The sequence below is a fragment of the Carya illinoinensis genome, chromosome 16 (genome assembly GCF_018687715.1).
Source record: "Carya illinoinensis cultivar Pawnee chromosome 16, C.illinoinensisPawnee_v1, whole genome shotgun sequence".
Taxonomy (NCBI): domain Eukaryota; kingdom Viridiplantae; phylum Streptophyta; class Magnoliopsida; order Fagales; family Juglandaceae; genus Carya; species Carya illinoinensis.
Window position 1 is genome coordinate 4,221,017 of NC_056767.1, and position 143,000 is coordinate 4,364,016.

At 33.8% G+C, this 143,000-nt stretch overlaps 15 protein-coding genes and 1 long non-coding RNA gene across 32 annotated transcripts in view; 10 read left to right on the top strand and 6 right to left on the bottom strand.

Annotated features, from left to right (window-relative positions):
* Positions 1-2,882: 2,882 nt before the first annotated feature.
* Positions 2,883-8,055, top strand: LOC122299265 (U-box domain-containing protein 52-like). Of its 2 annotated transcripts, none has more exons than XM_043109397.1 (8): positions 2,883-3,368; positions 3,745-3,844; positions 4,405-4,526; positions 4,611-4,826; positions 5,072-5,375; positions 5,508-5,609; positions 5,845-6,273; positions 7,080-8,055. In XM_043109397.1, exons 1-8 carry the CDS (start codon positions 3,175-3,177, stop codon positions 7,878-7,880), a joined length of 2,268 nt encoding a protein of 755 aa, XP_042965331.1. In that variant the 5' UTR covers positions 2,883-3,174; the 3' UTR covers positions 7,881-8,055. The 2 variants fall into 2 exon arrangements, with proteins under 2 accessions (XP_042965331.1, XP_042965332.1); XM_043109398.1 differs by having other exon boundaries at positions 3,217-3,364.
* Positions 8,056-9,492: 1,437 nt separating this feature from the next.
* On the top strand, positions 9,493-10,276 carry LOC122299266 (uncharacterized proline-rich protein-like). The gene has a single exon (XM_043109399.1). The coding sequence runs from the start codon at positions 9,612-9,614 to the stop codon at positions 10,158-10,160; it is 549 nt and encodes a 182-aa protein (XP_042965333.1). The 5' UTR covers positions 9,493-9,611; the 3' UTR covers positions 10,161-10,276.
* A 623-nt stretch (positions 10,277-10,899) lies between these two features.
* LOC122299263 (kinesin-like protein KIN-7C, mitochondrial) lies at positions 10,900-27,859 on the bottom strand. Of its 9 annotated transcripts, none has more exons than XM_043109392.1 (26): positions 27,388-27,859; positions 27,135-27,232; positions 26,743-26,832; positions 25,877-25,929; positions 25,083-25,148; positions 24,947-25,000; positions 23,239-23,298; positions 22,469-22,547; positions 22,229-22,296; positions 20,011-20,073; positions 19,751-19,855; positions 18,802-18,906; positions 18,564-18,671; positions 18,299-18,448; positions 17,850-18,032; positions 17,449-17,613; positions 16,437-16,676; positions 15,743-15,883; positions 15,531-15,656; positions 14,961-15,011; positions 14,813-14,860; positions 14,446-14,736; positions 13,536-14,285; positions 12,513-12,602; positions 12,203-12,305; positions 10,900-11,102 (listed from the first exon to the last, which is right to left on the bottom strand). In XM_043109392.1, the coding sequence occupies exons 1-25, from the start codon at positions 27,654-27,656 to the stop codon at positions 12,237-12,239; spliced, it is 3,522 nt and encodes a 1,173-aa protein (XP_042965326.1). In that variant the 5' UTR covers positions 27,657-27,859; the 3' UTR covers positions 10,900-11,102; positions 12,203-12,236. The 9 variants fall into 9 exon arrangements, with proteins under 9 accessions (XP_042965326.1, XP_042965322.1, XP_042965327.1 ...); XM_043109388.1 differs by having other exon boundaries at positions 17,443-17,613; XM_043109393.1 differs by having other exon boundaries at positions 12,203-12,278; positions 17,443-17,613; positions 27,388-27,858.
* Positions 27,860-31,252: 3,393 nt separating this feature from the next.
* Positions 31,253-33,194, bottom strand: LOC122299042. The gene is made up of 2 exons (XR_006239524.1): positions 32,392-33,194; positions 31,253-32,288 (listed from the first exon to the last, which is right to left on the bottom strand). It is a non-coding gene; the product is annotated as an uncharacterized LOC122299042 (long non-coding RNA).
* Positions 33,195-47,747: 14,553 nt separating this feature from the next.
* On the top strand, positions 47,748-52,613 carry LOC122299169 (eukaryotic initiation factor 4A-2). Its single transcript, XM_043109188.1, has 5 exons — positions 47,748-47,981; positions 49,665-49,734; positions 49,948-50,054; positions 50,805-51,235; positions 51,577-52,613. Exons 2-5 carry the CDS (start codon positions 49,667-49,669, stop codon positions 52,210-52,212), a joined length of 1,242 nt encoding a protein of 413 aa, XP_042965122.1. The 5' UTR covers positions 47,748-47,981; positions 49,665-49,666; the 3' UTR covers positions 52,213-52,613.
* A 1,092-nt stretch (positions 52,614-53,705) lies between these two features.
* Positions 53,706-54,540, top strand: LOC122298457. The gene has a single exon (XM_043108196.1). The coding sequence runs from the start codon at positions 53,877-53,879 to the stop codon at positions 54,222-54,224; it is 348 nt and encodes a 115-aa protein (XP_042964130.1). The 5' UTR covers positions 53,706-53,876; the 3' UTR covers positions 54,225-54,540.
* Positions 54,541-57,992: 3,452 nt separating this feature from the next.
* LOC122299918 (probable magnesium transporter NIPA9) lies at positions 57,993-62,164 on the top strand. 4 transcript variants are annotated; one of them, XM_043110402.1, is made up of 10 exons: positions 57,993-58,264; positions 58,627-58,725; positions 58,807-58,911; positions 58,994-59,108; positions 59,500-59,588; positions 60,099-60,155; positions 60,290-60,348; positions 60,732-60,852; positions 61,188-61,336; positions 61,724-62,164. In XM_043110402.1, the coding sequence occupies exons 1-10, from the start codon at positions 58,154-58,156 to the stop codon at positions 61,941-61,943; spliced, it is 1,125 nt and encodes a 374-aa protein (XP_042966336.1). In that variant the 5' UTR covers positions 57,993-58,153; the 3' UTR covers positions 61,944-62,164. The 4 variants fall into 4 exon arrangements, with proteins under 4 accessions (XP_042966336.1, XP_042966335.1, XP_042966339.1 ...); XM_043110401.1 differs by having other exon boundaries at positions 57,994-58,264; positions 58,994-59,123; XM_043110405.1 differs by lacking the exon at positions 58,807-58,911 and having other exon boundaries at positions 57,995-58,264.
* A 4,152-nt stretch (positions 62,165-66,316) lies between these two features.
* LOC122298665 (cytokinin riboside 5'-monophosphate phosphoribohydrolase LOG8-like) lies at positions 66,317-69,326 on the bottom strand. 3 transcript variants are annotated; one of them, XM_043108522.1, is made up of 8 exons: positions 68,756-69,326; positions 68,178-68,275; positions 68,006-68,036; positions 67,737-67,836; positions 67,509-67,579; positions 67,293-67,436; positions 66,889-66,992; positions 66,317-66,601 (listed from the first exon to the last, which is right to left on the bottom strand). In XM_043108522.1, the coding sequence occupies exons 1-7, from the start codon at positions 68,867-68,869 to the stop codon at positions 66,927-66,929; spliced, it is 624 nt and encodes a 207-aa protein (XP_042964456.1). In that variant the 5' UTR covers positions 68,870-69,326; the 3' UTR covers positions 66,317-66,601; positions 66,889-66,926. The 3 variants fall into 3 exon arrangements, with proteins under 3 accessions (XP_042964456.1, XP_042964455.1, XP_042964454.1); XM_043108521.1 differs by having other exon boundaries at positions 66,317-66,618; positions 66,889-66,995; positions 68,756-69,322; XM_043108520.1 differs by having other exon boundaries at positions 66,889-66,995; positions 68,756-69,320.
* A 1,115-nt stretch (positions 69,327-70,441) lies between these two features.
* LOC122298666 lies at positions 70,442-72,227 on the bottom strand. The gene is made up of 2 exons (XM_043108523.1): positions 71,330-72,227; positions 70,442-70,794 (listed from the first exon to the last, which is right to left on the bottom strand). Exons 1-2 carry the CDS (start codon positions 71,373-71,375, stop codon positions 70,493-70,495), a joined length of 348 nt encoding a protein of 115 aa, XP_042964457.1. The 5' UTR covers positions 71,376-72,227; the 3' UTR covers positions 70,442-70,492.
* A 14,319-nt stretch (positions 72,228-86,546) lies between these two features.
* LOC122299629 (mitochondrial carrier protein CoAc1-like) lies at positions 86,547-92,330 on the top strand. The gene is made up of 7 exons (XM_043110023.1): positions 86,547-87,593; positions 88,036-88,121; positions 88,203-88,410; positions 89,566-89,698; positions 89,928-90,112; positions 91,127-91,255; positions 91,923-92,330. Exons 1-7 carry the CDS (start codon positions 87,402-87,404, stop codon positions 92,022-92,024), a joined length of 1,035 nt encoding a protein of 344 aa, XP_042965957.1. The 5' UTR covers positions 86,547-87,401; the 3' UTR covers positions 92,025-92,330.
* Positions 92,331-94,667: 2,337 nt separating this feature from the next.
* LOC122299686 (IQ domain-containing protein IQM1-like) lies at positions 94,668-98,682 on the top strand. Its single transcript, XM_043110101.1, has 9 exons — positions 94,668-94,825; positions 95,221-95,727; positions 95,820-95,934; positions 96,019-96,084; positions 96,945-97,033; positions 97,132-97,219; positions 97,354-97,584; positions 97,671-97,772; positions 97,966-98,682. The coding sequence occupies exons 2-9, from the start codon at positions 95,258-95,260 to the stop codon at positions 98,374-98,376; spliced, it is 1,572 nt and encodes a 523-aa protein (XP_042966035.1). The 5' UTR covers positions 94,668-94,825; positions 95,221-95,257; the 3' UTR covers positions 98,377-98,682.
* A 1,784-nt stretch (positions 98,683-100,466) lies between these two features.
* LOC122299274 (protein IQ-DOMAIN 6-like) lies at positions 100,467-103,337 on the top strand. Its single transcript, XM_043109414.1, has 5 exons — positions 100,467-100,806; positions 100,891-101,136; positions 101,823-102,050; positions 102,161-102,274; positions 102,354-103,337. Exons 1-5 carry the CDS (start codon positions 100,741-100,743, stop codon positions 103,035-103,037), a joined length of 1,338 nt encoding a protein of 445 aa, XP_042965348.1. The 5' UTR covers positions 100,467-100,740; the 3' UTR covers positions 103,038-103,337.
* A 211-nt stretch (positions 103,338-103,548) lies between these two features.
* Positions 103,549-106,992, bottom strand: LOC122299272 (cytochrome P450 711A1-like). Of its 3 annotated transcripts, none has more exons than XM_043109411.1 (5): positions 106,529-106,981; positions 105,510-105,662; positions 104,393-105,176; positions 104,093-104,188; positions 103,549-103,967 (listed from the first exon to the last, which is right to left on the bottom strand). In XM_043109411.1, the coding sequence occupies exons 1-5, from the start codon at positions 106,783-106,785 to the stop codon at positions 103,638-103,640; spliced, it is 1,620 nt and encodes a 539-aa protein (XP_042965345.1). In that variant the 5' UTR covers positions 106,786-106,981; the 3' UTR covers positions 103,549-103,637. The 3 variants fall into 3 exon arrangements, with proteins under 3 accessions (XP_042965345.1, XP_042965347.1, XP_042965346.1); XM_043109413.1 differs by having other exon boundaries at positions 105,510-105,667; positions 106,529-106,666; XM_043109412.1 differs by lacking the exon at positions 105,510-105,662 and having other exon boundaries at positions 106,529-106,992.
* Positions 106,993-126,970: 19,978 nt separating this feature from the next.
* On the top strand, positions 126,971-127,907 carry LOC122299275 (glutaredoxin-C6-like). The gene has a single exon (XM_043109415.1). It carries the CDS (start codon positions 127,185-127,187, stop codon positions 127,599-127,601), a length of 417 nt encoding a protein of 138 aa, XP_042965349.1. The 5' UTR covers positions 126,971-127,184; the 3' UTR covers positions 127,602-127,907.
* Positions 127,908-130,346: 2,439 nt separating this feature from the next.
* On the top strand, positions 130,347-134,795 carry LOC122299043 (protein FAR1-RELATED SEQUENCE 5-like). The gene is made up of 2 exons (XM_043108881.1): positions 130,347-134,193; positions 134,283-134,795. Exon 1 carries the CDS (start codon positions 131,740-131,742, stop codon positions 133,339-133,341), a length of 1,602 nt encoding a protein of 533 aa, XP_042964815.1. The 5' UTR covers positions 130,347-131,739; the 3' UTR covers positions 133,342-134,193; positions 134,283-134,795.
* A 5,221-nt stretch (positions 134,796-140,016) lies between these two features.
* Positions 140,017-143,000, bottom strand: part of LOC122299899 (probable ADP,ATP carrier protein At5g56450) — a 3,396-nt gene continuing 412 nt past the window's right edge. Inside the window, exons 1-2 of the mRNA XM_043110381.1 lie at positions 142,700-143,000; positions 140,017-140,861 (exon numbers count right to left, since the gene is read on the bottom strand). The exon at positions 142,700-143,000 is cut by the window's right edge and continues 412 nt beyond it. Coding sequence (XP_042966315.1) covers positions 140,229-140,861; positions 142,700-143,000 — 934 coding nt within the window. The 3' untranslated portion in view covers positions 140,017-140,228. The remainder of the gene's footprint in view (positions 140,862-142,699) is intronic.

The window sequence follows — 143,000 nt, forward strand, 5'->3', positions numbered from 1 at the left end:
ATCAATGACAACTGAAAAAAAGACAAGAGATTGAGGTGTAGAATACCTCATAGATAAATCCAAATGAATGTTAGAAGAATGAGTCATTGAGAAAAGAATTGAAAGTTTAAAACGAGAATATTGAAGGAATGCAGATGAGTTATAGAGATGAGAAGAAAATTTGATGCGGATTTGATGAACTTTAAGACTGATTTTATAGAGATAGCATAACGAACAAAACAAACTATCATTTAAGTCAATGAGCAATGTGATTTCTTTTTGGTATCCAATTGATGAAAATGATCCTTTTTTTTTTTTAAATATTAGGCGATTTTTAAAATCTCCAGCCACATTTGTCGGGTCACGGGAGGCTCCAATTTTTAACTATCTATAGTTTTTTTTTTTTTTTAGTAACACACCGTTTTTTTCCTTCTTCAATCCATTTACTTGCTATTGATCATTTTTAATGATTCTAAAAGGGGGAGAAGTTTTAGACTAAAACATTAACATTGTCTGTATTGCTAAACTTATTATATATGCTTGGAATTATATTTATACTTTTGCCTTAAAAAAACTAACGCACATTCTCAGTGGGAGCTTAAGTATTAATACAGATTTCGGATTCTATCAAGTATTTGTCATCATAAAAAATAGGGAGATTGTTGAACTTAAGATTTCAAATTTCGTATAATTATATATATACACATGGATTTTGATGATAACAAATGAATTCAAAAAATAAAGGAATTTCAAACTCAAGTTGTCTATACGATGGAGTCGAGCACATCAAGGAACTAAGCATGAGCAAGAAGGGAATAAGTTCACATTAAAATCATAGAGTAATATTGTAAATCTCTTAAAAATTTGAAATTAGGATTAAGACTCAAAATTAATATTTTATTATAAAGCATTAAAATACATTTTCAACATGTGCATGAATATTTTAAAAATTATATTTGAAAATTTTGAAAGATGATTGATTGTCATCTTTCACATATGCATGCTTTATTTAAATATTTTCAAAAGTTATTGATGTTTTTTTTTTACTTATGTAAAATGTAGATGATTTTGTTTTAAAAATTTGAAAAGTAAAGTGTGCATCTTTTGTCATATGTAAAAAGTAAAAAGATTAGGTTTGAAATTTTTGAAAAGTAAAGTGTGCTATTTTTTTCATATGTAAAAAATAAAAAGATTAGGTTTGAAAATTTTGAAAAGTAAAGTGTGCTCCTTTTGTCATATTCAAAAAGTAAAAATATTAGGTTTGAATTTTTTGAAAAGTAAATGATGTTATCTTTGACATGTGATTCTTTTTAAATTTGAATATGATGTCTCATATGCCTATAAATAGATCATTTGAGAGTTTCACATTCATAACACCAAAAGCATACAATATTCATTCAAAGTTTTCATTTTCTCTTCTCTAAGCATTGAGCCTTAACCTTTGTTAATTTTGAGATATATAGTTTGCGTTGTATTATTCTTATTTCACTTATTTGGAGTGTTTTCTGATAACCTACCCACTATCAATTCTTGTATCAGTAAAAATGTGTGTATAATCTTTGTGCGTGTAGAAAGTGTTCTATACAGGGAATAGTTGAATCACCACGTATAAGGTGATTGCAAGTGTAGAAGGTGTTCTAGGATCTTTTGTAGCGGTGTTGTTCAAATGTGTAATAGGTTTCTATCTCCACTTAAATGAGGTTGAATAATAAATTTGAAAATTTTCAACGGGTAGCTTGAGGTAATGATGTAGGTAGTGGGGCCGAACCTCGTTAACATACTGAGTTTGCTTCTCTTTTACCTTTATTCTTTATATTTACTGTTGCTTTGTATTTTATTTATATTTTATATTGTGTATTTGATTTATAATTGTTAATTTTTTAAATATAACTCAATTCATCCCCCTCTTTTGTTATTTATCTGGACAACAATAATTGACAATAATGTCTCCTATATATATATACACATGATATGGATCTAAATATATATATATATATATACACATGATATGGATCTAAATATATATATATATATACACATGATATGGATCTAAATAAAGGACAATTATAATGTTGTCACGATAATTATGTCAATTACTATAAACTATATATAAAATTCTAGTACAATAAGTCTAACTCAAGATTAATATGTATTTAATTAAAAAAGAAAAATCCTAAATTTACACACAAATTTTATATAAAGAATTTTACACACTTACACTAATGTGCGGCGTAATATATTAGCTTATTATATAAGAGCAGAGATCCTAAGTTCGAATCCTTACTTTATACTATAATTTATTTAATTAAATATTTTACGTGTTGGATCATCTATGAAATGAGAGTCTGGCACGTAAGGATGAGTGTTAAGATATAAAATAAATAATAAAAGTTATATTTTTTTAAATTAGTTTAAACTTTTAAGATAAATAATAATTTCACCTAGTTTATAATAAAAAGATATATATAATTTAATGGATCACAACAAATTATCACGTAAAGAAGTTAAATCCAAGTAGAGCGAAGCCCTTCTCTCTTTTTCTCTGTAGAAGTACAGTCATCCACATGATCACCACTATATAATTTATTGAAATGAACATTCTACGTTGCTCGATCGATCTCAATGGTATATATATTTACTATACGATGATTATCTGATCTCAAATGGCCGGATATAAAACGATCAAATGGATATACGCGCAATATGATCTATAGTTCTCTATACAAGGAAAATTAGAATCTTCTTGAGTTTTCTCCGTCAAAAGTCCCAATATAGAGAGACTTGCGGAGGAGTTGGGGAGAGAGGCCAAGTCTCTCGGTCATGGCCGAGTCAAATTGCCTAAATCTAGCGAATGGTGGGCGAGGCTCATGCATTTTTTAAGAGATACGTAAATATTCCGTTTTCCTCGTCTGCTCACTGGATCATACATGGGTTTTCAGCTCCACGTTTGGAGCAAGGTAGAGCTAAGCTACTCTCTCAATCCTCTCCCCGCCGGTCGGATTTTCACGGTGGAGGAGTTTGCGGCCCCGGCGGTCGCAAATTTTTTGCAGTAATAGTACTGGCAGCGCGCAGTACCGTTGCGAGATAGATAGCAGCTTAGCTCTGCTAGCTCTAGCGAACGAACGAGCAACGTTAACGTTAACATCAATATATAATCGATATCTGATCAGAGTTATCCAGAGTTTGCAAAAATTAATGATTCACCACTTCCCTCCCGATGACAGCTCTCAAGTATCTGTTGTCAAGACCACCGTTGTGGCCATTGACAAGGACAAGGACAAGAACAGCCCTCATGCCCTCCGGTGGGCCATGGACCATGTTGCAGCTTACAATAACCACTCTCTCACTGTCGTCCACGTTAGGCACAAAGGCAGTACCCAACATCGTAGGTACCCTCTCTCTCACATTTGATTAATGATTAATTAATTTGTTCGTACCTTAATTATAATTAATTAACGTCCATTAGGGTTAGGGTCATGGCAATTAATATATATTCGCGCCTATCGAGAGTCGAGTTCACAACATTTATAGTTACTCGAGTGAATTTCTTGAATAGTATTAAATTCTCAATAAATATTAAAAATTTAGATTATGTATTGTCTCTTTCTCATTTTATGCCTTATGATTAATCGAACTCTAGAGAATCTAAATCCATTCTTATCAATATGGCCTTTGCTTTAATTTTTTAGCATTATTTTCATATAATTTTGTGGCCCTTGGTGGGTTCTAATGTATGTATATATGTGTGTATGGATCTGTTGATAGTTATGCAGATCATGGTGGAAGTGATCATGGAGAACCAAGCGATCACGTTGATGGCAATGACCTCTTCCTCCCCTACCGCTCATATTCTGCTCGTAGAGGGGTACGCGTGTAGAGTTTGTGCACAATATCTTATTGGTGAATTTCACTTTTTTCCAAATGAGTGCATGCTAAACTTGCACATTCTAAAATGGTATATAATATTACTCTAAATAATTAATTATATACTTGCATTTATATATTTGATTACCCAAATAAATGTAAATACTAGATCGAATCCAACCATATGTATAAGATTATTTGAGAGAGATTATATTTTTTCAAGTTTTTCAATAAGTTGTGGGTATACCATTGGATCAAAGGTACCCCTCGAGTTTAGTCCGAATTTTAGGACTTTAAGTAGAAGAGAGAAAAACATATAAAGTAGATCCTATAATATTTATTACTTGTAATTTAAAACTATTCGAAATATTTATACAAAAGAGAATAAATTTATCATTCTACTTGATAATTGTCTCTCTCTTTCAATTGAGGCCGGGACTTGGCATGGTCCATTGCCATGCATATAAGGGCCGGGAGATGTAATTGAGGTCGATGCCAGTAGTAGGTGCAAGATCAAGCAAACTAACATCAGATCTCACTGTATCATGTGTTGAACGTCAGGTTCAATTGAGAGAGGTGGTCCTTGAAGATAATGACGTTCCCAAAGCACTTTTGGACTATATATACAAGAACTGCATCCAAAGTATTATTGTTGGTGCATCTACAAGGAATGCCCTCTCAAGGTCTCTCTCTCTCTCTCAAAGTATTGTGTGTGAATATAAAAGGGGAACTGAACTATATTATATGCATTGTTGGGGTTAACGCAGGAAGTTCAAAACATACGACGTGACAGCTACTTTAATGAAATATGCACCAAGTTTCTGTTCTGTGTATGTGATTTCGAAGGGGAAGATACTTTCATTGCGAACGGCACCAAGGCCTCTGTCTAATACAGTTAACCCACCTAAACAATCATTATCATCTCTTGTGGGACTCCCACCACCACCTTCTGATCACGGCGGGGAAGAAAATGGGGCCATCAGGTACGTACATACAATATCATGCATACCCGTGCAAAACATGACTACAACTGATATTAGTATCCATTGATGAGTACTACTCTTCGTTACCAGAATTCCTTGATGCAAGCTGATTGTTGTCAAGCCAATATATGTGCATGCTTGCAAGAGATATCATAAAAAAGACAAATACTGATGGTCTAGTTATTATCAAACCTTTTAGTTACTAATTTCCATTGTTTTTTCTTTTCTTATTGAAACATGCACAGACCTTCACGGTGGAGGAGTGCAGGGTCTGAGAGATTGTTGCACCTGGAAAGGGGCAATGATACACCGATAGCAGCAGCAGCACGCGAGAGGGCCAGGAATAGTCCGACCAATCTCTCAATGGAGAATATGGAATTTTCAAACCGTGGTCAAAGGCCTTCATTTGGCCGTGATACTCTGCAGTCCACTGACAGTACTGATCCTTCACAAGGGGCAATGATTTTCGGATCCGTAGATATCTCAGGCAAAATCTTAGATCTCAGCATTCCATCTCCCATGGAAATTACCTGGGGCAGACAGTCTACAGTAAGTACTGCAAATTAATAGTGAAAATACCAGCAGGAAGAGTCCCAAAACTGTCTCCTTTATTATCAGACAGTATATATATGAACTACTCTTACCAAGTAATCTGACTATGAGCTGCTGGTTTGGTTGCAGCGAGATGTAGAAGCTGAGATGAAAAGATTGAAGCTCGAACTGAAGCAAACCATGGACATGTATAGCTCAGCTTGCAAAGAAGCAATCTCAGCCAAAAATAAGGTGATGTCATATCTTCACTATTTTCAAAGAAAAAGTACATTTCCAGTGAGGCACCAGCTCGTTTGAGACCACTGATCTTCAATCTCCCTTCGATATGATCCTTGACTTAATTTCTCTTCACCATTTGGCAATTGATCTCAATCTTACGACTCAATCTCAATCATGTTAATTTAATGTTTACGGTACGGTATTGATGATTGAAACAATTATAAAATGTTGTGCCACTGATTGTCAGGCTAGAGAGCTTCATCAATGGAAGCTGGAGGAAGCTCGCAAGTTTCAAGAAGCGAGGCTTGCTGAAGAAACAGCTGTTGCTATTGCGGAATTAGAGAGAGCCAAGTGCAAAGCAGCCATTGAAGCAGCAGAGGCGGCACAGAGACTAGCGGAGAAGGAAGCACTGAGAAGAAAACAGGCAGAAATGAAGGCCAGGCGAGAGGCAGAAGAGAAGGATCGGGCCTTGTCTGCAATGACCCATAATGATGTCCGGTATAGGAAATATAGCATAGAAGAGATTGAAAAAGCAACAGATGAATTTTCTCAATCAATGAAAATTGGTGAAGGTGGATATGGACCTGTGTATAAAGGCTTACTTGATCACACCCCGGTTGCCATCAAAGTTTTGAGACCAGATGCTGCTCAAGGGAGGAAGCAATTCCAACAGGAGGTAAGATATATATACGCAGGGTGTTAAATTGCAAAAGACTCAGATCTCCTAGATAATACTTTTTATTTCGGAGCATTGTTTTGCATGAAGTCTGTCAATTTGTTAAGGAGCACCAGAACATGCTCACATTTAAATCTCAAGGTCTCATATTTTTTCCATTTGGATTCGAAAAGCGTTTCATCTCATCTCATCTCATTGTTACATTTTTTTTTCAAATTCTCACATAAAATATAATAAACTATTCAACATTTTGAAATTCTAATTCAACTTTTTCGAATTTTAAAATAATAATAATATTAAAAAATAATATTTTATTCGACTTTCATCTTTCATCTAAAATCATCTCATCTCATTTTTGAACCCAAACCATCATATCGGGTAGATGAATTATGATAGAGGTGTGAGCATCAAGTCCTACCTTGATTATTTACTATCCAAAGATGAACTTCATAATGATTTTAAGGAACTTCAATTCTTGTCTTGAGTAATTCCTTTAGGGTATTAAGCGCAGATTGAACATTACAAATGGTACGTACAATATTTTTCTAGCTCTTGGAGCATAAAAAATATGTGGCCTGTGCCTTTTTTAGGGCGTTACGCTAATTTCCATAACTAGTCCTTGAGCCTAGTCCCTTTTTTGGACTTTTGGAGTATAAGTACATCGTAGCTAATGTCTTCCTTGGGCCATTCCATTGATTTGCAATGAACAAATCAGATTGATTATACTTGCAAGAACATCACAATGTATACTCATCCAATATATGCTATACCAACCTTTAGTTTACTATTGTCTACGACATGCACAGGTTGAGGTCCTTAGCTGCATTAGACATCCTAACATGGTCCTCCTTCTCGGTGCATGCCCTGAGTATGGATGTTTGGTTTACGAATTCATGAACAATGGCAGCTTAGAAGATAGGCTGTTTCGAAGAGGGAACAGCCCTCCACTTTCCTGGAGAAGACGATTCCAAATAGCTGCTGAGATTGCCACTGCACTTCTATTCCTTCACCAAACAAAGCCAGAACCTCTTGTGCACCGGGACCTTAAGCCTGCCAACATCCTCTTAGACCGCAATTTTGTGACCAAAATCAGTGATGTTGGCCTGGCACGCTTGGTCCCTCCTTTCGTGGCTGACAGTGTCACACAATATCACCTGACTTCAGCTGCAGGGACTTTCTGTTACATAGATCCTGAGTATCAGCAAACTGGCAAGTTGACAACCAAATCAGATATCTACTCATTGGGGATAATGCTACTCCAAATCATCACAGCCAAGCCTCCGATGGGTATTGCTCACCATGTTCAAAGGGCCATTCAAAGAAATACTTTTGCAGAGCTGCTTGACCAGTCTGTGACGGACTGGCCTCTTGATGAGGCACTGGCATTCGCTAAATTGTCATTGAAGTGTGCAGAGCTGAGGAAGAAAGACAGGCCAGATCTTGGCAAGGTTATATTGCCAGAGCTCAACCGGTTAAGAGAGCTTGGAAGGACTAGTGATGCAAGCACTAGTCAAGGGTACAGCAGTAGTAGCCAGAGTCAGAGCCACGCATCACGTGATTCTGCATCATCAACTCCACAGTCATCAAGGGCATTAAACGAAAACTAGGTTTGTGATTTCCTCCATGTTGGCAGACTCTGGATGTTCAAAATGATTAATTCGATTATTGTTGTTGTATTTCATCATTCGTGCTCGTTTGTGGGCAGCTTAAATGCATTTATCTTCAAAACTGTTGGTATTTCAAACATATTGTTCTAATATTGACTCACTAGCTAGGAGCCAACCCAAGACCACTGATGCAGCATTGAACATAGACCTAATTAACCAAAAGAAGATGGCAGCAAATGACATTGAAGACTTGTTGGGTAGAAAGTTGCTTTTAAATAAATGGGTGGACTGAACTTTACAAGTGACAGACATGTTGGTCAAGCCAAGTAATCAGTTCACAGTTTCTTAATTGTAGGTAAAAATGAGAGGAAAGAAAGATACATCTACAGGCTCGTTTTGAAAATGTCACTCCTAGTGCAAAACTTCCATTCTTGTAATATTTGCAGCATTAAACATGGTGGTTTGGCATACTTATTCAGACAGTTTTCTAACTAGCTAGGTAATGATTGTACAAAGATTATTGAATTTTTTTTTTCAAGACAAATAAACTACGCAGAAAATGAGGAAAAAGCCCGAGGTATGTTCAAGGAACGTAGAAAAGAAATCAACCTCATCCAACATAGATGGGGTACCCTTGCCTGACCTTTTCTTTTCCTGAACCACTGCTGCTTGAATTTAAGGTTTTTTCACTTCTGCAGAATATGCAACACACCGCGTTTTAAAGTGGTAATGAGGGGTCTCTTTTAATACGTCTAGTAGTTATGCCCCCAACTACGCACTCTTTCCATGGCATGGTTACTTTATGGGATATACTAGATCAAACCAGAATTCCCTAGAAAAAGCGAAGGAAGAGGGCATAAAGAAGCCCACCTTGCAAAGGAAAGTACAGGGAAAGAAGAAGCGTGAAGTGTGATACTAATGAAGAAAGAATTGATTCATACACAAAGGTAGATTATGTTTGGAGAAAGGCATAAGAAAACGAAAGTGTAAGATTGTCAAAGATGCCTTACTTAGGATTCCTTTCCATGAAATGAAAGAAAAATGCACTATCATCACATGTGCTTCGAACTCCAAGGAGATAACAAAGTGATTATGACTTGTATTTTAACTTTCTTCTATAAAACTAATTACAGTCATGGGTCCCTCTCCCTTTTTCATCATCACTATCTCATATCTAAAGATCACTTTTATAGTGTTCAAAAGGAAAAGGTAGAAAAAGATAAAGGAGAATTACAATGACAAAATAATATAAGTGACAGTTAATCAAGAGGTCTATCTCGGTGACTTCAAGATGTTTGGTTTCCTGTTGGTCAATCTTTTGTGCTATGTCCATCCACATTGATCAATCAAAGGCACCACCACCGAAAGAGGGAATTATGCACCACCTTCAGTCAAACAAACTACAGTTCTTTATTATTCCAATACAGGTTTTCCTGTATTGCAGGCCTTCAAATATTTGACTTTTTACATTTTTCAGGGATATAGAGCGTCCAACTCTAGAGATGATTACAAAAGTAGTTTTTATAGGGATGTGTCCTCCTTTACAGCAGTTCACCACAAAACCCACTAAAGAAGCATCCAAATTACTTCTTAAAGAGCCTATCAAGGCCTCATTTATTTTTGTCCCTATAAAGTCACACAAGCACAACAAAGTTTTTCAGTCCCTATAGGACAGAATTGAGAATACCAAACCCCGGCCTTTTCTCCCAAGCTTATGCCATTACAGTTCAGATGGGTAAGGATCATGGCAACATTTTGGCTTGGATGAGAAAGAAATGGTTTCTTTGGTTCTTGAAGGTAGGGATTATGGAGCTGATCATGTTTGCCAATGTGACATCTGAGGATCAAATCGGGGTTCCTTCAACCAACACACTATGCATCAGTGATTGTGCAACATGTCCTGTAATATGTTCGCCGCCGCCACCACCTCCTCCTCCACTGCTACAGTCACATCCGCCACCATCGCCATCAGCACACCACTCACGGCCACCACGACCACCACCACTAGAAGCATCACCCCCAAAAACTTCTTCATACTCTTCAGTCCCACCTCCCCCACCGCCTTACAAGTACTTCAACAATATACCTCCAGGTCCAGGGACACCTCCTACAACATATCCGCATGACTACTCATATCCCTACTACTACTATTACGCCTCCAGGGCTTCCTCTCTTTCACTTGATGCTTCCTTTTTCTTCATGTCACTGTCTCTTTCATTTTGTGTTTTCTTGTTGGTGGATAAAAGCAGGATGCAATTTGTTCCATGGGAAAACATATAGGAGGTCGCAACCAACATGTTGCTAGGATTCAAGGAATCTTTGTACTTCAAACTGTTCATAATTTTCAGTCTAAATTCTCGTTATATCTCAAGATAAACTACTTGTTCTTTGTTGAATGAGTTGAAGTCGAATTTGTTTGATTGGTATATTAAAGGGCAAGCATATACAGTAGACATGAAAGTTCTGATCAGAGCCGAAGGACTTTGATGTTTCCCATAATCGGCGTATTAAATTGCAATGACCAAGAAGGTAACCTTGCAGCCAATCATGGTATGCCTATAGATTTTCTTTTATTTTTTAAAAAAGAACTTATATTTATTTTCTGTAATATAACCCATGGTAGTTGGCTCGAGTGATAAAGGCCTTGAGCTTGGAGGTATGGTCTCTCTAAGTCTAAGGTTCAAATTCTCTTTCAGTGCAAACAATCTTTAAGGACTATCGGACTGGAAGATTCTCTTTAGATTACCTGAGGCACACTAACGGAACACTCAGCGCCAAGGACCTGTACACCCCTGGATTAATCGGGACGCTGCCCCTGGACATGAGGTGCCAATAAAAAATAATAAAAATAAAAACTGTGATGTAGTGAATAAAATTTAGTAGAAATACCAGAGGAAATAACCCTTCTATATTCCCTACAATTACTACTTTTTCAGCAAAAATCAATGCTAAATTAGAAAAAAAATCAGACCCCTTCTTGTCATTTGAAGGAGATGCATTTTTCTTGCAATATATTATATGGGTTAGCACCGATAACTAGCAGTAGAGATGGATCAACAGATTGTTATAGCAAGAATTTTTTTACAACAATTGAGTACCTTTTTTTAGGTAAAAATTCAGTAATTCTATTGAAGAGTTATAAAATAAGTTGACTGATCGATACATGGTTGATTTGGTTACGATTTCCATCACTGTACAGAATACATTACGCCTGCTTAGTCCCTGCAAGATTCGCAACACCAGAATTTATCTGATAAGTACCCATTTCTAAAACAAATTATCATTCCTTATGACAACTTTTTTCAAAGGAATTTGAAAAGATATAATTTCGACTGTAAATGACAATAAAACATTTATAAATCTTCAATTTTTTCGAGACATTTCGACATTAGGTCTTGCAGGAACTTGGAAGATCTTGAAAGTTAGCTACATTTTGCATGTAAATTTTATTGGAAAGTAAGAATGGCCTAAATGAATTGCAACTAGATTACCTAGAAGCCAATGTCATAATGCAGCATATAAACTCCATGATATAATTCGCAATTAATTAGAGAATTAAGCTTACTGCAGCCGAATGTTGCTTGAATAATCCCCGCGGGGGGGGGGCGGGGTTTTGGGGTTGGGGTGGAGAGGTGTCTAGAAATATATTTTGGATGGCCTGAAGATGTATGCAGAGAAATTAGTTGGAAATAGAGCTTGAATTTGACTCAAGAGCGGTGGTTAATTGGGTTACTTGGTCCCTACGATATTTATAGAAGCAAATAATTATTATTAGACAGTCTTGTGTTTGTTCAGCTCGTCTTGTACTTAGAAAAAGGAATCAAGTAGCTGACTCTCAGGTGGTCTCGCCAAATCAGGAGGCTGGCAAGTCTCCCAACAATATATTGAGTTGACAAAACTCCCACAAGAAGTGAAAGGTCAGATTGCCGTAGATAGAGCCGGTATTCCTCATATGTGCTGCAAATGATTTTGAGCTTGTATAATAGTGTTCAGTCTGTCTAGTTTGTTACCACGGTATTCCTCCGTCATCTGTGGGCACTTTCTAATCAAATATAAGGCACTATCATCTTTCTTTAAAAAAGAGTAGGAATGTGCCTACTTCCTGCTAAAAGAATCTAATAATTAACATCTTAGTGACTTTTTTTTTTTTAGTATTAAGCATATGACAAGGCAAAAAAATGATAAACCCCCTCATTCTAAATAATGTCAATTTATTTTCTGTAGACACGCTTGTAGCATATCACAGACTTTTCAATATTTTAGTGGTCATGAATCCATCAAACTCAATAACCATTCAGAAAGAATTTTAGCTTAAGACTAACCTTAAAGATGAGAAACTGTGTGGAAGCGCCCGCTTTATGTGTTCATTTCAGGATGCCATAAGCCATGATTTGAACACTGCATTGCATGATGACCAGTGTCAGTCTGTGAATATATAGAAACACGGAGGTCCAAATCATACCATATATCCAGTTGATATTTACAAGGAAAAGGAAGAATTGCATAGGAGAAATTAATCAATGATCTCAGATATTAAAAATATATATATATATATAGAGAGAGAGAGAGAGAGAGAGAGAGAGAGAGAGAGAGAGAGAGGTTTGCAGAAATAAAGCAAGAGAAAACAATCACCTTTGCATGGCAAATCTTAGTTATAGCCTCAACGTGAAGGTTCTGCAATTCTTCAAGAGCAGTAACACCCAGACCAGCAATATCTTCACCCTGACATGATTCGTTCAAATTCAGTTATTTTTTTCAATAAGTAATATAAAATATTATTGAAACAAATAAATAGGTATTGCCCAAGTACACAGGAAGTATACAACAGAGAACACCAAGTTACGAGTTAGGAGCTAGCAAAATTTAAATGAGATGCATCAAAGACATGCAACAAATTCAGTTATTGCCAGAATTACTTGATAAACATCTCAATTGCACTGACCAAGCCGAGAATTTTACTATGTTTGGTAAGGAGACTACTACTATTCACAAACAGCTCACTACTATTCACTACTTTTTTATCATTATTCACAGATCATCTGATATCACATCAACATCCAAACAACATAGCCTTAAACAACATGCAACAAAGACATCCTTTAATCTAATAAGCTCTGCAATTTACAAAGTCCAACTACAGAGAATACAATTGAAAAGACAAGGACATAATGCTGATGCATAGAAAGATTCGATGACATAAAGCATTTAGCAAACAACCATCGATGCCATCTAATGTCTGTATTCATGGAGTATGCCATCGAAGTCATGACAATACCCTCTCTGTGAAGCAGCAGGCAAATATCATCCTCATCAATGATATCTAACCACAAAATTTGAAGTGTAAATTACTAGGGTGAAAGCCAGATTTATTTAGTTAAGTATTAATGCTCAAGATAAAAAATAAAAAGATAGCTAAGGGAGCCATTACTATCTGGAATGATTTTTAATATAAAGTCAAAACCTTGGTAACATCCTGGGGACGGAAGAAAAAATAAGGCCATGCATTTGTGCCATAAAAAGTCAAGCAACCAGCAAACAATTGTATATAACTCATAGCATATAAATTCATACAAAACTTTTAGTTTCAATCCACTCTAGAATTAGGCTGCACAAATTGTGGCACTTCTCCAACAGTTTGGTCTATAACATGCATACCTTCAGTCTGGAAACAAGGCTTTCCAATTCTTCGCATCTTCTACTTTCTTTTGTATAGCAAGCTCTTAATTCTTCTAATGTATTCATTTTATCCACTATTTCAGGGCATTCATCTTCTCTGAGCATTCTACATGAATTACCATTTGATTGAAGAAATCCATTTCTAACTCTAGTTTGTGAGATACTTGATGCATGCAACCCTTTAGAGGCTGCATCATCAGCATTAGTGCCAGACATCCTTAACTTTGCAACAAGCACCCACATATTTGAAAGCTCATTTTCCAAATCTTCTTCTCGCTGTTTAGCTTCAGCAAGTCTTCTCTGTAGCTCACCTTCTACTTGATTTTTCTCAGATAATGCCGTTTCAGGAACAGCTTCTCTTTGATATCTTGCATTAAGATCTTTCTGGGTCTCCACAACCGAAACCTCATCCTCTAGTTTTCTAGTGTGACCATCAATTCGAGCACCAATTGTTCTATTTTGCTTGGAATCATACAAAGTAGACCTCTGACAACAGAGAGACCTGCAATCAGCCTCTCTTGCACAAGCCAGGTCACCAGTGAGCTTTGCATTTTCATAAGACAGTTTAGTTACTTCTTCAGCCAAGTTTCGGAGTTCAACTGCTGCAGCCCCAGCCAACTCTTTTGCATATGAAGCTTCTTCTGCCAGCTTTTGAGTTTGAATTTCAAGACCATCCTTTTCTTCAGTCAATCTCACCTTCTCTTGTTTCAAAGTCTCTATCTCAGCAGCCTAAATAAGATAAAATAATGATAGCATGCCCATTGAACCATTAAACAAGAAAGAGCTTTCTTATTCATCACTAAAAATAAAAAAGATTGCTTGTTAGAACAAAGATGGCATTGACTTCCTAATGCAAAATAGGCCCAAACATGAAAAAGAAAGTGGTAACCTGCATATGGACTTGGTTTTTCAAATCACTTCTGCAGTCTTTGGACTCCTCAAGATAAAATATTCTATTCAAGCTCATGACACTTGTCGGCGTACTTTCATCAACACAAATTCCTTCACATGGACCAAATCCTTTCTCCTCACTGTTTTTTTCAAATAGGCCTTCAGAATATGTCTTGGGTGGGGTAGCCCCAGCATCAATAAGATGTTGTGAAATACTTTTATCTGATAACGAGTTGAGCTGTAGCCTTAGAAGGAGAATTGTCTCTTGCATCTCAGCATTCTCTGATATCTAACAATAAGAAAAAAATACAAAACATTAACATTATAAGTACAGAAGGAGAGATCTAACAGCTTTCAAATTTTACCTTCATCTGCAGCTGCTCCTGAAGTATCCTATTGTCTGCCGATTTAATCTTGGTTATGCAAACAGAAAGTGATGAAGTTACTAAATGTGTTAAGAAATTGATACAGAAATAGCATCCTTATAGCTAAAAAGTAAACAAGATAACAAACCTCAAGTTCAAATGTTTTTTCATTTAGTTGAGAAGCAAGCTTGGCAAGAGCCTACATGGGAGTGTAATAGATAGATTAGAAAAAAAAAATTAAAAAAGCACTAACAATAAGTGATCATGACTACCAAATTAGAAATTTAATAGCAATGATGATCGCTTTTATAATTACTATGATGATGCTAACTCCCTCCATCTCCCAAGAACTGTGCTTTCCTCCATGTTCTTTCTTTATTACATATTCAGACTTCAGAAACAATAATGAGGGAATACGCCGGGGGGGGGGGGGGGGGGGGGGGGGGGGTGGAACAGATGGTCGCTCCAAAAGAGTATAACTTGATAAATGTAGAGCATGAAAGGCTAAGACAGTAGAAGCTCAAAGTATATTGAAAAGCTGAGACAGAAAATGTCTAATAATATTGTGCACTTTTTGTAGTGCCATAGAAAACTACTAGTAAGATTAAAGCATCTGCATCAAATTAAAATTCCTCTGTTTTGCATCTTCATTGATTGCAAACATGACTAAACCAGTTTTCCATTACAATCAAATTCTACCTGTTTCACATTAAGTTACCTGAGACTTTTCAGTGTCATTCAATGCATGTGGTGTCACATCAACAGACCCAATCATACGTTGCTCCAAAACACGTATTTGACGCTTTTTTTCACTGATTTCATCCTTTAACTTTTGCATTTGTTCCTAGAATAACCAATGACCATTAAAGAGTCCCCGAGGATAACAAATTGAATTTGGTCTGAATGTAAAAAAGTAAAGAGGCTGCTCACATTCAGTTGTGGATCTTCAGGATTGCTAGCTGCTTGCTCTGAGAGTCTTTTCAGAGAACTAGTACATAATGCCACCTCCCCAGCCAGCATTTTAACTTGCTCACAAAGAAGATCCATTTGATCTATAATAGTTGTCCCAGTCTGAAAAGGTCATTCAACAGTATCAAGTTAAAATGGAAACATTACCCACTTGCCTTGAAGCACATATATAAACTAATTTTAGGAATGCACAATTGCACATCAAGTTCTTAGGCATTAAAAGTTTTCCAAATCAACAATTCAACGTATATTTTGCAAATAGTACCCGAGAAACCTTGGTATCATTGTTTAAAGGACCAACAGATACAGTGTAGAAACTTATGAGACTGCACTAAATTACAGAGCACGCCTATGTTCTATCACAGCACCACATCATCTTTGGCAACTTCTTAAAGCTCTTAAATATCAGATATGGTAGAATTCATTTTAAGAGTTTTAAATTTCTGTTCATCTCCTTTTTAGTTTAAGTGCTAGTCCCATATGACTGCTATAATAAGGAATGAAACTTGGCAAGGCTATGCTAACCTGCATTAATCAGGAATGAAATTTGGCCCATGTCTTTTGACGTAACATCCGACAAAATATGCTAACATTCCATTTTGTATCAATGCAGGTGAAAGATCAATAATAAAGCAGTGCTGAGAATCCCCCTTACCGGCGGAAGACGGCGACCTCCAACAGTCACACTAAACAAGTCACCAGCTTGAGTTCTCTCTGGAAATGAATCAACAACAGCAGATTCATTTCCACTTCTACTGGCAGATTTTCTCCGTCCATCCTTCATGTCATTAGACATGAGTCTATTTTGTGATGATTTTGAAGAAGATGCAGGTGAACCACTTGCAAATCTTCCATTGTCAGAATTTGGTGACAATCCTACCTGATTCTCAGGCTTCTGCATAGTAGAATTTACAGCTTGTTTAGTGTATACAATTATTAGAGAAGAACCCATTTATGAATATTTTTGTTAGCATAACAGATGCAACAAACAAGAAGTTTTAATAAAGTGTAAATCATGTCAAAGTTTCTTTTGAAACAAAAAATGAGGACAGCAGAACATCAACAATAGTCATGGAGCCACCACTCACAAATAGCCAAAATAACACAGTGCAAAATAAATTGACACACTGCATTCTAGCCACAGTCATTCATGCCAATTAAACATATCCGCCATGAACTTGGCTAATGTGGTTTGCCAACATCAGCCATCCAAAAGGAAGTTACCACCAACTTGCAAGAATGACTGATTGATCACACAAAAAAAATAAATAAATAAAGAAAGATACGATTTACTCAGATATTTTACTACAATCCAAAAGGATCTTCACTGGCAGAATACACTTGACCTGAAATATCCCCATGATGATGAGTATAATGTCTGAAATCCCAACATCTTGTCCCATATCATGTGAAGCTAGTTGAAGCACATTGACAAAAAGTATGATCAATGGTCCATATGTTTTACCAAGAATATGATCAATGGATGATAGAACATTGGTACAATTTACACACTGACGAGAAGCTGAAGAAGGTTCAGTTAATAAGTGAAAAATCAACATTGAGATATCAGTTAAATCTCATATTTCTTTTCTAGCGAGCACCAAAAAAGAAAAATAATCAAACTTCACAAATCATATGCCAAAAGGAATCAGAGAACCTACTCTCACTTTAAACCAGCCAAGCATTCCTCGTTTTCTGTTCTTTTTGTAATCTTTAACTAACTCATCAATATTCATGACATCATCCCTTCCTTCAAATGAAAGCTCAGAAGCATGGCTCCCAGCATCATCATCAATCACATATTCCCTTTTTCTATCAGGCAAATATGCTAGCTGCAGAAACAATGGATCAAGGGTAATATTAACATGACAGGTAGTGGTATTAGTTCAGTTTTTCTTTCTTTCTTTTTTGTGTCAGTTACAAACACAAGTTTAAGAATCCATCTCAAGAAACATGTTATCACTAAAAAACAGCATGTTTGTCCAAAGGACGTCTATATTTCAGGACCCTCAAGAAACAATTTTAACTTTGAAATACAAACTAAGCTTAAAATTGCTAAATTATATACCTCATCTTCCCCGAAAGAATGCCTCCGCCTATGGCCAGGCCTTTCTGAAATGCTTGATGGTATAACATTTTTTGTAGAAACCAAAATTAGTTTAGTTAGTCGCTGAATTCTCCCCATCAAAGCAGCCTTGGCTTCTTCCTCCTCTTCCAATCTTGACTGTAACTTTACCTGACCGGCTTCCAGCTTTGACACCATAAACCAAAAACATGTTATATGGAGATCGAACAACAACACAAATAACAGAATCCACATACTAGTGATTCTCAGTTATAAAAAACCAAAGAATAATTGTTTTCTAATGGGAAAGAAAAGTGGCATAAGACAGATAAAAGTAACATTGTAGCAGTGGCACTGGACCTCAAACTCAACCCTAATCTGCACATAAGCTGTTTAGCCATGGAAGAGCTGATTTTTGCACAATAATTTTGTTGTCATGTAACAGCACAAACCTGAAGCTTCAGATTAACCAGATCTTCTTCCTGAGTAGATGCAACCACACTTGGATTCTGCATCATGCCATACTTTAACTGCTGAAGCTCCTGCTTTAAGCTAGAAATCTCCTTCTGATACTTCTTGATGAGAGATTTCTCATCCATAATCTACGGTCATCAAGGAAAAAGGGAGGGTGAGAGAGGCAGTAAAAGACGAAGCAACATCAGGTGAAGGATTTTTAATGAAGAGTAATTTCACATAGTAAGTGAATATTAAATTGACCTTATTTTGAGAAGCCTTAATTTCCACACGCTTGCTCCGATGAGCAAACTTCAATGTGTTGTGTGTTTCCTCACTATTACTAGAGGCAGGAGTCACTGTGCAAATGAGCTACAACAACATACAAGATCATCTTCCACATGTGAACCAAAATTAAAATGACATGTGCTAAATGGTTGCAAAGATAAAATTCCAATTATGTCAATAGTAGATATTTTTTTAACTATTGTATCAAACTTACGGAGACACGTCCATGGCCACCGAGAGATGACTGCAACAAACGGGTGAGTTTTGAATCTCGATAGGGAATATGAGTTGCTTTTCCATCTGTTAGTTTAGAGATCACCTGCAATAACAGACAGTAAACACTAGGGCTTTTGCCTTAAAAAATCATAGTTCAGGGTGATAATGTAAATGGTACTAAATAAATAGAGGAACCTAAATTGCAAAAGCACAGACGTTTTATTCAGAGAAAAAAGATTAAAAAAGGGTTTTGTGGAAAGAGTGAAACAATGGACTTAATTGCTTTCAACATTTACAAGTTTTGCTCTGGCATGCAAACTCATAACTTTTAAAAGTTGTTTTAAGAATATGGAATGGGGAGGTGTTTGGGAACATTGGAACAGAAAGAAGCTCTTCTTGAGAGTTTCAAGATTTTGATGTTATTGAAACTTGAATGGAAACCTTTATTAGAACTCCTATGGATAGAAGAAAGGGGGTTGTAAAATAAAATAGAGAGAGATGTTAATTAATTAAAGATCCAACTGATCACTGCATCTGTATTGTAAAAATGCAGTTACAAATAATCTAGCCTAATAGGTAGAGCTAACAAGATTTAAAAAAAGAAAAACTTCAATCATTTTGATTTCTTTGAAAGGGAAAAAGAGAGGATAAGGTTGCCAGTGATCTGGAAAAGAATACCCTCATGGAGGAAGCTTGTTTGAGGCAAAAACCGAGGGCATTCCAATAAAAAGAGTAACAAGTGCACGAAGTTCTTTCGCCGGGTGGTCAATTAAACTAGAGGAATAACTCCATTAATTCATTGTTTGTTAATTGACAATCTCTTCCAATCCCATTGATATTACCAATCTTGTACAAATTCTGATTGTAAATTTAATAAAACTAGGCATTGAAGGTAAACTATATAACAGAGAGAATGAAAAACAAGGAGCAAAACAGAAATATCTTACAGTTCCAAGAGTAAGTAAGCTTTTATTGATGTATGAACCCTCTTTTCTTCTCAATCCAATTGTTTCGGTTTTAGAACTTTCAGATCCTGCAAGATCAATTAAGTGCTGCATAGGAAACTTGGGATTAATATATGGCTCAATGTCAGATTGTAATGAACAAAATTGTAATAGAAGTAAAATACATCACCGCACATAGGATTATATCAACTAAATTTCTATAGCATGCTCAAATTTAAATTATACTGCCAGGTAGATATTACCAATTGAGACAAGGTGACGTCTTCTTCACCATGATTTTCACCATGTGGACTGCTTTCAATAGTCTGATATAACAGTAAGTACACAAATATCAATCTTTTTTATCAGCATTAAACAATGAAAGAAGCAACTGCAAGAATGCCCAATTAGTCAAGAATGTGTATGATCCTTGCTTAACAAACAATTTCCAAATTTATCAACATGTAACACCAAATAAACTTCCCAACCAAATATGCTAGATGAATAAGGGCGTTAATTGAAGATGGTCCATTCATGAAAGGAGTCAACAAAATGTCAATCGGTGTGAACTACAACGGACTGAACAAGTTCAAAGATCAAACACACTGGGAAGATCCTTTTTATTTGAATGGAAGCACACTTGGTTCCTCCAAACTAGTGTCAAGTCAATGCGGAGTTACACATTGCAGACTTATAGTGTATCATGGGAGGTCTTCGATTAGAACCCCTACTGCTGGTTTGGAGTTATAAATGCTTGTGCTGTAATTTTGTTTTTCTTCTTTTCAGTGCTAATAATATATAAAAAGCTTAGATAGAAAAACTCATTAGGGTGCAGTCTATTGTCGAAGAGCGGGCTTGGGATGAGCCGTGGACTCAAACATCATGGGTTTGATTCCTGAATAAGAATTCTCTCAGACTACTTTATACAAAGTTCTGGCAGGTAGAATCATGGACCTAAGATTTACTCCTTAGGAGAAGATCTAAAAGAGCCTACCATGGTGAGGTTCCACCTCACCAAAAAAAAAAAAAAAACAGTTGAGTATGAAAACAGTCTCAGGGTTTTGAACAATTCTTTTCCTCCATGAATTTTCAAATTTATCATCTTGCTCCTTGGGTTTTACAATTTTATTAAACAGATCCCTCCGTCAATTTGTTAAGTGATTAACAGATATGCTGACATGGCATGCAACATGCTTAATAAAAAGGATGATAAAAAATCAAGACTGAAATTAGGGAAAAAAAAAAAAAAAAAAACACCCCCAAGAGGTGGCTCAATCCAGCCACCACTTCAGTGGCCAGACTGGTCCAACCAAGGGGTGGCCCCATCAACCATCTTGTTGTTGCCCATGCAGGCCTAACACGCCACCTAGAGGGTGACTGGTGGTGGCTGCAATTTGGTACAAGCAAAGTTTTGAATACCGTACCGGTCAAAGCACTGGAACGAAATATTTCAATACCGGTACCGTTTCGGGATAGTCGATGTATGAATAAATTATATATATATAAATATATATAAAAATTATATTCCAAAATAATAGTCTATATATGAATAAATTATACATAAATACATATATATATATATAAATTATAAATAGTTTGGTTTGAATTGGGGGTCAAAAAATGTGTTTACAATTTAAAAAAATGAAAAAAAGAAAAAAAAAAGTAAATGCCAAAACACCGGCCGGTACATAGGCCGGTACAAGCCAAAATATCGGCCGGTACAAAACAGGTATAGTACCTATACCAAACCAGCGGCCAGTACGGTATATACTAGCCGGTACTGCCGTTACAATAAAGTATTTGAAACATTGGGTATAAGTGCACTTAGGTGCGAAGTGCCAAGGCCAAATTATTTGGCTTACCAAAAGCAAAGCACATTTAAAAAGCACACTTTTGTAGTTTTTTTAAATGTATATAAAATATCAGTTTTTTAACTATTATTACTTGCATGGATCATTAACTCAAGTGAAGAAGATAAGAGAGGTGATGAGGTTACAAATCTTTTTTATGACAATGATGGTGGTCCTATGCATAATGATGAGGATGATAAAATTGATGACAATGATGATAGTCATAGCACAGGCCAACTACCCAATGTTGGTGAAGAGAGAGACTCTTGCAAACGCCAGGGATTTTTTTTGTACTTAATGGGGAAAAAACAGATACACCCTAGATCAAAACACACAACTTGATAATCCTCTCAAATTTTTTTATAAGTAACTGCCAACCTCACATTACCCCTTGTAATTCACTGCAGTTGAAAATATTACAAATATGATGTTTAAAAGGGGCAAGAACATTTCTCTGTCATGATAGGAAGAGAACAATTTATGCAGATAAAATAAATCATACCAGTGATAGTCCACATCATGTGCTCTTACAAGTTAGGTGTAAGTTGTGCTATAGCTTCTAAAGACATGGCCACATATTCAGAGAATTATAAATTCCAAACTCAATCATGTGGAATTTAGATGTACTTACCAAGGTGAATATAGTGTGGCTGCGACTGCTAAGTAGATTGAAATTATTGGAACCTACATGTCTGTGCTCTGCAATATCATAATAAGGAAGTGATATGTCAAAACATGTGTGCGTATAAACCTACACTACAAGGTTGTGTTTCAAGAAGGAAATCATTGAGAGGATAGTGAGAAAAGCAAACGTAATAATGAGTAAGAAATGAATGTGACAAGATGAAAGAAAAGTAGAATTTCTTGTAACCTTCCCCAGATGCTATCAAGGAAAGAGCATGAGCAGGGGATAGAACAACCTCCTCTTTGATTCCCTCAACATAGGTTCCCTGCCCAAAAAACACCACATCCAAATAATAAGAGTCAACATGTAGCATACAGATTGTGCAAAAATAGTCTCAATAAAAGCTCCTATTACAATATTATACTTTCATTAAAATTATTACAACTAGTAGGTGTCGTTGCATCTACGATTTAGGCTAGCCACCTAGAATATTTTAGACTTGGGACTCTCTTTCTCACTGAACGTTTATACAGAGAACTATATAAACAAATGTATCCTATTTCCGAAAGCATGTTCTAAGTCATCTCTGGACTTAGGTTAAATTTGATTGGAATTCCTCTAGGAAGCAGAGGGCCATGCTCGAGCTACCTCATTATGCATCTGCTAATATATATATATATATATATATATCGGTTCATCTGCTAATAATTTGTAAAACCCTTTTGCTCTTCAAGGATTGAAAACTAGGCCAATAGACCCCTAAGCTCTAGGAAATGCCTCAATTGGCACAAAAAAATATGAGGTGCTACATCCAATATTATGGTATACTAGACTCTAGAGGCATTCAAGTTTCATGTACATATATAGTTAGGAAACGAAGCCGTTCACAAACAACAACAAATGAAAAAATAAATGATTCTTGAAAAAGCTATCACGTTTGCCAACAAAGTTATAAAAATAAGGGGAGAGAACCACATAGAAAAGTGCACATTTACTTTCTACTTTGTTATAAGCACCTGAGCATCCTCTCGTATTCTTAGGTTCTGTCCTATTGGATCAAGCAAATCATTGATGACCTGTAAAGAAAGAAAGAACAAACTAACATGTAATAATCACGAAGACACAAAAACAATTTACACCATTTATGTCAAGACTTCATACTAATGAGCACCAATTTAATGAAAATACTTCAGTGAATAGATTTTCTCGAACTATACATTCTGGAAAAGTCAAAAAACGATTTTAATTATGTAAAATCAGCAAGTCATATTAACAATAAAGCTACAAATATTCAGAGAGAACTACTTTCCTTCAAACAGTAATGACAAATATCTAGTATGCACTATAGTGTTGTAGTTTGAGTCAAAGCAAATTGTTACGCGTTCAAGAAGTTTTTAATGCACAGCCACAAAACCATTCTCACAAGTGTCCCAGATGCTTGGTCAAAGTTAACAACAGAATCTTAGTTGATTAAATAAGAAATGACTACCATTTAAATTGATTGTTCAGTGTGTCAGGCAACACAGACAAACAGGTATAATAAAGAACTCTCAAGTGTAACTTTTGGGATCAAGGTATACTTCACATTTTGTAATAGAGGTTTACAAGGTTAATGACATCCAAATGTGATTTTAGTCTAAAGGTACCAAAAAGTTTATTCAATATCAGGGTGGGGCACTTTTGGAACCCTGAATTTTTTTTATTTTTTATTTTTTATAGGTAAAGTTTTTTACTCAAAATTTGAAAATAGATGGAACCCTGAATTATTTAGCTGGTATAAGTATTGTTTGTCTTTACCCTGAGGTTGTATGCCATGGCTCAAGAATAACATCAGGCCTGGGCCATGGTAGTGGCCAATTATTTTCCCCTTTTGATCTTGAAAGTAAAATATCCTAGTCAGAAACTGTCAAGGAATGGTAAACTTTGAATTATATCTCCCCCTCCCCCCCCTTCAACCCCTCAAAACAGGTACAGGAGACTCCAAAAACAAAAGAGAAATATATGTGTGGGTGTGTGTCCCCTCCGTTTCCAAAATTTTAACTTCAGAAGACCAAATGAAACCAAAAAATGATTTTCAACAAGGCTAATCAAAATATCAACCTACTTGACATTAGACATATTTGATAGCCTTAATCTATGTCATAAGGAAGCTAGGATTGAGTTTGTTATTTTCAGAGGATTAGTCTTTTGTTTCATGTAATCCAAAGGACTTTCCATCCATTCCTGATGTTAACTGATTTACAGCTATCGATGATTTTCAGTCACCTTTTCCCCTGCTATAGTAAATGAGCAGACTACTTGATTCACTAAGAATAACGAACTACATCTTGAATATGAAGGACAAAGTTTTTTATTTTTATTTTTTTAATGACGGGGGAACTGCCCCACAGCAAAGCCCTTAGGACTCACCCATGGAACCTAAACCCCGAGGGAAACTAGCTCAGCAAACCACCGCCATGGCCTCCCACTTAAATCTCAGTTTGATCCCAGGGGGAATCGAACCTGTGACATGGGGCTCATGCACACAAGTTCAGCCTTACCACTTGGGCTACCCACAGGTGGGTAATATGAAGGATAAAGTTTTCATAACAATGTCTGGCTTCTTTCTTTTGCCAATTGAAGCCCTCAACCCTAGAGGTTCTACAACACGTGAACCCTACCTACTGATGAGAAGACTCAGAAATTCCCAAGGTTTCTTAATAAAAAATTGGAAAACATACTGACCTCATTGTAAATTTCAAGGTACGAGACTCGGAGAAGAAACTCACGCCCAGGTGTCTGAAATATAATGAACAAGGTTTCATTAAGCAAAAGAAACAATATCGATTATTATAAAACTTACTACAAACTGATGGATTACCTCTTGTATAATTCCAAAGACATCCTTCACTGCCAACGGAATAATTCCAGGAGACTTTTGCTCCCCCTGAAAGGAATATGCACAAATTTGTACTTTATATTTTGTAAGCACTGAAAAATAGGACAAACATGATGTTCTAACTGATACAGAACTAATTACGTTAGAGATTTATCAATATTTCCAATCTCACATAATGCAGATATATCTAAATAAAGAAGTAAAGATACCTACCTACAAAGGACAAAACTTCCAATCAAAAGCACTAAAGGATCTCATTCCTACTTTCATCAATAATTTCCAAAATCATGACCTTTGCTTAATACTTTGGGACTTTTTATTGTACTAGAAGCCGAAGGTCCCAAAGGGTGCATCTTGAAAAACTTCAAGGAAGGATAATTTCTACAACTGACAAATGTTTTCATTTTTGCTAGGCAATAAGCAAGCCCTTTTTTAAAAACTATCTTGTAGGCAAGGCATAGTAATGTTTATCCCAAACTTGCTTTCACATCAACAAAGCAAACTACTCTTTCTTTCTTCTTCTTCTTTGCCTCTCTACCATCCGTTGACCTTCAGATAGCAACACATTGAAACTAACCATCTAGGGAACACTAAGCAAGCTACTTAGTACATGGACCGCATACGTGATGTGTGAGTCTCAATGATCAAGCTTAAGAAGAGCCATTCATTTCCAGATCTACAACCCAAAAACATCTAGATAATGTGAAGCCCATGAAGATGAAATAATGGACACATTAGGACCTGACATAACAGAAAACAGACAGTAAGTAACTTACATGCATTGTATGAGTCTTGCCACTACTAGTAACACCATAGGCAAACACTGTACCTGCAAAAAGAGAGCATTAGTCACACGTTGTATATCATGACAAAGCCAAGTATATTACAAATTATACTCACATTTACTCCATAAATATGAAAGTAGATGTTACAGACCGTTTTCAGTATTTCCCAAGCTAGGAAACTGCTTGGGCTATATAAATCACAACTCATTCTGAGTATGTAAGTTAGTTTTTTTTATAAGTAAAATAACATTTTATTGAAACTAGTAAATAGGCATAGCCTAAGTACACAAGAGGTATACAAACAGCATGCACCTAGTTACAAATTAGTTATGACGGGAAGAAGACCTAGCTTCCCTACAAAATTAAACAATTCTTTCCTGAAGGCTCAATAAAGAGATTAATGTAGATCTAGGCCCTGTCAACCACCAGTACAAAGAGGACACGACTGTTATTTTGGCAGCAGATCGGACATCATATGGTTTCAACATAACATGGCTTTCCTATGTAATTTTTTAAGTTGTCCATTCTGTATACATCCCGCTCCAGGGTAAAGACCTGTTCAAAGGTTTGCCATCAAGGCATCCCACACAACACAAACTCCACAGTTCATAAGGATATTAATTTATATGATATTGAATTTTATTAAAGAAAAAAATCTTTCAATTATTTCCGAAAATAATATCAATTGGTTAAACCATTGACAACGGGTTGTATACAGATCACTCCCATATTCTCTGAATTATATGTATCCACAGGATTAATTTGGAAAAATAGTAGAGATATGAAAGAACAAACAATTTTTTTTCTGGCAACATTCCTCTAATAAGTTATTTGGAATTTCTAAGTCAAGTAACTACCATTAATCCCTTGCATTGCACCATTGACAACATGCTGCGCGGCAACATCATAAACATGCCGCGTCGTTGTTGCTGGACCAAACACCCTATCTGCAGCAGCCATAATTAAATTCTCAGGGAAGACAAGGAAACCAAAGACTAAGCAGTTTCAAGAAAATTTTGCAACTTTTACTTAATTTTACCAGAAATGTTGCCTTCGAATGCAGCATATAAGTATACAAGTAATAAAAATAATTCAGCATAACACAAAGAGTCCCGTAACGGCTTTCTGATGTCGGATACAGATGATGCCAACACCCACAAAGAAAGACCAAGTTCCGGTCAACGCATATCTATTTTGTAAATTTGAGCATAATTAGAGAGCAGTAGTGATGAAGAGTTGCGATACTAACCGAAACCATAAGCAGTGGAAGGACTGTACTCGCTCCGCACGTTAAAATCCCCATCTGCATACCACGCTATCTCGTCCCCTTTGTTAATCTCCCTAACACTGCTCAAAACTCAAAAAAAAAAAAAAAAAAAAAACAAGCAATCATTTTACAAACCTAAGCTCCCCGGACGTAAGCACACGGACCTCGGTAACAACGCCAATCGCAACTTTCCAGCACTAATTCAAGAGAGGAAAAAGAAACACACGTACAGTACCTGAGGGGTCGAAACCTGACTGTAACCGTCACATTCTCCTCCTTGGCCTTGCTTATCTCGGGGCGGTCCAGCGTCAAAGTCAGCGGGCTTGGGCTCGGACTCGCCGAGGTCTTCGGAGAAGCCAGAAGCTTTTGTGGTGTCCTAGAAGACTTCGCGGAGGAGGGAGTCACTGGTCGTCCGGCAGACTTTGTTGCGGGTGACTTCCGAGACCTGAAGGGGGAGATGGAGGAGGTGGATCTTTGGGACCTCGCCGAGCTAGTGGCGGACATTGTGGAGAGAGAGAGAGAGAGAGAGATATATATATATATATAGAGAGAGAGAGAGAGAGAGAGAGAGAGAGGTTGAGAGGTTGAAGCAAAGGAGTCGAACGGTGGCGAGAATTCACATGCCGGCCGGCTTTGATAGAGCGCAGCTCCGGCTCCCTCCAAAACGAGACTCGTGTTTGTACTTTGCTTTGCTATTGGTGCCTTTGAAAATTGTCTGTATTTTAGTGCAATTTTTCAGTCAACGTGAAATGTCGTATATGACCTTAAATTTTCTCTTTTTCTTTGTTTTTATTTTTTCTTTCATGCACTCGTCGCCGCCTTACGGTCTTACCTAATACCTGCTGGCTGCTGCAAAAGTTGCAAAGTTGCATTTCTCGACAAAAAATAAATAAATACAAAACTTTGGCAAATAATAAAATACCGAATAAGTCCTTGTCTCCAGGTACTTTTTTATTTGAACTCTTGCCTGTTCAAATCGCTCAAATCGATCGTTCCCTCTCTCTTTGTAAAGTGTTCCCACCGGGATCTCCATGTACTTTAAAAAGATGTATGCAGAAATGCACATTTAATGCACATTTCAGGACGGTATATAATACTATTTTTAAAAGATTATGCTTAAATAATTTTTTTATTTTATAATATTTGTATTTAATTTTTTTTAATTTAATAAAATATTTTAACTTAAATTATTTTACTATTATTTATAAATTATTTATTCTGTAAATATATTTTAAAATATTCTTAATATCCAAACCAACCTAATCTTTTGTAGCGTGGTTTCATAAATCTCAGGTTACACAGTTTAAATGAGATGTTTTGAATAATAATGAATAAAATATTGTTATAATATAATTTTTTAATATTAATTTTATATTAGAATTTGAAAAAGTTATATTATTTATTATATTTTGTACAGAAATTTAAAAAAACTATAATGATGAGATGAGATAAAATTATTTAATTGAGATGCTTTGCTTTGTTGTTAGATCTGCTAACCTAGTTGTTGCCACCAATGGGAGATACAAGGTATTGACCCAATTAAGATAGTTATTTCAAATCTTAACCCATCATTCCCTGCCAAACTGGCCACCAATCTATATACTATGAGATCCCCCATCAAAGAAGTGGGTGGTGAATGAGATTTTGTAAGAGAAATATTTTAGTTATATATGTTACAAAAATATATTTACAAACTGACAGTGGTTTGTTAAAGTATATTATATTATAAAAATAATTTTATTATAAAATAAATATAAGGTATAATCATATGACTGTGTCCGTTTGTGAATTTATTTTTGTAAAATCTCTTTATGACTATAACACTTTTCATTTTGTAAATAGTACTATAAGAACTATTAACATTTTATAATGAATTAGTGAAATTTTATGAGTGGTGTCACATTAGTGTAGATTTGACGATCAAGAACAATATTAGGCATAAGAGGGAAGAAGATTGTAACACCTCATATTTATAATATCATACATTACTTGAGACTTTTAAAGTTTTTAGAGTATTAGCATTGGTTTTTTCAAAATCATTTCTAAAATTTAGCTAAAAGTACAAGTTTTGCATAAAACTAAAATCATTCAAGATATAACTTCACATTGAATTAGCAAAAATTATTTTATTAATAATAATATTTTTAATTACCTTTTCATTTTTTGCAACTACACTGACCATATGTTAATTAATAATTTAATAATCCAATATTCTATCTAGCATCTCAATGTGAAAGGCCCAACCGAGTAGTAAGAAAATGAGCGATGTCCCAATATGCAATTGATAAATATTTTTAGAATAAAATAATTCTTTTGAAGATGAACATCAATGTATCTTCAAATTTGAAGAAAATTTTGGTTGTATTGTAGTTCATATATATGTAGAGCTTCCTGATCATTTTGACTACTCCAATGCAAACAATTTTATTGATATTTAGCCAAATTTTAGAGATGATTTTGATGTTGTATTTATATAGATCATCCAAGTCATGTGACTTGTTTAAATATTTGCTAATTGAAAAGGCAAAGGAATTAATTTCACACAGATCTAGCTAGATGGTATAGTCACTACAAGAAATATGGTCATTTGCATGATTGCATCACTTGTTTTGGTTGCAAAAACAAAGAAAAATCGATGTAAATATTTTTTTCATCGAATTTTTATCGCCAACAATTGGATGAAATTATTTGGTTATTTTTTAGTTTCAGCATCCATTTTATGAAATGGTTGCTAATTTCTTACCTAGTGGCGTTACAGTACTCATGATGGACCATGCACGAACGACCAGCTAGGGTTAGTTCTTTAATTAATTCCATTTTATATGATCAGTCCTTGGTTCTCAGATTTAATTTTCTAAGAATTATATTTTGATCTACGACTGCATTGACTACTACGAAAAAGTGAAATATACATGGGGTTTGTCATTATGTTATAAAATAATAATGAAACAGTACTTATATGATGAAATTAGAGAATTATATATATATATATATATAAATGAATTAGTAGTACTTGAACTATATTGTAATTAGAGAAGTATGCATATATAATGTAACAGTACAATTATATGATCTTTGCATTTTATGATATTTTTCTCGACGACTCAACTATATATCTATATATCTATATATATTTATATAGATATATATATATTGTTGTCTTCTAAAAATAAGATCCAACAGGCCATGGCTGAAATCCAAAGATACTCGTCTCAGCTAGTAACAGTTCATTTGATGATCTTCTCAGCTATATAGCTCATATATAATCTTGCATTTTCGATGTTTGTATATATATATATATATGCATGTAGAACTAGCTGGAAGAATGTTTTTGTTTTTTAATCAACAATTCCTGCTTCTCATTCATTCATAACAGAAACGTCATGTTCATTACAATTCATATCTCTGGTTACAATAGAATTGATCTCAGCAGGTCCATCTTCGATCCAGCAGCTTTATCCGGCCCTCTGCCTGCAAAGCTCTTTTAGCAAGCTCACGAGCAACACGGTTTCCTACTCTAAAAATAAAGCCAAACTCTCAATATGATCTTTTAGGTAAAACACCTCTAATATATTCTACAATTTGCCCAATCCAAGCATCTATAGGAGCTTTTTTATTGATCTATTTAATCACATGTTGAGCATCTCCTTCAAAGATTACAATTAGGTAAAGGTTGAAAACGACTTAGTTTGGCGTATCCTTCATTAATTAAGTACTAAAACTACAAAATTGTCTCAGTTTACAAAGACCCACAAAATATTAATTGGAAGAAATTTCATTCATTTTAATGTCACAAACAAGATCTCAATCCTTAATTGCACACCGTTAATTGTAATTTTCCATCCGAGAACTGTTACAGACATAAGAGATTATACAAAAGTAAACTCACAAATTGACGAGGTTTTATGGAATCCATTAGATCTACTTTACAATAAAAGTAACTTTATAATCTGACGTATCACATCAAGCCACTCAATTTATAGATTTATTTTTGTGTAATTCATTTATAGCTAAAGTATTTATCTTCCAATAATATGCCAAGTTTTGGCCAAAATCTGCAGACACTGCAATGAACTTAAAGATCAGAAGACAACCAAATTAATTTGCAGTGCATGCTGAAAGATCTTTTACTCCAAAACAAACTAATATTAACCAAGAAGAAATATTCATAACAAGATAACCAAAACTCTCATCGACCTTATCAGCTATATATATAATAAATTTCCTGAGAAAACAACCCTAACTATGATGTATCTTCAAGAACTCCCAGAATTTGATCTTCATCTTCATGATTGACTGTTGGTATCAGCTGACATGCATTATCCTTAACAGAGGGACAGATAAATGAGGAGGTGGATCGATCAAGGGGTGACAGAAGTGGAAGAAAACAAAGAAACTCTTGGATAATCAGATCATCAGTAGGCAGGTATAAGATCCGTACAATATAATCAAGTAGTACTACTGATTCTTAATGGTTTCAACATTAATTTTCACAATATTTAGGTATATGTCTGACTGATTAAAAGATCAGTACTACTTCACATATAATTAAGTTGCATAAAACCAAAACAAAACAAGAACGTGTTTCGTCTTTCTCCCGAGAACGGGAAGAACATGTTAATTAATCACAGATATCCACCAGAAAATCCCAACAAGGGCAACACTCAGAGTTTTTTTTTTTTTTTCGTCGGGGAAAAGAACAGGACCTAGAAGCTGAATTCAGATAATATAATCTTGATTGGGACAAAAGAAAAGAATAAAATCGATCGAGTCAGAACCCTATGTTTTTATGACAGTACAAAAATAGTACACAGGACGACCAAGAATTCAACTGTCATCAAGAAGAATGACTCGATCTAAACAAAAGCTAGTATGTAACTGATTCTTCCCCCCTTTCTGTTCTGAACAAAAAGCAAGGAATTGACAAAAGTGGCAGCACTTTCTGTACAAACACAAACAAGTACATGAACTAGATATATGATCTGTCATAAGTTCGTGTCGCAGAATTGCAGGCACCTGCTGCACAGACGTCCAAACATAATTAGGGCAAGGAAACCGGCCAATCATTATAGATATGGGATGAACACAAAGGTTCCTAGTATACGAATTTCTGGTGGTTCTCAGGCTAGGCATCATCTGCAAAGACATGAGTTTAAATCAATATATATACACAAAAAGTTAGTACAGGCATAGAGAAACCAATGCCAATGGCCTTCCGGCATCGAACCCCATTTCTCACCTTGAGAGCCTGGAAAACTTAGGCTGCCTCCTCCCACGTTGTGCAGCCAAAAAATATTACAGAAACCAAAACCCAGTTCCTCCCCGGCCGGTCCTGTACTCCATTAACTCAAACACGCAGACGCACACACTGCAAAATCATGGACAAGAATTAATTTACAGGCACAGACTGCACAGAGATCCGAGAGAGAGAAAGAGAGAGAGAGTGGGGGGATGACAGATAGAGCGTGAGCACACAGAGCTTCAAGCATGAAACCCAGCATGCAAGAAATACCATGTGTGCTCACTCTCTTCTGTCACCTCCGCCCTTACCCCTTGAACCCTTTTGAGGGGGCAAAAGATATAAACAAATAGTACTACTATGGCCTGGTACTATAGCCTGTAATTGCACATGCAGGACAACCCAAAGTGCTAAACCCCCTCTTTTGCAACAGCTTTACCAGACCCAAAACCTGCTTCATCTCTTAGAAACAAAGCTTGTGTTTTTTGGTTGTGTGAAGAGATCATGAAGACCTGTTGGGCTTTATAAAGCATGAGAAAGCTAGAAAGAGAATGGTTGCATCATGTATAGAATATATGTGGCCTTATCATCCATTGGTTATGCCTAATATTTAAATATATAGCATTTTACAGGTGAGAAAAAGAAGGGGAAAGGAGAAAAAGTAGTCTAGAAACTTTATCTTTATCACTATCATACAAATCGTAACCCCCACACAGACTCATTTATTCATTTGCAGTTACCAATGCTGTATCTTGCAATTCTAAAATCGTAACCCCCACCAGTTCCCTACTCTTCCTCCTTTAATTACCTCCTTCAACTGATCTCAGATTCTCAGGCACCATATCTAGCTGTTTTTGGATGTTGAGATTATATAGGTTAAGAATAATGCTAGTCCCACTCATATTGTAGCTACCGCTGGGAATTTTTTTTATTAATATTATTTTTTACTTCATGATTAAAGAATAGTTTTTTAATAATCTTGTAAATATTTGAAGTGTTAAAAAAAATACATGTAAAAAAAAGTTAAAAAAAACATACCAAAATAACTAGCGGTAGGTCCCGCAGTGACTGTAATGCCACCCTATGAGTTAATAGTAATATTTTGTGAGACTCCTTAAAATATATTTGAATGTAAATAAATTTATATACATATATGTTTAAATATATAAAATAGGTTGAGATGAATTAATTTTTTTATATAAAGTTGAAAAAGTAGCTAGTGAGTCTCACGATGATTTGTTTGAGATAGGTTGAAGTGAGTTTGTACTCTAAGCATAGTCCCCATGCTCTCTTCTATCTTCCCTATTAATTAATTCTTTTCAGAAAAATATTCAAAAGCTGCCATTTTCTCTAAGGTTCCATTTAGACAGTGAAATAAAATGAAATGGTTTTAGATAAAAGTTTAAAATTGAATAAAAATTGTTATAATATTATTTTTTAATATTATTATTATTCTGAAATTATTGAAAAGTTGAATTATTTATTATATTCTGTATGAAAATTTAAAAAAACTATAATGATGAGATGAAATTCTTTTACTATCTAAATGGGACCTAAGTGTACCAATCATGTGTGCATGAGTGAACCAAAACATGCAGCAAGACATGGATCGAACAAGGATGTCATGGAAATAGAAGCAGATACTAAATTTCATCTACTTTCTTAATTATGTTCCTGCTGGTCCAATATCTGTAAATAACATTAGAAAATATCAATATATATAGTATATATATATATAAATTATATACCATGTTAGCATATGTTTTTTGTTCAAAAAACATAGACCGGCCCGTCCACTCAAGTCTCCAAACAAAATGCTGTTCAGGAAAAAAAAAGCCCTCTATTTTCCCTAAAAAAACAAACACAAAAACACAGTCACCATGTCTTAGTATCGATTGAGAGCTACAGATCAATGACTTAGGTTAGTTTAGTGAGTTGAGATGAGATGAATTGAGATGAATGTTGACAGTTAAATAAAATATTATTAGAATATTATGTTTTAGTATTATCTATTATTACTGTTTTGATATTCGAAAAAATTGAATTGTTTATTGTATTTTATATAAGAATTTCTTAAAGTTGTAATGATGAAATAAGATAAGTTAAAAGTATTTCTCAATCCAAACTGAGCCTTAATGCATGATAAACTAATCATGATATTTTCTTGAATGGGAAAGTATTAGTTATTTATTTTTCAAATAATCTATTTAATTACATTCATTTTTGTCTTGTTAATAAATATTTAGTTTTAAGTTTTGAAAGGGATTCCAAATTTTCAATTTTAGCCAAATTTTTGGTAAGATTCTTGTTTGTACGTTAACGTTAATTTTCATGCAATAATTTATATTTTCATATTTTTGAAAAATATCATAATTTTGAATTTTAAGACTATTTAAGCCCGACTTGTGAACTTCATAATTTAATTTCGAATTTTATCATTACTCAATATATATATATATTGTAGTTTTATTTTTATTTTGCATCTTTTCTCAATCTCAATTCTTAATCTCTATTTATGATTAACTAGCTGTCAGGACAATTCTTATCTTTTCTTAATCTTTCATGGGGTCACTTATATAATTAACATCTAATCAATCAGTATCAGATACTTAATTCTAACAAAAATGAGAAAGAGACAGTATTCTAATGGTGTGATCTGTCTAATTTGTCACTTTCCTGATTAAAATTGTAAGTTTATATCTATATATAAAGGGTGGGTTTCGAATCCAAATTTTTCATTCGTAAAACCGACTTATATATATATACTATCAAACTGTCAAAATTACAAGTTTTTAACTGTACTGAAAAATGTAAAACATGGTCTTTGTCACGTACATTTTTGTCAGCATTAATATGTTCGATCTAGAAAGCATATGAACTGACATATATCCTCTGTCCTTTAGAAGAAAACAATAATTTTAATGCATGGATTCTCTCGAATTTATTGGAAATCTGAGAAGATTGGTCCATTGCGAAGACCAACAAAATGGAATCATGCATCCTTTTGCTAGGAATGTCCATGGTGCCTTCATTTATATCAATATTTAAAGTCCGTAAATCAAGCTTAAGCTTGTAACATGGGAACTATAATGGCAGGTCCCCCCCTCCCCATCTCCCTTTCCAAAAAGATAAAGGGGAAAGGAAAATGCATGGAATTAATGACATATCATTCGATTAAAAAAATGAAAACACCATGCTTATAAGCGAGCATAAGGCCAAACAAAGATCCAACACGACGCTAAAGCAACTTAAAGTATATATGCTTTTACATTAATTAAACAATAATGACGAAAGGAATCATTGAAAATCTTTGGACCAATCACGCAACCACACTCATTCATGATCTTAATGTGTGGTCTATAGGACATTGTCGTGTTTTGCCTTTTATACAAGAGAAGTACTGTTATAATTATAAAAAAATCGTATAAATATAATTTTATAATTCAACATATCGTATCAAATTTACAAGTTTATTTTTCCTATATATCTGACTAATAGCCAAGAGTGGATTGGGTGATATATACTTTCATGAAGTTGTTAAAGCAGCAAACTCTACATTAATGGTGATTGGTTACCCATCTTTTGTCCATATTCATGCATGAAATACCCCATATGTGTTAGGTCATGATTCAATATTAATTTAATGTTCAGCCGATCTATAAAGCCAATCAAAGCCTGTGTATATGGCAGCTGAAAGATGCGTGCCGTGTCAAAAGACAGGTTCCCTAGCTAGTGTATGATTGAGCCAAAGTACTACTATCTTAGTCCCTATGGATTAAGATTTTTTATTTTCTTTTATCCAAATATTTTTTTATAATTTATAAATAGGAGATCGTGATAGAAAAATATATGATATAATTATCAATATATCAAATATTGGAATTCACATTGCTTACTAGCAATCTTAGATATTATTAGTATTACTAGTCATATGTATGTTGTGTCTATATATAATTTGTTTTACAAATTATAAAATAATGTTTGAATCAGTAAATTATAAGAAATCCTATTAATTCAGTATGGATATTGAGTGATCGGTATAAGTCAATGTTATGTCTAGCCTATATATCGTTTCAAAATTGTAGAAGAATCGGCAAGTTATAAGAGCTTTAAATCCAAAGTGTTGATATTGAGTGATCAGTATATATATATATATATATATAAGTCAATAGATCCAATAAAGCCAATCAAAGCTGGTAGAATTAGAAGTTGGAAATATATATACATCTACATTTTAATCACAGAGAGAGTCTATAAAAGTAAGGTGTCATTTGAAAAATGAGTTGAGATGAAAGTTGAAAGTTGAATAAAATATTATTAGAATATTATTTTTTAATATTGTTATTGTTTTGAGATTTGAAAAAATTGAATTGTTTATGATATTTTGTATAGAAATTTGATAAAGTTGTAATGATGAGATGAGATGAAACAATTTTACTATCCAAATGAGACCTAAATCTATGAATTGTTGTGACTTACATGATAAGTTAGGTTATAAAATTATTTTTATTAATAATATATTATATAAATTTATGTATTTATTTTTATAAGATTTCTTTATAGCAATAGCTTTCCAATATATATATATATATATATATTGTACCAACCTAGTTAAATAATTATAGGCGTGTCGTATCAAAAGATTAGGCTCTGTTTGATTACAAAATTCAATTGTAGTTCACTCTAATTTTAAGATGAGTCTAACATTCAAATACCCAACTGTCAAATTATTAAACTCATCTTAACTCAAAACCTCTTTACATGTAGAACCCATAACATTTTTTTAACTCAACACATTTTTATATATTGGACTCATTACCTTTTTCAATTTTTTATAAATAATACTAAACTCATATTAACATCTAAACACATCTGAAATTATTATAGATGGGTTCTATATGATAACTCGCTCCACCTACTCAACTAATTATTATTTATAAATAACTTAGTTCAACTCAAATATTCAATATCCAAATGCAGCCTTAAACATGAGATGGACTAGTACTAATCTGAATGCAGATTGACTAAGGGCCAAACTGCTATATAATTATTAATCTTGAGATTGGGTGAATTTATAATAGAGTTCTCATGATATTACGTGGCAAGCATGGGTAAAAGGGAATATATATTTTTTTTAAAGCTTTCCTATTATGGAAGTGGGGTTTTGTTTCATATCATGGGCCACGCTTTCCCCTTTCGGAAAGGGAGGATGAGGGGGGCGGGCGTGCTTCTCTTCCATACATGTTGATCATCATGATTCCAACTGATCACAAACAATTAGCACAAAGGACAAATGCCACTTGCAATGTTAATTACGATCGTAAGGCGCATACTTTTTCAGAGCAATTCTTACTCGTTACATAGTAATAACTACCAAGATATCACGTCAACAGACAAAACGATATCACAAATCAAACAGATAAAGCTAAAGCTAAACAACTTTGGATTAATGTCACGTTTTCACCCAATCTTCCACCACTTTTGCATCGGATAACGCATTAATGGCCTGGTGCATGAGTGGACGTTCAACTTCTACAGTGGTTCCAAGTGGCGTTACCGGGTCATCAGCTATCTACTTGTTGGATGGATCGCAACCCTACGTGGATTAATGGCAATTTGCATGCCTAGAGATTTCTATTCCTTTCATCCGAATGGCATGGATCTAGTCAAAAAGTATATATCCTGGGGTGTGTCGTCCATATATGCATGCATGATCTATCTGATCTGCAAAAGAGAATAGACAATGCATGTATGGAGAATAAGTATTTGTGACAAAAGCATACTCATTTTGATAGAAATTAAATTGTTATTTTTATAGAAAATAATTAGTCACAAATAAATAATTTTCTCATAACGATATATATATAAATTGGATTAACATGAATTCGCTGTATTTTAGGCTATATATTATTGTTATAATAAGGTTTTTGGGAACATATATCATGAGTAAATATTGATTTTATTCATCATATATATTATTTTTCTTAAATCAAACGAACAATTAATTGATCACCACATTCATATATAAAGGAAAAATTATATACATCATACCATAAATATTTCACTTTCATCTTACTATATAATTAAGAAATGATATTTATATTTTTATTAGATAATTTTTTATTAAATAATTACTTATTATCTAATAATAATAAATATATTACATTTTAATTAATAAAATAATAATATAATGTATAATATTACTCTATATAAAATTGCGAAGGACAGAACTTGAAAATATTTAGATGATCATGATATGATTAGATGAGTATATAGATAAAAAGGTATTATTTGGTCAATCCTAATCACATTTGAACGATTCTATCATATCAATTAGGGCCCACGCCTACATATCTATCATTTAGATAAGATCTCGATTTATACGGTACTACTTGCTTTACATAAACAGGATGTGTTTAATAGAGAAATACTCGACTTACAAAGTTCTTACTTAAAAATAATTTTATAAATTGATATGGTTTGATATGATTTATAAATTATAAAATTATTTTTATTATAAAATAAATATAATAGATCAGATAAAATTACGTCAATTTATGAAATTATTTTCATGTAATCTCTCTATGATCTTCTTACAAAAATTTGTAATTTCTACCTGCCAAAAAAATAACTAATGACGAAGAATTTGAATGTGGTTCTTAGTAAGAATATTTCAATTAGTAGACTTACATATATCATAAATCATACATTGTATAGTTGTCACATATAATGTTTGGATAATGTCTATAAAGCCTGTTACTTGTTATCAATAAAATGATATAATTGGCCTACTATTGACATATTTCTAAAAACTCTTGATTTTTAAGTCAAATATTGAGCATCAAAATGATACTGACCCAATTCATATATAGACTCGTTAAGGACTGATGTAATTCTATTATTTTATGATAGACAAAATTGAAATTTGTAATATATATATATATATATATATATATTATGGTCCCCACTTTATATCCATTTTTTATTCTATGCATCTAATCGAGAATAACCCTACTCATCCCATTGCAGTGAATTTTTTATAGAATAAAAATTGAATGTGGAAGACCAAACCGATGCACTAATTTCTCCAATGGCGACATATATATATGCTCTCTTTCTATCAAATTTCTACAATGGTTTAATACCTGATCTTGGCATGTTTGGATTCTTCAAATCCAACAGTTCTCATTATAGATATGTACATACATCATGCATTAATGAAAAATGATTGGTACAAATTTTAAGATATATATACAAACTCTGCATACTCTTATTTAAAAAATAATCAGATTTGATAATATTCATATAAAAAATATTTTTTAATAATAGATCCAATTTTCTTTTTGAAAATAAAATATGTGAAACTAGGTCCCGTTTAGTTACACAAATAGGATAATATATTTTTTTAAAATTAAATATAATATTATTATAATATAATTTTTTTAATGTTAGTATTATTTTAGGATTTGAAAAAGTTAAATTATTTATTATATTTTGTGTTAGAATTTGTGAAAATTATAATGATAAAATGAGATGAAATATTTTGGATAAACAAACGAGTTAAACAAAAGTTATATATAATCACTTTTGCATACTCTTTATGCATGTTATTGATATGATTTAATAAAATAGTTATTTTATATTAAAAAAGGTGGCACACCGAATTATATTAGTGAAGTGTAAAAAAAATACTTAAAAATAACTACATATAAAATTTTTTTTATAAATCTATCTTCTCAACTTGTCATCCATTACGCCAGCACTACCAAGAACAACCCCTGCATTCATGTTTTACCTTGAACAAAAACAAAAACAGATTGATTTCTGCATATGGGCCAAGAGTGGAGCAACATGAGGGCCTATATTAAGGCCCAATTAAGGGTCAAAAGAACAGAGGTGAGATGGGCCATTGATGAGTATGGCCCAAGAGAAACCACCTATTGACTGGGTGGCCTATACTCGCCTCCTACGTGAGCCCATCATTATTAATTATGCAATAATTGAAGTGATTTACAAAGAAAGACAGTGTGGGTGTAAAACGCACAAAAACGTCCCGTCCGCTTTGAAGATGTTCTCAAGTTTATATTAAATGTGGAATGATACTTACAATTGTCACTGCGTAAGTAAGTAGCAATGGGTAATCATTTAAAAATAAATATATATATATATATATAAATTTATATAAAAAAATTAAATTTTTCATAGTAAATTTTTTTTTAAAGTAACTGTATAATATTTACGCACTCTACGACTGTACGTAACATTAGTCATATCAAATTTATAACTTTTTTTGTAATTTCACTGATTTTTTAATTAATAAGTTTTAGACAAAATATAAAAAATAAACTTAAGAAGAAGAACTTGTTTTTTAGTCGAGCTCAACTCAAGCTAGAGCTTAGCTAAGTGAGCCAAGCACAAATAAATAAAGTTTTGTTATATATAATTATTTTTATTTATTTTTTACATATTTTATTGATGTCTAAAATATTTATTTTATATTAAAAAAATAATACGATCAATTACATTAATAAAATATATAAAAAATATATAAAAGTAATTCACATAAGAGTTTTTGAACGGAAAATGAAGTTCTAATTTTACTTTATCTTGATATATCTTGCAAAAACGAGGCAAATATCATAAAAGAAAAAACATTAAGTTACAACTCTTTTACTATTCTTTTGTAAATCTATATTAAATAAAATATATTTTGGTAAAATTAAAATGTATTTTAAATGAAGTGATATTTTAGCATTAATTAATTTTAAAATTTGTTGTAAAAAACAAAAAAGTTAAAAACTCAAAAGAATAATGATAAATACATTTATAGTTTGGACAAGTATCACACACTCATTTTAAAAAATAGTAGAATATACATTAATTTTTTATGTATATCTCATATTTATTTATTATTTAAAAAAGTATATTTTATGACTACAAATATCATTTCTTATAAAAAAAATTATAATTTTAATAATAGACCCCACATTTTTTCAAAAGAAATGCACAACACTTAGAGCATTCATAATAGTTCATTTATTTTATTATTTAAAATATATCATCGAATTTCACTTTTTCTATTTTACATACTAAATTTTATAATATATCATATATCAGCTTTTTTATTTTTTCTTCGTATCATTTAAATAAGATTTTTAAAATATTTTAATTTCTACCAATAAATTTATAATATCGATATATTTTTTTAATATTTGTAATATATTATTATATACAATATAATATAATTCAATCTTGTACACACAAAATAAAAATATATAAACCAAATAAAAATTAAAAATAAAATCAAAATATGAAAAAACTGGATAAATAATATTTACAATATTTTTTTTAGAAAAAAATAAAATATATGTATTTTAAATGATGAATAATAAAAAGAATTTATATTGAAATGTCAAAGGAAAAATAAATGAGGGAGTAAATGAAGTATAAATAATAAAAAAATTCAAAAATTTTATATACAATCATTTTTACATACTATTTTGTCCACTCCACTGATATGAGATGCTACATATTAAAAAATAATTATTGCAACTAATCATATCAATAGAACATATAATAAGTATATAAAAGTGATTGTACATAGCATTATTCTAAAAAATTTATTTGAAAGATGTAACAATACTGATTATATGTAACAGATTATCGTAACTATTTATATTTTACATATTCTTTTAGGTAATCAGATATAAATTATTTTATGAATAATTTTTTAAATAATTTATATTTTTTACATTATAGATAAATTATTGAGAATATTCAAATGATATAATAGCAAATGACTCTGATACCATATAGGTATTCCAGATAATATATAATAGATTTTATGTATTTATTTATTATAATAAGAGATGGTATAACCTACCTAATAAAATAAATAAATAATAAAATGCGGTAAAACCTGCCATTTGCATGAATAAAATATAGAATATGATAAAATATATTTCATTGAAAATATAATATTTATAAAGAGATTAATTCTCAAAGAAGTTGAGAGCAGTTGACATAAAAAAAAAGCTTAGTTTATAATAGATGATATTTTGAGAGTAAAAAGAGCAAGGGAATGAAAGATTTCAGATTATGAATTTTGAATGCCTTGCCTTGCTTACAAACTATAGCACTAGTACAATAATTGTCAATAATATATCCCCGACATCTTTATCTTCTTCTAGCAACTAATAATGATTGAGTTTCAAAGATAGACAAAGTCTTTTGGACTTTTGCTAGGCTAAAAACTCTTACTAGATTTATTTTACAGAAACTAAAATGGACAAAGTCTTTTGAAATTTAGTGAACAATAAATTTAGGCAAATTCCAATTTTATCCTAACAACTTTAACAATCTCTCTTGACCTCTGATCAATATCCTGATAGTAGATAATAATAGACATGATCTTTGAATCTGGACGTAATCTTTAAATCTTGACAATAATCTAATAGTGGATAATAATCTTGACAATGAACAAAGTTGCTTGTCTTATTTTCCAATGAGATAATGTTGCTGACGACCGAAAAGATAATAGTCCTGACAACTTTAACTTGTCAAATTGAATAATTGAGAAAACAATATTCTTCTAAATTCACATAATATGAGAATCATAATTTGAGAGTTACAGATCAAATGGATCTTGAGAATCCATCTAATGTGGTGAATAATTTTGAGAATGAGAGATTTGTTGGGAAGGAGATTCCCGTTAAAAATGAGAGGTTTGATTAATTGATGATGAAATTGTTGCTTGCTGTAACAGAGATAATCTGGCCTGTTGTTGAGGATTTTCTTCATTGTCACTATCTGAGACATGTGACATTCATTTAGCTAGTTTTTTTCAAATATTTTTGTTGGTAATTGATGATAATTGAACCTGAAATCTACTTTTCTGAACTAGGACTTCAAGGGCCTTGGTAATTTTTCAAAATATTTTTACAATATGATCATAATTGTACTTTTTCTACCATTTGATAAAAACTTGGCTGGCCAATAGCATAATGTTTTTTAAAGAGAGATGCGGTTTAATAATATATTCATACTTTATGATCCAATTCAATTTTGTTTTAACGAAAAAAAGAAGAAATGGTGGACAATGTGATAGGGAATGTGGATAGTCATTTTGTAGTGTAAAAATTTGGAGACTTTCTTAGAGAGGAATGGGAAGAATAAAAGATTCTGGTCCAAAGTGATCACACCATAGCAAAAACTATCTTGGGAGAGTTTTAATTTTCTGTAATTTGTCAAAATGAAGAAATCAAAAATTGCACAAATTTTTATTCTGTCTTAAAAATGTTTTTGTGGCATGATGGTAATCATAATAATTAAAGAATGGTGGATCATATGCTTGAAAAAATCTTATTGTCAAATAAGGGCTTTTTTCCCCACTGTTATAAGGTAATGACTTGTTTAATAATAACTTTATGAAAAATAATGATCGAAAATGCATGTGGAGAAAGTTGAGATTGAAGAGAACATGGGATCTCATAAATAATAATAAAATCTATATTTACTAAACTAAATTCATAAAAATTTAGATTTTTGCAATATTTTGTAGAACATAATACCAATCGGGTAATAAAAAGGTATCAAATAATTTTTGAGAATCAATAATGTGCTTTAATTCAGATTCAATCGAAACAACTGGGTGCCAATAGGTTTTGAGGATAATAGAAGTTGTAGAAGACTGATATAATAGTGAAAAATTGATAATCTGGGAAGAAGTAGAAACAATTTTTGAATATGTTATCAATTTTGGAGAAGATAATGGTGAGAATGAATTATAAGATGATCTGATATTTTGTGGTAATGATTCCATTATCATGTAAGGTTTTGGAGTGGTAGAAGGACAATATGAAGGATAAAGATGAGATGGTGGCATGGTATAGGAAGATTTGGACCTAAAGTTGGAGGATAACATAATTTTTCCTGTAAGAACTTTCGAGACAGAAAATTAGGAAGATAATTAGATTATCATTTAATGTGTTCAATATCAAAATAAAAAATGCTTAAAATAACTTGTCATCTAGCAAATATTTGTTTAGCAGTCATATTTTTCACATCTTTAATCAAAACTTCATTGGCTGATTTACAATATATTCTAAGTAAAAAAATTTTATTCAACAAATTGTTTTGAAATTTGGAAATACATAATACAATAGCTAAAATCTCTTTTTTAATAGTACTATAATTCTTTTGAATAGGATTCTAAAATCCTGAATGAAATCTAATAATTTGTTTAGAGTTATTTTTTATTTCATAGTTCCTCTATAACCAATATATGAAGAATCTATTTTAACAATTTTAAAAGTATGAGAAGATAGAAGTCCTAAGTATGATAATTTTTTAATATGAGCTTTTATCTGTTTTATAATATTTGTATGATTTTCTATCCATGGTGATGGATTATTTTTTAATCTTTTAAATAATGGCTTGCATAATAGTTTGAGAGATTGATAAAAATCTGCAGCATAATTAAGGCTTCCTAAAATTTTTTATAATTGTTGCTTATCTTTTATTTCATTAGAAATTTTATTGGCAAATTATATTGCTCTACTAATTGGTGTAATAGTTCATTGGTAAATATCATATTCAAGAAATTTAATTTTATTATGAAATGACTTGTTTTTGGTATTGAGACAACTAATCCATTTTGTTTAATAATTTGGAAAAAAGTGTTTAAATGTTTTTAATGTTGTTCAATAGATGAAGAATATATTAATATATCATCTATATAAACTATTGAAAGTGAGTACAATGAGTAAATATTTCATTTATAATATTTTAAAATTTACTGGGAGCATTTTTTAATCAAAATGGCATAACATTCTATTCGTAATGTCCAAATGGGATTATAAAAGCCATTTTGTATCCATCCTTTTTTAGCAATTTGGACTTGTCAAAATCCAATTTTTATATCAAATTTTGAAAATATAGTAGTATCATAAAGTCGAGATAATAAATCTTTTTTATTGGAAATCAGGTACATTATCCATTGTAATACTTTATTTAATGACTTATAATTTATAACTAATTTAGGAACACCTATTTCTAATTCTGCTTATTTCTAAATATAGAAAGCAGCACAACTCTATGATGATTTACTTTTTCTAATTAATCATTTTAATAATAAATCATTAATTTCTTTTTTACAAAATTCTAATAATTTATTATTCATTTGAATTGACCTAGCTTTAGTAAAAATATTATACGTTTTTCATAGGATAATTTAAGTATACGTTATTTTCTATTCTAAAAAATATTAGGTAAATAAGAGCATACTTTTTTTTTTCAATTATAATTTTAAAATTATTAATTTTTTGAATTAATAATGGGTCTTTTAATTGTTATTCAATTCTTTAACTAATGAAACTTCTTTTAAAGCACTAATTTCTTTTGAAATTGGAGGAAATAGAAATTTAAATTGAACTTCTTTACCAAATATTTTGTAGAAATTTCTTCCTCTATTATAGAGAAATGATAGAGTAAGGCAAGGAAATGATTTCTTAATATTACTTTAGTGTTGATATTTTTAACTAAAATAAATGTTGTTTTAAAGCAAATTTCATTATCGCAAATGTGTGCATTTGATAATTTATAATTTATGTTTAATTTTACTCCATTAACTTGAGATAATGTTGATTTATTTTCAAAATATTTAGAAGGTATTATTCTTTTTTGTGTACAGTTTAAATTTACTTCTATATTTAATAAAACAATTTCTATAAAAGAAAATTTTTTGTTAATAGAGATAATTACTTCAACATACCATTTTTTAAAATTTATTTTATTAAAAATATTAATAAAATTATTTGATTCTTTTTTAATAACTATTGTTGAGCTTTCTCCTTATTCTTTTTTAGAAGAATTAGTTTTATTATCAATTTTTAATAGAATAATTTATTGTATTAATTGTTTATTTGAAACTTCTAATATAGTATTAGAAGCTTTAAGATTCCTAATTTCTTTCTTTATTTTATTAATTTGTTGTTGTAGGTATTTTAAAGAAATTTTTTGTGTTTCTGTTTTAAATTTATTTATTATTTATGAGAAATTATATGATGAAAGTGTTGAGGTAGGTGCTAAAGTAATTTGATTAGTAAAAATATCTTTCAATTTTTCTAGATATTCTTTTCTTTCTTGTGGATTACTAATTTTATTTATTAGTTCTAATATAATATTTTCATGCATTGACAATACATTAATGGTTTTACAAATATAATTATTTTTATCTAAACAATCACAAACATGTACCTCATTCTTTTCTGATTCACTATTAAAAGATTGTTTTAAGGGGTTTGATTATTTTAATTGATAAATTTATTCTTCTTCATTTGAATGTATTAAAAAAATATTTAATAGTTTTTCTTTTACTGTTTCAAGTAAATCTAATTCATTAATTTATTTTTTAACCTTATAATTTGATGAATAATGTCTAACTTTTCCACATTTATAACAAACAATTTACTTTTTCTTTTTATAAAAAATTTTTGTATTTTTTATAAGTTTATTATATATTCATTTTTCTTTTGTATTTTTATACCATCTTTTATATTTTCATTTTTTATTTTGATAATTTTTATAACTTCTTTTTACATTTTTATGTATTCTAAATGGTGCTAATAATTGAATATAACTAAACTGTTCACAAAAGATACCTAACTCTTTCTTAGTAAATTTCTTTTCTTTATCCATTTACTTTTTTAATCTTAGATCATTACATATAATTAGACTAATTTTATTATTAGTAGTTATTATATCACCATATGTGAGATTAATAAAATCAAGAATAATTCTTCTCATCAGTTACTATTCACCATCCACATCTCACACCCTACAAAAAACATACATACACCCTATGAAAAACACTCCCACATCCTATAAAAAGTTATAAGTGGGGGGTGTGTGACGTGAATAGTAGTTGATTTGTAGCAAAATTCTAAAATCAATAATATCATATAATTTTACTAATGATTCTTCTACTTTTTAAACGGAGTAATATAGAAGTACGGTTATAAATTTTTCCTTCTAGTATAATTGTTGACAATCATTTCTAATCACAATTTTAGTTAGAAATATATTTTTGTATTATATAAAATTGATGAAATTTTAAATTGATTAATAAATTACTATTTTTTTCTTTAAATTAAATAGAATTACCAATAAAGTGTTTGTTAGTATAAATATTAAAATATTAAAAATATATTTTATAGATTAACCATCTTCTGTTTTAATTTTTTATATATTTTTTATATATTCATATTGATTTAATATTCGTATTTTTGCTGTTGGGAAAGATAAATAATCGTAATTCGTTTTCGTCAAACGGCAGCGAAACAAATGACGAGGAAGGAGGGGCAAAATGGACAACTGCAAAATACCAAAGGGCATCGCAAAATCCCTTCATTCCCCCGACTCACAACCCTTGTTCATAGTCTCTCCCAGCTCTCTCTATCTCAGTGGTTAGTTGTTTTCCCTTCAACTCCTCCAATCAACGATCCGACGAGTCTGGGGGAAGCCCTAACCTTAAAAATCCGCTCACAGAAACGCAACCTCTCTCTTCCTCGAGCTCTCTTTATCGCTTTCAGGTGCTCTCTTTCTTTTCTTCTCTGTTAATTTTTCGCTTGTACGCTCTATTTTTATTTTTCTTTGCTGGCTCTGTTTATGGATTTCTTGTTTCGATAGGTTTCGTCATATATTTCTGTTTATTGTAAGTGGATCGATTATTTGTTGGGCTTTGATTGATTTCCGAGGAAAGGAGATTATATATCGGTGCATGAGAAAAACACGAAGAACTAAGTAAATTTGAATTAGTATTTTTCTCTGTTTTCTTTTAATCTCAGTTGTTTCTTCCCCAATTTTCTGGATCAGTTCTATGATGCCCATGTTTAGGTTGCTTTGTTTAGCGTGAAGTCTCGAAATAATGACATATTTAATGTATTTAACTACCGTTTTCCGCTGTTATGGAGCAGTTGGTTATACGCTTTCCCCACAGTGTGATCTTAAAGTATCTTATGCGGTGGAATCAGCTGTGGTTTTGTTCATCTAATATTCGGTGATGGGTTAACTGGATTGTTTGATTAATTTGCGATAACTCACTCCTGTTTCTTTCTGTGAATGTGTTGCTTCACATTAGAAGTAAATTATAGACAGAGATTCCGATCATATGGGGATTATTTCATGGCACAGATTTTTTTTTTTGTTTGATGATCGGGAACCACCCCACTGCATGGCCCTTAGGACTCACCCATGGAACCTCAACCCCCGGGGAGACTAGCACAGCAACCCACCACCATGGCCTCCCACTTAAATCACAGTTTGATCTCAGGGGGAATCGAACCTGTGACATAGGGTTTATGCACCCAAGTTTGCCCTTGGCACCGATTTACCTTGTCATATATGTGGAGAAGTGATTATTCCTTTTCAATTTCTCAACCCAATCAACTTAGATTTGCCTTTATATGAACTTTATATCATGCAATACCCCCGAATAATTTCAATTAAGAGAGAGTTTGGGCTTGTCTAGTCATGTCCCCTCTCCCCCCTCTTGCACCCCCCGGTTGGAGTAATGATTATTCACAAAATAGGTTATCCAAACCTGGTGAATTTATTGCTGTTATGTCTGAGACACTCAAAGATCTAACTTGCAGGCTTCCATCATGATATGTTCTTTAGTGAGAACAGAGCTGGGTAGACTCAATGAGCACCGGTTAGTGTAAATGTTGTAATCTTTTAATTGCTCATACCTGACTATGTCCTTATGCACTAGTTTGATATGTGCCGAGTTCATCTTTGCAATTTTCTTGGCGCTACAAGAAAGATAAGTAATAATCTCTGTGGATTTGTGGATGTGAAATATTTTTGCAGTATTTGGTATTTTTGCTTGGAGAAATAGGAACCTTTGCGGAAATTATATAGAAATCTGTTGTTTATTTGGTTGGAAGTTGTGTTCATATGTGTTCATTGGTGTGAGGGTTCAGAAATTTTTGTTGTTGTGGCGTTTGATTCTTTTTACCTCTAAAAAAGCCTTAGTAAAACATTATATTCAGTTTTGTTTTGCCAAGTGGCTTAGTATATTCAAATTGATTTGTTTGGTGACAGTCGTATCGTTCTTCATCTGTTATACAAAATTATAAAGTATTTTTCTTTGATATTATTTAGTTTCTAATAATAGAGAGGATATGCTAAGCATATTCATGGCTGTTCATGAATAAACTAAGGTGTACTAAAATATGATTATAAGTTAATTATTTACATATAACTCTTTGCAGTCATGGCTAGTTCGGCACCTGAGGGATCGCAATTTGATGCTCGTCAGTTTGATGCTAAAATGAATGAGTTGTAAGTTCTTTTTATTCTTTGTTTAATTTTCACATGTTTACTGCACATGAATTGCTTGTTATGTGTACTCTTTTTGTTCATAATCCACATCATTGGTTAGATATTAGTGTTTTTACGTATTATACTTGCCGTATGACTCATACAATAGAAGACTCTTGATTGACTTGTCAAAATAAAAGACTCATGCTTGTTTTATTGAATTGGTTGGAGCAGACTTGGAGCCGATGGGCAAGAGTTCTTCACGTCATATGATGAGGTTTATGACAGTTTTGATGCTATGGGATTGCAAGAGAACCTCTTAAGAGGAATCTATGCTTATGGTATGTCAGATGTACTTCATTTTTTCTCTTTTCTTTTCAGAAATTCAAAACTTCCCAATTCTGTTTTCCTTGAGACATTGGTACATGCAACTTGTGATTTTGCCTAGTTTATGGGTTTGGAAAAAAGATGTTGGGTGGTTTCACTTTTTTGAATGTATGCAGAAGAAAATATATATACTTGCAGACATATCTTTCTAGTGTTGGTATAGTCAGAGGGAAATGACGGAAGGCTTAACTGTTCCTTTGGGCAGCCGTTATAGATTCTAATGGGCTGAGTTTTTATTATTTCCGTGCTTATACTTATTAAAAAAATTATTTCCGTGTTTATTTTTCTATTTCTAATTACTGTGTTTCTCTTATATAAATCTTGTGTACTTAGACTAGGCTTCTTGCATTTGTCAAGAAATTTTTTGATTAGTGTTATAAAAAGAGTATATATGCTTGGACATTTTGTGTGCATGCATACACTTGAAACCCTTGTACACTCACTTTATTTCCCATTTTTCTGTCTATAATAGCTCTGTGAGTACATTTAGTTTTTCTGACATATCCTCCTATTATTCGTGATCTTGCCCATAACTACTTCAAGTGCTGTTGGTTATGCTTATGTATGTGATGGTTAATTTGAGCTTCATGTGAAGTGGTGCTTAATAATGTGAGACTGCTTTTCTTTAATATATACTCTTCAGACTTGACTTCAATCTTGTGGGGGACATGGAAAGCTGATACTTGGATTTAACTTCTTTGCAGGTTTTGAGAAGCCCTCTGCAATTCAGCAAAGGGGGATTGTTCCTTTCTGCAAGGGTCTTGATGTGATTCAACAAGCACAGTCTGGAACTGGAAAAACGGCTACTTTTTGTTCTGGAATTTTACAGCAGCTTGACTATGGTTTGGTTGAATGCCAGGCCTTGGTTCTTGCTCCTACTAGAGAACTTGCACAACAGATTGAGAAGGTCATGCGTGCCCTAGGTGACTATTTGGGTGTCAAGGTTCATGCCTGTGTTGGCGGAACAAGTGTTCGTGAGGATCAACGAATTCTTTCTGCCGGGGTCCATGTTGTTGTTGGTACCCCTGGTCGTGTGTTTGACATGCTGCGGAGGCAATCACTGCGCCCTGATTACATTAAGATGTTTGTGCTAGACGAAGCAGATGAAATGCTTTCACGAGGATTCAAGGATCAGGTCCTTGCTTTCTTTTAATACAAAACTATTTTTTCCCCATATATTAGATAGAAATCTGAGTTTGATGTGTTTTTTCTAAATAAAAAATAAAAGTAGATCTTATTGTGGCATGCTATTATACAGGGATCCTACTTCATTGTGAGAGAGGGAAAGTATTTTACTCCTTCCATGCTACTTTTTGGAAATAACTTTTGCTGGCATTTGGTATTCTTATTCTCATTAAAAACATCTGTCTAAGCCTTTCAAGCTGATGACCAATGTGTTGAGAGCTCAGTGTTTATGGCCCTTTCTATCTGGTCTGGTAATTTCCTTTTCTAACAATCTCTGCTCGCATTTTCTAGATCTATGATATCTTCCAGCTGCTGCCACCAAAAATTCAGGTTGGGGTTTTCTCTGCAACAATGCCGCCTGAGGCCCTTGAGATCACCAGAAAGTTCATGAATAAGCCTGTGAGGATTCTGGTTAAACGTGATGAGCTCACCCTTGAAGGTATCAAGCAATTCTATGTCAATGTTGACAAGGAGGAATGGAAGCTTGAGACGCTTTGTGATCTTTATGAAACCTTGGCAATCACCCAAAGTGTCATCTTTGTGAACACCAGGCGCAAGGTCGATTGGCTGACAGACAAGATGCGTGGTCGTGATCACACAGTTTCTGCCACCCATGGAGACATGGACCAAAATACAAGGGACATCATCATGCGGGAATTCAGGTCTGGGTCCTCTCGTGTACTCATCACCACTGATCTCCTGGCCAGGGGTATTGATGTCCAGCAAGTCTCTCTTGTTATAAATTATGATCTTCCAACTCAGCCAGAGAACTACCTCCATCGAATTGGCCGTAGTGGACGGTTTGGGAGGAAGGGTGTTGCCATCAATTTTGTTACCACGGACGATGAGAGGATGCTCTTTGACATCCAGAAGTTCTATAATGTGGTGATTGAGGAGCTGCCAGCCAATGTTGCTGATCTCCTTTGATTCATTTTTAGCGTGGCATGGCTAATGGCTTTTCATCTGGAAGAGCGATGGTTATTACTTCCTTTCTCCTGGGTCGCAGGCCTTTTTGGGCTCCTCAGCACTCGATATGGATATGCCCTTTCCCATTTTGGGTGTAAAAGAATTATCTATGGTTGCAAATTTTGATGTGGGTTTGCTATGTATTATTATGCCTATGAGAATTGCTGAATTGATTGTAGTTTGGATTGACCTCATCTTGATTTAAGATGAATTTGGGTGTCTCAGTCTGTGTGAGTGGGGAATGTTATTTGACCATGCTGTGATACTGAGCTTGGTCTATTACTTCTCTTCAAACTGTTTTACTACTGTATCTCTTCTCTCTCCATGTGTGTTTGAAAACAGGTATTTCTTTTGTGCTGAAACTGGAGGATGCATTTGGTTTCATGTTTTTCAACTTCAATCCTTTGGGCTTGATAGTAGATATATCCCCTCATTTTCCCCCCTGCCCAAACTTTTATCCGGCATAGATGATTGCACAAATTTCTGTATAGATCGTGTAGGTTTGGCCCTTTGTTTTAATGAACAGGAGGCTACTCTATGGTCAAGATGATTATATATATATAATTTATTTGCAAGCTTATTTCTGAATATCAAATACATCAGCAATGTTAACTAAAATAAATAAATATATAAAATATTTTTATTTGATTTTATTTTAAGTGAAGCATTCATTTAATAATTTTTTTACCCAGTCTCATTTTTATGAGCTAAGCTTGAATCTTCTTAGGATTTCCCTAAAACAAAGTAGTATATATAGAAAACTGGACACAGGTAGTCCACCAAATCCAAGAAAGATGTAAGAAACTTGTAACTGACTTGATTGCCAAACTTATGGCATATTAGGACACTTAAGTATTTTAGAATTGGAGGCTGCTACGGGGACAGTTGCATCTGACTGATAGTGGTTATTTTTTTTAATATAATAAATATTTTTAAAATAAAATAAAAAAAAGCAAAATGTATTATCATTGAAAGGCATTGGTTTCTCAAGTATTTTTTTTTTTTAAATTTGGTAAATAGTAATATAATAGTTCGAGTAAGAATACTTTTATTGAGTTTTAAATAATGACAAATAAAAGTTAAATGAAAATATTATAAAATTAAAAAGATTGTTTAAATATGATATTTTATATAACTTTTGTTTTGAAATTTATAAGATTTGTATTGAATTTTATATTTAAATAATAATTAAATGAAAAAATTTAAAAATTTAAAAAATGTTATGTTTGAAAATAAAATTATAAAAAACTTTAATTTCTTTTAAAAATTTTCGATGTCCCCTAAATATGAAAGAATGACATTATGACTGACAGTTAAGGCAAGTAATGATAGTGAATACATCGCCAGCCTACGAGTTTCAATTGAAGACAGCAGCATTATTTTACCAGGTCAACGTAAAATTAAAGAAAATGAAAATGAAATGGCTTGAGACAACATGATTCCCCACTAAACACGCCAACTGGAATCAAATCCCAATTGTCAGTGCCACTCCTACCACAAAAGCAAAAACAAGAAGAGAAAAACTTCAGAGAAAAATACAGAGAAACACCCCCCCTTGAGGAGGCCGACCCAATAATTCCTACTCTTTCCTCTCCTGAAAGTCCTGCAAAAACCAAACGCCTCCCATGGAAGACAACAGATCAAGGCCGTATGGAGACGGGACGATGCAGATGGAGAGCTACTACGGCCCGCCACCACCTAGACCGCCCGTTTCCTATGACCTTAGGTCCTACAGTGCTTCCTATGCACAAACCCAGATGGGCAACAACAGGGAGTTGAAGCTCAAGAAGGGGAAGAGCGCTTCTGGGTCGTCTTCAAATTCTTGGGTTTTTGGTGACCCTGAATTCCAGAGGAAGAAGAGGGTTGCTAGCTATAAGATGTACTCTGTGGAAGGCAAAGTGAAGGGGTCCTTGCGGAGAAGCTTCAGGTGGCTTAAAGTTAAGTACACCCAGGTGGTTTATGGCTGGTGGTGATTCTGTGGGTATAAAAGGTTTCTTCTAGTATCTCAAATTTTGTGTTATCAACGGAATGTCTAAAGTTGTGGGTTGTGATTAGGAAGTCATATTTTGCATTGTTCAATAGAACAAATGGTAAATATCATGATATGATCCTGGAGATGTTCTCTCTGGCATCAATTTGTTTGTTAAGACGTTTGTGATTGTTGGTGCTGGTGTTATCAAAAGTTGTTTATGTCCTAATGAGATAAAAGGATATTGATAAGCCACCTTTGTGGACTTCTATGTTCTTTATTTTTTGGCACTTTAGAATATAATGACGGCGTTTTATTTCCTTCTGAAGAAATTTACTGCTTTTACATACTCGTTGATAATAGACTACTTCGTGGAAGGTTGTACTACTTTTTGTGAGCTTTTACTGAGGTCTTAACATTTTGAAGGTCGGGTTCTGCGGTGAGGATTGGTATGTTAGAATGGATTTTTTGCATAGTCTTATGAGCACAAAACTTGCCCTGATATTTTTTTAGCATGATAAAAAAACCCATTTCCCTAATCCCCGAAGTTCTTAATGTCTAGCATAATCCCACTTTTTTTGGTATTGCTTTGAGTGGCAAATATATGTTTATCCAACTGGTGAATTCATCTGGAGTATCTCTTATAAATGTTTTGGCTCTAGTTATGATTAACGGTCAAGGTTATGGATGCTTTCTCCTTTGTGACCGTCTCTTGTTTACTGCTGATACGGTGACACTAGGGTGTGATTTTTGCACTCCGAGAAGATTATGTTTAACTTATTTCCTGGTGCTGACAATCAAATTGAATTAGTGAGTACAAAAGAACCCATAAAATAGTGAAAAAAGGAAATGAGAGAACGGGAAGTGAGGATTGGCTTGTAATGGGCTGATATTGTTGCTAGAAGCCCTTGCTGGGTGTTTTAAAATATGCTCTTCTTTAGTTATGGATGACTTGAAGTGTGTTCTCTCTATTTAAGTATATATAACTATTGATGATTCTAAAAAAACCGAGCAATACTTGTAGCAGTATGAACCCATGTTCTTTGTTCCATCTCCCGTCTATTGTCTACTAGAGAACCCCCTTATTTGCTAATCTATTCCAGCATGCCAAGTCTAATTAAAGCATATTATCATCCCCATACCCTCAAACCATTTAAACTCTCATTTGTAGTCCAGTAAGATATCAGTAGCACGTTTTGGTTGAAGATTTTGGTGGAAGCAGTGACATGCTAGGAGAGCCGGGGTATTTGTTTGTCATTAGTTGTAACTTCTAGAGTTTCACCGTATCATCATCCTTTCCTGAACAAGGCTTCATCCTGCTACTAGAGCAATTTTCTTTTCACCTGACTCTGCATTTTATGTGGGAATTGACTCAAACTTCTGAAAGCATTACTCCATCAGTGCCTGCATCAGGGGAGAAGATCACGCAGAAATGTGATCCTGGCAGCATTAAAACCCAACAAAGGATCTCTCATCAGGAAGAGGATATCCCGCATCAAGACTTAGAAAATAGATAGCATCTCTGTTTTAATTTTCCTAGCTGTAGTTTCCTTATGTTTAACACATAAATATGGCTTTCCTTCTATGTAATTGCTCTGTAAAACATTATATACAGTGAAACACAATCTTCTCTCTGTCTCATCCCGTGACATAGTTTTTCTAAAACTCTATTTTCTTCAACTTTGTCATGCTATTTTCACCCCTGAATTTTTTCTTCACTACTGTTAGGAATGGAGAGAATATGAGGTCCTAGTGCCGTCACGTTTCTGATTTCAAAGGTCTTTTAAGATTTCTTTCTACTCTCTTTTTCCTTTGAAGGTTCTGTTTGAATTTTTTTTTTCTTGTGTATAATTTCCATTCTAGTTGTTTTTTCCATCAGTTCCCATCGTTGCTACTTTTGTTTTTTCATTGCTGGTTTTTCCTTCTCTGGTCCCAACATGTCTAGCCAACGAACTCCTGTATGGCCTCTTGTTTACATACCATAAACTATATTATTGTGAACAGTTTCTCACTTCTTTTCCCCTTAGAAGCCATGTCTAGATCGTAGTTATTAAATTCACAGGTGTGTAGTCGTGTTTACATCGAAATACTTTATAGAGAAATATCCCTTAAAAATTCATAGAATGTGGGAACAACTTAGCCAGGTTTAGATCATCCTGTCACTCATGTCAACAACACATGCAGCAGTCAATAATTGAGTTGTCATCTTCTCGCTATTGGCTGTTTCTTTATCTCAGCCTTGACTATTATTATCAACTTTTGAATTTATTATTTTAAAAAATAATAGATAATCTACTGTTTGATAAACAATACGATGTCAACACAGCTTGGGGAGAGAAGGATAAGGATATAAGAATACAACTCAAAATTATATTTGAATGATGCTTTGTTGCACTCTGTCCAAGTTCAGAACCCATGGGATGACTTCTGTTGTGGAAAATCTTTTTTTCTCGAGCATTTTTCCATTGGAATGGTTTTTCTAAAAATTGAATATTCTTGGCAACCAATCAAGTTTTATTTCGGATATTTATCATTGTTGCCAATCAAATTATAACTTGGCAGTACCCACGTACTGATTATGTAGTATTAAAATTAATTGATAAGTTTGTTTGGATTAAGAGATGAAATGAGATAATTTTAAATGAAAGTTGAATAAAATATTGTTAGAATATTATTTTTTAATATTATTATTATTTTGAGATTTGAAAAAATTGAATTAGAATTTGAAAAAATTATAATGATGAAATGAGATGCTCTTTGAATCCAACGAAATAAATTGTGCATATTAGAGTGTAATATTCGAATTTAGAGTTTTACTTTTAGACAAGACCTATTATATAATCCGTATTATTCCGTAAAATGTTTTTAAAGCATATTAATTCATAAAATATTGATAATAACTTTTATTTTTTATTGGCATCGGGTTTTCGGAAACATCTTCTCGACTAATTCTACGAGTACATAAATCCTCGACAAGGAGTGATAATAAATTTTTTACTATGATATTTAATTTATGTTTTGTACTTGACATGCAAATTCTTGAATTAAAAACAAGCATCAATGTTTAGAAAATTACATGTGAAAACTTCCTTTTTTTTTGTTCGTTACGTAAAATATGAAATTTTTAATATTCTTAAATCATCTATTCTTTAAATTTTTTTTAAAAATAAATGGAATTTTAGTGTAGTTTCATTTAAAATAGAGTAATAATTTGGATAAATTCTTAAGAGATAAGTTTTGTGCAATCCTTTTATAGAAAATTGAACCTAAGTGTCTTGCAATGAAAAAATTTTAAAAAGATATTTGTAATCGTGGGAGTGCATAAGGGCCATAAAATCTTTTTGAAAAAAATGAGTAAATATAAGATTTACATGAATAAATTAATTTTTTAATAGTGTGAATTTTATTCTCTTTCAAAATGATTATGGTGTCCTTGCATTCTTTATGACTATTCATAGCGTTGCTCATTTTATAAATGGTCTATACATAATTTGTTTATTTAAGATTTGCACATAAAAATATTATTTTTAGATTATTGAATATTTGTATTTATTTATTTAATTTTTGCTTAATATTTGTGATTAGACAATGTTAATATAACTGTCAAATGTAAACATTAATACAAATGAGACTTTTTATTTTTAATATTTTTTAAATATCTTTAATCATTAAAAAAATAAAAAAATATAAATTGATTAATAATTAATTTCTTAAGCATTAAAAATAAATAAAATATAAAAATATATGATGAGGACGTTTGGTGGGCAGTAGTCCTAGTATCATTTTCGTTTGTGATTTGTTAATGGTACTGGAAGTGATTACCGGTATTATTTTTCAAGGAAAAGCCATTGGCGACATAGGCCGTAGCTACCGCCATGGATCAGATGAAATTGATCGCCTCTGAAAATTATTGAGAGAGAAATAGAGAAAGAGATGTGGGAATCGATCTGCTTAACGTTAGCGGCGACGGCTGGTAACAACATCGGCAAAGTCCTCCAGAAAAAGGGCACCCTTATTCTTCCCCCTCTCTCTTTCAAGTTCAAGGCACGCCCAAAACCTTTTTGCTCTTGTTTCTTTTTTTTCGTAACATTTTCTCGCCACCCATTATTCATTTCTGTGATTCTGTGATTTCTTTCGTTTTAGTTGGTCTGAATTATACTGGGTAATATAAAGTTATACCGTGAAAATGAACCTGAAAAGACGCAACTTTGTGAAAGTCCAATGCAATGATGCGTGATTTTCCGTTTGATTTGATGACCCATCATGGGGAATTGCAGTGTAGTTCCACGGAAAGAAATTCAGTTTGAATTCCATATGCCCCAGTTCCATGCAACCATACGTAGCATCTGCATGTTCTCTGATCAACGATTCCTGTTGTTATAAATGTACAATATTTGTGCTTTTAGGTGATAAAGGCATATGCTTCCAACAATACTTGGGTGATCGGTTTTCTAATGGATATATTTGGAGCAATGTTGATGTTGAGGGCACTATCTCTAGCCCCTGTAAGTGCATTTACATCAAGCTTTCATATCTCTATTATTTATGTTAGTACTCTATCCACACAAAAATAACATTAGAAATAGAAATCTGCCAATTCCCTTGTCAGTTATCGAATCGAAGATGAAGTTCCGGGCACTTCTAGAAATACGAATATCAACGTTGAGTTTTTTACTGCTTCCTGCGTTGTTGTAGGTGAAACTTTGGATCCATATTATGCTGATCTTGACCTGTTTCTTAAACTTGGTTTATTTCTTAACAATCTCTTCTCAGGTATCTGTCATCCAACCAGTTTCTGGTTGCGGACTTGCTATTCTTTCCATCTTTTCCCATTTTTATTTGAAGGAAGTCATGAATGCTATTGATTGGGTGGGAATTACTTTTGCGGGTATTGGCACAATTGGTAATTTAAGCTCTTTACTTTTATATTTTTTTTACAGTGGAATTGATCTCATAGGCACTCATATAATTTGGAATACTGACCTCATGCTAATTATATTTAGTAAAGGTTAAGAATTTTTATTTTAAAAAAATTTCAGCTCAAGGCCTGTCTGGTGTGTGAATATTGGTGAATTCTTGTCTCTGTGGTAGTTGGGTTTCAGTTTCTTATTATCTGAAGGCCATCGAGTTTTTTTTTTTCTGTTTGGTCACCAAAGTGTCTAAACAAAATATCCGGCTGATAATAACAGTCTAATGTTTTAAAGTTAGTTGTTTAGTTGTCTTATTTTATTGATTGACCTATATAAAATAATCATTTGTGCATGTTTTTGCATTTGCAGGAGTTGGTGCTGGAGGTGAGGAGCAAGAGGCAACTGCCATATCCATGTTTCATTTACCATGGCTAGCATTTGCAGTTGCCATCTTGTTTGTGGGTACCTTATCCTATGCACCATCTGATCTTAGCATTGACATGTCTTTCAGATTCTTTTCATAAATTTTGCAAAAGCATTCAAGAGTCTCTCAACTCCTGCTCACGTGGCCAGATTCTGATATTGCAAACCTGAAAGTTAGGAGGGTTTTTTTTTGGATTTCATATAACAAGCCCATCTGGAAGGAGGTGTTGTAAGACCTCTACCCCTATTTCATATAACTAGCTAGATACCTGGCATTTGGACCTCTAAAAACAATATGCCTGTGCGACATGGTATTAATTATGCGTTAGATTTCAATTGGATAGATATGATGCTCTGTGCGACTCAACAAACCTCAAATCCCAATTATTTGTATACCTTATGCTTTGCTCAGAAGACCTAGGTTCCTGCTATTTTATCTATGACTCACAGTCGGATGAAATTTGTCATAATGCTACAAGCACTCCACATGGTTTCATTTATCAATTATGTGATGATTGTAAGCCTTGTAGAATTCTTTTACTTAGGTGCTTCTTAACGGATGGCTTCGAATCTACAAACGACACCGAAGAGAACAGGAGATGGTAAAAATTCCCCTTCAGTTATTTTGCACTTAGCAAGATTTATGCCTTTGTTTTTCGATACCATGGTGTTTGATTAGCATCGTTCTCCCCCCTCCTCCACCTGTATCCTTAATTGACATGCTCTTTCAATTCAGATGGAATATGAAGTTGTTGAAGAAATTATATATGGCTTGGAATCTGGTGTTTTGTTTGGGTACTCTCTCTCTCTCTCTCTCTCTCTCTCTCTCTCTCTCTAACTTATTCCTTGTCATTTGATCTAAGGATATAGTACATGCCAGTTCATCTTAATAACATAGTAGAGTATATAGAAAACCTTTAATCTACTTAACGGAAAGCTTTGCAGTATCTAAAACTAGGATATTTTCATGCTTTCTCGTGAGATCTGTCAAATCTGAATAATACATATTTTTATGCCAGATCATAATATTTCTTTCCATTTGAGGCAAAAATTTGTGGAGCAATTTATGGTCAAATTTGTCTCTGTTATGAAGTTGAACTTGTATAAAGAGCAGAACTTGATTCCTAAAGCAAAATTATTTGTTTAAAATATTTTAAGTGAAATGCACCTAATTGCAGGATGGCATCGGTAATATCAAAGATGGGATTTGTATTTTTGGAGCAGGGCTTCCACAGGATGCTGGTACCTATATGCATTTCAATCAGTGTATCTTTTAGTGGTACAGGCTTTTATTATCAGGTATTTCAAACAGTTGACCAAATTGACAATTTGATTTCATTTTGTTGATGGAACAGCATCTGAACTATTTAACCTTTTTGAGCCAAATAACCTTCAAACCATGTTGTAACATGTCTGTACTATTCTTTTCTTCTCTCTCTCTCTTTTGGAGGGGGTGAATTGGCTGGATGGTCTCTAATATGTTTGACACTCTTTACTCATAAGAAATCAATGTTTCACGGTCCCCAGTTTGTATACTTGTTTATGAGAAACCATTTTTGGAAAATGGTGGATTTGTGTCAAAATAGTGCACAAATATCCTTTCGCATGACATATTTTCATTCTACTTTTAACAGACTCGTGGTCTAAAGCATGGGAGAGCAATTGTAGTAGCCACGTGTGCTGCTGTGGCATCAATTGTGACTGGTGTTCTTGCTGGTATGCTTGCATTAGGTGAACGGTTGCCTTCAGCACCAACAGCTCGTGTTTCACTTCTGCTTGGATGGTAATTTAAAATGCTACACTATTTTCTACTCAGTGTGCTTACAGAAGATACCTTCTTGAGTCTAATCTTTGGGCCTAAAGCATGAGTTCTTAAAGCTTGATACTCAGTGCATGTCAATTTACCTCGTTTTAGAAACCTTACACGGCACATCCTCAATATCTGGTTATCTGCCTAAGTTAACCAGGTAGAAGGATGGAATTCAAAATAATTGGTCATATTAATTACTTGTCAATTACTCACTTGTTTGAAGGATCCAATAATTGTTCAGTCCTTATTATTGAATTTCAACATCTAGTCCACGTGCATTGAGGTTCATATGGAGATACGAGTGCTTACATTCAGTATCCGTGTGTTCGTTATTCACTGTTTTATTTTTCTCAACTGCAGGTTACTTATTATTATAGGGGTGATTTTACTTGTATGTTCATCACGGCTGGTGAGATACCTTCCTTGGCCATTACAGAATTTCATACCAAGTGGCATTGAGAGGAGTTTCAGCACTAGACGATCCGGGTCTGTCCGAATTAGTGATACTAGTCCAAGTGCTGTTATCCAGGCGGCAACATTGCATCATTTGATATCATCTTCTCCTAAAGAGAAGGCTTGAACTGACAATAGGGAGCAGATTGTCATGTACTTGAATATGTTAAGATTTTGGTTGATGTGCTTGTAGATGACACTGAGTCACTCCTTCGGGGCTTTAATGAGGGTGAGATGTATAGTACGATCATGTTTACTTGTTTTAGAGGGAGTGTAATTTTGTAGGTCATTCTTTCTATAAGACATCCATTACTTGATTTATTGTAAAATCCTTGTAACTTGAAACTCTGTTGTGACGCCCCCAAATTCCGTTTGGGATCGGACGGACATTTGAAGCGTCGAGACATGTAACACAAGGTTACCTGCCCCCGTTCATGACATATAAGATGCAATGTTCCTAACATGCATATAACATTATGCAATATTCGCAGCAGATAATTTTTTTCTTTAGCAATACTATGCACCAAATTGAAAATATTCCAAATGCTTAAAACATACTTCATACATAAAAACCCATTGAATAGATCACAACACTAGTCCAAAATGGTTATGATCCAAAAAGTACTAAAGATGCAACTCCATTGTATAAGTAGTAATTTACGTTAACTACTATATTAACATTGACGTCGCACCGTCGCTTAGTCATCTGTGTCTAGTTGATCAGCTCCTGATTCTCCTTCAGGTCCTGTAATAAGATCTACCATTTGGGGGGAATGGTAGTTGGGACTACCAAAGTGAGATTTGATTACAAATCTCAGTAAGTTAACAAAAAACTTCCACACAAGCTAATGATACATGCATGACAGTAAAAGCATAAATGCATAATCGAATTCATGAGTAATTAAAGCATAACTTGGCGTACAACATAGCATAATTGACATAACTTAAATTGAAACATGAACTGAACTTGACTTGACATGAACTTGATCTGAAACTTGACTTACCATGAAAAATACATACTCCACAGTTGTTGTGGATCCATGTATTCTACGTGTAAATACATACTCCACAGTTATTGTGGCCCCATGTATTCTACACAAACTTGACTTATCATGAAAAATACATACTCCACAGTTGTTGTGGCCCTATGTATTCTACACAAACTTGACTTAACATGAAAAATACATACTCCACAGTTGTTGTGGCCCCATGTATTCTACGTGTAAATACATACTCCACAGTTGTTGTGGCCCCATGTATTCTACACAAACTTGACTAAACATGAAAAATACATACTCCACAGTTGTTGTGGCCCCGTGTATTCTACGTGTCACAATTGCTGTCTCACGTAGTGTATGCGTCACAATTGCTGTGACCCCATACATAAGTAATCAAGATGAAACGTGAATGGAATATGAAATGACTGAAGCCCTGACGTAACATAACGTGACTTGAATATAACTTGAAATACATGACTAACTTGAGATAGAAATATTTCGTAACATTGCATAACATATAATAGACAACATATTTAATATGACATACTTGCAACAGTGAATATTACATGACTTGACATACATATAATAGATGACATACTTAGCATGACGTACTTGTATGGTACAGTAATACATGACAGAATATATTATGTAACAGATAAAAATTGACGACAGAATAAATTCTGTATAATAGAAAATTACGTGATAACTTGGCATGACATGACATATATGATAACACACATACATACACTGTAGTTCCTTTACTTAGCACACATACACAGTAGACTGCTAGTAAGTTAAAAACTAACTTACCTCGATCTCCGCGTTTCTTATAAAACTTCAAGTGCGACCACGAGGAACTGTAATTAGTGATTCTAAAAGTTAGAACTAAATCACTAATAATTTGAAATATGGAAAATACTAACTTAAAGAGTAAAATTTTCATTTTACTCTCTACATGTGGGAAAATGACCGTTTTACCCATAACTTAAGGATTTTGCATACTAACTCCAAAAGTTTCCAAAATTTACATTCCTCATGTAAATTTTTTCCTAAACTTAAATATCAACTCAAAAAAATTAAAAACAAAACACAACTATGAAGAACACACTATGGCCGAAACATCCATAGATCATTTCCCTTGATTTTTGTTGCAATTCCTTCCAACTTCAAAACTCATGCTTAAACCAAAATTTTGCAACAAACATCTTCCAATCCTAAGTTCAAAACCATACTTAAAACATCCATTTAGAAAAGCTAATAATTAACACCAAACTTTTTTGTAAAAAGATCCAAGCACTTGAATCACAAGTTTTGACCTTAAATCAAAACATCTCCAAGAATTTCAAAAATCAAATCTTACTTCTAACATATTCATAATATCATCCTAACATCAACCATGCTTTAAATCATCAAACTAAAGTCACCAAAATCACAAAATAACATTTGGAGTTTTTGGTTTTACACTTAGTCCAAAAACAGAAACTTTTTCTTCAACTAGTTTTGATAAATCTCTTGATCTATGACTTATAAATATATGATCTTCAAACCAAACCATCACATGGTTTAAAAAGATGTCCTAAAATATATATAAGCTTCTAATTTAAAATCACATGGTTAGAAATTAATCAAAATATAAATTTAGCCAAGAATATCCACACTTTGGCTTATCTGAATATCTCTTTGCATAAAATTTCATATCTTTAAAACTAACATCAAATATCTTCAAAATAATAATATAACATGTATATAAGATGCTTAGGATCCTCCAATAAAATTATCAAAGTCATTGGAATAGGTTTAGACCACCAAAGAGTTAAACTTTCTCAAAACAGAAACTGTTTTTCCTCTTCCAGTTTCTAAGTTTCTAAATCTAAGAAAATCTTTCATCAAAACCTTTAATCATGCAAAAATCCTCAACCAATAATCATATACACATGTTAACAATACTCCATAAAAATTTCGGACCAATATCTATCCATTAGCTTGGTCAAAAACTCCAAACTATAACATATTCTCTAGTTTATCTCCCAGAATGACCTTTCTATAGTTTATATAATATTTGACTGACCAAATGATTTTCAAATGGGACAAATAAGATATTCACGTAAACTAGACTAAAAAAGGAACAACTTATATGAATGACACTTTATGATAAAATACTTACAAAAGTTTCGAAATGGGTGTGCAAAAGACCTCCTAAAAGCTGTCCGAGAGAGAGTGTTTGATATTCTTTCAATGGAAAGTGTAAATGAAGATAATTTCGTGGAGAGAGGTGGCTGGAGATACTTATGGATGAGATATGGAAGAGATGAGGCTGGAGTTGAGAGTTGAGTGTAGTTTTCTCCTACCTAAAATATCTATAAAAGATTATCTCATAATATTCTATCCAATAATATCTACAAAAAATCAACTTAAGATATTTTTATCTAATAATATCTATAAAAATCAACTCAAAATATTTTTACCCAATAATATTCATGAAAATTACCTCAAGATATTTCTTTTTATCTAATAATATCTACAGTTTTGAACAGACGTTTTGTCCGAAAATATGAAAAAATGTTATTACGGCATAAGACTTTAAATAACCCTCCGAGTCTAATGGCACAAACCATAATACATTTTGACACTTCTAACTATCTCCAATAATCAAAAACACACTTCTGATACCATAGTAAATAATAACACTAACTATGTAGTTAGACAAAAACTTATACGATTAATGGATTCGTGAAAACTTATGGGGTTTTCACGAGGTTCCTAAAGTTAATAGAAATTTCACAATTAAATTTCTAGCGAACTGTTACATCTGTCCTCTTACATTGCATTTAGGTAAATTACTTTCTATTACCTAGGAGGTGATCTCATAAATGGAGTTTACTACTTGTCCCCTATTACTCATGAGATTTTTTTCATTCTCTCCACTAAAGCTACAAAGCAAAGTCACGCATAAATGCTTTGTAGAATCTATATATTCCTACAACCATTACTTATAAAAAAGGGAACTTATTTTGTATGAGAAATGATATTTGCAATTTTAGAGTGTGGAAGCCCTGCGCACTTCTTTTGAAAAAAAGTAAAGTCTACTATTGAAAAAATTAAATCACAGGAAGTGCACGGGACTTGCACACCTTAGACTGTATCTAGCATTACTCAACAAATGTTTATTACATCCATAATTTTTGAAGCAGGAATTTTGTTCATGTTAAGCCACATCATCCATTCTTAATTTAAAAATGGAAAACACTACTTCCACATAAAATATCTGCAGAAAATTTGTACCGAATTACTTGTCTTTATTTTATTTTATTTTTACTTAAAGAAGTATTTTTTCAAAGACTTTGTATTTTTTTATTTTTTTAAAAATATTTAAGGGGTTTAAAAAAATATTTGAAAGAAAAAAACTTTTTACACACCAGGTTTAAATTTTCTGTTAATTTTTTCTGTGGCTCTAGCAGCGCTCTTTAAAAATATCTACAAATTTGATAATTTGAAATTGAAGTAGTTTAAAAGCTAATGTCGATTCATATTATGCAATTTGAAATTTGAAAAGTTTGAGAGATTTTTACTTAGTTTCTGCATAACTATTTGTCTTCTTACATGTATATCTAGTTTATTACATTCAGTAATCAAAGAAGATTGTGTTTATACTACTTCACAATCAACCGTCTAGTCCATGAGGAGTCAGTCACGACTCATCAGAGGGAAGATGCCCATGTGATCCCTTGGGAAATCCATGTGAGTTGCAGTTTGGCATTTAATCCAAGGCCACGTTCACCTAAGAAAGCTGCTTATACAAATTCACTGCAATTCAGACACAGAATGAACAATATATGGTCCCATCTATACCTATATAGACTTTTCCACTTAGATGATGCCGGAGAATAATTTTATTTAAAAGCCTTTACATCACATACCATCCAAGTGCCATAATTTGATTTCGAAAATAAATTTTAAAATTTAAATCTTACAAATCAAATTATACAATCTGGATGGTGTGTGATATAAAGATCTTCAAATAATATTATTCGATAATGAATCACATCATGAAGTAAGGATAGGAGAAAGACCTACCCCATAATCAGAGTGCCTTTTCTTGCCCTGCATACATATTAATTACCAAGTTTTTCAATCTGCCAGCTTTCATGAGAAGCAACATGTTCATGGAAAGGAATGTACTGCTGCAGAAACATATCAAAGAATTAGATGAGATACATATTCAGAAGATTTTATTAAACTCAATATCATCTCCCAGTCAAAAAATTGAAACAAAACTCTACAAGCACAAGAAGAGTTTCCCAAGAAATTTGGCTAATTCAACAATTTTAGTTCAGTCATTTTCCTGAAATCTGGTGAAGCTCTCTCTCTCTCTCTCTCTCTCTCTCTCTCTCTCTCTCTCTCTCCCTTAAAAATGCAGGTGGCGTTTCCTTCCTAGCCTAGTTGATTCTGGGAGAAAATTACTTGGGTTATAAGAATACCTCCATCTTAATGATTAGTTCTTTTGCAGTTGGAGCAGAGAGGACTATATGCCGAGCACCTGGCTTGATGAATCCTTCTGCAACCCCATTGTCAAATAATGCCAGCAAGCAATTATAGTACCCATCAACATTCAGCAGCGCAACCTACAGAAATTAACATCCAGTTGCAATGATAAATTTCCCAATATATCTTCAAATGTGAAATTGATAGGTTACCGGTTTTGTATGAATTCCAAGTTGGGCCCATGTTATCATCTCCAACAGCTCTTCCATGGTCCCATATCCTCCTAAAACCAGAAAAGAACAAGATATGTAGGTATTAAGTACCAAGAGAATAGCCATCTTGATTTGTAAAGGAAGATCTCAATGGTTTCAAGGAACAAAACACTTGAGGTGATTGTTTATTTTCATTTGATTATTGATGAGAATTTTCCAGGTGATTACCAGGAAGAGCAATAAAGGCATCAGCTTCTCGAGCCATTGCAGCTTTACGCTCATGCATGTCCAAAACAGTTCTTACTTCTCCCACAGGTTGACCAGATATCTATCAGTGCTAGCCAACAATATTCTAATGAACAAGTGAACATGTTTTTCAACTAACAACATATATAAGCGTAGCGGACTAGAACTAATACCATATAGGATGTAATAAGAATTTCTAACCCTTATGGGCAGCTAAGAATTACAATCTGATGCAATACATAAAGAGTTACCTCAAGAGGCATGAGAGCTCTTGGAATGATCCTGCATGTGAAAAGCAGTTAAGAATTTTGTTAAGTGATATAATGTGATCAACACCTATCTTGCATTAAATGAAAGGATTAAATATGAAAGACACAGACAATATAATATTGAAGGGTAATCAGGCATGTTTCTTAGAAATACCCAAGAACATGGCAACCTCCATCAAAAACTCTCTGCGAAATCAAACCCATCAACCCGATACTTCCCCCGCCATATACCAAGTCTATCTTCCTCTTCACCTGTTATGGATACCCAGACACCGACAACAAATAAACCTTTAAGAATGATCCAATCAAGGATAGTATTCAAGAACATGCCTTTATGATAAGACAGGAAATGCTCTGTTCGGTATTTGAAATAAACAATTCAAAATCATATCGATATATTGGTTAAATTATGTTCTGTGGCCAGAAACCAAAACCCAATAAGTCTCATTACCAAACGGAACCAACTCATCAAACTATCATTTTACAACTCGCAGCATAAAGCCGAAATCATCAGAAGCTCATTTTAAGGCCAAAACCCAAAAGCAAAGTGCAGTTCCATTCTCCCAAGAAACAATCCCAGCTCAAAACATCAAACACCCTACAACAGCAGCTAAAATTGAATACATTATCATCAAAACAAACTATGTCGGAGAACATATAGCAAAGCTTGTGACTGCATTAAACTAAAGCAAAGAAAGAGAGAGAAGAGAGTAATAAATGAAACAAACAAACCAGTTCATTGCCCAATTCAACAGCAGCATCACTGAAGACGTTTCTGTGGCCAGAGCTGCTCCCACAGAAGACACAAACCCTCCTGAACTTACTTCTTGTGTTGCTTTCTTCCATTCACGACTGCTGTCTCCTTTTTTTCCAATCCAGTCCCAAACAATTGAAAGGGAAGTAAAAAACAATGCAGAAAGGCAAAACTTGTTATGCAGTTAATGGACTAATGGTACTTCAATTGCAAACCACCATAAACTTATATAAATCAATGTAACAAAAGAAATTAGATTATAAAGGCCTTCAAAAGGCTATCTGGATTGACTCCATACTGATATAAACAGGAAATGAATTCGATAAATTAGATGCCAACAAGAAATTAAAAAGAAAAAGAAAAAAAAAAAGAATTCTATAAATATAAGGGTCTTATATATTTGTCAAATGGGACCACGAGAACCCCACCTATGTACATTTCATTTCTAATCCAACTTATTTCTGTCGGCTTTATATCATACAAAAAAATCAAAAAAAAGAAAGAAAGAAAGATAAACAGATAGATATGAAAGATAACAAACAAATCTGATCTAATAATAATAAAGGAGAAAAAGTCTTTTCTTTGTTCCTTTCCATCCAAAGTAGAATTGCATGTGCCAAATCCAAAAGGAGAGTATAGTTTTATTAGGTGTAAAGGAAGCGGCAAAGGGGAAAAAGGATTACTTTTGGTTGGACTTGACTTATATGCAAACAAAAATCTAGTAATTAGATTGTGTATGCATCATGACGTTGCTATTTGGAATTTTAGAATTATAATGTATTAATTAATGAATAGTGCTACATCATGTATTTATAATTTTATGTACAAGACCCATTTTATCAGTTTTTTTTTTTTTTTTTAAATTCAAATTTTGAATTTCAAATTTTATAATTTTCAACATACCAATAGTTGACACGTCAGCACATATTGTTATATAAATAAAAATTATAAGTATAAATCACATTTTCCCAAATTTACTAATGTTATTTTCTTTTCAATTTTTCATTTTCTTAGGATTTGAGGGAGGAGTGGTGCTTTGAGTCCTTTTTATCTATAATTCCATCCCTGCGTCATGTAATTTCTGTAAGATTCAGCCAATTGGCTTGCCAATATTATAGAAATTTTTTTATGAATTTCCTCTTTCTGTTATGAACCCAATACATTAAACCCTGAGAGAGATGTTTGAATATTGGGAATTGTGACAAATGAATTTCTTATGTACTTCAGACATTATGCTGGAACCTCACTCCACTCTGCCTCCCATTTAACATGAGCTGCATCATACAAAAGCTCGTGTGAAAAGGGAAGTGAGGAAATTGTCCACTTTGCCGTTGTATTTTAGAGAGTACAGATATATTTAGATGAATGGTGTAACTAACTTAACCGTCTAAATAGTCTTGCTTTGGCCAAAATATAGAGTCTTGAAAGCCTCAGAATAGTATGACTCTTCCTCCCCTCCTCTTCTTCTGTCCTCTCAATTCCTAAATTCAAGCAAATTGTTTCGGATACTCCTATACAGACCAAGAAGGAACAAAAACACCCACCTTCATTTTCAGACTAAATTTTTTTCCTTTACCAAGATCCAAACAACCTTGTTGCACCATTTTCAAACATCGGAAAGAAAAAAAACAATAGAGAACATATAGAGAGAGCAGACAAGGGAGAGAATCCAAAGAAATAGAGGTCACAAGTTTGCATTATCTTCCTTTGGATGTTTAAGTCATGGGAAGGAGAATCCCTTTGAATGAGAAGCCATTAATACATCCATTGCTCTCATTTTCACTCCTAGTTGTAGGGATAGCAGCAGCCATGGCTACGATCACAGCTCTATGTGGATCACGGTTTAGGAGAAGAACATCACCCCCTTCTTCAGCTCCCCCTCCATTTGAAACGGCAGAAAAGCCAGATTTGGTTGATTCAACAGCAATTACAATGACAATGACATCTTCTCCACCTCCAAAAGCTGCAGAACCAGTAGAATCTGAAGATATCTTGGATAACAAATTGCCACTTCCACCTGCAATGAAGCAAATGGGAGAGAGTTACTCTTGCAGAAACATGACCAAGTCCTCGCCTTACCGAAAAACATCGATGAATTTAAGCATGAAACTGCCAAGAAGCTTGTCATTGGCAAGAAGGGAGGAAAATCGTCAGAGGAAAGAGCAGTTGAAGATGGAAGACTCTGTTTGGATGAAGACAATTATATTAGGGGAAAAATGTAAAGTACCAGACGAGGAAGATGCTGTTATTTATGATGGCAAGGGAAAAAGGATCTCAGCATATCATCCTAGGACCCCGAGTAGGATATCTTTGTCTATGGGGCTCTCATTCAACGAACCAGACTTACTTCCACCACCAGAAGAACATGTTGAAGGAAATCAAGAATGAAGGAAGAATGTCTTGATGTCAATAAATCAATCCTTTCCACTCCATATGCAGGGGTAGCTAGTTTTTTCATGTTTGAAGGGATTCGTATAAAATCCTCTTCACTTGTCCGATCAAATTGGATGATTAAATTATGGAGAGAAATAGACATAACATGCGGACCTTACAATGTTTAGCGCTGCCGGTATAGAAGCGTGAATCCCACATGAGCATTTAATGTTGTATCTATTTCTCGTTTCATTGGACCTTCTAATTCGGTCAAGAAATTAGAGAAGATCTCAATTGGAGTGACTCCATTCATATGAGCATAACACCAATATCAGTAGTGATTTTGCATGAACGCAGCCGGAGACCATCAATTTATTCCAGAGCCAGTTCCTGCAATTAATAAGCTAGGTGAAAAGAGCAACCGGATTATCTGTATATGCCATACATGTCTATTCTTGTGTAGAAGGTCAAGAATTCAAGCCATCTTACAACGCATGGTTGTGTCTTTGACTCTTTGGTAACCATTGGGAGCAAAGGTTCTGTCAAATATGATGCATTTTCCCTGACGTTCAAAAACCCTGTTGCCACACCTGTTCTTTCTCAACTTCTGCTAAAATACAGCAATTACAAACAACTATTGAGAATGGTTGAAATGGCCTTTAATATTTATTGGAGAAACAGGCCTTTTTGGGGGATGGATGAGAAAATATTCAGAACTAAATATAAGAAAACAAAATCATAAAATTGCCTAACAGTCTTTAGTGAACCAAAACTGTTTGCACAGTAGAAATGATTCACAGATAGGAGAATGGGAGTGGTCAAAAAGCTTCCTGCACCCCTAGTGATGAAATTTTTCATCATTTAGTTTAGGTTTATTCCTGTAATTCCCACATTATGTATCTATTTCCCTTCCCCATGAGTTTTAAAACTCGGATAAAAATCCTGGTGCCATAAGAAGAGCCCAAGTTTTCAACACTTTCTGCCAGAAAATGTGCCCTAAGCTTCAAGAACAAAAAATGTATAAAGTGGGGAGAGTTTCTATGCCTAGTTTCCATCTCTGGGACCCCTTTGGCAGTTTTGAGCACCAGAATGGGTTCAGGTTCATGGCCTTGTCAACTCCTAAGCATCAAAAGGGCAGCCAGAAAAAGCAATGCCCCTATCTTAATCCAACTACTTGCATATGGCTTTCCACGTCATACCAACATCTCAACTCGGCCTAAAACTCAGCAGTTTATTCAATACATTTACATTTATAGGCTTCATTTGGATATACAGTATCTTCGATGATTTATAAATAGTAATAAAAATAATAATAAATAATTTATAAATAGTAATAAAATAATTTAAAAATATCTGAGCATAATTGTATTCTCAAACAGATCCTTATCCGTTTGGCAACACAACTATTGTCAAGTATTTTTACAAATTCTCATGTATTTCCTTCCCAACATTACTCCAACACAAAATACTTTTTAATTTTTAATTTTCAACTTTGTTTATCTAATAATTACTTAATAATTATAATTTTCTAAAACTTTCAAACAAAACACAGAATACATTACAAATTTTTCAAATTTTGAAATAAAAATAATATTAAAAACTAGTATTTAAATATTTTTTAAACTTTTTAATATTTTTATTTAACTTTTTCTCTCTCATTTCATTGAACTCAATAAAATATTTTAATTCAAACTATTTTACTACTATTCACAGTTATACTAAGATATTCTTAGTTTGGTTACACAAAACCAAGCTATCTCATCTCATGTCATTTTATATAATCATTATGAATTTTTTAAATTTCCACACAAAATATAATAAACAATTCAACATTTTCAAATCCTAAGACAAAATTAATATTAAAAAAATTATATTATAATAATATTTTATTTAACTTTTAACAAAACATCTCATCTCATCTCATCTCATCCAAACTTTGTAACTAAATGAGACCAAGTATCTAAACTAGACCTAAATTTTTATTCATTTTTGGAAGATATTGAGTTTTTGTTTTTGGCAGGTTCTAAGATTTGTCCATGCATGAGATTTCTAGAGAAAATTCTATATTCAAACTGTCATAATGATTCAATCACTATAATTTCATCCCAATTCAAGCTTAATTATATATTCACTTTCAACTTTGTATAGGCGTTATTCAACATCACTATGTCCTTGTCATCTGCACATTCAAAGTTTCTTTTGCAGCATGATAATGTAAAACCACTACCCAACAACATGATAGTTTGGGTATTAGAATATTCTGAGAATACTTCACTACTATTCATTATTTTATCATTACTTTTCACATACTTTTTATTACTTTTTAGTACTATTCAATATTTTATCAGTATTTATTCATTACTTTTTAACTACTATTCATAGAATATATGAGATCACTTCACTACCTAAACACAATCGTGTAGAGTTAGAGTTCTAATTTAGGAATTTTGTTCTGGATATTATTTGAAATCGTTATTTATTCTAAAATTTACACTAAAGAAGTAAATTTTATTATTTATTCTATTTCTTAATAATAATAATAAAAAACTCATAAAATACCCTTAATCATTCGTAAAAGTTATGCTACTTGTAAAATTATTAAAAATTCTTGTAATATGAATAACGTAGCATACATCTTATTACATCTTTTTATTTAATTAAAGTTACTTACATAAATACATAATATTCTATAATAAGATGAGACTATTGCGTACATGTATTAAAAACTCACTAATACTTATATCAAGACCCATTACTAGCAGAATCCTAAGACTGCTTTTCAGGCCACTATCCTTGGTCTCAAGCTAGGATTTAAGAAGATGATTCTTGAAAGGGATGCATTACTTGTTGTTAAGGCAATCAATGTAATAGGAGATAGTTGGGATAGCAAAGGAATGCTTATTTATTACGTAAAACACATGCTTCTAAGTTTGATAGTTGGTATGTTAAACATATCAAAAGAGAAGTCAACAATGTAGCTCATTCTCTAGGCAAGAATGCTTTGGCTATTTCAGATGTCATCATTAATGAGTAATGTTATATACCATATCGCCATCCTATTTGTATCATACTTTTTTTTTTTGAAAAAGATGAAGGTCACATGTTCACGAGTAATCTCCTCCTAATTTTATTAAAAACTTTCATTTATGGCAGAAGAAAATCGTGATAACAATCAGATACTTGGGCCAAATCCAAACCCAAGCATGCAAAAATGTGAAAATTAAACCAAAGAACCATGAACAATAAAACAAAAAGAACCAACACTTATTCCCTTCTTAAATATGGCAAACCTCCCTTATCAAGTCTTAAGAAACCTGTTGCCGTTCTTGTAAGCTCCAAAGCAAAAAAATAAGTAAGATTACTCCCCTTAGCTCCAGATTTAGCCAAAATATCAACAACCGCATTGCACTCCTGATAGATATGTCTAAAAATGAAACGAATCTGACCAAGAAAGCTAATGATTTCTTCCTAGTAGTCTTCTGGATACCACAAACCACACCTTCCATTTCCAATCCAATCAATAATCAATTTTGAATCCATCTCAATCTCAATAGCATTACAACCCAAATGCCTAGCATGCCTAAAGCCATAAAGTAAATCCATAACCTTAGCATGGTTATTAGAACAACAACCAATAGGAGCAGAAAAACCCAAATGCAGCTCACCATCATGATCACGAATTACTCCTCCTACTCCTGAAGAACCTGGATTGCCTAATGAGCAACCATCAACATTAAGTTTATACCAACCAAGCTTTGGTTTCTCCCATCGAACAATCTTTTCACCCCTCATACGAGCACTCGGGATAGGAAGATTTAATGATTGAAGCAACTCATCATCCCTTTTACTGATACTGTTTTGATCTTTGAATTTTAAAACAACTTAGGACAACCAATATTTAATAGATATCCAAAAAGTGTGAATAGATTCTAGGGTGCCCTCCATCCGAGCTTTACATCTCCTCCACCACAAGCGCCATGTTATAATAATATGAAGGAGACCAAGAATCTATCCACTACAAGAAGAGCGTTTGGCCTGACGAAACCAACATGCGATTTCCAATTCCTTCCAATCAAATTTGACATGCCTAAAAGAAGACAGGCCTGACACCAAATTTGTGACGCAAATTCACCTAAAGCAAGAACATGATCTTGATCTTCATAGGCACCCAAAGCACAACAATCACACTTTGAAACCAGAATAACACCCACTCTCCTCAATTGATCATCCACAGGAAGACAACCATGCAAAGCTTTCCACATCAAAATTGACATTTTTTTGGGAATAAAAGGGTGCCAAACCCAATCCATCTACTAAATCATAAGTGATTGAGTACGAAGGCACTCCCAAGTACTTTGAGTGGAAAACATTCCATCCGCCTTAGGAACCCAAATAAGAACGTCCTAACCATTTTTTAAATTTTCCAATTTTTCAACCAGCATATTCGTTTTTTCCAAACCAACCAATTTTTAAAAGAGGTCAATATTCCATCCTACCCTAGATTTACACTAAGCCAATATTAGCGAACGTAGATTCGTAATTTGCTATTGATCACACAAAGGGCCCTCATCAAACCAATGATCCCTCCAAAAAGATAAATTACCATTGTTTACCCTCCATAAGGAGTTTTTTTGCAAAAGGAAGACTCTTCATAATCATACGCCAAAAGCAGGTTCCCTTTCGAGGGTCAACTAGCGAGATATGTTCCGAAGCCACATTCTGCTAAAAAAATTGAGACCATAGCAATTTAACTTGGAGGAGATTCCAAGCAAGCTTCATATGGAGAGACCTCTAAACTTCAGGAAGGTTTTGAAGATCCACACCCCCCTACGAAACTGGTTTACATATCGCATCCCACAAGCACCATTTCCTTTTTGGCTTTCCTTCCAGAACTCCAAAAACAAAAAAAAGAGGTACTCATAAGCCACTTAATCTTGTCCAACATTGTGGATGGTGTAGACAAAATGGATAAGCAATGAATCGGAATACTTTGCAAAACATGTTTAAGTAAAAGAAGACGAGCACCATTAGAAATCAATTTAGCTTGCCAACCTTCTAATCTGCTTTAGATTTTATTAAGTAATTAATCAAAATGACATGTTAACAAGCCTCCAGAAATAATAGGAACCCCCAAATAGGTAAAAGGTAATTTACCTTCAGTAAAACCTGTTAGGCGCAGGGTCATATGTTGTCGAGCCAAAGTAGTCTTATTGGAGAAAATTATCGAAGATTTTGCTTTGTTCACAACCTGACCGAACCAATTTTTATAATCTTGCAAGATCTTCATAATAGCTCTCATGGAAGCTTTTCCCCCATTAGAAAATATAACAATATCATTCGCATACAATAAATGAGAGATCACCAGAGAAGCCCTTGGATGGAGAAAATCCTGAATTTTACTCATTGCAATATGATGTTTGATTAATCGGGAGAGGATTTCTTCCATAATAATCAATAAGTATGGAGAGAGGGGATCACCTTCTCGCAGCCCTCGACCACCCTTAAAGAAGCCTTTTGGGATGCCATTTAAAACAATAGAGAACCATGGGGTAGAGATGCATTGACTTATTAAACCACATACTGAAGTAGAAAAACAAAGGAAGCCAGTACATGAAGAAGGAAACCCCAGTCAATGCTATCATATGCCTTTGCCATGTCAATTTTAAGCACAACATTTCCCCCACGAGTTGGTTTATTGATATCATGGATCCACTCTTGTGTGGGGCTAATATTCTTATAAATACCGTGCCCTAGGATAAAGACACTATTCGGGAGAAATAAACCGGGCAAGCAAAGGTGAGAGATGATTAGCAAGGATTTTGGAACATACCTTATAAATAATCGAACAAAGACTGATTGGACGGAATTTATCAAAGCTCCCTGGATTTTCAACTTTAGGAATAAGGACCAAATAGGAAGCAGTGTAAAACCGAGGCAAAACATCCCCTTTAAAAAATTCAGCCACAACAATAATCACATCACTACTGACAATGTGCCAGCAGGATCTAAAGAAACCTGAATTAAATCCATTTGAACCTAGACAACTATCCATAGGAATGGACCAAAGGGCATCATAAAGCAATATTCACCTCTTCTGTGATAATGATATCAATCGGCCCACTAAGATCTGGGAGAGCTATACGCGGATGGGCTTCCAGGAATTCATGAAAATAATATACTGCATTCACATGGATTTGTTCAGGTGTGGTAAGTATGGTCTCATCCCCAAGCCTCATCATTTTGATTAGGAACCGATTCTTTTTACTCGCAGCACAGGAAAAACCAATATTTGCCTCACCCTTTTGCAACCAAGTCTATTTCACTTGTTGAGCCAAGCGAGTCTCTTCCCTCTCCATCCAAACCGATAACTCCAGTTGAGACACCAACAAATCCGACTCTAAATCAGCCAAATAACCATCTTGCAAACTATTCTCTAGCTCCTGAATACGAGCTTCCAACCCTGCAATGTGCAACTATGTCTCTTCCCAAAGACTGTTTATTCTAAACCGTCAGTGCAATTTTCAGCATTTTAAGCTTACTAGCCAATTTAAGAAGACCTGAACCATTTGACTTCTCCTGCCAAAGCTTAGAAACAAGGTCCATAAAACCTTCATACGAAGTCCACATTTGTTGAAATTTAAAGGACATGTAACCATAAGGCTCTACACTCCATACCAAATTAATGACCATCAGAGCATGATCGAATGAAGTACGGGGAAAGTATTGAAAATTAGCTTCTGAGAAGACATCCATGCCCTCAACATTTAAAAGAGTACAGTCAAGCTGAGCCCAACTCCGAGATAGATTTTGATGTCCATTAATCCAAGAAAAGGAATTTCCAGTATAGCTCATCTCAATGAGACCACAATTATCCAAACATGCATTAAAATCATCCATAGCAGCAGCCAATCGTGGATGACCACCACATCTTTCATCATTATGCCGAATTATATTAAAATCACCCATAACTAACCATGGATCAGAACAATTGAAAGCTTCTAATTGAGTCCATAATTGACGCCACTCTTGATAGTTGCACTTAGCATAAACAAAGGTACAAAACACAGGCTGCATGTTTTCAACAATGAGCATAGTAACATGTTGCTCACTCATACTATCAACTACCAGATTCAACTTATTCTTCCACATGAACCAAAGTTTCCCACTAACCTCAATATTAGAACCACAATCATAAAAATCAAGTCGGTGTCTCCACCAATGTAATCTAGAAACATTTAACATAGGTTCAGCCAAAATAATAATTTTAGGACAATACCTTGTGATCAACTTCTGTAAGCGTTTCCACAACGTACCCAAACCATGAACATTCCAATAAAAGTAAGAACAAATCATAAATCAAGGCGAGAGGGTTTTCTTACAACTCTAGTAGAACCCCGTATTATAATTTCTTTCTTCTTTTTAATAGAACCAGGCAACAAACTAGAGTCTGACATATTATCCTTTGCACAAGATAGTGACTATAAATCATCCTTAGAATCAGTATCTGAACAGACCTAGACCTCCTCAAGCGTTGTACCTTGATCTATGATAGGAGAAATTTGAGACAAATCCACCACCAAACTATCAGCCCAAACCACTTCCATAGGCACTTGCGGCAACGTCACTTCCACATTCAGAGACAAATCACCAACGTTCTGCAAAATTGAGCTTGAAGGAACACCATCCTCCAAGGCCATCTTTCCTTTAGCAACCCATGAAGCCATCTCATCCAAGCAAGGGACCTTATCATTGATCACCATGCACATTGCAACAACACTCGATTTACACAGGTCCTAGGCATCGATAGCAGTCAACATCTTATTAACTTCATTCAAGGGATCCTTCAGAGTAGCAAGTGGTATGTGTAATTCAGACGGTGGATTAGCATGCAACGTAGTAGGGACAACCTCATCCCTAACTAGGGTTTTTGTGACAATCTTGGTGCCTTCCTTTAAAGCTATCATATTATTTTTGATATCATCACATATCTCCTCAACCACCAAGTCCCGAGATTGCCGTATCCAAACCTTCCCAACTTTCTCTCCATCTTTCAGATTCTTAGGAGCTGAATCACGTCGTTGGTTCTCTTTTTTGCACGTTCTCAGACTATGACCTTGGGTCTTGCATTTCGTACAATATACAGGGAGTGTTTCATACACAACTTCTTAATAGAACTACTGCAGCTTCCTCGGTATACCAATCCACACTCCCAACAATGGTTCTTTAGATATGTCCATCTCAATACATACCCTAGCCCCATCCGTCTGAGTAGCCCACCATGTAAGGTTATCTCATTTAAGAAACCTGCCCAATGGTGCAGTGATGTTATGGAGAAAGGACTCATGATAGAAATTAGGGGGGAGGCCCGGCATATTGATCCAAACTGGAACCCTAGCAGGTTCAATATCCTCATGGAACTCAAGTGTCTAGTGAAAGACACAATAAAATGCGCCATCTATATCACATGCATACCTAGCAAAGGCTTTAAGAAAATCCTCCTCCATAGACAAGCAAATGAATACATGTCTTGGTTTGCGCATGGCAGAAACAATAGGTTGAGACTTCAAACCCCACTGAGATCTTATAAACGACCGTATGGTATCAAGAGAGGGCCTTCGACGCAAGAATTTCAATACCAATGAGAACTTGAAAGGCACAACAGATTGTTCAATCTCTTTCTTAGAGAAAAGCACACAAATCGCCCCATCCACTGATGTTGGAGCACGAAATGGCACAGCCACTTCTGAGATCGATTGTGGAAAATCAGATACCATGTTGGAAAAAGTACGCTATCGCATCACCGAGGCACCTAGAAGGGCCTCGATGGCTGCCATCGGGGGAGGAGGTGCAAGCCCTAGCAGAATTCGCAAAACCCTAGTAGAGCAAGAAATGGTATTTTCGTCTTACCCTAGTTTGCTACAATTGTAACTCAAAACAATTGTTACCCTAGTTCGCTACAGAAGCCTTTTGTAGTTTCATCTATTTTTTTTATTTGCATCCCACTATATATGATGTGACACATTTACTACCATTTGATTATAAAAAAGTATGCAATAAATTATCATTCAATGATGATAAATGTGATACATCTTACTTAGTGGGATGCAAGTAGGATGGTAGTATAGTGTATATAATTTTTCATAAAAAATAGTTGTCAATTGCAGACTGTCTGAAAATATGATCATTTGACATTTGAGGACTGCTCGCGCACAACTAAACGAGTCATTTTATTAATGGCCTGTATGCTGTGTTTTATTAAAGAGTAATGCTATGTACAGTCACTTTTGCGTACTCTTCGTGTACTCCACTGATATGATTGGGTACATTAATTATTTCTAATATATAGCCAATCACGTCATTAGAGTGCGCAAAAGAGTACGCAAAAATGACTGCACATAGAATGTTTGTTTATTAAAACACATGAAAGAACTCTTCCATCTCCTTCCTTAATAAGGTAAACACATACTTCAGATTTCTTCATCTTCTCTAAATTACCGTCGCCTTTAGAGAAGTACCGCCGTCCCCTTCTCAGCTCGAAGCCTTCCTTCCTCAACTCAACGTTGGCTCCTTCCTCACAATACTCAACAGGAAGTTGTATAGAAATTACAAAACACAAGATTCTTTTGTTTGATTATTCATTTTCGAGGAAAAATACAAAAAGCAAACCAAATTCATAGTTTTGTTTAGCAAAAGAAATGGAGAGATCTAAATGAAGATATTGCCATTTCGTCAGACTTCCTTGTATGTGAGGAGGGAATTTTTTTTAGATTTGCGTGGTTCCATCAATAAAGCCAAACAGTTGTTGACTGTGAACTAGAGGAAGCTGAAGCTCCTAGAGAAAGAAATGGGTGCCATCTAGTTTGATAGTCACCAAGTTTGGGACATTCTTCATCGCCTATTGAAAAATAAAAAGGATGAAGCAAATGGATCTGACGTTAGACAAGATTTGTTCTAACGTTGAGACATGAGGCAGAGAGGACTACTGTAACAGCCCGCTAGAAATTCAATTGTGAAATTTCTATTAACTTTAGGAACCTCGTGAAAACCCCATAAGTTTTCACGAATCCATTAATCGTATAGGTTTTTGTCTAACTACATAGTTAGTGTTATTATTTACTATGGTATCAGAAGTGTGTTTTTGATTATTGGAGATAGTTAGAAGTGTCAAAATGTATTATAGTTTGTACCATTAGACTCGGAGGGTTATTTAAAGTCTTATGGCACAATAACATTTTTTTCATATTTTCGGACAAAACGTCTGTTCAAAACTGTAGATATTATTGGATAAAAAGAAATATATTGAGGTAATTTTCATGAATATTATTGGGTAAAAATATTTTGAGTTGATTTTTATAGATATTATTAGATAAAAATATTTTAAGTTGATTTTTTGTAGATACTATTGGATAGAATATTATGAGATAATCTTTTATAGATATTTTGGGTAGGAGAAAACTACACTCAACTCTCAACTCCAGCCTCATCTCTTCCATATCTCATCCATAAGTATCTCCAGCCACCTCTCCCCACGAAATTATCTTCATTTACACTTTCCATTGAAAGAATATCAAACACTCTCTTTCGGACAGCTTTTAGGAGGTATTTTGCACACCCATTTCGAAGCTTTTGTAAGTATTTTATCATAAAATATCCTTCATATAAGTTGTTCCTTTTTGAGTTTAGTTTACATGGATATCTTATTTGCCCCATTTGAAGATCATTTGGTCAGTCAAATATTGTGTAAACTATAGAAAGGTCATTCTGGGAGATGAACTCGAGAATATGTTATAGTTTGAAGTTTTTGACCAAGCTAATGGATAGATATTGGTCCGAAATTTTTATGGAGTATTGTTAACATGTATATGTGACTATTGGTTGAGGATTTTTGCATGATTAAAGGTTTTGATGAAAGATTTTCTTAGATTTAGAAACTTAGAAACTGGAAGAAGAAAAACAGTTTCTGTTTTGAGAAAGTTTAACTCTTTGGTGGTCTAAACCTATTCTAATGACTTTGATAATTTTATTGGAGGATCCTAAGCATCTTATATACATGTTACATTATTATTTTGAAGATATTTGGTGTTAGTTTCAAATATATGAAATTTTATGCAAAGAGATATTCAAATAAGCCAAAGTGTGGATATTCTTGGCTAAATTTATGTTTTGGTTAATTTCTAACCATGTGATCTTGAATTAGAAGCTTATATATGTTTTAGGACATCTTTTTAAACCATGTGATGGTTTGGTTTGAAGATCATATATTTATAAGTCATAGATCAAGAGATTTATCAAAACTAGTTGAGGAAAAAGTTTCTGTTTTTGGACTAAGTGTAAAACCAAAAACTCCAAATGTTATTTTGTGATTTTGGTGACTTTAGTTTGATGATTTAAAGTATGGTTGATGTTAGGATGATATTATGAATATGTTAGAAGTAAGATTTGATTTTTGAAATTCTTGGAGATGTTTTGATTTAAGGTTAAAACTTGTGATTCAAGTGCTTGGATCTTTTTACAAAAAAAGTTTGGTGTTAATTATTAGCTTTTTCTAAATGGATGTTTTAAGTATGGTTTTGAACTTAGGATTGGAAGATGTTTGTTGCAAAATTTTGGTTTAAGCATGAGTTTTGAAGTTAGAAGGAATTGCAACAAAAATCAAGGGAAATGGCCTATGGATGTTTCGACCATAGTGTGTTCTTCATAGTTGTGTTTTGTTTTAAATTTTTCTGAGTTGATATTTAAGTTTAGGACAAAATTTACATGAGGAATGTAAATTTTGGAAACTTTTGGAGTTAGTATGCAAAATCCTTAAGTTATGGGTAAAACGGTCATTTTCCCACATGTAGAGAGTAAAATGAAAATTTTACTCTTTAAGTTAGTATTTTCCATATTTCAAATTATTAGTGATTTAGTTCTAACTTTTAGAATCACTAATTACAGTTTCTCGTAGTCGCACTTGAAGTTTTATAAGAAACGCGGAGATCGAGGTAAGTTAGCTTTTAACTTACTAGCAGTCTACTGTGTATGTGTGCTAAGTAAATGAACTACAGTGTATGTATGTATGTTATCATATATGTCATGCTATGCCAAGTTATCATGTAATTGTCTATTATACAGAATTTATTCTGTCATCAATTTTTATCTGTTACATAATATATTCTCCCATGTATTACTGTACATTACAAGTATGTCATGTTAAATATGTTGTCTATTATATGTTATGCCATGTTACGAAATGTTTCTATCTCAAGTTGGTCATGTATTTCAAGTTATGTTCAAATCACGTTATGTTACGTCAGGGCTCCAGTCCTTTCGTTTTCCAGTCACGTTTCATCTTGAGTACATTCAGTTTGTGTAGAATACATGGGGCCACAACAACTGTGGAGTATTTATTTAACTGCATTGTGATGTGTAGAATACATGGGGCCACAACAACTATGGAGTATGTATTTACACGTAGAATACATGGGGCCACAACAACTGTGGAGTATGTATTTTTCATGTTAAGTCAAGTTTGTGTAGAATACATGGGGCCACAACAACTGTGGAGTATGTATTTACACGTAGAATACATGGGGCCACAACAACTGTGGAGTATGTATTTTTCATGTTAAGTCAAGTTTCAGATCAAGTTCATGTCAAGTTAAGTTCAATTCATGTTTCAATTTAAGTTACGTCAATTATGTTATGTTGTACGCCAAGTTATGCTTTAATTACTTATGAATTTGATTATGTATTTATGCTTTTACTGTCATGCATGCATCATTAGCTTGTGTGGAAGTTTTTTGTTAACTTACTGAGATTTGTAATCAAATCTCATTTTGGTAGTCCCAACTACCATTCCTCCCGAATGGTAGATCTTGTTACAGGATCTGAAGGAGAATCAGGAGCTGATCAACTAGACACAGTTGACTAAGCGACGGTGCGACTTCAATGTTAATATAGTAGTTAACGTAAATTACTACCTGTACAATGGAGTTGCATCTTTAGTACTTTTTGGATCATAACCATTTTGAACTAGTGTTGTGATTTATTCAATGGGTCTTTATGTATGAAGTATGTTTTAAGCATTTGAGATATTTTCAATTTGGTGCATAGTATTGCTAAAGAAAAAAATTATCCGCTGCGAATATTGCATAATGTTAGATGCATGTTAGGAACATTGCATCTTATATGTTATGAACGGGAGCAGGTAACCTTGTGTTGCATGTCTCGACGCTTCAAATGTCCGTCCGATCCCAAACGGAATTTGAGGGCGTCATAACTACCATGCTCTTTCCACTACTAATATTTATTGTCACTGATCTATTGAGAGGATAGCAGCATGAGAAAAAAAAAGTAGAGCTAGTTTTGTTCGTTTGTGTAAGCATCTCCTTCGGACCCTCAGTCGATTCGTCTACTCACTTAAAGAGATGGATACGACTTCATTTTTTGTTTTAATTTTAGAAAGGGGGTAGTATGGTCATTGCTCAAGGAAGTACGTGCACACACATAAGGCGAAATCCCCATTTGGTTTTAATAATAGAGTTTTGTTAAATAGAAAACTCTACAAATTACACATACATCCCACTATGAGAGCATTATTAATAGATTATGCATATGTAAAGGATAATTTTGGTAAATATAACATGAATTTAGATTTTGGCCATTCCATTTATATAAGTCTCTATATTAGAATAACTATTTTTTCATTATATAATAATAAAATAATATAAGGTGAATTTGACTTTACCTATTCACATAAAACCTCTACATTAAATTATCCATTTATTTATTATATAGTAATAAATAAATAATAAATTAAAAAATATTTAAATTTTTAATTATTAATTTATTTTATTTTATCACATTTTACTATTCTATTTATTATATATTTATTAGTAATCATATTCTAATTAAATTATGGATTAAAAAATTATATTTTTCTAATTATCATTTAACCACAATTGTCATTTAACCACACATTATATATAAATATATGCACGAGCAAACGCAAATACACTTGCAGTGATCAAGAGAGAGTAGTGGGGTAGGTCTAGGTACCAAAGGAGAGAGGGAGAGTTAAAAGAAAAACAATAAAATAAGCGTTTGCTTAATGTACAGTAATCATCAAATTTGATTTTAACTTTACATTTACCTAAGAGCACTAGCATTGGCTTCATCAAAAGCCAATGCATCTTCAAATTTTGATGAATTTACTTAAAATGAACTTACATTAGATTCATCAAATAGGTATTTGGGAAACTTTAAGCTACAGTAATTGTTGCTCTTCCTTCAAATTTGAAGGTCTACTATTCCACATTCAAACTAATATTTTATTCTAATTTTAATATGCAATGGTTTTATTTTATTTTATTCTAAATTAGTTGGAAATAAATTATTTAAGTACTAAATTAAACTATTAATGTCCATATGGCTAGTATAATTACAAAATATGAAGAAAAAAAATTAAAAATATTATTATTAAGAAAATAATATTATATTATTATTTTGATGAATTTAATGGCTAATCCAATGTGGAATTATAGATATGAAGGTTTTGAATTTATGAAAAATGTGTACTTTTCATCAAATTTTGAAGATGAATTTGATGAGTCCAATGCTAATGCTCTAAAAGTTAGGAAATTTGGTTATAGATAATCCGATGCAAGTGATTTTTCTCTTTAACAATTAAAAAGTGAGATTATTTTTTAATATGGATAATTCAGTGAGACTGCTCTGAAGAGGCAATATTGCTCATCAACTTTTAAATTTATTCTTTAAAAAATAAAAAATAAGTGATAAAAATATCACATTTCACATAATAGGATGTGAGTACAATATATAATAGCATTCTTTTTAAAATGTTTTGTTTTTAAAAAAATTATTTATTATTTGATAAAAACGGATTTCAAAAATTTTTAAAATTATTAGAGTATTTTTCAACAAAAACTTCGATTTAATATTAAAAAAAACTAATTTTTTTATTTTTTAACTATTTAAAACACTTTTATAAATTTATGAAAGATATATATTTTTTTACGAATTATTAAACGGTTAGAAGAAAATTTTTAAACTCAAACTCAAAATTTAGTTTAGATAGTGAATTGAGATAAAAATAGAATAAAATATTATAAAAATATTATTTTTTAATAATATTATTATTTTATAATTTAAAAAATTAAATTATTTATTATATTTTATATAAAAATTAAAAAAATTATAATAATTTAATGAAATAAGATAGATTAAGATCAATTTCAAATGTAGTTAACGAACAGGTGGGGCAATGTCCTTTGCTCGCTCCGTATTTATGGGTGACTGCGTAAGATTTCTCGTACTCGGTCAATTCTACTCCACAGTTCATGGGTGATACCCGTGATAGGACACCAAAGTCGGCAAAGAGTGATGGTCCACCAAACACGGGTGCACTACAGTCGTATCATATCACGTTTCATACTCACAAGCGCGTTCAAATTCGAAGAAACTGAAAGCGCAAGTTGCGCAACACATACTAAACGCAAAGCAATTTCTTGAGAAAGCTCAAGGAAACCTCCTCCTTCGGTCGGCGAAGGAGAACAGGTTCATTTTTTCTTTCCGAATTTCTATATATTATGTATGGTATATACATGCCTGTTCTCCTCCTACGCAAACGTTTAGTTGCTCCTGGTAGGTTTTCTTGAACATTACTGATCGCTCACGTCCTTTACCTATCCCATTCGGCGATAGTGGGGATTGATCACTCGGTCTTTGATTCATTCAAGTGGGTTTCTTGGGATTGAAGGGTTATGCAGTATTTGGTCAGACTCGTGGCATTTTAGATCGAAATTCGCAAATCAATCCTGCCTTTCTCAAATGATGAATTTGCTTCATGCTAACGGGACTGAAATGGGTTGCTAATATTTAGTCGAAGTTTTGTTTTTTCTTGTTGAAATATTCGGTTTAATTGGTAAACTTTAGGTGGGCAATGGTGTTTTTGGAGAGTTGTTACAATTGAAGGCAGGATTTTGGATATTTTATCTGCTTAAGCCAGCTGCTCTGTGCATCGTTGATGTATATTGTTGTCATTGACGAGGAGGATCGGCTTGCGAACCTACCCACTAGGTTTCTGGGTGTTCTCAGGCCATTTTGCCTGACATTTGAACAAAAAGTCTTTTCGTTTCGTATTCCAAGAGATAGATGGGATAAGGAGTTGTTTAAGCTGCAGGGTGGCTAATTAAAAAATTCTTGAATTTAAAAGGTTGTGGTAGTGAACTTAGTTTTAAGGGATTGTAGATGGGTTCTTCAGAAGGATCTGTGTTGTCATCAAATGTTGCAAGGCTTATAGATGGTTCACCAGCTCGCAAAGAGGTGTCATACCTTGATGGTATGCCTGTTTATGTTAAGGAGCTGATTGCTGGAGGTGCAGCTGGAGCATTCGCTAAAACTGCTGTTGCACCCCTGGAACGGATCAAAATACTCTTGCAGGTGAGCATAAAAAAAAAAAAAAAAAAAACCCTTTCTTATTATCTCTTTATTTTCTTTCATTATTTGTAATCTATAATGGATATAATGAGTGCGAGATCCATTTCTTTACCTCAAAGATATGGTCACTTTGTGACAACAGGCTTATATAATCTGATGGAATCAGATTCTGTAGGACCATTATGGAGATATGGGGAAGAAAGAAATTTTAGAAGAGAGGAAAAAGATAAACTCGAGAGAACTAGAACTAACCTAAGTTATGCCATTGGTTGGGATCCCAAATGGATATATTTTTAAAATGGCTATGGCGGGGACTGAAGTATAGAGATCAATACAAATTTCTGAAGTTATTAAGATGTGGAATGATGTGTAAAAAATGAAGCATAGAGATCAATTTAAAGTTCTTACTCTTTTGAATTGTGTGTCTGTGTATGGATTTTTACAGACAAGAACAAAAGGGTTTCATTCTCTTGGGGTGTTCCAATCTTTGAAGAAGTTACTGAAGCATGAGGGAGTCCAAGGATTCTACAAGTATGTTTACACGTTAAAATTTGATCATTTTTTATGTCTTAGCTCTATAATTTATTTTAACTTATGCTTTTTGTGATCTAGAGGAAATGGAGCTAGCGTTATTCGGATTGTTCCATATGCAGCCTTACATTTCATGGCATATGAGCAGTATCGGTGTTTGATCTTGGACAACTATTCTGCCTTAGGATCAGGGCCCCTTATTGATCTTTTAGCTGGTGCAGCAGCTGGAGGAACAGCTGTTTTATGCACATATCCTTTAGATCTGGCTCGTACTAAACTTGCTTATCAGGTATGTATCTTGCATATATAATGAAACATTTGATCTTTTCTGGGCTGCAAGGGGAGTATTTCTGGTGTTGGGTGACTTTGCAGTTACTGAATACTGTTACTTCTACTACTACTTTCATGTTCCAGGATTTTTGTTAATTGGGAGGGAGCTACATATATGATCCCTACCCCTTGGAACCTTATAATAATTTTTAGTTTTACCCTTAGCTTTGAGTGTAATTTCTGAGGAAGGATAAAGGTTCTTATCGACACTCATGTTTCTCAATGCTTGAAATAAGTCGGTTCAAAGCTTTATTCATGATCCATGCACCAAATTTCCTCCCTTCTACCTGCAAGGGAATGCTACAGTAACAAAGGGCCTTTTTTTTTTTTGGGAACCCGGGGGGTGGTTAGGGACTTAAATTTCTAAGATATTATCGTTTGTCCTCTAGTTATTCAGTACTTAGCAATGATTATTTAAGAGAAAATCTTTATACCATTGGAGGTTGACATGTTAATAATCTATTGTACTTACAGTGGATCAGCATACATGATACAAAATCATCACTCTTTCAATTCTTCGGCTGAGTCCATTTCTCTATCTTCTCTGTCTCTCTCTCCAGCCGTCGCTGTGAGTCTATTTCTATCCTTTCTCTCACTATCGCTCTCTCTATCCTCACCGTCGCGATTTACAATTTCCTTGCTCCTCTACTTCTGTGACCCGAGTCTTCTTCCTAAACTCCATCTTCCATCGTCTCACAAGGTAACACTACTCCACTAGTAGATATGATGTGGGATATTGATGATTAACACAGGCCTGTGCAGGCAGGTTGGTGGAGAAGAAAGAAGGTGAAGGGACAGGCAAGAGAGGGTCTGCCTCCCATTGGTTGGTGTAAAAAGCATATATGCTGAAGGTTTTGGTCGTACGGTGGGATGGCTCTTATGAGTTTTGTGTAGAATTGCTGATGTGGCGCATTTTTATTAGTGGGCATTTTTATTAGTGGCTGTTTAAGCCTTAGGAACAGATAGACCGTTCTGAAGAGCCACTCATTATTTAATTGTGTTAAGCTATCAATAACTTCATGGGGAGTTTACTGCTTCTTTTTCCCCTTTTGGTTGATTGTTCCCTATTTAACATTTTCATTAAATGGTACCTATCTCTGTTGATGGTCTGTAGGTTGTTGAGTCTGGAGGAAGTATCAATTATCACATGAAGAATAATCATGCTCAACCTGCATATAATGGCATAAGAGATGTACTTAGAAGTGTGTACAAGCAAGGAGGAATGCGTGCACTTTATCGAGGTGTAGGTATGTTTGTTGTCATTGTTATGTTATTTACCTCGGTATGTATAAATGGTTTCATGAGTATCAAAGGGATGTTATAATGAAGACTCATCTCTTTATTATTATTTTTTTTTTTTTCGAGAGAGGCCCCGGGGGGGGGGGGGGGGGGGGGGGGGGGAGCAATTGTCCTGTCAAACTTGTTTCTCATTCTAAGTTTCTTTTTTCTTATATGAAACTTTCTATGTTTGAGCAGGCCCAACACTCATTGGTATCCTTCCTTATGCTGGGCTAAAGTTCTACATATATGAGGAACTCAAGAGGCATGTTCCTGAAGAGCATCAAAAGTCCATTGTGATGCGTCTTTCCTGTGGAGCTCTAGCTGGTTTATTTGGGCAGACCTTCACATACCCACTAGATGTTGTTAGGAGACAGATGCAGGTATGTGCCCCATTACACTCATTATACAACACACTTAGCAGAATGGAGCTATTTTTCTTTTACAGTACATACGAGTATATTTTCTGGGGCAATCAAAAGTTGACGCAAGAGGAATCAATAAGGATCATATGACTCTTTATGTTGCTATGAGTCCGTGTGCTTCACCATGGTAGCCTTAGGCCAGTGGGAAAGTTTAGGTTATCTGTCAGAGGGCTCAACTTTTTTTCAGCAAGTGAGACAGTGAAATCACCAAGGGCGTTGGTCTGGTTTTGTATGATGGGATTGGCTACATTTAGATAGGTTGGGAGCAACTTATCAAAGCTGGGGTAAAACTTGGGATTGACCTGTTAAATTGACTGCTCTGAGTCATATTCTGCAGCGTATGGATTGTCTTTGTTGTGATTGACTACAGAGGATGATATACCAAATCTCTTAAAAGTTCACTGATGGAGAAGTAGTAAACCAATTAGTTTTCCAAATCATTTGATTGTTAGTGAACATTGATATGAGGATTGAGAATTAAAGAGGTTAACTTCATGCCTCAAATATCGGAATTTTGAATTTTTTTTTATCAGTAGAATTTTGAAATTCTTATCGGTAGATGAAGAAACTGAAATGCCAGACTAGGACTTTGTCACTTATATTAATTTAAGCCATAAGGTTGAGCGATGGTGAGATGAGCCCAAGCTTGTTTCAGCTTAAAAGAATGACATATAGTAAAAGAGTTTAACATCATTTGCTTTACAAGATACAATGTTGTCAGTAAATTGACCTGTCAGGATGTAGAATATATTGGATTAATAGTCATGCAGCTTAAGTTTACTTACTATCCATGGGTAGGCTTGAACTCAAGAGAAACGAGCAAAGAAGTAACTTGCATTAAAGCTGTCGTTGCCAATTGACTTGGAATTCACGCAAACAACATTGATGTAGTTGTATTGCTAGATAAAGTTGAGACTTTTATACAAATGTCTTGAACTGGCGTTTTACAATACCTGTGGGATGCTGTTGCAGGTCGAAAGTTTGCAACCTTCGGTACAAGGAAATGCCAGATACAGAAACACATTGGAAGGTCTCACTGTTATTGTTCGTAATCAAGGATGGAGACAGTTGTTTGCTGGTCTAAGCATTAACTATATGAAGGTAATTGTTCATAATTATTGAATCGGTTACACTTGATGGATTTCTGGCTGGTGCTTCTCAAGACATTTATGACTGAAGCATTTTCATATGAAAAATTCTATTCATAAGTCTCATACACCACACACCACTCTTTTTGTTATTTTTTTTAATTTTTTTTCTCTTACCAAATGTATGGTACATGGATGATTAGTAGAAGAATTCAATTATTTTAAGAAGAATAAAACTAAATAAATTTTTTTTAAAATTTTAAAAAATAAAAAATTGTATAGTGTGTGGTGTATGAGGCTTATGAATAGCAAAGCTCCATATATATTCATTAATCCCCTTGAAGCCGTACAGCACCGAGGCCTTGGACACTTTAGTAAATACCAAAACAGCACACGCACGCATTCAGACACATGTAGTTGTTTTCTTAAAAAATCAATTTAACTAGTTTTCTTTGTCCTATCAATGATCACTTTTCCAACATCTTGAATGCTTCAAAGAAGCTGTTTAGACTTCGTTTGCTTGTACTTTTTCTGGTGCATGTTACTTGCACTAAGACCGCTTAGGCTGTTCTAAAAAGGATATGAAGTTTATTTGGAGTTTAGGGTCACCTTTGTCTGTGTGATTGGTCTCTTGCTTGAATCATAATGTCCTGCTAACACAGATTATACGATGTTCCTAGATTGTTCCTTCTGTTGCGATTGGTTTCACTGCATACGACATGATGAAGTCTTGGCTCCAAATTCCACCTCGACAGAAGACTCGATCAATATCTGCTTCCTAAAAAATGGATCCGTCCCATGGCTACTTGTGGGTCAAATCTCAAGCAACTAAACTGGGTGAGAGTCCAGATTAGTAGCTTGGAGTCCAAGTCTGTTGAGATTCTAGCACTTTGCACTTACTTTCATCAAAGCTGTTTGCTTGATTTATTGGATAAATGCAATTTGTGATATGGATACCTTCAATGTTTTCATATGTTCTGTCTTGATTTTCACTGTTGAATCTTGAGATTCATTCTTGCTCAAAACATATACTGTTTTCGAGCTAAGTTAGGGCATAGTATATAATATTTGAATCGAGGTTTGCAACTCATCATTCTCACACCACTTTTTTTATTTATTTATTTTTAGTTTTATTATTCTTAAACTAATTAATTTATTTTTTATTTTTTTTAATTCAATGATATTTTCTTAAAGACTAGTATAGCAAAAAAGAGAGGAAGAAACCATTCACCAAAAGTTTGTTGGGGGTGGTTCAAGCCAATGCATTCAACATTAATTTAAGGTTCTGGCATTCGTTTCCAGGACCGTCACCATTCATCAATGCGGAAAGAAGTCGTACAATTATTGACAAGACATGCACCCATAAAGTTAATAGCATGCAATTGGGCTGAAATTAATGGTGGTCCTATTTCTTTAGTTTACTGTCACAGGGTTGTGGTTTGGTCACGCCTCATTCATTTCAGATAAGAGGGCAATGCTTTTTCCACGTACAAAAGTCACCGACGGTGATGATCCTTTTTTTTTTTTTTTTTTTTTTTTCAAATGATTTTAAATTTTTTTCTATAAAAAATGTATAAATTAAAAAATTAAAAAAAATTAACCTATTCAGTAGCCATCTTTGATAACTTTTATATATAACTGTAGCGGGATCCCTGTATAATTGAGTCATTGATTTTCTCCCTTTTTTTTAATTTTATTTTAGTGGTTAAATTTAAGGCCTTAGAGATTAATAGACACAATTCCTTTTATAATTGTTGTATAAGTTATTTTATAAATTTTTATATATTTAAATTGTGGTTATAAAAATAATTTGTTTTTATAATTTTTCTAAATCTAATGGTTTCTAACGTTTGCTGCAAAGTCTTCTGATTTGGCCTTTAAATTCTTTTTTAAAAAAAATAAATAAATAAATCTATTAGACAACACTTTACATTCAAAGAATATAAAACAAATGTGTTAATGCAAGTAACATTATTTGTATTGAAATCAAACACAATATCATGTGACAACTTGTTTGTAAGTAAATTCAATGGATGGGTTTTTCAAGTTTGTTTATACTTTGTTTCTCCTTTTAAGATTTATTTGGATTCTGAAATGAGATGAGATAATTTTAGATGAAAATTGAAAGTTAAATAAAATATTATTAGAATATTATTTTTTAATATTATTATTATTTTGAGATTTGAAAAAGTTGAATTTTTTATTATATTTTATGTGAAAATTTTAAAAAATTGTAATAATGAAATAAGATAAGATAAAACATTTTTTGAAATCCAAACCAGGGTCCCACTTTCTCTCATTGTGGATAAATGGATCTCACTCTAATTTAAATTCTATTTTCATATCTCCAATCTAATTCTCAATGATCCCTTATAAATCCTATACTCATGTAAGATATCAATTAATTAAATTTTCTATGAAATTAAATTAATGAATAAATTGGGTATTCAAATGAATTAAATTCCATCATTTTTTTAAAAATATTTACAGTCAAAGATCAATCTCTTGAAAATATTTACTCTTATATTATTTGAATAAAAAATAAATTATGTTTGACTCACTAAATTACTTACATTCTTGGAAAGAAAATAATTAGTACAAGTTTGCTGAAATTCCGTATAAAACTTTTAAGAAAAATGGCATCTACTAAAAAAAAAAACACACTTTTTTTTTTTTTTTTTAATTTGTTGTACAGAACTTTCAAATTTATATTTAACAATATTATTTTATGTATAAATAATATAAAAAATTATATACATTCTAGAAGGTTTAATATTGGTCCAGTCCAAATCACAAGCTATGAGCCTACAACGACCGAATATTCTTAAATAACATATATCAAAATAAATTAATTGGTCCTCCTGATTAATAGGGTCGATAAGTTATGAGATGGTGATCAGATCATTCCAATTATTAAGAGATAAACCTCACGACTAGATACGTAAATGTAATCTAATCATAGTCTTAATTCAGTATAACCTTTAAGGTAAGAAGTAACTCTAAAATCACTTCTAATAGTATTTGAACCATTATATTTTACATTTACGAACTTAGGCATCGAAATAAATACAAGCATACAGTACCATTCACCTATGACTTGTAGGTTGACAATCACATTTGGTGGTGGGATCCTTTATACATACAACTAATTTTTCGGTCTTTTACATAATCTTATTTAGAATTAAAAATATTTTTATAAAATAATTTCTAAAAATAAAGTCATTTTATAGAAATATCTTCAATTATTTAAAACACGATTCTATAAAAAAACCATTAAAAAAAAATTGTAAATGTATTCTTACACAAATAATATTTACCCTTGTTCAAAATATTCCTTATGACCGGTCTTTCTGGTCAACTTCCTTGAACGTCCAGTGAAACCCGCGTTTTTCCGTTTGTTACTTGACTACTGCATACTTTCTGAGTCTCCGACACGCCAACTTTGAATTTTCAAACTGCTTACTTGTATAAATAAGTAAGGAGCTAGTCTGGGTAGGTGTGTTATGTGGTTTTGGACTTCTAACATTGGTTTTGAGTGAGACGGGGAAGGAAAGCTGCCAAACGCCTGATTTTGGATTTGCAGGTAATTGGCATTTCATTTACCCAATTTCATTCTCTAATCAATTGTGTTGCTTATTGATCCATTATCTTTCTTGGGTTCCAGTTTTCTGGATTTCTTGTTCATATGTTCTGTCTCAGTCTTGATTCTTGCATGAAATGAACGGAGATTTTGCTATGCCCTAATGCTTCTTCTTCTTCTTATTTTTTTCCTCTCTGGGTCGCTTGCATAATTGCATAATTTTTTTTTTATTGTCTAATTCTCTTGAATTTATTTAAAAAGTTAACTTTTGGGTTTTGAGTTCTGAATTTGAGAGAGAGAGAGAGAGAGAGAGATGGAGAGAGTATTTAGTTGCCCGTCATTTGACCCGTTGAAGGCCCAATAAATAATAACATTGGTGCTTTACTTTGATTGAGCAGGTTTGGTAATTTGGAATTTGCTACGGTTTGTTGGGCAATGGGTCTCTCTCTTTCCCTCCTCTTATCTGCGTGGAATGAAATCCTGAGGCACAAGTTTTTTGTTTTAACGGATGCAATTCAGACTGTCATTATGAGGACCCCAAGCTTTGATGGATATGACAGAGACAAGGCGTTGAGAACAACTACCTTCCATAAAGAAGATTCAGAAATCCTTAACAACTCTAATGAGTCTGATAAAATTGTTGTAGAAAGGTCAATGAGCTTTAGAAATGAGAAGTTCCAGGAGGCAGACCTTAAGAAAAACAGTTCTCATTCAATCTCTTCAATGGGTAAAAAACCGCAGATACAGAAGCCAACGCTTTTGCTCCCAGAACCAGCTGTGATATTTTTCTCTCCAAAGCCGACAAGCGAGCTTGATGCTGCTGCAACTACGCTTCAGAAAGTCTACAAGAGTTATCGGATCAGACGTAACCTTGCAGATTGTGCAGTTGTAGTTGAGGAACTCTGGTATGTTTCTCTTTTATCTCAATTTCTTGTTGCAATTTTCTCTTCAGGTGTTCTAAACCTTTGCGTTTCTAACATGAACTCAATTGTTGTAGGTGGAAGGCCTTAGACTCTGCGGCTCTTAAGCGGAGCTCTGTATCTTTCTTCGACACTCAGAAACCAGAAACTGCTTCATCACGATGGGCACGGGCTAGGACAAGGGCTGCCAAGGTACGATGTTGCAAATATAGTGGGAAAGTAGTTTTGTTATTGGAGAACCATTACACTAACAGCATTAAATCTATGTATTTGTAGGTTGGGAAGGGGCTATCAAAGGATGAGAAGGCGCAAAAATTGGCCCTACAACACTGGCTTGAAGCTGTAAGTCCACATGCTTCTGCTAGACATTCTTCTTACTTGATCTGATAATTTCATCCACCCAAAACTGTTCAAACCAAAAGTCCTAATACAGTTTTGTTTGGTTTGTTTGTTGTGCTTTTCTATATTTCCATCCAGCAGTGGATAACGGTTAAGTCTTTTCCATTAACAGTCTAAATTTATAGGAAAAAGTGCAATTTGCACTTCAAACGGAAAAAGGAAGCTTTGTACTTTGTATCCGAAGCTACTAGAATTGACATATTACACTCTCCAACTACTGAAATTAACAGTGAGCACCCTCTAGTAAGATCTAACTGTCAAGATTATGTCGTCATCTACCTTGATGGCTAGAATTGAACAAGGGTGCAAAGTGGAGTGCAAAGCACAAAACCTCTGGTAGGTTGAGGGTGCAAAGTATATTTATCTCCAATTTTATTTTGACGTAGACACTTCAGGAGTATTGGTTGCTTCGCATAAATTTCAAAGACATGCTCGTATATCCTCTTAATTCCTTTTTATGGTTGGATCGACTTTTCTTTGATATTTTTTTTTTTTTTGAATGATCAAGAGACTTTTTCAAAGATGACCACTGTACTAGATATTAGGGAACATATTTTCCAAGTCATTTTCTTAGAAGACTAAAAAGAGGGTCAAGCCTGTTTGTGACCTTTTTTGTTTTTAAAGAAAGTTCAAATCGAGCTCAAGTTTTTGTCTTTTCAATAACAGTCCCACTAAACAAGTGGTCTCTTTGCACTAATATTGTTGGATGGTAATAATAGGGTTAATTGTTAGTTTTAGTATAATTGGAAAGGAAGTAAAATCACTGAACTTACTGTGCTGTGTTGACCTTTGTTATTTTGCAGATTGATCCACGCCATCGTTATGGACACAATTTACACTTCTACTATGATGTCTGGTCTGACAGCAAGAGTACCCAACCTTTCTTCTACTGGTAAAATTACCTTCCAAACAGGATACAATTGTATAAGTTCTTCTTATCCTTCATTACCACTCATTCCTAACTTCCTTTCTCTCCTCCTATAACTGAAGGTTGGATGTTGGGGATGGTAAAGATCTAACTCTTGAAAGGTGCCTAAGGACTGATCTACAACGCCAATGCATTAAATATCTTGGACCAGTAAGTATTACTTCCCTCACCATGTGCAACCTCTGCCCAAATTCCTCATGTTAAATGTAATTCACACTTTCCCATAACCGCATGCATTTATTTATGGGTTATGATTGCTCATTCTCTGTTTTTTGCTATTGCAGAAAGAGCGAGAAGCATATGAAGTGATTGTAGAGGGAGGGAAGCTGGTATACAGGCAAACTGGGATGCTTGTTAACACAGATGAGGTTTCCAAGTGGATTTTTGTGCTCAGCACATGGAGGTCATTGTATGTGGGGCAGAAGAAGAAAGGTGTTTTTCAGCACTCAAGTTTTCTATCTGGAGGTGCTACAACAGCAGCGGGGAGATTAGTTGCCCACGATGGAGTTCTTGAGGTATATATAACATGGCACAGCACACAAATAAGGGTTATTCATTATGTTTCAGTTCAATTTTTAATCCGTGCCCCTATCTTCCTCAGGCTATATGGCCATACAGTGGTCACTATCTCCCAACTGAAGACAACTTCAAAGAATTCATTAGTTTCCTTGAGGAGCACCAAGTAGATCTCACTAATGTTAAGGTAATTACCCTAAAACGTTTGTATATGTGGTGTATGTATATACATCGTATTCATGGTACACGTACCCACTTGCATGCAAGATAAACCACACACAGATAGTTTTAATCAAATCTAGTTAGAAGTAAAACCCACCATGACTATTTTAATTGATCACTTCGGTAGAAATAGCTAATGTATACCATTTCTTCTGCAGAGGTGCGCAATAGAGGATGACTACACCTCCTTTAAACGTGCCGCTGAGGAGTCCAAACCAGAAGAGGTCAAAGTTCTCTCAACAACCACAATGTCAATTGATACGAAGGCTGATCAAGATAAGAGCTTCAATATACCCAATGCAGAAGAACTATTCAACCCGTCTAAGCGAATGTCTTGCAAGTGGACAAGCCCTGTTGGTCCTCGTATTGGATGTGTGAGGGACTACCCGATTGAGCTTCAGTCCCAAGCACTTGAACAAGTCAAACTCTCACCCAAGGTGTCACCTGGCCGCTCGGGGAACTGCGTCCCAATCCCTTCACCAAGGCCTAGCCCAAAGATCCGGGTCTCACCCAGGCTCGCATATATGGGTTTCCCCAGCCCAAGGGTACTTGTTAATGCTACAAAGTAAAACTCACAGAAGATTTCTTTTTGTAGTTTCTGTCACGAGAGCTTGAAAGGGATTCAAATTTCAAGATCTTGAGCAGGTTGTAAAGCACTTCTTGTGCTTTCACCATTCTTTCATTTGTTTTGCACCTCATTTTGTTCCTTGATATAAGTGGAAGTAACTCCTCCTCTGTTCAATATTTTTCTCCTAATGGAAAATCATTGTTCAGTTTTCTTCCACAACTTTTAGATATGCTGTCTTATCTTTTCTCACTGGCAAATAGAGTAATAGACTGATGCAAGAAGTCCAGATGTTCCATCTTTTTTTCCACATTTTGTTTGTTTTCCTTTCGGTCTATTAAATACTGCTTCATTCAACTCATGCATCAAGTCAAGCTAATAAAAACGAGTGCATGAAGTCGTGTGAGGGTTGGAATTTGGAAACGCGCACTTCCATTCACGTGGGCAAGTTGACGATGACCATTGACGAATGACTCGTGGAAGTTGACCAGTATCACTTTTTTAAAAATAATAAAGATAATATATATAAGTAAATAAATAAATATTTTTTCACATTAAAGTTTAAAAATATATATTCATCTCAATTACTCCTGAGAATAAATATAACATGAGAAGTGCTTTATATATATAGAGTATATAAAAATAAATCTAAAAATTAATATAATTTTATGTGATTTGTTATATCTATTTTACAATAAAAATAATTTTATAATGTATTAATTCGTGGATGTATTAATTCGTGAGTTTACTTTTGTGTAATTTGGTTAAACTATTTCTCATATAATATTATTCCACTGGTACAAAGATTTCATACAGATAAAACGACAAAAAACAAAAGAAAAATGAATGGGCTGGCACTATGAAATTTTGGGTAAAGCCAGCTGAGGCTATATATATTCTTACCAAAGCTTGAGTCTCGAGGAGCTTTTTGAGGTAAATTGGAGTTATCCAGACAAGAGTGTCTCCGATGTCTCAAGTCTCAAAGTCTCATTCTTGGTGTCTACGCCTATTAACAGACAATGAAAAGCTTTAAAAATTACGGAAGCACTCCATGATTTAAATATGTTTTCTTGTCCAACTCTCACGTTTTTTTTAGTTTCCCGAACAAGAAAAAGGAAAGGAAACAAACAAACAAAAAACTACAAATGATTTTACACTTTTATTTTGTATCGAATTTTATTAAACTTGCAGGCGTTGTAATTCCCAACAACACACTCCAGATTTTATTATTACCATCATCTGATTGGACAAGGATCCCCACAATTTTTTTTTTTATCTGAAATTTTTTGGAATTTAGAAAGTGGTAGATACAATGCTTGAATTTTATTGCATTAAATGATGTTATCCATAGGCATTATTACAAATTATGAAGTCTATATGTCTGATCTTGTTAGAAATGATAAGAGAAGAAAAATAAAAATAAAAATCAGAATCAATTGCACATTACATAAGATTTATATGGTCTATGTTTACGAAATCATAAAATATTTTCCTTAGATGATAATAAAAGATACAATACAAAAAATTAATTGGTCAGATTAAAAGTTAAAATGGATCAAGAAATTTTTAGCTCAAGTCGGGGCGATCATGACCCAAGTCTCTTTGAAAATCTTTAAAAAAAAAAAAAAAGAAAATGGTAACCAATTCTTGCAAGTTCAAATCATCAAATCAGCACAAAGGAGATCAAGCTTCACACAAAGAGAAGTCCAACAGATAGACCTTTTCGAATTATAGTATTTTAAGTATAAAGATATTGGAAAACTGAAATCCATTTACTTGTCATTAAAGAAAGAAAAGTGTTGGTGATTTAAATGAATGCACTTCAACCCATTGATTATAGACGTTATCCAGCCAGTTCTGATAATCGATCTCATGCATGCAAACTACAGATAAATTGAGTAGGGCACAAGAGATGGAGGGCAGATCCAACTACTCAATCCTACCCAGAAGTGTCTGATTTTGGGTTTTTTTCCTGTGTCTTCTGCAAGTTGTAACTCGTGGAGTAATTCTTAAACCAGGGGCATCATTGTCATATCATACTCCTCCACGCAGATAAATCTATTCGAGCGGGATCAGTCCCTGTTTGTCCGTTTGGTACCGTTTGAAATTCAAACCTCAATGCCCACAACAAAACCCACGTACATGTCCACTACTCTCTCTCTCTCTCTCTCTCTGATTTCGGCATTTTTCTCTCCAATGTAAGAAGCTTTTTTGTTCTTTGAGCTCTTTTGTTTTTTGCAGAACCCTGACCATCTCCGTCTTCTCTTTCCAAACAAGCTTTGTTCTTTTGAGCTCTTGGGAGCTCGGTTTCATTAAGGATCACACGTAGTTTTCTTGCATCTTCTGCTTCGCAAGACTTTTTAGACTAATGGGTGCTACAGGGAAATGGGTAAAGTCGCTCATAGGTCTCAGAAAGCCCGAGAAAGAAGACCATGTAAAATCTTCTTCTTGTTTATTTTTATATGCTTCTGTTTCTCTGTTATGCACAAAGGCTAAAACTCTCTCTCTATTTACTTAGGAGAGGATGGGGGCTAAGAGCAAGAAATGGAAGCTATGGAGGAGTTCTTCTGGGGACTTGGGGTCCTCGTGGAAGGGTTTCAAAGGGAACCATAGAGCAGCTTCTGAGGGGTCTGATTCTCCCCCAGTGTCTGATGCTTTTACGGCTGCAGTGGCTACAGTAGTTCGTGCTCCTCCTAAGGATTTTAGGGCCGTGAGGCAAGAATGGGCGGCTATCCGGATCCAGACTGCTTTTCGTGGCTTCTTGGTAAATGCTTAAATCTGCTTTTCGCCCCGTCCTCCTATCTTTGGTTGCTGAGAGAATGTTTGAATAGAAAGGCGAGTTAAACACTATGAGATGAGCTCTGCATTTTTTTTATAGATATTTTCATCTTATTCCGATTCTAACTTTCTCCCGATAAGGATGCAGAGTTCATTTTTTTTTTTTTTTCGAGAAAGAGATTTTTTTCGAGAAAGAGAGAGGAGAAGAGAGGGGGGGGGGGGGTGTTTGGAAATGGATCTGCACAGCTTTGATATAAAAGGGAAAAATGGGAGCTGAGCACCATTGGTCCGAAATATTTAAATAACAGCTGTTGCAAATCTAAAAGTTTATTCCTTCATGTTTTTTAAAGTTTATAATTTAGTTAGATTACTGCGAAGTAATGAGATCAAATCACAGTAGGGAAATGGACACCAAGTTTCAAGATTTAATTTAAAGATCAAAGATTACACCCCTATGTTCAGCAATACAATCGCAATCATTCAATAAGAACCCAAGCCGAAATTTAAAAGAGAATTGAGGGTTAGCATTATTTCGTAAATCTAAGCAAATGTTTGATAAGTGATTGTTTGCCTGTTTAGCTTAATGTTAATATAATTTGCTGCATGTCTTGCGTTTAAATCTTATTCTAAGAAGATGGTTTTCATTTTGTGGGCGTGGTGTAAAAATTGTAGGCAAGAAGGGCTCTGAGGGCTTTGAAAGCTGTGGTGAGGATTCAAGCTCTAGTTCGGGGTAGACAGGTGAGGAAGCAAGCCGCTGTGACACTGAGGTGCATGCAGGCTCTTGTTCGAGTTCAGGCTCGAGTTAGGGCTCATCGTGTCCGAATGTCCATAGAGGGGCAGGCTGTACAGGAGATGCTCAAGGAGCGCCGCACCAAGGCTGAACTCCTCAAACAAGCTGAGGTACCATAAACCATTATGTATCCTGGCTCATTTCCTGTTTATTTCATCTTAAATTATTTGTGCAAATTAGTCATTCTGCTAGTTCTCAATTTTGAAATCATGAATTTCAGGAAGGGTGGTGTGATAGCAAAGGAACATTGGAAGATGTTAAAGCAAAGTTACAATTGAGGCAAAAAGGTGCAATCAGAAGGGAGAGAGCACTTGCATACTCTCTTGGTCAGAAGGTATTAAGATGACCAGGTACATAAATTAGTATCTTTCTCTAACTGAGCAAGGCAATTCAAAATGTTCATTGTTTTTCAGGAATGGAGATCATTCCCCAATTCAAATTCCCGTACAAATTCTTCCTCCTGCTTTCTAAAGGATAATGAGATTGACAAGAACAGCTGGGGATGGAGTTGGTTAGAACGTTGGATGTCAGCCAAGCCATGGGAAACCAGATTGATGGAACAATCGCAAACTGACCCCTCTGTGACAACTCCACCTCCAAAGGGTTGCGTAGATTCCCTTTTGGGCACACATTCGAAATCTTCCGAACCATGTGCCGTGAAAGTCAGAAAGAATAATGTCACCACCAGGATTTCCGCAAAACCTCCTCATATTGGGCAAGTTACTCGTTCATCTTCAAGCCCGAGTTCTGAATTTCGTTACGATGAGAGCTCTGCGTCATCTTCAATCTGCACATCAACAACACCAGTTTCTGGCAACACTGGATTGGCTTCGGACAGAACTGAAGATAGTAGTTACAGTAAACCTAATTACATGACTCTGACTGAGTCAACCAAGGCAAAGAGGAAACCAAGTAGTCATATATCTGAGAGAGTTCAAAGGCAGCCCATGGATGAGTTCCAGTTTGTCAAAAAGGCAGCAGCTTTCCCTAACGTGGATTCCAAAAGCACATCTGGTTCTGATCTTTCTTCAGTCAACTTTTCCAAGCCTCTTTACCTTCCAACTCGATTGGATAAGCACTCATTGAGATTAAGGTGACATACTTACATGGATAGAGGGATTATCTCTGTTTCCTCAACAGCTTGTTGTTCCCTATCCCCTTTATTTGAGAATGTGAATTCAAGTAAGTGGTTCCTGATGTAACTGAGCCGTACTTTAACACCCCCTACGAGTCATTGAGGTTTGATTTTAAGGGTGCTGGATTTGTAAAATAGTTCTTTTATTGCTTCATTAAGACATTAGTTATTTGGACGAGATTCCTTGATCGAGGCGAAAAAGCTAGAGGGATCAATAAATTCAAAAAACCCAACACTCTTTTTGATGAGAATTGCATTTAAACACCTTGAGGTCAGTTAAAATACTAGAAGTATTAAGAGTCTAGACTTGTCCTTGAAGAATTGGCTATCGCTGTCATCAACAAGACCTCTTGAATTATATACCCTGGCTTTGAGTTTAAGAGAGAACAAGTAATAGTGGCAATTGGTTTTGTTTCTTAGAAGATCTTCTGGTAATAATTAGTTTGAACCAAAATCGTGACGATTTATCGCAATTTCTTGAAACCGAGATAATCTCAAGTGCCTTTATTGAGTGCACCGCAAGGATGACAGAGAAGTTTACCTAGCCATGTCTATACAAATTTCATTTTCGCATGATGACTCTGAGCTTTACACCATGCTTGTAGTTGAGAACGATGCCATATTCAATATCCAGGGGTTTTTCCATGTTGGGTGAATGTCGAAATACATATTTCCGGTATAAATGAATCAGCGTGAGCTTTATTTCCTGCAGGGAGAATTTCTGACCAATGCATGATCGAGGCCCAATTCCGAAGGGTATAAAAGCATAGGGATGCCTTCGTTTTTCTTCTTCACAATTTGGGTCAAACCTCTCTGGTCTAAACTTCTCTGGCTCTGGGAAGTTCTTTGGATCTTTTGCGAGAACTCCGAGTGCTAGCCAGACCCATGTCCCCTGTCATTAGAGTATGAATTTCATGATATATGGCAGATGAACAAGTTCTAGTCTACATACTAATAGTACTCAGGCATGCATAAAGGCCATGCGTTGTGTACCATTCAAGCATACAAAAATTATACCTTTGGAAGAAGATACCCTCCTATCTGTACTTCTTTTGATGTTTCTCTCGCAACTAGTGGAGAAACAATGTAATACCTCATTGCCTCTTTAATGACCTGCATTCAAAAAATCAAGAGAAAAATAAATTTCAATTGTTGCATAGGTCTCACATGGGTGATCAGATCAAACACATCGGCCTAAATGACTAATCAGGATCATTGATCAATTCTACTTCATCGCCAATGTAGCACTTTGCTTAGCATGAGCAAATTCAAGTTTGATCAAATGTCAAAAAGGAAAGTTTAATATAATATCCTTGCCTGTTCAAGGTAAGGGAATTTGTTATGAAGATCATGACTGCTTGGTATCTGATCAGGTGGACTAAATGCATCAATCTCCGCAAGCATCTTCTTCTCGACTTCTAGATGTCCAGCAACCAAATACACTACTGAAGACAGCGTGAATGATGTGGTGGCTGATCCAGCGAGCAGGTGCTCATAAGTAACGGCACTAATGTAGTCTGAGGTGAAGATATTCTTTGATGCTGTTTGTGACTCCCTTGCATTCAATATGAGTGACAAGAAGTCCTTTGAATTTCTATCCCCATCTTTCATTCTCTTTGCCACAATCTCATTCAGCCGGCCACTCAGTTTCTGATTAGTGCGCTCAACTTTCCAGTCCATTGTGCCAGGTAGTCTCTTCAAGATCTGCCTAAATGGTTCCTGGAGTATAGGAACAAGTAGACCCAATATGATTGAAAAGGAGCCTGATAAGTCCATTTTAAGTTGTGTTGTAGAGTAGATGTGTTGATTAATGAAGTCGTGAACTTCCTTATCATCAGTTTGGTTGTCCACAATTTTAACTGAATCACTGACTGACTGCGGTTTAGAGAGGCCAAAGTTAACACCAAAGGCTGCTTGTCCGATTACATCAGTGGCCAATTTGAGGGAAAGGTTTGAGAAAGTGATGTCTTCTTCTTTAAATGAGTGAAGATTTTGAGTTGCAGATTCAATAAATGCTTGCATTGTGGGTATCAGGCTGGAAAGGTGTGATGGCTGGTAGACTGATAATATTGTGTTTCGCATGGTTGACCATCTTGCATCCCTGCAAGATCAAGTTCAAGGTCCATCAGTATCATAAATGATATATTATTTCTGTAGTAAATAAATACAAGAAGATATTCTTCATTTCGCCAATTTGGCAAACTAGAGGCAGCTCAGGTTTAGATCCTCTAGAGTTCCTATACGAACTCTAAGGCCTAGAATGTGAGATACATACATGCTACAACATTTATTGAGTATTTAATTCTGCCCGAGAAATTCCCAAGTTTTACAACACCTTCTTAAGTTCCCATGTTTTGGTGCACCATGAGCAGTTCCAATGATCAAGGTACATCTACGAAGTAGGAGTATGCCATTATCATATTTCAACAAATACCTGGTGAAGAACAGTCCCTTTTGATGAAGAGGAGAGGCTGAGATAGGAGAGGGTATACTTCTGTTCGGGAAATCCTTGAATTTCTTTATCCCTACCTCTCTACAAAGTTCCGGATCTGCTACAATTATCAGTGGCTGTCTACCCATATGAAACCTGCTCTAAACATCACATTTAATTGAGGAAAAAAGAAACAAAACGTTATTGAAAAGATTGTCTTCTTCTATGAGACCATGTTTCATTTTTTTTTTTGTTTTAAAGATACTGCTATTAGGTGATAAATGTCCTATTTCTCTCTGTTTTCTTTTTGGCAACTCTCCTGTCCTTGGAACCAGGCAAAAAAATTAAGGGATTGATATCGGCTGGAGCTAACAATGGCAAGGAAAAGTGGTGAGGCAAAATTATTCGATATGCTATAAAGTCGGCCAGCCAGCACTTGAATGTGGTCATAAAGTGTATAGACTATGTGCATTCCACCAAACTGTAGCATATAGGAATGGAAGAACCTCATCCACAATAGTTTTTGGGCCCTTTATTCCCTTGAAATGACTTCCTATCTTAAAAGTTCAATCTCAAAGTATCAAGGCCCAATATTCGCAGGTCCCATTTGACCAAAGCATACAACCCTTGGTCCCATATTTTTGTTTCCACTGTTACAAAGGATATGCATCCTCTTTGAAGGTGGCTAAGATATGACTGATTTTCTTTATTTTTAGAGTTTTCAATCATAGAAGCAAGAGCGGATAACTATCATTAAGCTTAATAGCAATCCCACCTAAAGATAAACACTTCGAAAGATAACTAAATCAACTATAAAGATTGATGGCACTGCCTTTTTAAAGATATCCAAGATAATGATATTTTCAAAGATGTTCAGCCTAAAAAAGGAAGGAAGAAATTTAGGAAGTTTAAGCGGCAAAGATCACATTTTTTCTACTTTTCTACCCATGTAAGCTTTATAATAATAGCAGAACGGGACAAGGTTTGGTCTGAAACAAGAAGACTGTAAAGTCTGCACTGACCTGAAAATGGGACCATATCGTTTTGCAAGAACTGAGAGGACGTCAGGGCCATACTTAGCCAGCATGGGGAGGTGCCCTACAAATGGCATGGCCGGTGGGCCAGGTACCCTTCTCACCCCCCAGTATGGCCCATACAAGTAACCAATCGCTCCTCCTACTACGGCCAACACTGTGAAGATGGCTGATGCCAAAGGAGAACTTGTGAAGAACCATCCCAAACCCACCAATATTTGAAGGGTCTCTTCTAAAAACACCATTTTCCTCGCGCGCAGAGAGAGAGAGAGAGAGAGAGGTGCTTGTTGGTTCTTGCTGAAGGCCGTTTTGAGTTAAGCTCAGTTTTATAGGAAAGTGGGGACCGGAAAGGGTGTCAGTGTCACCCCGGACATCTCGATGAGTACAGGTCCTGTTCTGAGTATGATAGCGATGAGGATACTATTCAAATGTTAAAAGCATATTTCTTGGTGATGAGATCATTATTCGTATAATAACCTGAGGAAGATATTTTTTTGGTGAAATGAATACTCCAAATCTTCCAGTGTTTTAGACCTAATCATGCCACAGACCTCAAGAAATCAACAGCCATATTGAGTTTTTAATTTTATGACAGAAGAGTGGAAAAAATACAAGATTTAAAAATAAATTCCAAGTGATGAACGGTTGTAATTGAATTCATTTGGCCACACATGATGCCATTTTTACAACTCCAACAAAGCTTGACTTTTAGCTAACAGTATTCCAAAAAGATTCTACTTGATATATTCCACATGAAAGAAATGAAACTTGATTTGAAGACACAAAAAAATAAAAAAAATAAAAATAAAAATTCAGCTCTATCCCAGAAAAGGCCAATCAACCAACATGAATATCAAAGGGTAGCTGATTTTATGTATTATATATATATATATATACACTTTACCGATGAATTTTATAAAAATAATTTATAAATTGACATAATTTAATATATATATATATATTAAAATATAAAGTAAATTTGACGTATTTCTATAAATTTATTTTTATTTCTCAATATATATATATATATATACGTAAATTATATGACAGAGGATATAGTCATATAGATATAATTAATATATAAATGATTGGTTTTTGCTTTTAAAAATGAGCTGCTCTGCCACTAACGCGTGGCACCATTGGTGCTGGTGTCTTTGTTTCCACATAGAGAGATAAGGTTGCAATTTCTTAATTTTTTCTGTGTTTTCTGGGGAGATAAACCAGGGGGAATGGATCATGAACTCCCTCTCTTTGAAATCCTTTTCACATAGAAACATGTGCAAATTTGCACGTAACAATGAAAATGGCTCTTAGTGGATCAGGTCTACTCCCATTCAACTTCAAGAAAGCATAATCATTTTAGTAACCATTTAAGTGAAGACCAATTTAAAGTGTAATTTGATATACTAATCACTTATTATTATTTTTTTAAAAAAAATAAAGTAATATTAAATACATTTTTACTGTTAAAAATTTGATTTTTGTTTTTTCCATATGGATTTTCAATTTGTCTACTTTCTCTTAAAAGGAGTGCGTGATGGATGCATGCTCTAAAACTAAACAAATGTATCCTTTAAAAAATCTTAAAAATTTGATATATTGGGTTAAAAATAATAAAATTAAGATGTGAAAATCATTTTCCAACAATTTGTTTTTGTTGAGAAATAAATCCTATATTGTTTGTGAACAAGGTGTTGAGTTTGTTTATAAGGTTGGTGTAAATATCTCTCTTTAAATCGATTTATTGAGATAAGTTAGATCCATGAATTTCTTTATAATATCATAATTAGGTTCGGAACAAATGGGAACCCACCACTTATCCCGAGATAAGAATAAGAAAAAATATTGATCTGCACGAGAGAAAAAATATTGAAAAATAAATTTCACATTACTTATGGACAAACTCTTAGACATGTTTATAAGATTGGAATAAACTTTTCTCTTTAAATTAATTTATCGAAATGAGTTAGACTTAAAAATTTTTTCAATTTTCCAATACCTCCATCTCCAAGAAGGATTAGGTAACAAGAGTAAGCTCAATTATTATGGTCCACTCGAATCCATAACGCTAAAAATAAAAACACATGCTTTCTTTGCATTATACCTATGGACATATCTTCATATATATACACATAATGATCTTGTCAGATGATGTTCAATGGCTATGATCTGCCGATCGAAGGTTTGTTTCGATGTCTTCGTCTTGGGTAACAGGAGAATATCCTTCTTTCAAATGAAAATGGCATTGCTTTGGATTCCTCTTCATCTATTTTTGTCTCAACCTTCAAACATCTTTGTTATATGATCATCATCATCATAACGCGTGTAGAGCCCACAAGAGTAACATGTGTCTACAAAATCTTGCATCTCTCTCTTTCCTAATCGTCCCTCTCTTGCCCAATGATGGGGACACTAGCTCATGATGATTAGTCGGCACTCACTATTCTTAATAAAATTTTAAGATTTTGTAAAAAATATTTTTTATTTATAAGTAACGATGCACTTTCTTTATTTTTTATTTTTTATTTTTTATTTAAAATGATGCATTTGTCCCTCGACTAGTTGGGCTAGGGGTGCTACCCGCTCCCCAGGACAGGGCCACCCACACCCACACCCAACCCCCAACCCCCACCCATGTGTGGGGATTTTTTTGTCCCCACCTCCCGCCCAGCATGGACGGAGGCAGGGTACCCCGTCTGGTAATGGGGGTGCAGGGTTGGACCTCTCCCGTCTGCCTCCAGCTATTGTAATTGAGTTATTGGCCCACTAAGATTATTTGAGCTATTTTTTTAGGACTCAAAATGATTTAGAAACACAATTCAAGTCTCTTTTAGACTAAAAATTTAACTATAATTATATTTATATATTAAAAAAATTGAAAAAAATTAGGAATACAAATACTAATTACTAAATTCCAAATTCAAAAACTTCAACTGTCAACCTAATACTATTAGCCTATAAATTACTAAGTAATAACCATCACTAACTACTAAGTAACTAAAACATGTACTAAGCTATTACAAATTTATAATGACAGAAATTACAAAATCGTGTCAACTAATAAACAATTACAAAATTAAAAAGACATAAAAATAATAAATACTACAAATTGTACTATTAATGATTAACATTATAACTAATTATAAATTAACAAAATCATAACATTGGGAAGTTTGATCAATTTTAGGTGGCGGTGAGTTCACTTAGACGCTTCATTGTGTTAAGATATGAGAAGACAAATTCAAGATCATAAATCTTGCAATAATAATAAGTTAAAAATAAAACGAATTAGAATTATCAATATAAAGTTTTAACTTATAAATTAAGGGATTAATTGTGCAAACCATGAGCAATGGTGGGTCTAGAGTGTAATATAAAAGAAGTCATACTGCAGCGGAGATAGCTGTAGACACCGTCCCAGGTATCACTACAATAATTAAATTTGAAGTTAACACAAATTAATTTTAAATAAATAAATAAAAATAAGATAATTGAATTCAGGTGACATTACCAGATCCAGGTACATCATCACCCTCATCCTCGGCGTTGACATGATCATAATCAATAACATCCGGAACATGAATTTGACTCCTTGTGATCCAATTTGAGGTGCAAATCAAAGTCTCAATAGTGGTAGGATCTAATGAGCTTCAGAATGGATCCAATATGCATCCTCCGGTGCTAAAGGCCAACTCTAAAGCTACGATACTAATAGGGATGGCCAAAATACTGCGGACTATTTGTACAAAGACGAGATACTTGGGGGCATGTATCTTCTACCAACCTAAGATATCAAAGTCTCGTACATATGATTCAAGATCTAGACCAAAGTATCTATCTATCTCTGATTTAGCCTCTGTAGTACTCCTCATAAATGGGTTCCTTTCCATCCTATCACCCCAGTCCATTCTACATTTTTTCTCAGCCCTCGCATCTGGAACTGGTGAGGGGATAGGGGTAGGTGCTGTAATATTACCTCAGCCCTGGCATCTGGAACTGGTGGGAGGATAGGGGTAGGTGCCATAATATTACCACCCCGCAAGATGGTAAACTCATCAAATAATCTATCAATAGTTTACCTAACCCTTGATGCAATTTGCTCCACCCATACTTACCTGTAAGCAATATCCAATCCATATACCATGCCATCCATTTTAAACCGGAGGTCAATGGTAACAGTTACATATAACAACATATTAGCCCTATCGAAATCTCTCCCCAATACTTATCGTACTTCGCCCTCATCAACAATGCCATCTCCCGCAATCTAGTATGACCGCTCGCAATAATCTCATATAATTCTTCTTCTACCTTACATATTTGTTGACAAAAATGATGGGATATAGGATACAAAGAACTAGATAAAATCGTAGTAACCTCGTACAAAAGCCTTAAAAAATCTACGAAAGTAGATACAACATCCCAATCCTCAGTCAATAGCTTCCTCAATCCCACTTGATTTTCAAAATATTTTACATATTAGATGTCTTCCTCACCCAATAAGGCAAATGCCAACTTATACTCTTGGGCTGCCTCCAACATAAAAAATGTTGAGTTCTATCACGTAGTCAAATCAGTACAAAGCCCATTCTTTGATGTTATGCTCGCAGACCGCGCAACAATTTTGAATTTCTCCAATCTCGCATGAGAAGATCTCATCTATTTCACAGCAGTCCTGACCCGAGCAATAGAGTCATGAAGATTTTTCATACCGTCACTGACAATAAGATTAAGAATATGTGCCACGCACCTCATATACAAATACTCACTACCTAAGATTATTTTATTTGCCTCTCTAAGAAAGGTCTTAAGGTATCCCAATACGGTATCGTTAGACGATGCATTATCAACTGTGCATGTCACAACGTTAATCAACCCCCACTCTTTTATAGCGGCCTCCAAGACCCTCCCAATCGTCTCACCCTTGTGATCGGTAATTTGACAAAATTTGAGAATTCTCTTATGCAATGTCCAATTGTCATCAACAAAATGACAAGTCAAAGACATAATTAAAATTTTGGACCGATACCCAACAATCAGTGGTGAGGCAAACAAATTGACCCGTCAAAAAACCCCTCAACTTCTCCTTTTCAGATCGATAATGTTTTTTTACATCATTTGCCACCATGTGACGAGAAGGAAGTTGAAACCTTGGTTCCATGTAATAACAAAATGCAAACCCTTCCCCATCCACAATTTGAAAATGTAGCTCATCCATGATGACCATACAAGCTAGGTGTATCCTATACTCCTCAGGATCATATTTCGTGTATCCCTTCAAATCAATACCCCACTACTCCCATTTTCCATCTTTTTAAGTCCAATTTCTAGCCTAGATTGACTCTTCTTTTGCAAAGATTTTATAATTGGACTTTTTTTATATTGCTCTTCTAAGTGCACCTTTAATGACGAGGTGTCATGTTTCCTATAGTGGCATCTATAAATTTTACCGCAATTGCTACATTTAGCTTGAGGGTTATTAAGATCACTACCCTCTAGTTTGATGAAGTGAGACCAAACTATGGAAGTAGGTTTTTTGTTAGGCTTGGGGGCGGGGCAAGGGGTAGGGGTAGAGGTAAGGGTAACCTCAATTGGGGTAAGGGTAGAGGCAGAGGTACCCTCAATAGGGAAGCTCGCTCTAGAATCTATCGGCATTTCCATTAACTCAAGTAAACAATAAATCTGAAATTATAGCAAACATGAAAAATATTAACATCCAACCAAATAAACACGTTAGTGTAAATATTTTAAAATATAACGTGTTTATTTTATTATATATTATGCTTATATGTATAATAAGCTAATATAATAATATAATAAGCTAATATATATACATAAGCAAAATATATACATAGGGTAATTAGTAACCATTTCCATTTCAGAAAATAAAATAGAAGAATAATTCTTCAAATGTTTTACAGTTTTTGTATCGTATTATACATGAGCCATTGGGAGTGCTCTTATATTTTGGATTAAATTAATTAGCAGTGTTACTCTCTTTTTTTCCTCCAAATATTCATGAGTTTTTACTTGCTAACTTGCATGAACCTTTTTACAAGAATAATCATGTACGTAAAAAATTAGCACTCTCAACGCTAGCTAGCTAGTAGTACTACTTGAGGTATGAATTAGCTTAATTAATTCATGAACATTCTTTCTTGATATACATGGGTTAAAGGTTCTTAATTTTAATCAAAGTGTTCAACGAATCCCCATATTAGATTATAATAATTATAAGTACCATCTCATTATGTCTTTGTGATTATATCTTAGACTTAATTGCACATCAGTACCATTAATGGGACCGGATCATGACGTTAATCATGAAAATTCCACTGACATATATCATGCACAAAACCTCAGTACTAGCCCATTTAGTGTCCACTAGCATACTATCATTCATGGAAAAGTTTTTCAAGACTATATGCGATCATGGTTTTGCGCTTAACTTGTAATTAAAGTGACATTAAATACGTTTCAATAGAATTATTCATAAAATTAAGAATTATTTGTTGATTCTTAATTTTATTATTTTAAAAAACAAATCATTGATCAAATGGTCAATGGATAATGAGACATATATGATCAATATTGCATGATAAGACTTTAAAAATTTTCAAACCCCTAAAAATGCAATTAATAGGGCAAAAACAATTAGGCAACCCTCAAATAACAAAATGAACTCAATAATTAAATTAAATTAAATTTATAGTAAAATCCAACCATAAAAATCAAACTAAAAGGATTTTATAAAAACAAATTTATACAAAATCAAAACACATTCAACCGGATCCAATTCACATGCACATTCAATCATCTACAACACAATTCACAATCTCGTCCTCCACTTAATTCTATAAAAATTTAAATTTAAAAAAAAAAAGAGAGACAGACAGACAGACTTACTAGCCGGCGAGACTCGAGGAGGTAGCTGCAGACCTGCAGTGGTGACGGGGGGAACGGCAACGCGATGGCGCACTGGGTGGCCGAAGAGATTCTGTTTGATGCGGCCGGGGGGGGGTGCTTTTTGGTGGGGGGGTTCTGGATGATGGATCTGATCACGCCGGGGGGCACTAGATGATGGTTTAGTTTTAGGTCAAAACTAAACCCAAAATATTGTTGTTTTGGGTTTACTTTCTTAAATAAATAAATAAAACTCAGGTGTCAAAACAATGTCATCTTGGTCACTCAAGAGTTTTTTTTAAATATATATTATATAATTATATATATATATATATATATATATATATATATATATATATATATACGGGGCGGGGTATTTCTGGGGCAGGGGACCACCCCATACTGCCCCCACCCCCGCCATGACCCAATATACGGGCGGGGGAAACCCTACCCCTATGTGGCCGGGCGAGGTAATCTGCCCCGCCACACGAGGGCAGGGTGGAGTAGCAGTAGGGGCGGGGCCCTGCTGCCCACCCTTAAGTTGGGCTCGGCCCGATTGTCAGAGTTAAGAGCCCGGTGTTAATAGGTTCTCCATATGGCAAAGAGAAAGGTCAAGCCAACATTAGAAAAAATGAGATAGGCCCTGCGGGAGCATGTCTTAGGTCACACCTCATCGAATGATTAGATACTGCAAGATTCAAAATTGATTTGTATTTCTCAACTAAATAATTACATATATATAGATTGTCTTATATACACTGTAAGCCTAAAGTTATGGACAAATGCAATAACTATGATAAATACAGCTTGTTGCATGTAAGGCAAGTATTCTTGACCTGTAGAGAGGATCAACTTGATTGTAGGTCTTCTTTTATTTGCTTAATTTGATTGTCAACCTTGATTCGATTATTAGATTTCTCACAAATATGAACCGAGATCTCTTCTTTAGGGTGTAGCACTAAATGTGATTGGAAGTGAACCCCAAACTCAAAGGCTCGAATGGGTCAAGAGCCCACCACAGGATGTGATTAGATGCCGCATCCAGACACAAAGTCTTGACATGGGTCGAGACATCCTGACAAAGGCTACTGCATAGAGGCAACCAATCTAGGCATAAAATTAAATTAAATTTACAGTAAAATCCAACCACAAAAATCAAACCAAAAGGATTTTATAAAAATAAATTTACACAAAATCAAAACACATTCAAGCGGATCCAATTCACATGCACATTCAATCATCCATATCACATAATTCACAATCCCGTCCTCCACTTAATTCCATAAAAATTTAAATTTAAAAGAGAGAGAGAGAGAGAGAGAGAGAGAGAGAGAGAGAGAGAGAGAGAGAGAGAGAGACAGACAGACAGACAGACAGACTTACCGGCTGGCGAGACTCGAGGAGGTAGCTGCGGACCTGCAGTGGCGAAGGGGGGAACGACAACGCGATGGCGCACTGGGTGGCCGGAGAGATTTTGTTTGACGTGGCCCCCGCGGGGGGGGGGGGGGGTTACGTCGTTAGGGGGTGCTTTTTAGTGAGGGGTTCTGGATGATGGATCAGATCACAGCCGGGGGGGAGGGCACTAGATGATGGCTTAGTTTTAGGTCAAAAGTAAACCAAAACGGTGGGGGGAGGGGGGGGCACTAGATGATGGATTAGTTTTAGGTCAAAAGTAAACCCAAAACGGTGCTATTTTGGGTTTACTTTCTTAAATAAATAAATAAAACTCAGGTGTCAAAACGACGCCATTTTGGTCACCTGAGCATTTTTTTTAAATATATATTATATAATTATATATATATACAGGGCGAGGCGGGGGACCACCCCATACCGCCCCCGCCATGACCCAATATACAAGCGGGGGAAACCCTATCCCCGTGTGGCCGGGCAAGATAATCTGGCCCGCCACACAGGGACAGGGTGGGGTAGCAGCAGGGGTGAGGCCCCGCTGCCCACCCCTAAGTTGGGCTAGGCCCGATTGTCAGAGTTAAGAGCCCAGTGTTAATAGGTTCTCCATATGGCAAAAAGAAAGGTCAAGCCAACATCAGAAAAGATGAGATAGGCCCTACGGCATGTCTTGGGTCACACCTCATCGAATGATTAGATACTGCAAGATTCAAAATTGATTTGTATTTCTCAACTAAATAATTACATATATATGGATTGTCTTATATACACTGTAAGCCTAAAGTTATGGACAAATGCAATAACTATGATAAATACAGCTTGTTGCATGTAAGGCAAGTATTCTTGACTTGTAGAGAGGATCAGCTTGATCGTAGGTCTTCTTTTATTTGCATAATTTGATTGTCAAACTTGATTCGATTATTAGATTTCTCACTAATATGAATCAAGATCTCTTCTTTAGGGTGCAACACTAAATGTGATTGGATGTGAACCCCAAACTCAAAGGCTCGAATGGGTCGAGAGCCCACCACAGGATGTGATGAGATGCCGCACCCAGACACAAAGTCTTGGCATGGGTCGAGACATCCTGACAGAGGCTACCGCATTAAATGTGATATCACATTGTCTAGCATAGAGGCAACCAATCTAGGCATAAGGAGAACATAGCTCCATCGAACAAATGGAGTATAAAAGCCTCAGTATAAGTACAATTCGAAAGATTCATTTTCTCCAACTTTATATCTCTCTCAGGGATGTTTAGGGAATAAGATGAGATGAAATGAGAATTTTGTGAATAGTAGTAAGATAGTTTGTGAATAGTAGTGAGATGGTTTGAGCTGAGTATTTATTAAATTTTAGGAAATGAGAGAAATAAATTTGAATAAAAAAATTATAAAGTTAAAATATTGTTAGAATATTATTTTTTAATATTATTTTTATTTTAGAATTTGAAAAAATTGTGTGTGTTTTTTTTTAATATTTTGTTTGAAAGTTTGGAAAAACTGTAATTATTAGTTTAAAAGTGTTTGCATATGAATGATATTTGGGAATGAAATGAGATGATATGAGTTGAAATGAGACAAAAATTATTTTCAAACAACCCTTCAAGCATATACTAACTTAGGAATAGGATGTTTTTCCTAGCACTCTAGGTCTCTCAAGTTTTCTTGCCTTAGTGACCGGCAGAGCAAGGTGGGATGCGAAACATGTCCTTAACAATCATCGTCATAACGCGTGTAGAATCCACACAAGTAACACGTGTCCTATAGAGTCTTGCATCTCTCTCTTTCCTAATCGTCTCTCTATTACCCAATGATGGGACCCTAGTTCGTTAACACTCACTATTCGTATTAAATTTTTGATTTTATGAAAGATATTTTTGTTTTGTAAGTCGGTACTTATGATGAGCGCGTGCGCACACTCTCTCTCTCTCCTTTTGTAAGCAAGCTTGACTTCATTACGTTAAAAAGATAATACATGAAAAGGGAGTAAAATTTCCCGATAAACGCACCAAATCACCCTCTCTATTGTTGATATATTATATTTCAATTTAATTTTTTATAAATTGAATTGTCATATCAATGGTGTAGAAAGGGTATACCTTCCTTAAGGAATTATATATCTTTCGTTTTGTTTTTTTAGCTATGTATGTTTGGAGGGTAAGATGAGAAATTATGATTTTCAAAATGCAAATTAACAGCTGAGAATTCCAACAAGTTAAGTCGAGACAATCGTGACTAATTTTGAAGGTGTATAAGCTCTCGATGTGATATTCCCAACTCCCACGTACAGATACATAGAAATCGAGGCGTCGGGATGATGATAACACGGTCACGCATCCCATCGCCAAGTATTAAGTGTGTGTACATGCAACACGTGTACATAAAAATAACGTAACGGTAATAAAAAGTCTTACAACTAAGTACCAGAATTTTATTCAAATACAAGCTCGTTTAAAAACAAGCGTACTAATAATATTACAAATGACCAGCAAAAATATAATACCAATCAAAGATAGGAAATTAAACCACAAGCCACGAGTGATCCTCAATCACTCCTCTGGTGAAGCCGCCTCCTCGGACTCAGCCTCTTTGTCCTCTGCATCCAAACTCTACAATACCAGAGACGGTATTGCAAGTAAATAATAATCTAAACACCACAAGATAAAAATATATTACATTTAATAATATGTATGAAGAAATGCCAAATGCACATGTCTCAAAAATCTACATTTTTTCACGCACGTCAAAATTTAATTTTGGTCCAAAACATATCATTTAAAACAAGTTATTGCCATTATCCCAGATAATGGCTCAAACCAAGAAAACCACCATTTTTCCAGAAAATGGATCACAATATCCTCATACAAAATCTCATCATTTTTCTAGAAAATGACCTATATCAGTATTCAATACCAGTTCCAATTTAATACATACACCATGATCTTCCCTAGGGATCATCCGCACACTCTGGCTCCTATGCCACACCGCAGGTAATGACTATGCATGTGACATCTAAACGAGAAATACTCAGTCCCGCATCCAGCGCGTACCTGGATCAAGCCATCCTCTAGTCCCCGCCAACCAAGGGACCACGGAATCGACACGACAACATTACTGTATTGTACGATCCGGTCGTTGTCCAGCGACAACCCAGGGGATGTCACTTAGTATTATCCACTCCCGAATGCCCAGAGGAGCTCCACTGAGATAATACTCCATCCCGGCTTGGGGTCCTGATACACACGCATCCGAAAATCTATTTGCATAGATAAAACTAGTTTTTCTCAATTTAACACATGCACATGTATGTACCATGTAATGTACACTTCAAGACACAATTTATCTAACAAAACTCAACATCAACAATAACCAAACAATTCCGTCCTCAAATCCATCCGACCCTCGACTCCTCGAACTTAGTCCGGAATAACCAACCAGTTACAATTTATTGTAAAAGTAATAATATATTTAAATTTAAAATGAAGTTTAGAAAATAATTACAGCGCTTTATAACAATTTTCGAAGGATCAACAAGCTGAAAAGGGCGAAGAAAAAACAACATAACAGTGTAAAAACACTGTGGTCGTGGGTTGTAAAATACCCACTTTTGAATGGGGACGAACCAAGGCTTAAGATTGATAAGGAATGGCTTAGAGGTATTTACGAAGCTAGTGAAAGTAAGGGTTGGCCGTGGGTGGCGGCGAAAACGGCGGTGGAAGGCCAAAAATTTCAAAATGGAAAGTGAGGTCGTGGGGGCTACTCCGGCGATGGATCGGAGCCGGAAATGAGTAGTTTAGGTCGGTAAGAGGTTAGTGATAAAGTGGTGAAGAGGTGGTGGCCGGAAGTGGAATGACGGCGGCGTTGGAGCTCTTGAACGTCGCGGCTTGGAGGGGCGCGTGAGGCTTAACGGTAGCGCTGAAGGGGCTGGAAATTGGAGGGTAGGTGCGCCAACCGGTGGGAAGTCAGGTGGGAGGGGCAGTGCAAGCCACGGCAGCACGGAGGCGGTGCAGTGGCCGAACGGAAAAGAAAAAAAAAATGTGAGGGAAGAGAGAGAAGGTCACGCGGGAGAAAGGAGACCGGGGGAAAAAATGGAGAAAAAAGAAATGAAGGAGAAAAAAAAAAGAGAAAAAGAAAAGATGGAAAAAAGAAATGAGATTCAGTCCTCATCTCTAGAGTCTAAAAACTGATCTAACAAAAACAACTTTAAAAGCTATATATCGAATAAATAATTTAAACATAACATCTAGCTAAAATATAATAAACAACTAGTACAAACTAACAACTAAATTTTAAATCTAAAAATAAACTAAAATAAATTAAACAACAATTTAAACACAAAACAATAACTAATATTAAGAAAGAACTTCAAACTAAATTTCATAACTAAATAAATTCAATTAAAATTCGATAATCTAAAATAAAAGAACTAATATTTTAATTAAATTAAAACACTCTTTCAATAAAAACACACGTAAAAACGGGATGTCACACTCGATAAAAATACATCTCGAATGATTAAGATCAAACTTTTAGGTCTCGTTTAGTTACACAGTTTAGATAAGATAAGATAAGTTATTCTGTTAAAAGTTAAATAAAATATTGTTATAATATAATTTTTTAATATTAGTTTTATTTTAAAATTTAAAAAAATTAAATTATTTATTATATTTTATATAAAAATTTATAAAATTAAATTATTTATTATATTTTATGTAAAAATTTATAATAATTATATAAGATAAAATGAGGCGAGAGAATTTAAATTTAAATATACAAAGCAGCCCCCAAAATTTCATACAATTTTCCCTCATTTTCTTGGTAGAAGATATCACTGAAAAACTGTTTTTTGTTTTATTTCTTTATTTATTTATTTTTTGGTTCCCCCCACAGAAGTTGTCTATTTCGAATCTCGATACAGCTTGGATATGAAGTTACTGGCTAAGCCCACTTGGGTAAATTTCATAGACTAATAACTGATAACTAGACCAACATTTCTGCATCCATTTATACATTATCCAAAACAAATTGGACCAAAATTATCTCATTTACATAAATAAATAATTTTATCTCATTTTATCTTATTATTATAATTTTATCAAATTTATACAAAAAATATAATAAATAATTCAATTTTTTTAAATTTTAAAATAATAATAATATTAAAAAAATATTATTTTAATATTATTTTATTTAAATTTCAACTTTTATATAAAATTATCTTATTTCATCTCACTATCCAAACTATACTTAAGAATGGGTCATCTAAATGGTTCTCAACTTCGTCATCTATCAAAACTTTTATAGATATTTTGTAAATAGTTGTAAAAAAATAAAGATAAAACAATAATAAAACATTAAATAGTAATAATCAGTAAAAAAATAGATAAAAAATAATAATAAAATAACTAATAATAATAGAATATTATCAGAATACCTCACTATCCAAACGGAGCCAGACCCAACATTTACATCAATTTTCTAGAAAACTAGTGGGCTGCAAAGCCTGCAATTTGGATAAAAGTTCTATTGGTTTTTAAAATAATAAACGTATTTAAGAAAAATTTATAAAAATAATAATTAATTTGCCATGTATCATTTATTGAAAATCATTTAAAAAGATATTAATAAAATAAGTATTGTAAGTAAAATATAAGTAAAAATATAAATATACATAATACTACTATATTTTTAGAAATCTTTAATATTTAGTAGAGGAATTCAAAGGCTTGCAACAAGAATGACATTGACTGATTGAGTATGAATTTGATTAATTATTTGATGTAACATTGTCTATAAATTATTTGATTATTTTCTCTTGGTGTCACATCATTATAGCGGAATGATACTATAATATAGAGCATTTTCAATGAAAATTTGTGGAAATTTCAAATAGTTCGTCACATTACATTTGACATAAAATTATCATACATATAATTTATAAATTTATATAAATTGATGTGATGTATTAATTTTAAAATTAATTTTACTATAAAATAAATTTTATAAAATTATATTAATTTATAATTTATAAATTTATTTTAATATAAAATTTTTTATAGTTGTAATATTCTCTTTCGCAATTATCATTCCACCATTCTCCATTTGATTTTATCCTTTTGATCGTTGGGATTGATGTGATTGATTTTTAAATAGCGGCTAAATGATAAACATGGTAACCATCAATTGGGACTATCAATTTTAATGAATGAAATATATACTTATAAGTATAATTATATATTAATCTATGTATTAATTTGATGTGATTGGTTAAAAAGTAGATTTAATTAAAAATAGTGTTAATTTAAATTTTAAGTATAAATAAATTAGTATTGGTACGTAAATTAGTATACGACTTTCCTTATATGTAACAAAACTCATGAATGAATGGATCGTCTGAGTGGTTCTTAACTATCTTGTCAGTTAAAACTTTTGCACAGTTATTTTTGTTTATATTTTTATGTATTTCAATAATGTGATTAATTAAAATAATTATTTTATATTAAAACAAGTGACGTAGTAAATCACATTAATGGAACACGTAAAAAATACGTAAAAGTAACTGTATATAAAATTTTTAAAATTTATAATAAAAAATTATATTTTCACTTGTCAGTTATTGATATGTTGAAAATCATTAAATCAAAATTAAAAAAAAAAAACTAATAAAATGAATCTTGTGAGTAAAAATATAAATATTTATAATACTACTCATTTCTTTTTGTAATCTTTAATATGTAGTGGAAGAATTCAAAAGCGTGCAACAAGAATGAGATTGAGTTTGAACGTGAATAACTTATCTTATATACTATACACATTATTCCAATTTCAGCCCATGAATTGATGCAACATTGTCCATAGAATATTTCACTATTTTCTATTAGTGTCACGTCAGTATAGAGCATTTTCTATGGAAAATTGTGGAATATTTCATATAGTTGAAGATATGTCATTGCGTCACATTATATTTGACATGAAATTATTAAATATGTAATTTATAAATTGTTGTAACTTGATATGATATATTAATTTTTAAAAATAATTTTATTATAAAATATATCTAATATATTATATAAAATCATATTAATTTATAATTTTATTTTTATAAAATCTATTTATGATTAGAGCATTCACTTCTTTTTATATTATTCTATGGAAAAATATAGTTGCAAGCACAATTGTGCACTAATCTGTGCACCAATGTGATGTGATTGGTCAAAAAATAGATTTTATTGAAAACAGTGTTAATTTAAATTTTAAGTATGAATAAATCAGTATTGACACATAGATTAGTGTGCAACTGTGCTTGTATGTAATAAAATTCTTATTCTATTTCAGAATTATCATTCACCATTCTCTATTAGATTTTATCTTTTCGATCATTTCGATTGATGTGATTGACTTTTAAATAGCGGCATGGCTTGTATTATGCCATTTTCTTCTTGATAAAATGCAATCAATTCAACAATAATAATTTGAATTTCAACTGAAAACGTGACAAAGATGTTAATCATCAATTGAGACTGTCAATTATGAATCATTATATGGTTGTTATTATATCATTTTGCAATGTTGATGTAAAATCATCACTTATTTCAAATATTTAAATTTAAATTGATGAGAAGATGTAGATTTTATTATTTATTTTATATCTTAATAGTCTTCCTCACATGTGGGTTAAACTCCCCCTTAATAGGTGACCCAACATATAAAATATTTAATTAAATATGGTAAAATGTAGAGTCAATATTCGAACTTATAACCACTACTATAATATTATGTGAAATTACTATTTATCCTAAAAATTCAAATAGAAATTGATGGGAAGATGTATATTGTATTATTGATTTTATGAGAAATGATAGATACACAACATATTTCACAACAAGTTACACAACACATGTTATAAAATAAGGGTATTTTTGTAAAGTGATGTTAATTTTATAAGACATTTTAAAAAAATACCCCTCCTTTTAAATATTGTTGTGTAAAATGTTGTAAAATGTAATGTGTGGTTATCATTTTCTTTATTTTATATATTAATAATTTAGAGTTTTGTTAGATACAATCACTTTTATATATTTTTTGTACACTCTACTGATGTGATTGGTCAAAAAAATTATTTTAAATTAAAAAAAAATGATGCAGTCAATTACATTAATAAAATATGTAAAGAATACATAAAAATGATAAGATCTATTCATCCGACGCATTTAAAATTATAGTCTATTTAAATGATATATATATATATATATATATAAGAAAATATATCATATGAACATATATTATTGATAAAGACGAATCGACGATGATAAAATATAAAATAAAGAATAACGTTACACATGAGTCGTGACAAAGACACTGTGAATGGTGACCAAAAAATCCCAAACGCTTAAGAGAGGTATGTATAAATGGTTCACGCTTCCAAAACAAACATCATCGTAAACGTCACAGCTCATCGTGCAAATCCAATAAAATGCAGGCAGCAAGCAAGCATGGGGCTTACAAACTTTAAAATGTCTTTGACTATGTGTTTGTATGTGTATACACATCACACTTCATCAGCACCGAAAGCGTACGGGAAAAGCTATTTCAGTATCGATCTTTTGCCTCGTGGGTTCCTACTTTCTTGATTGATAAATGTTAATACCGTTTTAGAATATATCCGAATAAGTCTCTTGTATATTTTAAAAAAAAAAAAATTATATATAATTATTTTTAAGTAATTTTTATATATTTTATTAATATAATTAATTATATTTTTTAATATAAAATAATTATTTTGATCAATCATATCAATAAAATATATAAAAAATATAAAAAATAATTGTATAATTAAATTCTTACTATTAATATAATTAAATTCTATCATTAGACATTGAAAATCTTTATCTAAAAATTGTCAAAGTAAAATGCGGGGACGTATCTTCTTTCTTAATATCACATGATTTGGTTTGTAAAATAAATTTAAAAATATAAATCTTATCTCATAAATGATATGAATTGTGTATTATTCATACTAGCTTGCAAATAAAAGGTTCAAATAATATTCTTATTATTTTGAAGAATTATGCTATTTATCAGTATATTTTGATATCAATTATGTGTTAGCTATGTCAATTAACAAATTTTTTATATGTAATTATTTTTATATACTTTTTTATATATTTTATTGATACGATTAAGTATATATTAAAAAAATTAATATAATTAATGATATTTATAAAATATATAAAAAATATGTAAAAATAATTTGTATAATATTATTAATAAAATAATAGGCTTATTATATTTATATAAATTTTATATTTATTTATTTATTTTAAAATTTCTTGTAAATATATTTATAGTTAAGAATAGAAGATAAATTTTGAGGCTCTCTAGAGAGTTGGTGCCGACGTAGCGAATAAGGGTTGGGCGTTAGTGGGTCCCAACCAGTGGGTGGTGCACCATCAATTGTGCAACTTCGAGGACTCCCCCAAAGGGTTCAATGATGCTCGGTAGGGTCCACACCCCCACACGTCACAGCTCAGTTGCATAATAGCCCCACGTGGATGTCTCTCATAGGTCTCTTCACACTATCTCTTCCCCCGTACCGAAGGTAAAGTTGGAAAAAAAAGCCCTCGCCACGTGTCTGCAGAGAAACGTCACAATCACTGTGTAAGCTTTTTATCTTCGATTTTGGGAAGTAGGACCCATTAACCAGTAGTTTGTCCACGTCAGCCCTCTCTCTTGCTTTGTTCACGACACTGACACTAGATCCTTTTGCTTTTTAGTGACGTCAAGGGTTATATTTAGGTACGGCTAAGATAATAAGGGAAAATGTTAAAATTTTAAATGAAATTTAAAAATAAAATAAAATATTATTTTTTTAATAATATTATTATTTTAAAATTTAAAAAATTTAAATTATTTATTATATTTTGTAAAAATTTATTATAATTATAATGATAAGATTAAAGAGCAATATTACATATAGTTCTTATTTAAGGATTATAATATAGGTCTAGATAATTTTATTTTTAAACCCGTTTAGTTAATAGAAATCAAAACTCTCGTCTCATCATTATAATTTTTTAAAATTTTTATATAAAATATAATAAATAATTTAATTTTTTTCAAATCTCAATACAAAATTAATATTAAAAAATTATATTATAATAATATTTTAGTAATTACTATTCAAAATATCTCATCTCATCCGTATAACCAAACAGGACTTTAATTTTTTAAAATGATAAAAAAGTTCCTCTTAAAATGATCTTTTGTCTTATTTAATAAAAGGTCTATATATGCAGTCTTTACATAAGAACTGCAAATAGAATTTTTCAATATAAAATAAAATAAAATATTTTTACTATCTAAATAAAGCCGACTTGTTAGTTTTACAAATGAGATGAGATAAAATAAGATAAGATCAAAATTAAAAGTTAAATAAAATATTGTTAGAATATAATTTTGTAAGATTATTCTTATTTTAAGATTTGAAAAAATTAAATTATTTATTATATTTTGTGTGAAAGTTTAAAAAAATTATAATGATTTAATAAAATAAGATTAGATGAATTAAAATGATTTGCATAACCAAATGATACTTATAATCGATAAAGTGTAAGGATCACTTCATTATATATATAAATTTTATTTCTATATTTTTTTAATATTTTATACATATTAAAAATATATATGTATATGAATAAAAATAAAATAAAATAATCATAGATCAAATGCGTCAGTTCAAAAAGCATGATCCATATATTTAACATTAGATGTCGGATTAATATATCTAAATTCAGTCATTCTATTTAGGGACATTATTGATGTGAGATGTAAATTAAATCAAACCACATCGCAAATATATAATTTTTCATCCAAGTTATTTAGATTGTTTGCTTGAATTTTATGACTTAAATAAAATATTATTAGAATATTATTTTTTAATATTATTATTATTTTATGATTTGAAAAGTTGAATTATTTATTATATTTTATGTGAAAATTTAAGAAAAATGTAATGATGAGATGAGATGAAATGATTTTCAAATCCAAATGAGACGGAGTGGTTTAAATTATGAAATGAAATAATTTTAAATAAAAGATAAAAATTAAATAAAATATTATTTTTAATATTACTATTTTGCCAACATTAGTACATTTTTCGTTTCTTTCATTACTGTTGATGATCGAACTTTTCCGACTCTGGCTAGCCGACTATATTCCTGTTTTCCCCGAAGGTGAATATGAAGGTTGTCGAAGTGATATTTTCCTTGTGAAATGTACCCAAACAAAAGACTGTTGTGCCTTTCTTTTAGGTATGGTTTCAGTTGTTATAACCAATTGTTTAACTTATTAGATTAAAGTAAACCCTTTTTGTTGGTCCCCTTCTTAAATCAACCAAGAAATATAAGCTCAAAATTATGAGTTTTTTGTCATTTTCTTTTTATTTTATCCCCTTCTAATTATAAAAATACGAGTAATGCTGAATATAGTTGTGAATTGTATAAATTTCGCATATAGACTTTTAAAAAAATAAAATAGTAAGATTTTTCATGCGTACACTCTTCAAAAAAAGTGCACGATATTTACAAATTCTAATATTAAAAAAATTAATTCTCTATAATATACTTTATTTTATGTGTAGTTTAAACAATAAATTAAAATAAAATGAGTTATAATAATTTGATTTATGAGAGTATTCGTCTGAATTCTAAGAACGAAAATATGTATTCTTGTTTATTTTTTAAAAATTTTTTATCTTATTTCTTTTATTTAATTATTATAATTTTTTTAATTTTCATAAAAAATAAAATAAATAATTTAATTTTTAAATTTTAATATAAAATAATATTTTAATAATATATTATTTAATTTTTAACTTTAATTATAACTTATTTTTTCTAATCTCTTAAAATAAAAAGAATGTCTACAAATCAAATCAATTTAGATAAATATATAGCCGCAATAAGTGAAAATACGTCAGCCTTTTCGATTTTATGTATAAAAAAATAAAATCGGAACAAAAATTAAGGAAAAAAAGTACATACGTGTCAAACCATCAAATTCCTTAGATTCAGAACTGCTGACGCATGAAACATGTTGCGTGGGGTTGGGATTCTCTCTCCAAAACATTTTTTTATTTATTTGCCTACAGAGAAACCTGAGTTGAAGAAAACAGTACACAGTATTGTGACGTAAGCAATAAGCGACCGCTCCCCATCCTCTAATTTATTAAACTCCCCGAAATCCCACCCTCCCTCCCTCGCTCCTCATACACGCACTCTCACACCCCCACTTCCCTCTGTTGACCTCTGCACTGTCTCTATCGCTCTCCGGCGATGCAAGACCTACGACGTTGCTCAGACGATGTCTTCCGCCTCGACCTGACCTCTCCGGCCACCGCATCCTCCTCAACCTTATCCCTCGACATGGCCGAGTCCGCTGAGGCCCGAATCCGGCGCCTCATATCCGAGCACCCGGTGATTATCTTCAGCCGATCCTCCTGCTGCATGTGCCACGTCATGAAGAAGCTGCTCTCCACCATCGGCGTCCACCCCACCGTCATCGAATTGGACGAGCTCGAGATCTCCGCCCTCCCGTCCTCTTCAGATACCGACACCGACTCCCCCCGCACACCCGCCCCCGCCGTATTCATTGGCGGTACCTCCGTCGGAGGCTTGGAGTCTCTCGTTGCCCTCCACCTCAGTGGCCACCTAGTTCCCAAGCTCGTAGAAGTCGGTGCTCTCTGGGTATGACATCTTTATTCTCTTCGTTAGCTTAATTTCCGTTCGATGACTCTGTTAATAGTCGTAGAACAAGAAGAAGAAGATGTGCGAGTTCGTGTATGACGTATTATTTGCGTGAGGCGTACTCGCTCTTGTAGATGCAACACGTGTACTAAAACTCCAAATACGTCGACGTTTCGTTTAGTTGGTTTTGTTTCGTCATAACAACTTTTCTGCGTCTGGATCTAGTTCAGAAATTAAAGTCTGTAGATTATAGGGTCCCACCATGTGGGGCCACTTGTCATTCATAAGCATCAGGGCTGTCCCTCTTAAATAGTAGTCTAGTGTTTATTAATCTTAATTGACTGTTATTTTAATTATTATTACTCTAGTCTGTGAAATAAAAATTAATTACAAAATTAGTAATTTAATTTCTTGAAAATTAATATCAGAACATAAAAAATTAATAATTAGGCGTTTCCGTCAATTAAAAAAATTAATGAGAATTTGCTAACGGCTATCGTTGATTTTCTAACAAAAGATTGATATAGATAACTAATTATGAGTTTTTTAAGATTTAAATATTTTGAGAAAGATAATAATCTAACCTCTGTTTGCAAAAATTGAAAAATCTGGTTCTGTTACTAATTTGTAATTAACAAAAAAAATTTCAGTGGCTTTGGTGGTAACATAATCGAATCATGGAAAGATCCTGACCATTCAGGTGCCATTTTAGATATCGAGTGAGAGATAAAATTTAAAAATTAATTAAAATATTATTTTTTAATATTATTATTATTAGTTTATGATTTTAATTATTGATTGTATTTTATATAAAAAATTTAAAAATTTTTAATAATAAGATGAGATGAGATGAAATATTTTCATTATCTAAACAGAGTTAAATCTTGTATATTTGTTTGATTTACATAATTACGTGGGATTATAATTATATGTATTATTTTTTTTATTACGAGTAATAATTTACGTATAATTTTTTATAACTATTTATATAGTTATGATTTAAATTTAGAGTTCTGCATGATAATATTATTTTTACAAATTATTTTATACATATGCTCTTCATTCCAAACATGGTTGTGTAAAAAATTATATATATATATATATATATACTAGGTGGGAGTAACGTGCAAAGCACGTTTATCTAATTTTATGAAAAGATTATTTGTAAAAAATAATATATATTTTATAAAAATTATTGATGTCACTTAATAATTTAAGGCATATTGGAGAAAATAAAAAAATTAGTTCAAAATTTTATATAATCCAATACATGTTTATAACATCTATAATTTTAGCAAAGATGTATGCGAAAAATTTAATAAAAGTCTAACACAAACGGTAGTTTAAAATATGTGTCGTTTGATGTTTGTATTATAATTCATCAATTTATGTCATCTTGTAGACAATCAATAGAGACAACATTGAAATTCTTATTTTGCTGTTAGTTGAGTCAATCAGGGACAACACAAAGTTAAAACATAATCTTTTTATAAAATTTGTGGTATAATATTTTTTATATATAGCATATATATAAATCATAAAATATATTTTGAAATTGTTGGCCGAATTTACTCTTTTTTTATTAGCTCAAGAATCACGACCTTTGTCACGTGGCTATCATAGCAAGCCTACGTATGGAATATGACTTAGCGGAAGCTACGTCCTACTACCATGGGGAAAAAAAATATTTGATTAAACACACTTGTATTATATATTATATGAGATTTTTAAATTTGGAATACTCAATAATCTGAGTTAATGAAACGTATAATATATGTATATTATACTTAGGGATTCACATCTTATGCACCTAATACGTGTATATGTTAAGGAGAAAAAGAAAAATATAATAACTAATCTTTAATTACTTATTATTATATAAACTATTAAGTATTATAATTATTGAGATTAATAAATCATATAACAATATTGAATGCTATCTCTCTCAACATTTATGTCTTCATTTTATGTGCCAAACCGTTAAAACAAACGGTGTTAACTTTAACGGAAAAACAAGAAAAACCGTTAAAACAAGATTTTCTATTTCATACACACTTTTTATATATATAGAAGATATATATATTTATATCATTTTCCATTGCAATTAATCTACAAATCTACTATTTCCTCTCTCTCAATCGTTTCATAACCAAATTCAAGTTGAAGTTCTTAGCTTTTTCCATCAAATTTATGTCATGCTTTTATCCAAATTTATTGGTATTTTTAGATGAGAAATGTTTTAGTTATAAAGAAACTTTACAAAATAAAACAAATAAATTGATGTAGTTTAATTATGTACGTTAAATTATAAAATTATTTTTATTATAAAGTACATCTAACGTACTATATAAAATCTTACTAATTTGTAAATTTATTTTTTTGAAATATCTTTGTAGTTATAAGTTATGGCGCTTCTTTTTTTAGATTATAAGTATAATCGTATTGATCGATCTGTTCAAAAAAGTTATGAAGTTAGCTAAAATCATACATTTTTATTTATCAAATTTAATGCCATATTCTCCCCTTATTTTTTATTCACATCCAGTTCACCAAATCATATGTTTTTCTTGTTTATATTCTCATAATTTAAGGCTTTGTTTGATTATATAAATAAAATGATATAAGATGAGAAGAAAATTAAAAAGAATATTATTAAAATATAATTTTTATTTAAATTTTTAAAAATAAATTATTTATTATATTTTATATAATAAATTAAAAATATTATAATAATTAAATGAGATGGCGTAACTTAATAAAAGTTGTAAGCATAGCAATAACTATTAAGACATATATTTTAAAAGGGCTTTACTACATACAATCGGGAAATACAGTCGGCGTGCAATCGACTGTACGGAATGAATAAAAAAAAATTATAAAAAAATTATTTTATATTCAGGGGGACCTATATGAATAAAAAAAAATTATAAAAATAATTTTTTTCATGTAAATTTCGTATTAATTTATTTTTTTTCTACGACTGTACGCTGACTATATTTTCCGACTGTAAAAAATATTTCTCATTTTAAAAAGGAATTTTACCAATTAAGGAAAGGAAAATGCTGCTGTGCCGCTTCTATTTGCCCGCTTTGGATGACCGCATGAGGTGGCACTACGCGTGTAACATGATGTGGACGGACAAAACGTATTCCTTTCCCGCGTAAAGAGAACCCATCCGTGGCATCCATCCGTGGCATCCATCTCCCCCACCTGGCCCACCGTAACAACTCCGACCACCACCATATCGACTCCGACCACCACAATAACGAACTCCGACCACCGTAACGACTCCGGCGACGGAAGGATCCGAAGATCCCGTACTATCATTTCCTATTTTCGTGCATCAAAGAATGAGGCCATCCGTATGCGTTCTGCCCCACCTCCCCCCACCGCCGTAACGACTCCGACCACCACCATAAAGAACGGCGACCACCACCGTACTGGGCCCCCCATCTACGGCGTCACGACAGATCCGGATTTCACCATCTACGGCGCCATGTGAGCCGAGAACCCCATCGAACCACCTGCCCCTGCACCTACCATCACGGCAAGCTACGCCCAGTTTGATCAGCCCCATCTCCGGCGACTTCTGGGTCCACCGATTGACGCCACAAGCTCGACCCCCACGCTGGCTGACGCCACAAGCTCGACCCCCACGCTGGCTGAAGGTAAAGATGATTTCGGATCTGTGTTTTTTATTTCTTAGCATTTACATTTATCAGATCATCCATCTCCTTCATCAATTACATTTTTCTTGCCTTAATCTAATGGGTAATACATGCTAACAGATAGATTATATTATAGCATACGACTGAATAGATTATTATGTATGTTAGGACTAAGTGTATTTTGATTTTGATTTAGTTAGGAACAGCTTATAATTACATACTTAAGTTTCGAAACTTAACATATGAAGCAACTACAATAAATCACAACTTTCAGTCACTTACCAAGAAATAGATACATATATTATTTATTTTCATTTCAGCTAGTGTGTTGGATTTGGTAATTTAACAATCATTATGACTGAAAATTTATCACATGCTTTCCCATTGTTGTATCTTGTAATATAAAATAGCTGAAATTATATTCTAATTCAATTTGATCAGGTTGTTACTTGTAGGTTTGCCAAGGTTGAGTTGATATGGCTTCCTTAGTAGAGTTATCGGATAATGAATATGATGAAGTAGTGGTTGATAATAGTCCTATTAATGATGAAGGTGGCGAAGTACCCGAGGTTGATGATGGTGTCGAAGAACCGAAGGTTGGAATGACCTTTTCTAGTGAGGAAGAAGTTCGATCTTACTATATGAAGTATGCTAAGCAGAAAGGGTTCGGGGTGCGAAGAAGGAATTCTAGACAAAGTGAGGACGGGAAGGTTAGATGGTTTACATTAGTATGTGCGCGGCAAGGCATAACAAAGAGTCGGGCTTCCAATGTCCTCAGGCCAAGACAAACGGAGAGGGTAGGGTGCAAAGCAAGAGTTAATTCAGTTTTGAATGAGGACGGCGGATACACCTTGTCCAGTGTCATATTGGATCACACACATTATTGTAGTCCGGGGAAAGCCAGACACTTTAGATGTTTCAAGAAGGTAGATGGGAGGGTTAAAAAAAGGCTTGAAATAAATGATGAGGCCGGAATACGTACGTCAAAGACTTTCAAGAGTGTAGTTGTTGAAGCGGGGGGTTATGAAAATGTGCCATTTGGAGAGAAAGAATGTCGAAACTATATTGAGAAAGCACGTCAACTTCGCCTCGGAGTTGGAGGCGTTGAAGCTCTAATGAACTACTTCCAGGATATGCAAAAAAAAAATGCTGACTTTTTTTATGCGATCGATGTGGGTGCTGACATGAGGTTAAAGAATGTCTTTTGGGCAGATGCCCGAAGTAGAGCTGCATATCAATCATTCGGGGATGTGATCACTTTTGATACAACATACCTTACCAATGCGTATAAAATGCCGTTTGCACCATTTGTTGGTGTCAACCATCATGGTCAGTCAATCTTATTTGGGTGTGGATTGATATCCAATGAGGATGCGCATACTTTTGAGTGGTTGTTTGAGTCATGGTTGAAATGTATGAATGACCAACCACCAAATGCAATCATTACCGACCAAGACAAGGCGATGCAACTTGCAATTGCCAGGGTGTTCCCATCGTCGAGGCATCGCTTTTGTTTGTGGCATATCTTGAAGAAGCTTCCAGAGAAATTCGGGTCACATTCTCAATATAACGAGATCAAGAGTAGTCTACACAAATGTGTGTATGACTCGTTAAGTGAGAATGAGTTTGAAGAAGGATGGTGCGAGATGCTTGACACGTATGATCTACGCGATAATGGATGGTTGGGATCTCTTTATGTTAATAGGCGGTTTTGGGTGCCGGCGTACGTTAAATGCACGTTTTGGGCTGGAATGTCAACTACACAACGTAGTGAAGGCATGAATGCATTTTTTGATGACTACGTTCACTCTAGGACCGAACTGAAACAATTTGTTGAGCAGTATGATTCAGCCCTTATGAGGAAGGCAGAGAATGAACGAATTGCTGACTTCAGTTCATTTAACACTGAGATTCCTTGCATCTCCCGCTATCCTATCGAGAAGCAATTTCAAAAAACATACACAATTGCCAAGTTTAAGGAAGTCCAAGAAGAATTCCGAGGGTTTTTATATTTGAGTCACTCGTATTTAGGGGGCGATGGTGCAAAATATGAGTACGTTGTCGCGGATGAGATGTGAGTGAGTGATGGATTCATTAAACGTGTAAACTACAATGTGAGTGTAGAGGAAGTAGATCCCCTAAATATTACATGCAGTTGCAAGTTGTTTGAGTTTAGGGGAATATTATGCAGACATGCTCTTCGTATTCTGGCACAGTTAGGCAAGACTGAAGTACCACAAAAATACATTTTGGCTCGTTGGAGGAAGGATTCAAAGAGAGATTATTTGAATGTAAAAAGCAGTTATGAGGCGACAAGCAACCCTGTGAGAAAAAGGTTTGATCGGATCCAAAGTTGCTTCCACTCATTGTGTTCAAATGCCGCAAAGACAGAGGGGAACTGTGTGAAATTGATTGCTCAGCTAGAACAATTAAAGCAAGAGTACCCGGATGCTGACTCCTACGAAGGTACCACCACACCTGGACAAGCTACACCCATGGATGGCACGAGAGGCAAAGTTCTTAGTCCATTGGTGGTTCGGAGTAAAGGGAGACCACCAAGTAAGAGAAAAACGCATCCAGTTGAGAAGAGTCTCAAGAAACCGAGCACTAGAAGGAGATTGCCCACAACAGAGGTTGTATATTGTTCCATAATATACAAAACATATGTACATTAACTTTGCAAGAAAATATTACTATTTTTCTCAAACTCCAATCATATAGGTGTACGTTGTGTGAGTCATGTAAGAATTTCCATTTTATAAGTCTGAAGTGGTTGTTTGTAAGATACATTAAGAATTTCTGTGTTCTACTGATATTAATAGATTATTATGGATTTATGTTCGTATGCATAGAGGAGTCGCCAATTATGTAGAGAAGATAGACCTATGTACAGTGTATCATACCAACAAGATGAAGTGCCTCAAACCCAGGTATACTAAGTTACTCAAGTGTTCTTTATTTTTATGTGTTTTCTTTTCTTTCCTTTATCAAGCAAATTGATATTTTGTAAATTTTGAAGGTATCCTGTCTATATGATCAAGGAAGCCAGGTTTGGACACATGCGCCGGATTTTTTTTGTACTTCCTCGACTGCTCCTCCACCTCCAGTAGAAGCGCAACCTAGGCGATTGAATCTATCGGATCAAGATGATCTATACGAGCCTAGATGGTGGCAGCCATGATGGTGATATCTTTCAGTTGGATATAAGTGTATAGAAGCTAAGAATTTCTGGTAGTATGTTCAGGTTGTATAGAATAGCTGACCCTGGAACTATCCAGCTTGTTTTTTGTGTGAAGGTGGCAATTTCCAGCTTGTTTTTTGAGCTGGAACAGAAACTTTTCCAGCTTGTATTTTGTGTATTTTGAGCTCAAACTGTAATTTTTGTGTTGGATTTGACTCTGTATTTTGATCGGCTACTTTAATTCACAGCTACTGGATGCTTCCAGCATGTATTTTGTAAGATACAAACATTTTCCACCTTGCATTTTGAGCTCAAACTGTAATTGATCAGTTGGATTTTAGTGTATAGAAGATCGGCTTGTGTAATTCACAGCTACTGGAATTTTTCAGCATGTATTTTGTAAGTTTCTTACATTTTCCAGCTTGTATTTTGTGATCAAACTGTAATTGATCAGTTGTGGTTGTTTGTATTTTGATCGGCTTGTGTAATTCACAGCTAGAACAATTTTTCAGCATGTATTTTGTAAGTTTCTGGTATTTTCCAGCTTGTATTTCGAAAGATGCTGAAACTTTTCAGCATGAGATTAGGGGAGTATTTTGATCGGGTTGTGTAATTCAGGCAAGTTGTGGAATTTTTCAGCATGCATTTGTCTGAAACCGAGTACAAACCGAGTACAAAGAGTTACAAAGAGAGAAAAATTTGACATGTACATTGGGTAAGTTCAAGGTCTCAAACCGAGTACAAAGATTTACATTCAGTTTTCACAAAGTACAAACAGCTGCCACAAAATAGAAACAGCTGCTACAAAATACAAACAGCTTCTGATAAATACAAACAGCTGCTACCATCTACAAACAGCTGCCACAAACAGCTTTCACAAAATAGAAACAGCTGCTACAAAATACAAACAGCTTCTGATAAATACAAACAGCTGCTACCATCTACAAACAGCTGCCACAAACAGCTTTCACAAAGCTACAAAGACTTTCCTAGTTGCTAACTTCTAAAACTAGGTGAACATTTTCCTTTCAACCAACCACAATTGGATATAAGTATCCCAAGAAAGAATAACCACGACAATGAAATTGTTAGCACGTAGGTAGCCTTCTCCAGTTGCCTTTTGCGCCTCTCAGCCTCTATTTCTAGTCGATGATTCAAGGATTGGATATCCCTTGATGCTTGGATCTTTTCAACTTCAACTTTTAATTTATCAACATTGTGTTGTAATCGTTTGATCGTCTTTTGGCAATATGCTGGAATTTCAGGGTCATCCCAGCAGAAGTATCCACAAGACTTTCCAAACTGCAAGAACCAATTCCCAGTTAAATTATAACAATAAACATGACTATCAACAAGAATGAGATACGAGGGCGAGAAGAAAATATTTCACCATATAGTTTTGACATCCAAAAAACCGCCGCCCATCATTTTCCTCCGTATGCGCAGTTCTTTGACAAGCTTTCATTCCACAATAACAAATTGGGTACTCAATTATTGACTTTCCTTTGGACAGATCACTATTTCCACTGTGTGACTCAGACACAGACATTGCTGTTCATATACAAATACATTCGGTTTTTGTAAATAGGTATAATAATCTGGGTTCTCGGAAACAAAATTAAAACAGAATGTTTGTAAATGAAGTCGACCTGGATTAAAAAAGTCTTCACCATGTAACCCAACAAAATTCAATCCAGATTCTCCAATAATAATATATAATACATACTAAATCCCTATGTATGATTGCAATGCTCAAACTATATGTTGGCATGAGCTCAGATCAACTAAAATTTATCATGCTGTAGCTGGGTAGAGCTTGACTCTATTAAACAAGCAAACCAAGCTTCAAATCAAGCCAATCACTACAATCTACGAAACATAACAATAAATAATTCTAAGGAATATCTAAGTCACTAAAAAGACATTAATTTAGGTTCTTTCAAACCCCAAAACCTATAATTATTCACAAAGACAAAGACTCTGTTTCTTTTAATTCTCATTTGATATCAGATACCATCTACAGAAATACAATGGCACATTTGGTACCAATAACTAGCTAAACTCACAATGATAATGCTACAGAACCAATGACCCGGCCGACTCCAATTGATGAACTTCAGCAAATAAGCTTAATCATACCAAACTCACAATTATAACCCAGATTGTTTAAGCTAACAAATTCCCACAAGAATAACAATAAACATGCCCATTCGGAGGTGAATAATCATGGGTAACTCAGAAATCGTGCCCTAGGTTACAATGGTAATGGACGCATATTTCCTATCAGAAACCCTAACCCTATGGATGCAATTGAAGACCTAAGTAAGAGAAAAACGTAGAAATCTCAACAAAAATACTTCAACTAACAGCTAATTTCTAGTCTCAAATATTTCGAACAAACGGAAAGCATCCTCTATCTGTAGATCTGTAGCATCGAAAGGGAGAAATTGGTGGATGTTACCATAAACAACCCAAAAATCAAGAGGGATCCGGTGTTCGGCGACGGGACGGAACGCACTCGTGGAGGAGGGTAGCTCTGCCGCCGGAACGATCTTGGGGACGAGGGTAGCGAAACGCCCAATCTCGTGGAGGAGGGAACTGCTGCTCGGCGATGGAACCACTCCTGACGGCGTTCTGCGATTGGACGGCGAAGGGGACGGCGAGGGAAGCCACCACGACTGCAAGGTGAAAGGACGCCGGCTGGAGGGTGAAAGGGTTTCGGAACAAATGGGGTCAGTCGAATGGGTTCAGTCGATTCCGTTTCCCATTTTCAATCTTTTTTTTTTTTTTTTTTTTTATTAAATTAATTTGCCACGTGGCGTGCCACGTCAAGCGGTCACCAGCAGGCGGCACTGTAGCGCGACCCTTAAGGAAAAGGAGAGGGTGTTTGATGGGTTGATAATTATGGGTAGTCCAACCCCTTTATGTAAGGAAAAGACTGCTCGGTGACGTCAGATACAACGTCAACTACCATAACCGCTATCTAAAGATGCTTCTCCACCTTATTTAATTAACAGAAAAAACTTTTTAATTCTTATCACACGTGGCACACATGCAATGGCTTCCATTTTCACCGTCTTAAATGAATAAAATTCATTTGTAAATTATTTTTATTTACTTATTAATTAAAAATTAAGGTTTTCATTGAAATTTGATTAGCAAAAACAATAACTGATATTTCAAGAAGTATGGTGATGCCTGTTGGTGAGTAATATAGAAATAAAAATTTTATATTAAATTATAAAATTATTTTTATTATAAAATATATCTATCGTATGATATAAAATTATATGTCAGTTTTTGAAATGAGTGAAGTCATGGCTACCTTGGCTTCTTTTTGTGTATTACGTGTTGTGTCCCCATGATTGGCCGAAGTAATTTTTATTTAAAAAAGAACAAATTTAGGTTGTATTAAAGCTTTTTTTACCAACTAATTAAGGCCTCCACATAGCATCTCTCTCAACTGAATAATGCATTTGTCAATGTGTAGCAATAGTTGTATTATGGAATACTCTAATCACAAAGAGATTATATAAAAGTAATCTTACAAACTGACGTGACTTAAAGTTGTTCGTCAGATTATAAAGTTACTTTTATTGTAAAGCAAATCTAACGGATCAGATGAAACCACATCGATTTGTATGATTGTTTTTATGTGATTTTTTTTTGTGGATATAACACTACTCCTACATTTAAGATATATGAAAAAGCTTCTTCTTTCTTCTCTTTCTAATCTCTTTGTCCTCGTGTTTCTTTCCCCTATTCTTTTTCCTGTGCATCAATGTCTTTAATGAGGGAGATAGTGGACAATGTTGGGCTCCATGATATCTCTTATAAAGAGGAAAAATAAAAAGAAAAAGAAAAGAAAAAAGCAAAGGAATGGCTGACATGTGAAAATTTGACAGAAGATATTGCATGTCTTAATAACCTTGAATAAGAGGAAAATGGTTATAAAGGAGGATTAAGAAAAAAAGATTCACTCTAGGTATGTTCACTTTGTGACATTAAAGGAAAATCTGAATTATTTCATTCAATAACATTTTACCTCGTGGAAATTTGACTTTAGCATCGAAGTGATCATCCATTGAGTCACCTCCAACATTATTTTCCACATAACGACTCAAAAAATATCTAAATAAACATCCAAACGTATATTTTAAAAGTGCTGCTCAATCTTTATAATCACCTTATCTCCAACAAGAATGAGTGTTTTGCATGTAAAGACTCAAACGCAAAAGCCACATTTGAACTTGTATTCCAAACTAACTGGTGCAAGAACTTCTCTCTTTAAATTAACATGGGATGATATTCAATTTCTTTCTATACTCATATGAGAGAGATATTGCAATCTCCTGTAAAATTTCTATTAAGTCATTTCATCATAGGTGTTGGGAGTCAAGTTTTATCCTTCTATTTGGGATTACCATTGATACATTTATAACTTATGTGCAAAGCAAACTACATTAGGGCTTATACTCCCAAAAACAAGTTAATGTTATAATTAGAGTCACTTTAAATCATTATTAAGGATAATAAATTTTCTCCAAAACAACGTGTTATTTACCACCTTTTAATTATTCTCATAAAAGAAGTATTTCTATATCTCATCTTAAATCTCTAACGTCCTCGTCAGGCTATTATATTATAAATGGCACAACTCAAATTCTATAGTAGTTCTAGTTGTGAAATTCATGATGAATATAGTATACTGACATAGATAGCAAATTGAATAGGAAATGACTGTCAACTTCTAATAAACTGAAACTGTCTCAAGTATTTCAATGATTTCATTAACAAGTTATAACAAACTCTAGTCACCTTACTTTCATCCCATTATGATGAGATGTCATTGCCTATCAATCTTTATATTTTCTTTTTAAAAAAGTAAAAAAACATCCAAAACTAATAAAAGTGTCACATTTTATATAATGAGATGAAAGTCAAACGTGAGTATAATTTGTAGCATTACTCTTAATTTAATTGAAACATCAAAGAGAATGATGAAGTTGTGTATGCTACAATAAGATTATAAACGCAATATGGCAAATCTCTTCCTTTTTCTACAAGAAAAATAAGTTTTTGTGACTAATTTATTATAACAAAATTGATTATAAATAGTCTTTTCGTTGCAATAAATTAATCACAAAAATTCCTTTTTCTTGTAATATATATATACACACTATATACACGTAGTTAGTGTGTTAGTTATATGAAAGATTTCTTGAAATTATTTAATCACAGAAGAGTAATGCTATGTCCTTACAATTTTACTTACTTTCTTATTTACAGGACTCATTTGACCAGTTTTCTTTTTAAATTCAAATTTTATAATTTTTAAGTTCCTTTTTTTTTTTTTTTTTAATTACAACTTAACATTTCTCTTTTTCCAAAAGATTGATTCGTCGTTTTGGGTCTCATAAACATAGCAGCCTCACCTCGGTTCAATTCTAAACGTCATTAGACGTAGAAAGCTTCAGGTCTGCAGTGAGCATATACAGCAAAGCAAAGCATCACAAATCCCCGGTACTTGAATCCATAAAGTAGACAATATTAATCGAGAGAAGCGTCCGCATAAGATTGACAAAATTCTGCTCCTTTATTTCTTTTTATCACGAACAAAAAATCAAGGTGTAAATTGCCAAGCAGAGCCTCAGAAAGCAAAGTGGCAAATGAATGTCATTAGTCAAGGTGATACAGTAACTTTATGTTTTCTGATCGCATTGCGTCATTGTAATCTAATTTGAACTTTGTCAAGATCAAATGAGCAACCGAAAGAGTTCCCGGCTACAGTCGACCCCAATTCATGAACTTCTTCACCTCATCATACAGGACCAAGATGGCAGCTGCGCCAGTACTCCTAAAAATATTCGAAACAGCCCCACGATAAAATGACAGTAACCCTTCTGTCCTATAAATCTTCCTCCAGCAGTCTAGGGTGCCTTGATACACAGGATTTTCCGAGCCAGATTGCATCATTATCCGCCTCCGCACTGTATCCAATGGATATGACAACAACCCAGCAGATGTTGTGACTGCCTGAGCCACCACCCATCGCTTCCACAATGGCAACTCGGGCTTAGATTCTTCTGACATCATCTCTTTTATCGTATCAAAGCCTCCAAAATAAAGGCCACGGTGAACAACCATCCCATGTAGAGAGGCATTAAGCCCCCTGTACATCCCTCGAATCCCATCTCTTTTGCGTATAGTAGTCAAGAAATGGTAGATGCCTCGAAATTGACGAACCTGAGTCTTCCCAATATCGGCAGCTAGACGTGTGTGTGCAATATCAAGAGGATATACTAAGACCAGTGTTGTACAACCAGCTGCAGCCCCTGCAATGAAATTGGCAGATGCACCGGACAGAAAGTGACCCTCTTCAATCTTTCCACTTCTTAGCATGCTTCTATAGAGATCCTGTGGAATTGAGAGTTTCAGATAAGACCCCGGTAGTCATCAAAACTTAAAAACTAAATGACCATTCAGAAATTTGTACTCCGAGGATGTTCTCCGACAACCCACAGATGTAAAAGATCAAATCTCCCATTCTGATGGCAAACTAGTTCTGAAGTTCAATATAAAGTCTGAGATTTGTGTTTCACAAGTTTGCCCAAATCACGAATAGAAATACTTTGTTTCAACTCTCCTTTTGGGTTGCAGGTCAAGAGTTACTGGATGATAGAAAAGAGAGAGTACTGATACACATATCTCAACAAACTAGGAAAAACCAATTAAATCATATCTAGCAATAGTATTGAAATCAAATGTGGGGTTAGAGGATCTTTATGTCCGTTTCCTAATACCAAAAATTAATCCCACATTCTTTTCGAGACTACCATCCATAACCTCTCTAAGAAAATGTGACAATACCACACCCTATAATTTCTTTTGCTCCAAGACTTTTTATCGAACTCTATTCGTTTATCCTTTACCATGGCTCTCAAACCAACTCCCCCCCCCCCCCCCCCCCCCCCCAAAGAAAATAAAGACTAGCTTAATTGATGCATATAATACAACTCACTAGGTCTCAAAGGAGAATAAATCACAAAACTGATGCCCACTCAAGAACAAGAGAGGAAGAGTCTAAAATCTATAAGAAGCAGAACAGGCATGAAAGATGATAGATGTGCAGACCAGAGAGAAGGCAATGGAGAGAGAGGGAGAGAGAGAGATAGGACCAAAAACCAGAAAGAAAATAACTCAATAAGGGACAAAGGGGATGGAGCCTAGTTCTATAGCGTGATTCTGTTGAATAAAGTTATTTAATGCAGTTCATTTGACCTGCAAGGCCACTTTTAGAAGAACAACTCCTGATTTTCTATAACTAAGTCAATTGATAAGCAGATGAACAAAGGTGTAATAAAGTTGTCTCTTGATCCAAAAATAAAAAATAAAAAGTTTTAACGATATGAAGGCCAATATGGAGAACGAATCTTATATAGCAAGAAAAACCCCTGAGAAATTGGAATAATGCTGAAGAGTCCATCAGCATGTTGCATCTTATTTGGCAGAACCTATCAAAAGCTCTTATAAACTATTCTTCCTCTATATCAGATATATATATGTAATCCCCCCACGTTTATTTATAATATTAGAAGTAGAACCTTACTCTACCAACAACTCCATTTAGTTGAATCTAGGGTCTGCACTTGGAGCAATACCAAAGCCCATTTAAATCTCATCCCATACGAGTAGACCGGGCTAAAAAACCAAATATGAGAACTTATTAGTAACTAAGCAAGTTTTGGCTATTCCATTTTATTATTATTTTGTTAGGACGAATTGCTATCTTTCACTAAACACTCACACAACATTCAACTGGAAAGACACTTTTTTCCCTGCATTTTTGTATCTATGGTGAAAAACAGGCTAAACCGTGCACGTAAAACACTACCAGACCTGAAAGGCAATTAGACAGCATAATGTATGTAATTCTAACAAGGGGCCAATTCAAGCCGCACACAATAGCCTAACCAAGTAACCAATTCTACATTGAAGCATTTTAGCAGCCATATGTTATATGCAGAAACCAAAAGAAATTTTGTTTACTAGCACCAAAAGAAAATTGTTGCTACAAACATTGCGGAAAACTCCAACTCATATGAGCTGGAAAACCCATTAAAACCTAATAATTGAACTTTCCATTATTTTCATACACAACAGAAACTCGCATACATATACGAACGCCAAAAACAAAAGATCAACGAAAAAGGCCAATATGAAAAATGAGCCTTTTTTTTTAAGCAATAAATTACCTTGAGCGAGAAATTGAGAGCGACCGAAGGGTAATAACGAATAACGCTGCTTCCATTGCCTCTCCAAAGAGATAGAATGCCTTCCTCTCGGACCGTACGTGCGATGACATCGCACATACCACTGAACCTCCTACGGCCACCGCCTCCGACAATGGCAAGGTTGCTCTCTTGGGTTTGCAAGAGAAGCTTCGCTCGCTCTATCGGGGCCACAATCGTGTGCACCACCCCGCCCATCACCGCTCCGGCCATCAGATCACGGTGAAAGTTCGTCAACCATGCGTATTGCCCAGATGATCTTGGC

Excerpts from the sequence above, each read along its gene's own strand:
- LOC122298665 (XM_043108521.1), bottom strand. The coding sequence starts at position 68,869 with ATGGAAGAAAGCAACACAAGAAGTAAGTTCAGGAGGGTTTGTGTCTTC. Across the intron at positions 68,037-68,177 it reads GGAGGTTGCCATGTTCTTGG|GATCATTCCAAGAGCTCTCA; the intron begins GTATTTCTAAGA and ends TTTCACATGCAG. Across the intron at positions 66,996-67,292 it reads AACTAATCATTAAGATGGAG|CAGTACATTCCTTTCCATGA; the intron begins GTATTCTTATAA and ends ATGTTTCTGCAG.
- LOC122299275 (XM_043109415.1), top strand. The coding sequence starts at position 127,185 with ATGCAAGACCTACGACGTTGCTCAGACGATGTCTTCCGCCTCGACCTG.
- LOC122299169 (XM_043109188.1), top strand. The coding sequence starts at position 49,667 with ATGGCTAGTTCGGCACCTGAGGGATCGCAATTTGATGCTCGTCAGTTT. Across the intron at positions 50,055-50,804 it reads AAGAGGAATCTATGCTTATG|GTTTTGAGAAGCCCTCTGCA; the intron begins GTATGTCAGATG and ends ACTTCTTTGCAG. Across the intron at positions 51,236-51,576 it reads CACGAGGATTCAAGGATCAG|ATCTATGATATCTTCCAGCT; the intron begins GTCCTTGCTTTC and ends CGCATTTTCTAG.
- LOC122299272 (XM_043109411.1), bottom strand. The coding sequence starts at position 106,785 with ATGGTGTTTTTAGAAGAGACCCTTCAAATATTGGTGGGTTTGGGATGG. Across the intron at positions 104,189-104,392 it reads AATTCCCTTACCTTGAACAG|GTCATTAAAGAGGCAATGAG; the intron begins GCAAGGATATTA and ends TTTTGAATGCAG. Across the intron at positions 103,968-104,092 it reads GAGGGTATCTTCTTCCAAAG|GGGACATGGGTCTGGCTAGC; the intron begins GTATAATTTTTG and ends CTCTAATGACAG.
- LOC122299265 (XM_043109397.1), top strand. The coding sequence starts at position 3,175 with ATGATTCACCACTTCCCTCCCGATGACAGCTCTCAAGTATCTGTTGTC. Across the intron at positions 3,845-4,404 it reads CATATTCTGCTCGTAGAGGG|GTTCAATTGAGAGAGGTGGT; the intron begins GTACGCGTGTAG and ends GTTGAACGTCAG. Across the intron at positions 5,610-5,844 it reads CAATCTCAGCCAAAAATAAG|GCTAGAGAGCTTCATCAATG; the intron begins GTGATGTCATAT and ends ACTGATTGTCAG.
- LOC122299043 (XM_043108881.1), top strand. The coding sequence starts at position 131,740 with ATGGCTTCCTTAGTAGAGTTATCGGATAATGAATATGATGAAGTAGTG.
- LOC122299266 (XM_043109399.1), top strand. The coding sequence starts at position 9,612 with ATGGGTAAGGATCATGGCAACATTTTGGCTTGGATGAGAAAGAAATGG.
- LOC122298457 (XM_043108196.1), top strand. The coding sequence starts at position 53,877 with ATGGAAGACAACAGATCAAGGCCGTATGGAGACGGGACGATGCAGATG.
- LOC122299629 (XM_043110023.1), top strand. The coding sequence starts at position 87,402 with ATGGGTTCTTCAGAAGGATCTGTGTTGTCATCAAATGTTGCAAGGCTT. Across the intron at positions 87,594-88,035 it reads GGATCAAAATACTCTTGCAG|ACAAGAACAAAAGGGTTTCA; the intron begins GTGAGCATAAAA and ends GGATTTTTACAG. Across the intron at positions 91,256-91,922 it reads TAAGCATTAACTATATGAAG|ATTGTTCCTTCTGTTGCGAT; the intron begins GTAATTGTTCAT and ends CGATGTTCCTAG.
- LOC122299274 (XM_043109414.1), top strand. The coding sequence starts at position 100,741 with ATGGGTGCTACAGGGAAATGGGTAAAGTCGCTCATAGGTCTCAGAAAG. Across the intron at positions 100,807-100,890 it reads AGCCCGAGAAAGAAGACCAT|GAGAGGATGGGGGCTAAGAG; the intron begins GTAAAATCTTCT and ends CTATTTACTTAG. Across the intron at positions 101,137-101,822 it reads CTGCTTTTCGTGGCTTCTTG|GCAAGAAGGGCTCTGAGGGC; the intron begins GTAAATGCTTAA and ends TAAAAATTGTAG.
- LOC122298666 (XM_043108523.1), bottom strand. The coding sequence starts at position 71,375 with ATGCTCATGTGGGATTCACGCTTCTATACCGGCAGCGCTAAACATT. Across the intron at positions 70,795-71,329 it reads TACCGGCAGCGCTAAACATT|GTGGAAGTGGCAATTTGTTA; the intron begins GTAAGGTCCGCA and ends GCTTCATTGCAG.
- LOC122299263 (XM_043109388.1), bottom strand. The coding sequence starts at position 27,656 with ATGTCCGCCACTAGCTCGGCGAGGTCCCAAAGATCCACCTCCTCCATC. Across the intron at positions 27,233-27,387 it reads GTCAGGTTTCGACCCCTCAG|TGTTAGGGAGATTAACAAAG; the intron begins GTACTGTACGTG and ends AGTTTTGAGCAG. Across the intron at positions 22,297-22,468 it reads CTTGATAGCATCTGGGGAAG|AGCACAGACATGTAGGTTCC; the intron begins GTTACAAGAAAT and ends ATGATATTGCAG.
- LOC122299918 (XM_043110401.1), top strand. The coding sequence starts at position 58,154 with ATGTGGGAATCGATCTGCTTAACGTTAGCGGCGACGGCTGGTAACAAC. Across the intron at positions 58,265-58,626 it reads CTCTCTCTTTCAAGTTCAAG|GTGATAAAGGCATATGCTTC; the intron begins GCACGCCCAAAA and ends TTGTGCTTTTAG. Across the intron at positions 58,912-58,993 it reads TTACTGCTTCCTGCGTTGTT|GTATCTGTCATCCAACCAGT; the intron begins GTAGGTGAAACT and ends ATCTCTTCTCAG.
- LOC122299686 (XM_043110101.1), top strand. The coding sequence starts at position 95,258 with ATGGGTCTCTCTCTTTCCCTCCTCTTATCTGCGTGGAATGAAATCCTG. Across the intron at positions 95,935-96,018 it reads CTAGGACAAGGGCTGCCAAG|GTTGGGAAGGGGCTATCAAA; the intron begins GTACGATGTTGC and ends ATGTATTTGTAG. Across the intron at positions 97,220-97,353 it reads GCATTAAATATCTTGGACCA|AAAGAGCGAGAAGCATATGA; the intron begins GTAAGTATTACT and ends TTGCTATTGCAG.